This window comes from Chenopodium album, chromosome 5 (assembly GCF_948465745.1).
Source record: "Chenopodium album chromosome 5, dcCheAlbu1.1, whole genome shotgun sequence".
Taxonomy (NCBI): Eukaryota; Viridiplantae; Streptophyta; class Magnoliopsida; order Caryophyllales; family Amaranthaceae; genus Chenopodium; species Chenopodium album.
In genome coordinates this window covers 10,134,820-10,278,998 of record NC_137838.1, presented here as the reverse complement: position 1 = coordinate 10,278,998, position 144,179 = coordinate 10,134,820, and the positions used below count along the sequence as shown (strand labels likewise).

At 33.3% G+C, this 144,179-nt stretch overlaps 14 protein-coding genes and 2 pseudogenes across 16 annotated transcripts; 9 read left to right on the top strand and 7 right to left on the bottom strand.

Moving 5' to 3' along the window:
* Positions 1 to 3,226: 3,226 nt before the first annotated feature.
* Positions 3,227 to 3,592, bottom strand: LOC145632570 (uncharacterized). The gene has a single exon (XM_081684936.1). The coding sequence runs from the start codon at positions 3,590 to 3,592 to the stop codon at positions 3,227 to 3,229; it is 366 nt and encodes a 121-aa protein (XP_081541062.1).
* Positions 3,593 to 11,825: 8,233 nt separating this feature from the next.
* On the bottom strand, positions 11,826 to 23,123 carry LOC145630400 (putative transcription factor PosF21). Its single transcript, XM_081682661.1, has 4 exons — positions 22,282 to 23,123; positions 14,507 to 14,639; positions 14,184 to 14,268; positions 11,826 to 12,858 (listed from the first exon to the last, which is right to left on the bottom strand). The coding sequence occupies exons 1-4, from the start codon at positions 22,845 to 22,847 to the stop codon at positions 12,494 to 12,496; spliced, it is 1,149 nt and encodes a 382-aa protein (XP_081538787.1). The 5' UTR covers positions 22,848 to 23,123; the 3' UTR covers positions 11,826 to 12,493.
* A 3,757-nt stretch (positions 23,124 to 26,880) lies between these two features.
* LOC145630399 (translationally-controlled tumor protein homolog pseudogene) lies at positions 26,881 to 27,475 on the top strand (annotated as a pseudogene).
* Positions 27,476 to 29,458: 1,983 nt separating this feature from the next.
* LOC145631852 (electron transfer flavoprotein-ubiquinone oxidoreductase, mitochondrial-like) lies at positions 29,459 to 39,954 on the bottom strand. The gene is made up of 18 exons (XM_081684055.1): positions 39,343 to 39,954; positions 38,625 to 38,701; positions 38,406 to 38,512; positions 36,581 to 36,662; positions 36,400 to 36,508; positions 35,807 to 35,853; positions 35,644 to 35,718; positions 34,993 to 35,109; positions 34,346 to 34,414; positions 34,148 to 34,240; positions 33,807 to 33,909; positions 31,849 to 31,973; positions 31,571 to 31,620; positions 31,391 to 31,457; positions 30,754 to 30,833; positions 29,982 to 30,110; positions 29,812 to 29,878; positions 29,459 to 29,662 (listed from the first exon to the last, which is right to left on the bottom strand). Exons 1-18 carry the CDS (start codon positions 39,746 to 39,748, stop codon positions 29,579 to 29,581), a joined length of 1,887 nt encoding a protein of 628 aa, XP_081540181.1. The 5' UTR covers positions 39,749 to 39,954; the 3' UTR covers positions 29,459 to 29,578.
* A 15,427-nt stretch (positions 39,955 to 55,381) lies between these two features.
* On the top strand, positions 55,382 to 57,024 carry LOC145632569 (putative inactive chitinase-like protein LaCIC). The gene is made up of 3 exons (XM_081684934.1): positions 55,382 to 55,853; positions 56,285 to 56,435; positions 56,613 to 57,024. Exons 1-3 carry the CDS (start codon positions 55,382 to 55,384, stop codon positions 57,022 to 57,024), a joined length of 1,035 nt encoding a protein of 344 aa, XP_081541060.1.
* Positions 57,025 to 58,147: 1,123 nt separating this feature from the next.
* LOC145632568 (endochitinase A2-like) lies at positions 58,148 to 60,041 on the top strand. The gene is made up of 3 exons (XM_081684933.1): positions 58,148 to 58,619; positions 58,897 to 59,047; positions 59,333 to 60,041. The coding sequence occupies exons 1-3, from the start codon at positions 58,148 to 58,150 to the stop codon at positions 59,742 to 59,744; spliced, it is 1,035 nt and encodes a 344-aa protein (XP_081541059.1). The 3' UTR covers positions 59,745 to 60,041.
* A 9,090-nt stretch (positions 60,042 to 69,131) lies between these two features.
* LOC145632567 (B3 domain-containing protein REM8-like) lies at positions 69,132 to 71,005 on the top strand. Its single transcript, XM_081684932.1, has 5 exons — positions 69,132 to 69,501; positions 69,837 to 69,949; positions 70,040 to 70,053; positions 70,165 to 70,441; positions 70,895 to 71,005. Exons 1-5 carry the CDS (start codon positions 69,132 to 69,134, stop codon positions 71,003 to 71,005), a joined length of 885 nt encoding a protein of 294 aa, XP_081541058.1.
* A 3,113-nt stretch (positions 71,006 to 74,118) lies between these two features.
* Positions 74,119 to 76,521, top strand: LOC145632565 (B3 domain-containing protein REM9-like). Its single transcript, XM_081684931.1, has 4 exons — positions 74,119 to 74,199; positions 74,372 to 74,729; positions 76,016 to 76,140; positions 76,267 to 76,521. The coding sequence occupies exons 1-4, from the start codon at positions 74,119 to 74,121 to the stop codon at positions 76,519 to 76,521; spliced, it is 819 nt and encodes a 272-aa protein (XP_081541057.1).
* A 3,770-nt stretch (positions 76,522 to 80,291) lies between these two features.
* On the top strand, positions 80,292 to 85,689 carry LOC145632564 (uncharacterized). Its single transcript, XM_081684930.1, has 6 exons — positions 80,292 to 81,842; positions 82,164 to 82,931; positions 83,553 to 83,609; positions 83,745 to 83,894; positions 85,338 to 85,575; positions 85,679 to 85,689. The coding sequence occupies exons 1-6, from the start codon at positions 80,292 to 80,294 to the stop codon at positions 85,687 to 85,689; spliced, it is 2,775 nt and encodes a 924-aa protein (XP_081541056.1).
* Positions 85,690 to 86,409: 720 nt separating this feature from the next.
* On the top strand, positions 86,410 to 91,219 carry LOC145630398 (SAGA-associated factor 11-like). 2 transcript variants are annotated; one of them, XR_014112040.1, is made up of 5 exons: positions 86,410 to 86,547; positions 86,917 to 86,990; positions 90,128 to 90,439; positions 90,587 to 90,864; positions 90,950 to 91,219. XR_014112040.1 is itself a non-coding variant. In XM_081682660.1 (4 exons), the coding sequence occupies exons 2-4, from the start codon at positions 86,946 to 86,948 to the stop codon at positions 90,767 to 90,769; spliced, it is 540 nt and encodes a 179-aa protein (XP_081538786.1). In that variant the 5' UTR covers positions 86,410 to 86,547; positions 86,917 to 86,945; the 3' UTR covers positions 90,770 to 91,219. The 2 variants fall into 2 exon arrangements, 1 of the variants encoding a protein (XP_081538786.1); XM_081682660.1 differs by having other exon boundaries at positions 90,587 to 91,219.
* A 5,985-nt stretch (positions 91,220 to 97,204) lies between these two features.
* On the top strand, positions 97,205 to 100,761 carry LOC145630397 (B3 domain-containing protein REM7-like). Its single transcript, XM_081682659.1, has 6 exons — positions 97,205 to 97,320; positions 97,516 to 97,882; positions 98,060 to 98,175; positions 98,850 to 99,096; positions 99,741 to 99,874; positions 100,375 to 100,761. Exons 1-6 carry the CDS (start codon positions 97,252 to 97,254, stop codon positions 100,618 to 100,620), a joined length of 1,179 nt encoding a protein of 392 aa, XP_081538785.1. The 5' UTR covers positions 97,205 to 97,251; the 3' UTR covers positions 100,621 to 100,761.
* Positions 100,762 to 101,014: 253 nt separating this feature from the next.
* LOC145630396 (protein STRICTOSIDINE SYNTHASE-LIKE 13-like) lies at positions 101,015 to 103,552 on the bottom strand. Of its 2 annotated transcripts, XM_081682657.1 has the most exons (5): positions 103,527 to 103,552; positions 102,547 to 103,138; positions 102,058 to 102,342; positions 101,690 to 101,857; positions 101,015 to 101,423 (listed from the first exon to the last, which is right to left on the bottom strand). In XM_081682657.1, exons 2-5 carry the CDS (start codon positions 102,915 to 102,917, stop codon positions 101,015 to 101,017), a joined length of 1,233 nt encoding a protein of 410 aa, XP_081538783.1. In that variant the 5' UTR covers positions 102,918 to 103,138; positions 103,527 to 103,552. The 2 variants fall into 2 exon arrangements, with proteins under 2 accessions (XP_081538783.1, XP_081538784.1); XM_081682658.1 differs by lacking the exon at positions 103,527 to 103,552 and having other exon boundaries at positions 102,547 to 103,164.
* Positions 103,553 to 112,722: 9,170 nt separating this feature from the next.
* Positions 112,723 to 117,319, top strand: LOC145630395 (protein ENHANCED DISEASE RESISTANCE 2-like). Its single transcript, XM_081682656.1, has 3 exons — positions 112,723 to 112,902; positions 114,699 to 115,658; positions 117,010 to 117,319. Exons 2-3 carry the CDS (start codon positions 114,715 to 114,717, stop codon positions 117,011 to 117,013), a joined length of 948 nt encoding a protein of 315 aa, XP_081538782.1. The 5' UTR covers positions 112,723 to 112,902; positions 114,699 to 114,714; the 3' UTR covers positions 117,014 to 117,319.
* A 2,142-nt stretch (positions 117,320 to 119,461) lies between these two features.
* On the bottom strand, positions 119,462 to 121,299 carry LOC145630394 (RHOMBOID-like protein 13 pseudogene; annotated as a pseudogene).
* Positions 121,300 to 122,457: 1,158 nt separating this feature from the next.
* On the bottom strand, positions 122,458 to 124,611 carry LOC145632563 (11S globulin seed storage protein Ana o 2.0101-like). Its single transcript, XM_081684929.1, has 3 exons — positions 124,416 to 124,611; positions 122,886 to 123,606; positions 122,458 to 122,733 (listed from the first exon to the last, which is right to left on the bottom strand). Exons 1-3 carry the CDS (start codon positions 124,609 to 124,611, stop codon positions 122,580 to 122,582), a joined length of 1,071 nt encoding a protein of 356 aa, XP_081541055.1. The 3' UTR covers positions 122,458 to 122,579.
* Positions 124,612 to 131,503: 6,892 nt separating this feature from the next.
* LOC145631851 (lysine--tRNA ligase, cytoplasmic-like) lies at positions 131,504 to 141,064 on the bottom strand. Its single transcript, XM_081684054.1, has 17 exons — positions 140,880 to 141,064; positions 140,710 to 140,788; positions 140,187 to 140,252; positions 139,884 to 140,049; positions 139,699 to 139,792; positions 139,378 to 139,463; positions 138,754 to 138,872; positions 138,608 to 138,670; positions 137,206 to 137,331; positions 135,353 to 135,635; positions 135,160 to 135,256; positions 134,898 to 135,054; positions 133,386 to 133,529; positions 133,220 to 133,288; positions 132,993 to 133,136; positions 132,791 to 132,858; positions 131,504 to 131,724 (listed from the first exon to the last, which is right to left on the bottom strand). Exons 1-16 carry the CDS (start codon positions 140,966 to 140,968, stop codon positions 132,793 to 132,795), a joined length of 1,848 nt encoding a protein of 615 aa, XP_081540180.1. The 5' UTR covers positions 140,969 to 141,064; the 3' UTR covers positions 131,504 to 131,724; positions 132,791 to 132,792.
* Between the last annotated feature and the right edge of the window lie 3,115 nt (positions 141,065 to 144,179).

Here is a 144,179-nt window from a genome sequence, read left to right as displayed (position 1 = left end):
TTTTAATATCAAAATGATCGTCCCATTTGCATTAAAATACCCACCAATTTACAACAATATTTGTGCAAAATTAGCTTTCCCGTAAAATTTTATTTTTTCATGTATTTTTAATTTTTTATCTCTCTAGTTTTTACAAACCCCATGTAAATTTATCTTTCCAATATATTTTTATTTCTTTTTATTTAAGTTTCTTAATAACCGCGAAATCGACCCAAAAGGGTCGAAGTTGAGGGAGTAAATGTTTTTACTAGAGTAAGAAAAATCAATTATTATCATTATTAAATGTTTATAACAAACATCAATAATTATAGTTTATAGTACTCCGTAGTATAACTTAGGCCTTGTTCTTATACGATTATTTTCAGTTCAGCTCTAATAAGTTCAGTTCAGTTCAATTCAGCTCCTAATTTGCTTCTCTTATAAAATATTCAATTCACTTTAGCTCTAATCAGTTCAACTCAGATTAGTTCTAATAAGTTTAATTCAGTTTAGTTCAGTTCAGCTCAGCTCAGTTCAGTCAATGAGAATAGACCCTTACTCTATTAATACATTATACATGAGCGAAATTATATCAAAATCTGATGAATTCATTTCAAAAACTTTGAATTTTCACGAGGCGGCTAAATCTAGGGAATTCATTTTTAATTTAGATGTGAATAACGCAATAAATTAGAAGATGAAGTTGTGTTGCATACTTGCATGGAGTATGGTGTGAAGACAGATTAAAATCAATTCTTGTGGTGGGAGATTGTTGAAACTTGAACGTGAATGAAAACCATTCTTAATTTTCAGTAATAGAAAATAGTTTAACTTGTATTATCCTTGGCAAGATTACTACATGACGAATTAGAGGAATGCAAAATTAAAAAGAATAAGACCCCGTTTAATTCACCTTTAAAATATAATATTTAGTAAAAATAATTTTAGTTCAATAAAAATAAGTTTAGTTCAGCAAATATAATTTCCGTACAGTAAAAATAAGTATGACACATATATATACCTATTCAAACCAATAATTGTTACACATTTTGACGTTTTTTCATTGACGCTTTTGGAAAGGGTCGCTGGAATTTAAGTTGTAAGGCCCCGTTTGATTCACCTTAATTTTGCTGAACTGAAATTGTTTTTATTGAACAAAACTTATTTTTACTGAACTGAAATTATTTTTACTGATTTTCTATTATAATTCTTCTTTAAGAAAACTGAATTTTACTGAACTGAACTTATTTTTACTGAACTGAAATTAATTTTACTGAACTGAACTTATTTTTACTTAATATTATTTTTGTAAGGTGAAGAGAAGAGGGCCTAAGTTGTAACACTAATTTGGTGTACTCTGAACAATTGAACTTGGTATAAAATGTTGCTTTTGTATGTCTTTCCCAAAAAAAAATACATTTATAGTTGCAATAGTCTGATTTAATTTCCAGTAGTTAGGTCTTAAATTTTGGAAAATATTTTTTATAAATCTTGAACCAAAATAAGTTTTGAATAAGTTTTCTCTCTTTTCCCGTATAAACGTTCTCTCATTCAGGTTTGAATAAGTTTTCCTTTGTCATTTTTTTTTTTTTATTTTTTATTCATATACACACAATGATGTAATGATTCTATGGTCTTTTAGTCAAAATCTTGGACTGAATACAATAAAGTCATCTCCATCTGCAACACAAATTCAATTAAATGCTTGAACGGTTTCTCCTTTTTGTCCCTCCCTTTCTCGATCTTGCTATATTTTGTTTGAATTTTTAATGTAAAACTATTTGTTAAATTTTGGGTTAAAGAGCATAGTACAATATGTCAAAGACGTAGGGTTTTATTTCCTATGTTGAATAATTTCGATGTGGTATGTGGATTTGTGCTATTTAGCCAATTTAGGGGTTATGATTTGTTAAATTCGTCTAGATTAAATTATGATATTATATACTACCTCCGTTCCCGAAAGAACGACCCATTTGGCCTAATTTTAGTCCAAAAAAGAATGACTCATTTACATTAAAATACCTACCAATTTGCAATAATATTTGTGCAAAATTAGCTTTTCCATATAAAATTTGATTTTTCATGTAATGTTATTACTTTCTCTCTCTATTTTTTTACAAACCCCATGTAAATTTATCTTTTCAATATACTTTTACTTCTTTTTATTTAACTTTCTTAATACCCGCGTAATCAACTCAAATAGGTCGTTCTTTCGGGGATGGAGGGAGTATTAAAGATATAGGGTTTCTTAATCACATATTATGATATTATATATTAATGATATAGGGTTTCTTAATCACATATGTGGTAAGTATCCATTGAATAACATGAATGTTTTCACCCAAAAGACTATGCATTAGTGGATCTTTTTGTCGATTTAGCTAAATCACATATAATACTACCTCCGTTAAATGTTATGTGCAACTTTGAAATATTTATCTCACAAATAATACCCTAAAGTTACACATAACAATAGACAGAGGTAGTATTACTCCAAATGAAGTTTTTTAGGCGATTGTTGATTGAATCTACGATATTATTAGTTCTAAGATGTTATCTACTTGAGTTGGTTTTGTAAGAATTCATAGAAATTGTTTGTAAGTATCTTTTGGTTATCTTTTATTAATGAAATCCTTTGTCACCTTGTTAGAAAAAAATATTTGAGTTTGCCCAAAATCTATATCTATATTGGTAATCAAAGATATTAACAATTCAAAATATGCATCGGCAAGCATATTTATGTAGTGTTATCATATCTTGATAAAACTTTATTGCTACTTTAACATAAACTTTTATATTATGTGGCTAGCCACAATTTTATTTTTTTTTTGGTAAAAATGGTCTTGGTCAGGGGTTACTAGTTCAATAAAGGCCGGGATTACTAGGTCAAACTGAGGTTACTCAATTAGTCAGGGGTTACCCACCCAACTAGGGCCAGGATATTTGGTTAAGGGTTACTCTGCTGGTCAGGGGTTACCCGATTGGTCAAGAGTTATTTGGTCAGGGGTTATTCAATTAGATTAATATTTGTTATTACGATTAAAAATTAAATATTAAATTTAATTATAATTAGAAACATGTGCATCGCATGTGCTTAAAATATATAGTTGTATTCATTTCGGCTCATTTTCACCTGGTCTATAGTGCTTTTCCACGCACTAATCTTAGGAAACTTGTTAAGAATGAAATGTTGAAGAATTTTATTAATGTTTATCAATAAAAATAGCAAATAGTATCACTACGTACATCATACTGGAGTAGTACCACCGTAGAACACTATGCGTCCATATTTATTAGACCATCCATAATCAGTGACGGTATATTGTGGATCATCAGTATACGTCTCAGTTTCTACAGGATTATAATCTTCCTTTAAATTTTCATCCAACACTGTAACTCCAAGAACATAAGCGGCAACATCCGGGGCTGCAATACCTCTGTAACCAGATCCTATAGGTGGTAAAGGTTGATCGATAGGGCCATATGCTTCTCCACCAAATGAAACAAAAGTTGTTGAATTTGCCAATCCATTGAATATCTTTCCTGGCCAAAACCCTTGTATGATGTTTGTCCCTATTACAAGCCACCAATTTCCGTCTTTTGGATCCTTCATAATTACACATCAAACATACCAAGCATATATATATTATTAGCCCTAAATTGACCAATTATGCAAAATATAAAGATTACATTCAAATTATATAATTTTCTAGTAAAAAAAAAATCTTACACCCACTAACCTTGCAAATATAATTAGAAATTGTTATATACACCTAAGTGTACCGTAAAACCGGGGTCATTTGCTCATGTGATACCTATTAAGTGCATTAATGTTTATAAGAAAATCAATAATGTAATTTATTAAATGTTTATATTGGAGTAAGAAACATCAATTGTTATTACTATTAAATGTTTATAAGAAACATCAATAATTAACCACTAGTAAATGTCTATAAAAAAAATTTAAAACTAAACACTATTAAATGTGTTTAAGGGCCTGTTCTCTTCCGCTTATTTTCACTTCAATTCAGTTCAATTCAGCTTCAATAAGTTCAGTTTTTAATTTCCTTCTCTCATAAAATATTCATCTCATTTTAGCTACAATAAGTTCAGTTTAGTTCAGCTCAATTCAATAAATCAGAACAGGCCCTAAAAGACAAATCAATGAGCCTATGCGAGTAATAAACATTATCTCTTTTTTTCTTTTGTCTTACTCACTTATTATAGATACGCAATTTAAGAAGTTGTTGAATACTTGAATGTTATGGCCGGGTATACGATAAAGTAAAAGAGAGAATGTAAAAGGATGGCTTAGTGTAAGAAAAAGGTGAATAAGATAAAGTAAAGTATTATTTTTGTGGGATTGAAGTGGTAAGATGGTATTATGCTATTGTCAAAAAAAAATAAAAAAAATAAAATAAAAAAAATGAAGTAGTTAGATGGTAAGGGCTATGTCATAAATAGAATAAAGTAAAGTGAGTAGAACATTAAACAACGATCTAAAATGGAAAGTGATTAGAACAAAATTAAGGAAGGGTGTACAAATCTAAAAAGGCACGTGCTATTATATTAATGGAAAATTTGTCAGAAAAAACCTATTATAACCCTCTTTTTGTCAGAAAAAACCTTTTAAAATTTTTTTGGCAAAAAAAAACCTGTTTCTAAAATTTTTTTGTTAAAAACAGCCAAAACCTCTAATTAACCTAATTAGCCCCTGATTACCCCTAATTAACTACTTAATCTTATTTAATTATTGAGAAATAACAAATAAATAAATAAAATAAAATAAAAAACTTAAACCACCCCCAACCCCATCACCACCTAATAAAATTTTTAAAAGGTTTTTTTTTGACAAAAAGAGTGTTATAATAGTTGCGCACCCTTCTTGAGGCAGAGAACAGAACAGAACCTTCTGAATTTCTTACCACGACACCCGCACTTGTCCAACCAATGTCACTCTAAGATGTGTCACAGTTAAATTTCACAAAGTCAGGGGGAGGAGCCTTCCAAGTCTTGGAGCTGCGATGGGCTGGTGATCTACGGGTGCCCCCATAAACCTTCATTGAGTACGCCAGTATATCAGCAGCAAGACGTTTAGAACGTTCAATTATGGTGCGGTAATCCACCTCCACCGCATTAAACACCTTATCACTCCTTCTATTCCAGATTTGCCAAAGCAAAATAGCTCTAAGATTACATTTGCTACTTGAAGTTTCCTTCCATTCCACCACCAAGTCTGCAAATAACATGTCCCCTTTCCACACAAGCTTCTCACATTCAACTTCCCTCCATATGTCACGTACGACATCGCAATCAAACAGGGCATGATGCTTCGTTTCAGGGGTGTTTGGACACCAAGGGCAATGCTTTTCCTCTGTCATGTGTCGATAATTAAGGTAAACCTTCACAACAAGGGTACCCGTACAAGCCCTCCACATGAAATGACGGACCTTGGGAGTATCCTCAAGACCCCAAATTGTAACCCAAGCTTTATGGTAAGCATCTAATTAAATCACATGATTTCCCTAAGGAATATGTTGTTTTAACCGTATACTCACCACTATTATTTGAGAATGCCCAGATTAATTCATCACTCGGGCTCCGGATGCTAAGAGGAATAGCAAGGATGCATTTGACGTCACGCTCATTGAAGTTCTCCAGTATGAAATCATGTCTCCACTTCTTCGACTCGGGGTCAATTAAGTCTCGTACCTTCAAAACCTCAGGAATGACATTCGAAGAAATGTTGCTACCATGTTCATCAGCCACCCAAGCCTCGTTCCATATATTAATGCTCTCTCCAATGCCTACCTTCCAAATCAACCCATCCCTCAAAATGGACTTTGAATTCCAGATGCTAGACCAGGAATAACTCCCATACTGACCAAGATAAGCCCTTAAAAAATCAGACTTCAGGTAATATCTGTGAGCCATGACTCTACATACCAAATAAATAAGAAGGGTGCTTCAAAAGTCTCCATGCTTGTTTCCGTAGAAGAGCAAGAGTAAAGACTCTCATATCACGAAAACCCATACCCCCAAACATTTGGGAGAGCATAACGCATCCCACTTGATCCAATGTACAGATTTCTTTTGGTCTGAACTCCCCCATCCGCCAAAATCTTGTTGTCATGGATCGAATGTCATCAACCACATAATTCAGAATTTTGTAGACTCCCATTAAATAGGTTGGAATGGCATAACCGATTTAATGATCACCTCCTTCCCCACTCTTGACAAAAGTTTCTCTTTCTTGCCTTTCAACTTTTTCCAAAATCTATCCTTGAGAGCATTGAAGATAACTCTCTTAGACCTTCCAATTATCGTCGGGATCCCAAGGTACTTCACATGTGTTTCCACCTTCTTCATCCCCAAAAGATCAACAAGCTCCTCTTGCTTTGACTCACACACGCCTTTGCTAAAAGATACCTCCGATTTCTCATAATTAATTTTCTGTTCAGAAGCTGCTTCATATGTGTTGAGAATTTCAACTATTTTTGAGCATTCCCGTTGGTTGGCTCATCCTAAAAGAAAATTGTCATCAGCAAAAAGAAGATGTGAAATACTCGGGCTATTCCTACTAGCTTTCGCTCCGTGAATCTCATTTTCTTTAACAGCTTTTCGGAGAAGACCAGAAAAAGCGTCTGGCACCAAGATGAAAAGATATGGAGTAATCTGGCCCCCACTTGGCCATTAATAATGAAAGAGTAAGACACCGTAGAAACACATGACATGATCAAGCGCACCCAACTGTCCGCGAATCTGAGTCTGCATAAAAGATCTCTCAAAAAATTCCATTCCACTCCATCGTAAGCCTTGCTCATATCCAACTTAAGACCAATGGCACCTTTTCTTCCTCTACTTCGTTTCTTCATCGTGTGAAAAAATTTCTAGAGCAATTAAAGCATTGTCTGTGATTAATCTCCGTAACACAAAAGCACTCTGATTTTTCGAAACTAGTCCGAAAGAAAATTTTTTAGCCTTATGGCAGTAGCTTTCGACGCCATCTTATAAAGCACATTACACAAAGAAATAGGGCGAAATTCCGAAACCAACTCTGGGACTTCACTTTTGGAATTAAAGCCACATTAGTACCATTAACACAACTCGGGGATATAGAACCATGCAAAATATTACAAACAAAACAAGCAACATCATCACCAATAATATGCTAGAATTTTTGATAAAAAAATAGTGTGCATACCATCTGACAATATTTGTAACGGGCAAACCATGTGCCCGTTACGAATAATAGGTTATTCGTAACGGGCACCTGAAGAGCCCTACAAATAACCCGTTATTCGTAACGGGCATCTTTCGTAACGGGCATCCGTTACGAATAACGGGTTATTTGTAACGGGCTTTTCAGGTGCCCGTTACGATTTGTAACGGGATTTTCAGGTGCCCATTACGAATAACCCTGTTATCCGTAATAGGACATGGTTTGCCCGTTACGAATACTGTATAATCAAATTTAAAAAAAAATCCAGCAAAATGCTGGATTTTGCACACCATTTTATTATTTTATGAGATGTATATATTTTTATACAAATATAGTATACAATTAATATTTCTTTCAAAAAAAAATATACAATTAATATTAATAAACTACTAACTAAAACTTTAAAAGAATAGCTAAATTAAACCAAATCTCAAGTACACTTATTTTCCTGGTTTCAAAAAAAAATTACACTTTTTTCCTCTAAAGGCAGTAAAGGTGTGGTGCTCAAAGAAAAACTTATTCTGCATAAACATTGTTCTCTCAGGTATTTCCTCTAGCAGTAATCGCACTATCACAGCCCATTTGTTGCACTGAATCCTTAAACTACGGGCTGCAATAGGTGCTTTCCTAGCGATCTGAAGAAGGCTCTCTTTTGCATCAGTATATTCCAACTGAATTGTCTAGATCTTTCCAACATAGAAGAGATGTCGACAATGCTGCAAAAAAAAAAATTAATTTGATGAATTAGACCGGAATCATCATAAGACAATAAGCACTTGTAAGAGAAAAATGCAATAGTCGGTGAAAAAATAGACAACAGCAGAAGATAATGGTGCATACTTGACCAGAAATACCCCCATAATTGAACCACAAAATGACCCAGGATAAGTAATTATACCACATAATAAGGTATAACATTGTAATAACATTCCATTCATACAAGCAAAACCAGAGAGCCAAATAAAAATGGGTAAAACATATTACAGTACAACCCCAATCCAAATCAAGTACATAGGAGAAAATCATATTTATAAAGTGAACTCTTCAGAAATTAGACAACACAGTACACTGAACTCTAACAAATATATAGTCCCTTCACAAACATGGAGCTAGTCATAAAATTCAAATTGCACAGCAAATTTAACATCTTTATAAAGCTACTTTCCAAAAAATACATCCGGTTCATCTTGCAAAGGCAATAATGTACAAATGCGTGTAATTAGGACCAAATCTAAGCAGCTTAACTATAACTAGCATAACAAATCCTTAGACTTATACATTGAACCTCTAGGAAGCTAACCAATATTTTTGGCGTATAGAAAGTCACAAAAAACAATGATATAAACGAGATTCGATCTCGAAAAGTCAGCATCCAATCTAAGAAGACATTACACATCAATGAATTGAGCATGCATGCAAACTACTTGAACTAAAACAATGACAAATCAGTCATGCAATAGAAAATGAAATGCTCACAATTTCTCAAATAAATACTAACAAAAGCATATTTAACTGACAAATAGAAACAAAGCTATAATTCAAAAGACAAAATCATAAAAAAAAAAAAAAAAAAGGTAATAATTATGAAAATAATAGAGAAATGAAGAGTAGTGAGTACTAGATTGACTCAAGGCAAGAGGCGATACAAGGATTTGAACATAATTCACTACAATAAAATGGCCATTGGAGCAAATATGCAGATATTTCGGAGGATAAGGCCGAAGTCAGCTAGCATTAGCTCATCAGTAAAGGCATAGATCAAAACCAATCCAGAATATTATAATTTTCACTATATCAAACTTGTGGAGCTCATCCAATGAACAGGATTAACTTAACATATTATCTATTAGACATGATAGAACAATAATCTAATAATATATTCAAAGTGTTTGAAGGACTAACATTGCAATAGCTTAACATATTATCTGCTATCATCTGTTTAGGGACTAACATATATAGTAACATTTCATTAGCTTCTATCAACTACAGAAAATTGATCTACTAGTGATTAAATTGACAAGCGATCATTAACTGCTACAAGGAAAAGACATAATTCACATAAAATAAGCCTTTTATTCATCAATACCTAGAGATGAAAATAGTAGTACAAATTTGACACATACCCAAATCCAAATCGAAGGCAGCCTCTAAAGTTCTTTTTTTTTAAAAAAAAAAAAATCAGAAACTGGTGATTCAGATTAGTGCAAGGATTGAAAAATGCAAGTCATACACTTAACAGAACCCCGGAACCCTAGAATTGATCGATTTCGGTAAAGAACTTGAAGAACCCTAGAATTAATCAACATGCCATATCGGGTTTTTTTAATTCTTTCTATAAACAAAAAAAAAATACAAATAAAAATGAATCAAATACAAATTGCATGTTGAAAAAAAATAAAGCAAATTAGAATTCACAAGAACAAATTCAAGAATTTATACAATTAGATGCCCAGAAATCAATTCAAGAAGAGGAAAAAACACTATTTTGCCCGTTACGAATAAATAAGTATTCGTAACGGACACTATTTTGCCCGTTACGAATATCTTAATTGTAACGGGCAAAGCTTTGCCCGTTAAAAGCTTTGCCCGTTACAAATAGCCTGTTACGAATGAGATTTTTTCCACTAGTGTAGTATTAAAAAGAGAACATAATTTAAGATATATATTAAAAATGTTTGGTGGAGTTGGTGGGGAACTCACTTTGTGACTTTAAGGTCACAAGTTCGAGCCCTACCAACAATGCTTGGGAATGACAACATCTAGAAACATTTTTTAATTATGTGTTGCCTTGTGAATAGACAACGGGGGCATATATTATGCCTCATATGTGTTGTCTTAGCTACAAGACAACACATTTTTTTATATTAGGCAATGGTTTTGCACTGTTACCTTTGCTTTATTTTGTTGTAGTGAGGGTCAATGGCTTCAAGAAATGTCTTCCTGGCAGCATTGAATGGCAACACTGACGAAAATAGGCTATTATAATAGCCCACTACTATCTCTTGCATGCTCTCGTCACCCTCCTGAAGGACTCCATTCCCATCCTTAAGCCCTTTAATTTCATTCTTTGCCTTTCTCTGAGAAGCCTAATGATGAAAATAGGAAGTATTCCTATCCCCCATCCTTCACTTTTGCGGACCTCGATCAAATGTACCAATAGGCTTCTTGTCGATCATGAAGCTCATCTAACTCTTTCTCTATTCTCATACATTCCCTTATCGACTCCTCTGACACTCCCTCCTCTTGTGCCGCTTTCAAGAGCTATTCTGCAGTAATTTTCTTTCCCAGATCATCAAATTTTCCCCTTCCCCAACTAGAAAGGGAAACAACCATCGAGCTAAGCCGAGACTCCATCCCTTCTCTTACAGTCATATCCCAACACTCACGCATCACCTTCTCGCAATCAGGGTCTAGCAGCCACCCCGTTTCAAATCTAAACTCCTTTTTTTTTTTTTCTTTCTTTTCTTTTTGCGCTGAGTACGGAGCTCCAATAAAATTGGATTATGGTCAGACTTATATCTCAGTAGGTGTTGAGCCGAAATTCCAGAAAATTTGTCGAACCAAGCCGAGTTACCAATGAAGCGATCAAGCCTCTCATGAACTCGAGTCTTAACTATCAATCCTCTTTCCCACGTGTACCATTGACAAGAGTAGCCAAGGTCGTGCAATTGACAATCCTGAAGCACATCCCGAAACCCAGCCATAGTTTGCCTCTCACAATCAGAAGTTCCTTCCCTCTATTCATAGCTTAAAATTTCATTAAAATCTCCACTGAAAGAGTTGGAACGTGAGCCTCATCATAAAGTAGTCGCATAAGATCCCAAGTTTTGTGCTTATTTCCAGCTTCCGGCCACCCATAGATACCAATGAATCTCCAAGTACCCACAGGCCACAGTTGAGCTAACATCCCCACAAATGTGGTTATTAGAAAAAGAACAGATCGTCAAAGGATTGTTATTCTCGTTCCAAAAAAATACATAAAGCACCCGACCTTCCAACACTACTAACACCGAAAGAGTTAGTGAAGTCAACCCTTACTCTCAAATTCTATGCTTCAGTTTTATTTAATTTGGTTTCTAACAAAAAAAAACAATATCCGGAGCAAAAGAGGTGCACAAACTCTTCAAGTTCAAAACTTAAATTAGCTCAATTTGTGCATAATTCAGGGAACTTGCAAATTTACCGGTAGCCTACGGAAAACCTGTCGACGACGGTTATATATTCGGACTCTCGATCAGAAAAGCTGTAGCCAGTTTATCAGCAATTATTGTTGTAATAGTTTTAGTAACATATATTATTTTTCATTTGTATAATTTACGCTGGACTTTACCCTAAAAAATATATAGGAGATTTCAAATAGATATATACTATGTAAATAGGCAGGCTGGATTTATTAACCAAGATTGTGCCATATGTATATATCCGTTTGAAGACGGAGAATTGCTTCGGATTCTTCCGGCATGGAGGCATAACAATAAACAATTATGTGTACATGCACAATCGTTTTTTTTTTTATTTCAGAAGTTAAAAATTGCTACAAAATTAAACAATAAACATCAAGCTGAGCTTCATTTGCTCTTACCAACTTTCAGGCAGCAAGCAAGTAGCCTTCCTCTACAAAGTATGAAAGCATAAATAACACGACATCAAATAGAGGAATTCAGGCCAGCAAATGTTGTTTCCGTCCCCTTCCTTTCTATCAACTAATACAAAATCAGTAAAAAGCTTGGAATAATCTCCAAGCATAGAAATCTTGATTGCAGAAAAATTCTTCAAGTGCCTTCAGAAGTGCAATCTGTAAGATCAAGATTTACCTATGCTTATCAAAATTTGCTAAATGATTAGTAACTAATGAACTAAGCTAGAATAAAGCTTAGACCAGCTAGAATCTTGTTTACAATGAATGAGTTAACTATAAAATATCAATACCCATCACATGCACCCTACACTGGACTTCAAACCACTCCATCACTACCCACTCCTGCTATCAACTATGTAGATATATAGAGCATTTCTCTAAACTCTTTTACGACATCCATCTAAAGATAATAACTCCAAAACAATTCCGATGCTTGGATAAGATACAACCTACACCATCTCACCCAAAGACCAATCACAATACCCACAATGCCTACAAACAATTTTTACCTGTAGTTTTTCAACTGTAGCTGTAATTTTACTACAAACAATATAAACTTGTATAGAGACTACATAAACAACTCAAAGTTATCCCTGCTGATATAATTTTACTATATTGAACTCGTTGCAGAATAACTCCATGCCTTATGACCTTTAATCCTTTGATGCTCCAGAAATGGGATCTGATGTATTTTCTTTGGATAATGACATTGATGACCTCATTTTGTAATCACCAGAATGCTGAGACATCTGGGTTGGTTCTTGATGCTGCAATTGTTGCTGCTGGAGCTGATGCAGTTGATGCTGTTGATACTGTTGCTGCTGCTTTTGAGAATGAAGCTGTAGCTGTTGAAACTGCTGTGCAGTTATCAGAGTATGCATTGCCTGGTTGCTTGGGTAAAACGGCTGGTTGGCTGCATAAGAAGCTGGAAAGTTCATCATAGGCCCACTATTGGACATAGCTTGACCAGTCACCAATTTTAAATGCTGAATCTCCTCTTTCAACGCTTCATTTAATGCTGCATTAGTCCAGAAAATCATAAAACAAAATGTTATTGTTGAAAGAAATAAATCAAAGAAGCAACGGAACAGAGCTCATTGATTTATAGGGTATCATTACTAATATGACAGCCCATAAAATTTAAATAAACTAAATCAGTTCATCTATTCCCCAGTTGTCAGAGCTCAGAGGTGACAAGACTCAGAGTACAAGCCTCATTACAACCTTCTACGGGGGCTGTTAGGATAGGGACTTCAGATTCACAGGAAGCAATGAAAAGGACTCAATACCTAATGGAATCTCATACCACAGGAATAATTATCCTCCCTCAAGGGCCTGAGCCCTCTATATGGAATTCTCAACACCCCCATCTTGTGATTATTCTTCATTCTACACTGCAGCCACAGTTGCGTAATGATTCTTCCACAAATAATATAGGCCTAAAGCCAAAAAAAGATATGGTTTTATCGTTTGGTAAATATTAAGGTTAAAAATTTCAGAATTTGAATGCATTAAGAGGACAATCGGTGACAACCAGCACAGACTGACCATCAACGGTCAACTCTGGACTCGAAAAAGACCCAACATTTTGCTTCTCATCTCATAATTTAAATCCAGGAAAAATCTCCACATTTAGTGTCCATGAATTTTAGGGCAAAGGAGTGAGTTGAAGGGCTGTATTACAACTCCACTGTAAGATCTGTATCAGGTAACTTCCTAACTAGCAATCATGCAGATAGTCCTTAAAAGATAATTCAGACCATAACAGAATGAACAAGTCCAACCAGAAACATAGATCCTATTGACAAGAAAACCCATAAGACACTGTATTGACGTACTGTGTAAGACAGCATTTGTAATAAGGGCTGACACTTTTTTTTTTTAAGGTAAGGAGATCCCCTTGCAAGTAGGGGGAAATTAGGCATCCCACTAGCATGAGGGTGAGAATCAAACCCCTCTCACAGCGGTGGAAGGAAGGCCTCAACCACTAGACTAATCTTGATTCTCCATAATAGCGGACACATGGTCATATGATTCTTGGGGCTTTTAGCAATGTAAACCCATATATACAGCCAATTTAAGACACTGAAAAAAAAAAATCCATCACAACAAAACAGTACAAATATCTGCCACAAAATGACAGAAAAAAGCTGCTGCTAAGTGAAATTAAGCTTCCATCAAAAATTGTTAATTCTCTCATTTGCTAAAACACCTACAGAAATTTACATAAATGAGACTCCTTGACAACAAAATATTAACCTCTATATAATTTTAAAGCACTCCAAAACTAAGCAATACAGATATTGGATGAGAGGAATGCATTAAGCAAAGATGGGTTCTTACCATCCTGCAAGTGAACCTGCTGCTCCATTGTTTGCAGACGCAGCTTCAACTCACTGTTCTCAGCATTGAGGCCATTTGTATCTCTCTGTAGAGTATTAATCAATTCACCAATATTAAGAGTTCACAAGAGAGGAAAGAAAAATGTATCAGATTAAAAAGGAAAAAGAAAAGAAAAGAAAGAGCAGGTCTAGATAAAAGTAAAGACAATTATAGTTGAGGTAAGATGCAATGAAAATGAAGTAAACTAGTAGGACCGATTGAAAGCTGCAGTGTATATTTAAAAAAACTGCCTCTTTATCAAAGTCACCCAAATGACCTATTACCTGCAGCAGGGTCAACTGAGCAGACAAAGAGGTAGCCTCAGTTTGCAATGTTTGGACTTTGCGCTCTAGCTCAGCAATGTATCTCATCTTCCTTTCCTTAGATCTTGCAGCTGACTGCCTATTAGCCCAGATTCTACTCGAGCAAAACAAAGTAGAAACAATAATTAAAGTGAAGACTAACAGTCAGATAATTTGGCCTAGTTGCAATTGCAGCAAAAATATAGAGCACGTTATAGCCATAAAAGTTATAAAGATGTTAAAGTCCCAAAAGACTTCAGCACTAACATATTTATCATCAAATGCTCTTTGATCCAATGCAACCCAAGAACCCCAGATACAAAAAAATTATGTGCCATATATACATAATAGCATTTATACAACATATAACAATTTATTTGAATAATTATCAGCAAACAGCATCGCAAAACCTCAACAATAACGTCAAATTAAGCTTAAGCAGAAATTACGACTTCATGCCCACTCTCCTAAAAAAAAAATAGAAAATTGAACAATGATTTTCTTTAAAATCCAATGAGACACAATAAGGTGAAACCCTCCTGAATTAGATTTTGAAATTTATTACTCTCCTGAACTCCAAAGAGTCAAAAATTTATCCAGAAAGGAGTGACACAGCAGGATTAAGCAAAAAGAAAGAAAACTTGGGCAATGTACATGTGCAACAAATGGGAGAAAATTGAAAGCAGCGACCATATAAACTTAAAAGCACGTTGTACATTATACAAAATGGACAAATCAAAACAAAACCTTCATATCTTTTGGGCCTTTTGGCATTGCTAAAAAACAAAAGAATTTTTTTCACCTAGCTATTTGATTGAGTTAAAGAACCTAGCATTGGATTAAAAACTATGATAATAGAAGCCTTTATATCCCTTGGCAACACAAAATTAACACATGTCAAGGTCACACCATAATGGCAGGGCAACCATATACGACAAAAATTTGCAACGATCTTTATAAAAATCAGGCATTCACATTTTACATGATATTATATGGCAAGTAGAACGATAAGATTCCCATGCCATTTATAACAGATATCCTGAATGAGGGCATGCCTTTTAGGTGGATAAAAGTAGCCATTCAACTTTTAATTAGGACTCTATACTACACGATTATTTTGCACCCCTCTCAGCGAGGTTTGTTTAAAATCCCCTATTTTGTGTAATGTTAATATTGTTAAATGCATGGACTGATACTCAAAAAAAGAGTGTATGCATGATTCATCACCCAATACCTCTCAGGAACTTGGACCATTTTATCTATATGTTAATAGGAATAGACATACAAAATCTGAAAGCAATAAGCCTTGTTCTCCTCGGGCTACCCTATTCTCTCAACTATAATAGCCTAACAAACTATTTCAAGATGGTAACTTTGACCACATATATTTAATTATCTATTAGTAAAAATATTAAAAATAAACATCTGAAATGAAAGTAAATTCTTCAAATTTTATTTTATTACAACAAATGCTTTCAATAAAATTGCAAAACATGTTTTCAACGTTCATACCTTTTTTGTTTTCGAATATCAATTTTTTATTATAGTTTTTGCCTATTGATAATTGAAGATATTGATGTTTGAAGTTATGCATGGGCAAACATGCCTAAAGAAACGTGTCAAGTAATATGAAATGGAAGAAGTGTATGAATATTGCTAAACTAAAAGTGTTGCAACTATTCTGCAACAGAGGAAGTTTAATTAGAAATTTCAAAGTCCCTTAAACATAGGGATTGAATCATGCATGCACTGTACGGGTTTCAGTCCATGTATTTACATTCATCCAAGTAGGGAAATTTAAATTAACTTTGCAGAGAGGTATGCAAAATACTCATCTGGAGCAAGTGGAGAGAGGGCTGCAAAATAGTCTTGAGGAGTAAATAGTCCTAATTGAAAGTTGAATGCCTACTTCTGAACCATCCAAAACACTTAAACGCATGCCTTTTGTAATAAATGACGTGGAAATAATAGTTTTGAAACAGATGAAGCACACATCAATCAGAATGACCCGTTAAATTATGAAACAACTACTTGCCTTGATTTTAACTTATGCTACCCAATTCTCTTGAGCCCACTCCTCACAAGTTAACCACATTTTGGAGTATGCAAGCTAGATTGTGGTTCATAGGGGACTATCCTATTCATTGGTCTAAAATTTGAGTTCCAATTTTTAAATTCAAATTTAAACCCACACATTATTGTACAACCCCCTTCCCCTATTTTGGCTAAGATTTTAAGTTTTTCCTAAGTATCAAACTATCAAGTGCACAGTTTATTCAGCTCATACTAACAAATAAGCTATGCAAACAAATTGTACTACATATTTTATGTAGGCCCTAAGTCAAATAAACATGAACAGAAAATTTACCTATAAATTTATAGAAAAAGATTGTCCCGTTACCATTCACATATGAAATCATGGATATATGGGATCTCAAGAAAGTAAAGTCATAGATACTCTTATATTTTGCAAAACCAATCACATGTGAATAAAATCTAAACCTACAACCTTATGCTAATAAAACTCATTATGGTGTATGACATACTCTTCTGGATTCAAATAAGAATACCATATAATTAAATCTTCATAGTGCTCTTACAGAGTACAATGAATCTTATTCGAATTGCCCTCAACTTTGTTTCCATTCATAATGCCATATCAAGCAAAGTGCCAACTATTCCTTCATTTACTTTGCCATCAAGGTTCCAACCAACCAATTCCCTATACTAGCCTATCCACCTATCTATCATGTTATGGTAACAACTACTCCTTCCATCCCTAAAAGAATGACCCTTTTGGTCAAATTTTAGTCCCAAAATATTCATCTCATTTACATTAAAATATCCTTCAATTTACAATAATATTTGTGCAAAATTAGCTTTCCCATGTAAATTTTGCTTTTTCATGTATTTTTATTACTTAATCTCTCCACTTTTAAATTTACTTGTTCAATATAGTTTAATTAGCTTTCCCATACACTAGTATTTCCCATTTAAGTTTCTTAATGCCCGTGAAAACTCCCCAAAAGGGTCGTTCTTTTAGGGACGGAGGGAGTTGTTAATACCCAAGCCAAATATACAACCCGTAGAATATATATAACAGGTAATCGATTGCTATTTTTTCAATTCTTATAAGGGAATACTTTATATATCTTATGTAAGCCAATATTTATTTTACTCAACACGGAAAGAATTACTATATTACTATCAAATAAACTAAAAATTAATTAACAAAACGAATAGGAGGGAAAATTCCCTCCAAAAGGTTTCACTTTAGTATATAGTATTTTCAGTTATGGTTTGGGGTGTGCGAAGGGCCTCAAAAAACTTGGACATATCAATATTAGTTTCATAATTCTATGTAAATGTAATGCTTATACTATGGTTTAGTGCTCCATTATAATTTGTGAGATCATGGGTTCAAATCCTTAACCAGTAAATCGTTTTTTTTTATATATATATTACTTCTATATCTCCACCCAAACTCCAAAATTCATGCAATATTTCAGTTTTTTTAAAAAAAATAATTCTAAACTTTCATTTTCCAATTTAATTTCTATTTTTTTTTTCCTCCCACAATTTCTCAATTTCATTCTAGTTTCCAAAATCTTTCTACCTTCCAAAATTAATTACAATCTCAAAAGTTAAAAAAAAAATTCTTTTTTTCTACTTTTTTTAATTCAAAATCTCTATCATGATCGATTAATATTCAAAATCCTTCATCCCTCAAAATTAACTTCACCCTTTTGAAAACTTATTAATTTTTTACGGTTAAATGGGTATTTAATTTTTTGAATTAGGCCCATGTCCCACAAGAATTACGTCATCGTAGCCCCTGAATAATTTGTCTTAAGGTGTGACTTAATTGTAATATGATGTATAAAACACTTATTGGTAATATAATTACATTCTACTACAAGTTCAAGAGCCAGACAATGCTTTCCAAATAGAGCTCACCCCAATAATGTCTCTCATTAAATTACCAAAATCACCGCCAGTGGGTTTCCCGCTGCCAGTCCCAAGCCTGGATAAAGGAGGAGGGTTACGGTAGGCCAGTGACAGCCAGTATAAAACTTCGTCACATCCCATGACATGAGCCAAACAGATATTTTCGTGGGGGCGTTCCCTACTCAGCGACGCGCTGCACTTCCTAGACCCGGGTGTAGTGATAAGTATGCAAGGGTTGCTAGGTCGTCGCCCAGAAGCGACGCGCCACATTGCCCGAGTGTGGTGTCAAATGAGCAAGGGCGTGCCATTGGGGCGTTCCCTACTGAGCGACGCGCTGCACTTCCCAGACCCGGGTGCAGTGATAAGTATGTAAGGGTTGCTAGGTCGTCGCCCAGAAGCGACGCGCCATATTGCCCAATTGTGGTGTCAAATAATCAAGGGCTTGGAGTTGGGATCAGGAGGGAGCGTGGGAGAAAAGAATTTAGTTTGCGGATTGGTTCTTGGAATGTGGGGTCTCTTACGGGAAAATCAGCAGAATTGGTAGAAGTAATGAAAAGACGACGCGTGAACATCATGTGCCTCCAAGAGACAAGATGGACAGGAGAAGGAGCTCGAGGCTTGGTTTTGGGGTATAAGGTATGGTATGTTGGGCAAGAAACGAGCCACAGAACAAGGAATGGTGGAGCTAGGAACGGAGTTGGTGTGGTTCTCGATGAGAGGTTGGCAAAAGAGGTGATCGAGGTCTATCGGAAGAACGATAGGTTGATAAGGCTGAAGTTGCTATGTGGCAAGGAGATTGTGAATGTTATCAGTGCTTATGCTCCCCAAGTGGGTTTAGATGCAGAAGAGAAACGACAATTTTGGGAGGACCTAGACGAGGTGGTGCAGGGTGTCCACCACTCAGAGCAGTTATATATTGGAGGGGATCTAAATGGGCACGTTGGGGCGAGCCGAGATGGCTATGAGAGTGTCCATGGAGGCTTTGGGTATGGGCAGAGGGACGTCGGTGGTGAAGCTATTATGGATTTTGCCCAATCATATGATTTAATTTTGGCTAATACTTGGTTTAAGAAGAGGGATTCACACTTGATAACTTTTCGGAATGGAGCAAATGCAACTCAAATAGACTTCCTGCTCACAAGGAGCATAGATAGACAAAGTTGCATAAACTGTAAGGTTATCCCAGGGGAGAGTGTGGTCACCCAACACCGGCTATTGGTAATGACTATTCGTCTGAAAGAGAAGGCGAAGAAAAAAGTTAGACAAGAAGAACCAAGGATAAGATGGTGGACCCTAAGGGATGCAAAAGCTAAGGTTTTTACAGAAAAGGTAATTGAAGAAGCGGATTGGGATGGAGAGGTGGATCCGGACATGACTTGGTTACGAATGAAGAACTGTTTCCTAAGAGTGGCCAAAGAGGTCTTAGGGGAAGTAAGGGGAAGAACTTCGGTACAGAGAGATACTTCGTGGTGGAATGAAGAGGTGAAAGCAGTAATTAAGCAAAAAAGGGAATGCTATCAAGCCTTAGGAAAATGTAGGAGTGATGAAACCTTTGCAGCGTATAAGGAGGCTAAGAGTAAGGCAAAGGCAGCTGTTCGCCAAGCAAAAGAAAAGGCATATCAGGAGGTTTATGAAAAGCTTGATTCCAAGGAGGGAGAAAGGATCATTTATAAGATGGCAAAGAGAAGACAAGAGGCAAGGAAGGATATTGGCATGGTGAAGTGTGTCAAAGATAAGAACCAAATGGTCCTAGTGCAAGAGGAGGGCATCAAGGACAGGTGGAAGGGGTACTTCGATGAATTATTTAATGGAAGTAATGGAGTTGTGATAGGAGATACCTCTATGAGTGATGAAGAAATCAACATGGAGTATGTGCGAAGGATTAGGAGAGTAGAGGTGGAGATTGCACTGAGGAAGATGAAACCTAAGAAGGCGGTTGGCCCTGATGGGGTACCGATAGAGGTGTGGAGGTGTTTGGGTAAGATTGGTATTGATTGGTTAACAAACCTTTTCAACAAGATATGGACGGCTACAAGGATCCCACAAGATTGGAGGAAGAGCACCTTGGTCCCGGTTTATAAAAACAAAGGAGACGCTCAAGATTGTTCTAACTATCGAGGAATTAAGCTTATGAGCCATACTATGAAGTTGTGGGAAAGGGTGATTGAACAAAGGTTGAGGGCATGCACAAGCATTTCAGATAACCAATTTGGTTTTATGCCTGGGAGATCTACTATGGAGGCAATCCATTTGATAAGACAAATGATGGAGTTTTATAGGGTAAAGAAGAAAGATCTTCATATGGTCTTTATTGATTTAGAGAAGGCATATGACAAGGTGCCAAGAGAGATACTTTGGTGGGCAATGTTGAAGAAAGGTATCCCACGAAGGTATGTAGACCTAGTTAAGGATATGTATCGGGATGTGTCAACAAATGTGAGGACATGCGGAGGGTTGACAAAAGATTTCCCTATTACAATCGGATTGCATCAAGGGTCTGCATTAAGCCCTTTTCTTTTTGCAACGGTTCTAGATGAAGTAACTAGACCAATTCAAGATGAGGTTCCATGGTGTATGTTGTTCGCAGATGATATCGTTTTGGTGGATGAGACTAAGGATGGGGTTAATGTCAAGTTGGAGCAATGGAGGCAAAGGTTGGAATCTAGAGGGTTTAAGCTAAGTCGGAGTAAGACTGAATATTTGGTATGTCGTTTTGGCACTCAGAGGGGGACAAGCAATGAAGTGGTGAGTTTGGATGGAAAGGATTTGACCATGAGTGAATGTTTTAAGTACCTAGGGTCGTTCATCCAGAAGAATGGTGACATTGATCAAGACGTGACCCACAGGATTAAGTCAGGGTGGCTTAAATGGAGAGCGGCCACGGGAGTGTTATGCGACCGCAGCATTCCCTTAAAGTTGAAGGGAAAATTCTACAGGACTGCCATAAGACCAGTGTTGCTCTATGGTACAGAATGTTGGGCTTCTAAGAAAGAGCATATTAAAAAGATGGAGGTTACGGAAATGCGCATGTTAAGGTGGATGTGTGGAAACACTTTAAGAGATAGAATCAGAAATGAGGTTATTCGCAAGAAAGTAGGTGTGGCGGGCATTGTAGATAAATTAAGGGAAAATCGTCTGCGTTGGTTTGGACATGTAAGACGGAGACCCGAGGGTGCACCGGTGCGAAGAGTGGAAGAGTGGGACCATGGAGGGATTAAACGAGGAAGAGGGAGACCAAAGATGACTTGGTTGGAAGGAGTGAGGAAGGATATGAAGTGCATGGATTTACGTGAGGATGAAGTTTTGGATCGTAAGGGATGGAGGAGAAAGATTTATGTTGATGACTACACGGAATAATCAAATTTGGTTCATGTTAGCCGACCCCACTTTTGGGATTAAGGCTTTGATTGATTGATTGTATGCTCATAAAAGCTGGACAACATACCATAATTGTATATTCACAAAATATGAATTACCAGCTCTTAATATAAATCACAATTCAAACCATAGTCAAGGTCTGATACTTGTTCAACACATTACCATGTACAATATATCATCAAAGCAGCCTAGAAAAAGACATATCCATGGAATTTATCATGCCTAAACAGAAACAACAAACCAAAACATGAAAGAAAACAATATTTCAAAAATTGGGCAATTCTAAAGCCACATTTCACCAACATTTGAGCAATTCTTCATCATAACATTTCAAGAATAATCATTCAAAATCTAAAACTTTCTACTAATCAAACAAACAATTAATTGAATAAAAAAAGGCAACAAATTAGCAAATTCTCAACAGCAATTACCTCTTAGCACGCTTAGGATCAATAAGAGCAAGCTCTGCAAGCTTAGCAGCAGACATTGCCTTCTTAGCATCAGCATGAGAACCCTCATCACCCCCAGGAACAAGCATTTCCGGCTTAATCGACGTCGTCCCATCCATTGATTGACTATGCTGATGCCTCGCCCTCGGCCTCTCACTCCCGCCCCCGGATACCGCCTTTTCCGCCCCCGCCCCAGACGAACCCTCCCCAATCTGAAACCCGGAATTCGCCGAAGTCGCCGAATTCACCTTGTCCATATCAATGTACATAGAAAACAAATCCTCCTCCGTTTCATCCGACAATGACGGGCCATCAGGCCCACCTCCGACAACGCCAAGATCACTGTCGAAGCTGATATCATCGGGAAGAGTGAGAATCTCGGAATGTGCTCTTCTATGACCCATATTTTTCGGCGGATTATCCGGCATTCGACTCAAATCATTGCTAAACGACGTCGTTTGCGTTTGCGACGTTGTTGAAGAGGGAGAAAACGACGAGAATCTTCCCGTCGGCGGTAATCCGGCGCCGCCGAGCTGATCCTTGTCCATTAATGCAGAATTTCGAAACCCTAAATTATCGATTTGGGGGAATGAAATAAACCCTAGAAATCATTCAAATTAGGGAAAATGATTGATTGAAGGTGAAATTAGATCTAAGAAAACAAAAATTTAATTAAATTTAAAAAGAATTCAGGGGAAAAAAATAGAAGGTGAGAGATCTGTGATGTTAGCAAGAAACAAGAAATGGGAAGAAAAGGAGATTACGTTGGCAAAATTCGAACTTTTTTGAGGAGAGAGAAAATGAAAGAAAAATGTAGACTTTTTCTATAGAATATGATGGCCACCTAGATAATATAATATAATTTTTTTAAGACATTGTGATAGTTCTTCCGATTTTTTAGTTGACATTATTTGACTTTTACACTATTTACACGGTCACATCACCGCTTTGATTCGCATTTGTGTTTATGGATACAATAATATATATTCATGTGGGATATTTGAACGTTTCAATGTAAATTTAATTAATATCCACTTTTTATAATTTTACAATATTGATAATTAGAAATCTATAAATAATCATAAAACTTTTAGCCATGCAGCGACACTTGGCGTTCCAACTTTTCGCCAACGCCAAGTGTCGTGCCACATTGGATATATTTAAATAGACATTATAAGATAAATAAAAAATTAAAGTTAGTTTAGAATTCTATTTGGATAGAATTTTAAGATAAAATTGTTATTTTAGAATTTTATTTTCGATAAAATACAAATTGAATTATAATTTTATTTACAAAAATTATTAGATTATTATTTTCAAAAATTATCATATAAATTTATTTTTTATATCATAATATTTTTGGAGCAAAGGAAGTAGTTTATAGTGTAAAACATACATTTATAATACATATTAATTAATCAGTTAAAAATAATATACTTCACAATCTAATAGAATTTTATTGCTGTGTAGACCTGTCAATTAGGGTCAGGTCATGAGTCATCTCAGTTGGATCACTTCAGGTTACGAGTCAAGAAATGTTCAACCCTTGCCCAAAGTTTTGGGTTTGGGTCAACCCAACGGGTTTTGAATATTTATTTTATTTAATGTATTTTTTTTGCTAATTTTTTATTTTTTTTAATGTATTAAATCAAACATTTCCACCAACATTATTATTAGTCATTACATGCCTACTAGATAGCAAATCGTCACAAAAGCACATTATTAATTCCTAACTAATTTTGTATCAATAATATATTTAAAATTTGATATATAGATTATAAATTTATCTTAAAATTCAATAAACAACCCGGGCATCGCACGGGGCACAAAACTAGTCTATAAATATAACTAAAGTAACAACCGCTGACATCATCCCCTATTTAAATAGTTGTGGTAAAAAAATTTCCCGCTTAAATTAATTGCGGACATCATATTCTTATCTTTATTTTTACTTATTTTTTGAACCTTTTTATTTTTTACCTTAAATTATATACGGAGTTTTTTTTTTTTTTTTTTTTTTTTTTTTTTTTTTTGGAAGACAGTTATTATATTATGTTATTTTCTATTTTTTTTTTTTTTAACATTGGAGTATTATAGATTTATAAATGGCTTCCGAATATAATTACTCTTGGTTTAAGAGTACTCCGTATTGAAATTATTTAGATTTGGATACCATTGCTATTAATGGTTATGTCTCTCTATATAGTTTTTGCCCTCATATGAGGTACATTTATAAAATATATTTATTTCGATCAAATAAATTTTTTATAGATCACCGTGCATGGCATGGGATCTAACCTAGTATTAATATTAATGGCAAGCGTAATAATAGAAATGTATCAACTAAAAAACAGAGAAAGTATACAAAGGGAAAGGGCATCTTGGGTGACAATTTTGTGTTTTCCCAAAATGCCCTTTTCAATATTAAAAATTACTCCTTCCGTCTCATAATATAGTTCTTGTTTTTCTATTTTGGAGAACCAAAATGTTGTTCCAGTTTTTATTTTTAGATAGTATGTAAAGACCAGTATACCCTTATTTTTTAACTTTATTCATTTTACTTCCTAATTTACCCTTAAATTTTGCACATGTCTGGTACCTTTTTTCACTTTCTCTTTCTAACTTTTATGATTGCACTTTTCACTTTTATTAATGTACTTTATCTACTTTCTCCTCCTATTTCTTAAATACCGTGAAAAATACAAACAATAACTATATTATAGTACGAAGGGAGTACTTCTCCTATTAAAAATTAAAAGTTAAATTTTAACTTAATAATAAGGTTAATTTTTAAATTACCACCCAAAAATGTAACCATTTTCGAACTAACCACTCGTTTAATTTTTTATTTTAAATTTTTATTTTAAATTACCACGTGGCGGAGTCACTACTATATCTTCATTTAAAGTCTAGAATTGTCAAAATTAATGTTACAACCTTTGTAATGTTATTTTTTTTTAAAAAAAGGGTAATAAAATATATGTAGCCCTTAGGGCTCTATATAAGCATTTAATATACTTCCTAAAATGGAATTAAGTTGGGAATTAATGACAAAATCACGCGTATATCGGTGTAATTAATGTTACTTTATCCTCAATATTTTCTTTTTAGCTTCTTATTCATAGCCCTTAGGGCTATGTTTATCATTTTCCTTAAAAAAATTACCGCATATTGACACGTGTTGTTTGATATTCATCTTTAGTCTTCCCTCTGTTATTTTATTACATGTCTGTATTCCTTTTTTGGGTGATCAAAATTAAATGTTTGTTTCTATTTATAGGTTGTACTTTTTTTACAATATTCTTTTTTTTATTTTTTTTGATAATTTGTCTTTTTTTTTTTTTTGCACTTTAACATCAATTTCCAATTCTTTTTCTCTCGTAATTCACAACCACTTTTTCTTTCTCTCTATCTCTATCTAAACCCACATGCATATTTATACTCCCAATTATTAGTTTTAAGGAGTCCTTAACTTTCTTAATTCCCGTACAAAATGAAAAATAGGGTGTACAAGTTTATTAATTTTTTGAAGGCATAAGCTAGCTAAAAGTAGAAAGATTAAATTAAAATAAACATTAATTACACCGATCGACGCGTGATTTTGTCATGATTTCCCAAATGAATACGGAGTACCATTTTAGGCAATATTTTAAATGAATATCCAATGCCCGGGGGCGTTCGTTAGCAAGATTTTTTTTTGAAACATTGATAGTGTTTATTTAATTAAATTATTGATTATTTATAAAGACATTTTTTTAAGGATATTTATAAAGACATTTAATACGGAGTAGTCTTTAATGTTGCATATGTATTATTAGATGTTGAATAATTAAATACTCTTTAATGTTGTATATGTAACATTGTAACTATTGATTTGTTCATATAATTAAACATTTAACAGTCTTTAAGGTTGATTATTAAAAACATTTAATAGTGTTTTCCATATTTATACAGTAATAATTTGTTTGAATATGATATAATAATAATTTGTTTCTACAAATACAACCGGTACCAACAAGGCAACAATTGCGGTTGTACATGTAAAACCGCTATCATTACTTGCGATTTTACACATAATCAAAGAAAAAAAAAAACAAACTAATGTCCGATCCTACGTGGACACCATTTAGGGAATAAGTTTTTAAAACAAGCAAAGTAGGAATTAATTTTGATTTCAACAATATCTAGGGACATCATCCAAATTCCAATTCACACTATATATTTAAATAAAAAAAAATAGAAAATATAGCCAAAACTAAGTTACAGAGTGTAAAGTTTATGAAATAAAATAAACTCTAGCAGCTATAATCAATTTTTTGTTAAAGTTTTAAGAGATTGATGTATAGTTTAGGAAATTACATATCTTGTATGCTACGTTACCTTTGTTAGGTTTCCTTAATTTTTTCACTCCGTTTTATTTTAGGAAAGAAAAGTTTCCATGCCTTTGCAAAATTTGTAATTCTCTAGGATTAGCTTACTTTTTAAGGCGGTTTAAGTTTCTCTATATATACTCATAACAATATCAAATTAAGACCAACAAAAAATACACAAGAAAAAATATAGTACTAGATTGATTCTTATTCTTAGCAAATTAGAAGAGAAGAAGAAAAAAAAAAGTCTAGAACAATGATCGTGTACGAGGATATCATTAGCGGCGACGAGCTATTGTCCGACTCGTACCGGTGCAGCGAACTCTTCAATGGGTGTCTTTGGGAGGTAGAAGGGAAGTGGGTTGTGAAAGGCGGTCACATTGATATCGACATTGGTGCCAACCCTTCTGCCGAAGGAGGAGATGATGAAGAAGTTGCTGATGATGAGGAGGCTGTCAAGGTTGTCGACATTGTCGACAACTTTAGGCTGCAAGAACAACCTGCCTATGATAAGAAACAGTTTATTGGATGGGTTAAGAGGTACATCAAGAACTTGACTGCCAAGTTAGAGGGTGATAAGGCTGATGAGTTTAAGAAGAACGTCGAGGCAGCAACTAAGTTTCTGATGTCGAAGCTCAATGATCTTCAGTTTTTTGTGGGTGAGAGTATGCACGATGATGGTGCTACGGTCATGGCTTACTATAAGGATGGTGCTACTGAGCCCACTTTCTTGTACTTCGCTCATGGTTTGAATGGAGTCAAGCATTGAAGGGTGCAAGTGCTTAGGGACTAATATACAAGTAGTAGTGTTTTAATTCTAGTCTTTTAGATTTGGTTATTCTGTTGTTTAAGTTTATCTTCTGCATTAATTTGGTTAAATTTTGTTATGTACTCCATATTAAATTTCCTAAACGCAATATAATTCTTACTTCTTATATTGAAATTATGTTATCTTGCTTATATCTCTAATAGTACCAGAATCCCCACAATAACAATATGCAATCAGTATTGTATGTGGCCATTGTGATGAATGAGAAATACAGAGAATTATACATTGAGATTAATTTATCACTAATAGTACTAGAATCCCTACAATAACAATATGCAATCGGTATAATTGAACCATGAAATATAAATAACAAAAAAAAATTTGGTACTTTCTTATTAGTTTTTTAAACAAGACTCGTGCTGATTATATTGTTTATACTTTATACATAACTTTTTATAATATCTAATCAAGTTGGCTAATTTTGGGGTTTTTTGTGCCAAATTTCTAAGTAGAGCAAGGAAAGAGACCACAAGATTTCCAAATTTCAAGATTAAAATATAACTTTCAATTATATATCTGTTCATGATACAAATTTGAACACACTTTTTACAGGTTTGGGCCATAGTATTGCCCATTATTATGAGAAAGATTGGAATTTGATATATTAATTGGGTTTATGTAATTGGGGTGAACCAAATTGGAGGAATTTAATGAATTAAAATGAAATATACTGGGAATTTGATTAAATCATGGGTTTTGAGCTATGAAAGTTGAAAAGAAAGAAATTGGTTCTTTGATGAGAGTAAAAGTCACGTAGAAAAATGGGAAATTCTCTTTGGTAAACTTTAATTTTATAAAATTCTAAGTGGTAAACAAAGTTATTTAAAATTATTATCTTTGGTACTCATAAACTAGAGGGAGTGTGATGCAACGTGTTTTACACTAGTTTACACTAATAAGCATGTATATATGCATGCAACAAATGCATTGTAACAAACTATGAATTGAATGATGCATTGTAAATTTGTACTCAAAAAACTATGATATAATTACATTATTTTTGTTAATTTATAGGCTGGTCATCAATCACATTGTTTCAATATGTTATGCCCTGGATTTGTTACTGTTAACCATGAATTTCCTGTTGACGCCGTGCTTGAACCAATGTCAAAAAGAGGAGGAGTCATACGTACTCGGTACTTTAATACTGAACTGTGTTTTTTTAGTTATGCATCAATAATCTATTAAAGTTCTTTTTTTTTTTTTTTTTTTTTTTTTTTCTTTCTATAAGTCGTTGATTTTTAAATACTGCCCTATTACTAAAATAGAATATGATGATTATGTAGAAGGGTAGGAAAAAAAAAACGGATGCAGTAGTTAATTATTGAAGATCGTCCTTTTCAGAAAATTATATGTAGTAATTTGAACATAATCTTTATATCTTGGATACATGGTCAATTATGGACTAATAGTATATACTTGGTATGTTTAATGTGTGATTACAAAGGATCCGAAAGATGGGAATTGGTGGCTTATAACAGGCTATATGAAAACCGTACAAGGGTTTTGGCCGAGAAAGATATTCAATGGATTGGCAAATTCAGCAACATTTGTTTCATTTGGTGGCGAAGCAATGAAGCATATGGCCCTGTCGATCGACCTTTACCACCTATGGGAAATGGTTACCACGGTATCGCAGATTTATTATATGCCGCTCTTATTCATGAAATTACAGTTTTGGATGAAAATTTTAAGGAAGATTATGACCCAAAAGAAACTGAGACGTATAGTGATGATCTGCAATATAAAGTCATTTATTACGGATGGACTAATAAATATGGACGTTTGATCTTTTACGGTGGTACTACTCCACAAATTTGATGTAGATAGTACTACTACTTATATTGATGATCATTAATAAAAAAATTCTCTATCTTTTTAAGAAATTCCATATCAAGTGTTTGCTAAGATTACAGGTTTTTAAGAGTTTTGGACCAAGAAAATAAACAGAATCAAAGACTAACCTTGCAACTGTTGCAATCTCAAAATTATATATAAAGCTTAACATTAAGATTATTATTTACATCAATTGATATTCTTCTTGTTCCTATAGACTGTTACAATTGAGAACTACGGTATCCTACATTACAGAATATCCCGGGCCACCACCCCCTTCTGGGACTGTCCACTCGATGTTTTGCTTTGGGTCTTTGATATCACATGCCTGAAGAATTAGCAGCAAAATAGAAACATTAACCTATACTAATCTAGATTTTCCGAGTTCTACTTCCACACTTCTACTTAATCAGAAGTCAGAATTCTTCTCGAAGTAAATTCAGATTGGAAAAGACAGAATTGCCAAAAAAAATTTACCTTACAGTGGAGACAGTTTTGGGCATTAATTTGCAGCTTCATGTCGCCGCTATCATCAGGAAGATACCTAAAAGTCATGCAATATAAGACCATCAGAACTAATCAAAGGAGAATCACCACAAGTTAAGCAAATACTGAATAGGACAGTTAAGAAAACATCAAGAACTCACTCGTATACACGTGCTGGGCAATATCGTGATTCAGGACCAGCAAATTTCGGGAAATTCACCTCTTGAGGGATCAACGGATCCTTCAAACGAAGATGAGCAGGTTGATCATGGTCGTGATTTGTGTTGCTCCTAGAAAAACATAAATAAGAAAATTTTCAAGAGTACTGAACATGAGGAAAAATACATCATTAGAATCAATATATAAGATTAGTTCAACAGATAAAAAGTAAATCACACAGTAGTTTCATCAACAGATAGATAACCTTTGCAGTTTCCTACAGATATTCTCGAACATAGTTAAATTTTCATGAATATAGCAAGTGTCATATTCAAGTATGCATTGAGTTATAATGGATTCAATTAGCATTTAATAATTAGCCATTTAGTGACATGTTTCAAAAACTGGCTCTCATATATTCTTTTCAATATGCGTCTATTTTGATTTCTCATTTGTTTTAGACAAGCAAGGTCTTACATTAGCTTCCTTTATGAGGACTGAGAGCGTCAGCACTCAGCAGCCCGAGGGGTGGGGTCAAACCTTATAATCGTTCTCTAATATTTGGGATGTGATCCAACTGACCCACATCACATTCCCCGCTCTATATTATGTCATTATGAAGAACTGAGTTCAAGCAGAGAATAAAGCAGTCGCTAGTGACAGCTCCATTAAGCGGCAGCATTGCAGCAATAATAGTTGAACCATAATTGCACTTAGGAAATTTACAAGGAAAAAAAGATAACAAGGATAAATGGCTAAAGCAGCTATAATTACCTGTAAAGTGAAGTTGGCATGTCAAAGGAGATTACTCCATCAGGTTTAGGATAATCAATAGGAGAATGCAAGTTTGCCACCTACATGTTGGAGAAAAAAAAAAAATATTTCAGTGAAATCGAAGCACAAAAATGAAAAGGCGGGGAAGACATTAATTAAGCCTCATACTAAGTCGCCAGCAACTTTTCTAGGATGTGGTACATCCATCAATTTATAATCAGATGGAGAAGAAGAAGAAGGAAACCTTCTGTGCAGAGAGATAATAAAAGCACAAAGATAGGAAAGCAAATCAAGAAATCAGCTAATTGTCGGTCTATTTATTATTTATCATTATATGCAGCGACTATTCTCATAGGTATATCCGTATATATACAGAATAGATGATTGTGTTGCCCCCGTTTCCAAGGTGAATTGCGAGTTTAACAAAACCAATCACTATCTTTGTTTGTTTAATTTGACACAGAACACTGTATTTGTTTCTGCAGAAGTCACAAGGTTACCTAGGCTGGTGTACAAAAAATAAAACACAATAATTTTGTCGATATTTATTCCAAAAAACGGTAATTTGGTGGAGAGATTTGATAGCAATAATATATGGGAGATACAGAGTAATATCTTAGAGTACGAAGCTACTTACATTAGTTGCTTCATGATCGGGCTTTCCATGCTTCAGAGTCCAAGGTGACCTTCCTCTAAGTATGTAACTGCCATAGATATATGAAAATGTCAATCCTCAGATTGCAAGAGGAAAGCCGGAAGTATAGGGCAATGTTAAAGGTTAAACTACAAATGATTTTCGACAGAGGTAAGTCATTACTGTTCTATGGCACTCATTGTCAAACCAGGGACAAGCCCATAATCAAAAGCCTGCAAAAAATGAATGGCCATTAGATTATTGAGATATCCAAAAAATAATGCCAAATATGCTGTAAGACTTGTAACAATCTAATCTTCCTAATATGCAGAAAAACTCTCTACTCTGCAACATAGAGTGGGGCACCCTCCAAATGTAAGCAAAAAGACTAAAATACCTACATAAGATAATTCAAAGACTAAAGTTATCTTTATGGGAAATGAGAGTGTATGTTAACTAACAGGCCGGTAGTTTCTTGCTTTGTAAAGTTCTTCCCATATCCAAGAAGTCTGTAACTTGTCCCAATACACTTCCATCATCAAGCCCTCATGCAGGAGACCAAAAGCAGATTCTGCTGCTAGCATTCCTTTAATAGTTCATTAGAAAACAGAGAATCTTTATCAGCAATGAGCGAAAATATAAGATACTAAGTATAAGTTACTCAATTTGCAGAAAAAGCATATCTAACTTCATAGCACTGTGTTTTAAAAAAATAAAAAATTAAAAATTAAAAAAAAGGGTCTTAGCAATTAAAAGATAAAATGTGCATATTAAGATATCTGCCAATCATACTGGCACAACACTTGCACCCTTTTCAAAATCTATAAGAAGCCACAAACAGCGATGCAAATACTATTCAGTTTCAAATCATGGATATCACCACTCGATAATTTACCAACTAAAAGCAGGTTGACAAGTTGTAATAGACCAACATTAGGAAAAGCATTTTGGGAAGTCTAATACTTTTAGGGGGTGTTTGGTATCAACTTAGTATTGGTAACGGAATGGAAACAAATTAGGAGGGGAAAGGGTAATATATAGTGTTACCCTTACTAGTTGTTTGGTATTACTAAGGAAACGTAAACAATTACAACCAATCTATTTCCTTTTCTTTGGCATAAAAAAAGGGAAAACAAATTTATTTATTTTTTTAAAAAAAAGGAAAAACAAAATTAATATTTAGTGGGCGACATTTATCGCAATTCACATTCACAGGCTGCAAAATTGCTTCAAGACTTCAACTTACTCTTTTTTTTTTTTTTACTCCAATTTAATTACTCTAATTTAATAATTCAAATCATCAAAAATCAGATGACTAGATCACTTTTTCTTTTATTGATCATTAAATCTCAAATACACTAGATTGAAATCTTAGCAGACCATCAAAAATCAATATTATCAACCCCAAATCAGATTATCAGATTATTGCAAAGGTAGATCAATCTTCATCATTGATCATTATGAAAGCTCATTCATTTTTTTTTATTTTTTTTTTGGTGGGTTAGATGTGAGAATGATGAGTTGTTGAGTGATTTACTTGACCCAAATTTGACAAGTCTTGAATAATGAAGCAAGATCTTGAAAATGACATGCTGGGAAATCGAATTCGGAAGAGAGAGATTGGGTGAGTAAGAGCTTTGGAAGAGAGAGTCAATGAGAGAAGTTAACATTATTGAATGCCGGAAACGGAATTTGTTTCCTTGGGTCAACGAGTGGAATCAAACTGGGGGGATTTGTTACACCTAGGTAACGGTTTATGTTACTTTCTAGCCTTACCAAACAAGTAGTAATGGAGTGAATTATTTGAATCCGTTACCATGGCTTAAAAGTTCCATACCAAACACCCCCTTAGGTTAGTAGTCCTTGACTCCTTGGCCTTTGTATAAATAGGGGATAGCGTATATGCACTAGGATATCATGTGAATTGTGAGGAAATATGTTGAGAGTAGTAACCTCGAGTTACTAGGAGAGTGATAACCTAAAGTTATCAAGAGAGTGATAGCCTTAAGCTATTAATCTATCCTTTTGTAACCAAATTCTGCCATTATTAATCAAAATTCCAAGCTTTCATCTCATACTCCTTATAATATACAAATTTGAAAATCAGTCCATTACACAATTCATAACTTTCAATCAGATGCATACAAGTATGAAACCTCTAAATTATACAGATAATTTTTATGTTGGGAACCCATCATGGACAGGAATTTTTTTTTTTTTAAAAAAAAAAACAAGAGTGAAAAGTAAATTCATTTGTGTGACACATCCAGAAATGCCTACCCAAAAAAAAAAAAAAAAAAAAAAAAAAAAAAAAAAAAAAAAGCTGTATAAAAATGAGTGGCTTAATGGCTTATCATGTTATAGCAGATTGTGCCGACCTGTTTTGGTTTATATGAAAGTAAAAGAATAAAAACACCACCTGATTTCATTGCTGTATGTGTTCCTTTGATTTTTGGTACGTTTAAAAAGCCAGCAGAGCATCCAATTATTGCACCTCCAGGAAAAATTGGATATGGAATAGACTGAAATTTGGCTACTATCAATTCAAATTTCACATGTAGTAACCAGCAGATGATTGAATAAAGTAATATTGTATATGCAAACACATCTGTGTATTATGTGTGTATACATACATTGCAAGTATAGTGTGGAGTCACTTGAATAGTAGAGTGGCTTTAGCCAAAGGTGTAGGGGCTAGTAGCATCAACGTAAAATGACTCCACAGCTAAACAAACATATACATCAACATACTTCTGTTACCTGAAAACCACCTTCATTCAGTGTGCGAGCACCATACTGGATAACGCTGCCACCTTCAAGCATTGGTTTAATTGCAGGATGGTGTTTAAGTTTCTACACAAAATAGAGGACACCTTAGAGTCTGAAAATCGAAACCTGAATCATATCTGATTGAACTCAGAAATTTTTATTTTTGAAAACATGAAAAGTCTAAGATACCTGAAATTCCTCATATGGATTCAGGAAAGGATTCTGATAATTTAGAGCAACAACAAGGCCAACAGATACCTGCATCAAGCAGAGGTGACGAGTAACCATTAGTTTCTGCAAATGCAAACACGCAGCCACTGGTTTTGTAGTACAGATTAGTCAGATGGAAGGAAAATCAAATAGCTAATTTAGGTTTTTACAGGAGAAATCAGTTTGCAAACAATTTTTTTTATCAAAAATCCACACATGAAACACAGTAGTATTGTGATCAATGATTATTGATTAATTGCTAGTTTGCTACAAGATCAGGCTGATATCGCCAAGATATTTTTTTACTAAAATGTAACCAACCTAGACAAGAACTTCAGACCATGAGTGGTTTTTATTTAGGATTTCAACCTTCATAAGAAGATAGGGAAAGTACTTTGTATCACTTCACTGCAGAGTTTTTATTCCTAGATGACATTTCACAAATTACACTGCTTCACTCTCAAAAAGAGCAAAGAAGACCATCAGAAAACAGTAGACACAAGACAAGAAAAACCAAACAGTTGCAACAAATACCCAAACCAAAACTCATATTAAAATGTCATTGTTCTTAATAAATAAAAGTGTGTTTGCGCATGAGATTATATGTCGACATTATAACTTCTCACCAAGTTGTCTTTCATGTGGTAAAGAAAGGAGCCTCCGTATGTATTGTAATCCAATGGCCAACCCAGTGTATGAAGCACAAAGCCAGGTTGATGTTTGCTGGCATCGATTTCCCACACCTATTGGATGAAATTTGTCAAAAATTAGAGACATAAACATACAGTGGCAAATAGGCAATGTCAAAAAAAAAAAAAAAAAAAAAAAAAAAAAAAAAACAAAACAAAAAAAAAAACAAAACAAAACAAAACAAAAAAAAACACAGCATATATCAAAATGAAAAAGACATTCCTTCCAGACAACTGAAATTATTTCTATAAATCACAAGGTTCCAAGCCAAGGGCTATCTTCTACACCCAACTAAATTTGTAATACTACCTCTGTCTCATGTTATGTGCAACAAAAGAGCATGCACGGAGGCAAAATTTTTTGTGAGTGTTGAATAGAGAGAGAGAAAGATAGTGATGCATGTGATGAGGAACAAGCAAAAAATAGGCTACAAAGAAAAAAGCTTAGAATGATTTTTACCCTTCTTAAGGAATTCTACTAGGTTAGTTCAAGAATGGAAACTTCAGATGTTTACACCGATAAAACTAATTTTATCAAGTTAAATTTCTCCCTAAGCAGAATTCATGCACTAGAAATTCGCACGTTACCTCTTTAATTCCCAGAGCATAAGTCTGATGTTGAGCATTCCCCTTCTCTCTCAACTTGTACTCTTTTATTATTTTCTGCAAGAAAAAGGGGACAGTTAGGATATGGTGCAGTTTAGTTGACATTTAGCAGCAAGATTGTACACACAAGATTCAGTTAACAGACCTCTGATAGTGATCCTCGACAACCCTCTGAAAGAAGGGTAACCCGCCCTGCAAGCAACTCACACAAAAATATTTCAAAAAGCTATTTTTGGTGAAGTTATATCTTCAGAGAGTAGCAGAGATGAGTAAGAAAATTTATTGAAGTTCAAGGCCCTTCAAGCTAAATCGATTAGAGAAAACAAAAAGAGAACGCCATTTTTGTATCAACACCATAATCATTTACTATACCAACAAGGCAATCTTAAATCTAAGTGACATTGGGAATTTGGCATACAAAGCCAATGCTAAAACTTGGCAGTCAGCACACAACAGTCTGGTATCTGTTTCTAGTTAGTAGCTTGTCAAATGAACTTACTGGGCCAAAATAACATCCTAATACTGCAGGATCCACCTTTCATATGCTCCTCATCAGTGCCTAAGTAGCTAAGACACAATGCTAGATGACAAAAAAGTACTTGTATTAAACAAAACTTTTTCCCACATAGTTCGATCCTTACAACAACATTACTAGTGACAAATTTTGGGCAGCTAATAATGTTGTACAATCTGGAGATGCACTTTAAAATAAGGATGACAGTTTTAGAAAACACATGCCTTTTAATTCTACACCACGCTGAAAGTTGTCTTTCCTTGATCCATCCTTTGCAATCCCCATATCATTTGTTGCTATACCAGCAACTTCATGATTTTTATTGTATAAAATCTGTCTATTTACATAACTCATTAGCATGGTGCTGAAGGTATGACTAATCAATTTATTCTAATCATAATATACCTCACTGGCAGCAAAGCCAGGATATATTTCAACCCCTAATTCCTCAGCTTTCGTTGCCATCCAGCGTACTAACTGACTTAAACTGCATAAAAAAAGGATGTCTAGTTACTGCAGACTCAACGAAGACAAATCCCCATGACAACCAATGCAAAGGACAGCTGAAATTCATAAACAATAAATATTATAAAATATCCTTGAATAATAGAAGCAAAATTGCTAATCAGAACGACAAGAAACCAACGTGCCAAACTAACAGAATTCAGAAACCAGTTCAAAAAGCTACACAGACAATATCACCGTACAAGGGTTTCCGCCATAATACCCCCCCCCCCCAAACCCTCCCTCTTATATCCATCACTCCATCTCTTAAAATTCCAGACATTGTCAGAGACCATAACCATCAGTAGACAGTCAAGCCCCCGTAATGACACTGGCAACAATAATTGTGAGTTGAATTTTTAGCAAGCTCAACAGAGACCAAACCCTTAGAGCCAAGAGATGATGTAATTTTTCCATATTGTTCTCATTTGCTGACATTCCAACTCTTATTTACACTTGATTCACCACATGTTTAAAGCCACAAGCTAGACCACTGAAGCAGTGTGTTAAAACAAAATCCTATTTCAGCCTCTAATAAAATCTCCTCCATCAACCAGAAATCAGGAAACTGGAGCCTTTCCAATCTTTTGGACCAAAATGAAAACAACTTAAGGTTCAATCGGCATCATTGTGGTTTTCAGCTTTTTTGTTTTGTTTTTTTTTTTTTTTTTTTTTAATTTTAAAAGTCATATGATATGTTTCATAAAGAAAATAAAATATTCATCAAATTTTTTAAAGTCGTCATTATTTTGAAAGCTGACAACAAAAAAGTGGTTTCTTTTTTTTGTTATTAGTCTTCAAAAAAACAGAAAAATAAAAAGCAAAAAACAAAGATGAACGAGTCCTTAATGTTGGAAAGCAGCCTCTTGGGAATCCTTTCCGATAAAGCGTGTGTGCTGCAAGTGCTCTATTGTGGAAAGGGTAGAATGCTATTATAGAATCCAATGTATCATGATACTTTCTGTTTTGTCCGTCCCAGCTTTGGTGTCTGGTCTGATGATTGTACAGCCAATAGAGCAGTATCAATAGAAACAGTAGCAGCATTAGAGTTTAGGATTGCTTGGGCCGAGTCTTCTATGGCTATAACGACACAAAACTCCCAATCCAAAATTCGGACCAAGAGTCCTATATCGAGCCTGCAAGTCTTCAATTGAAGGGCTTCCTCCGATAAGTGATGGTCCACATATTGAACGAATTGCTGCTGCTTTTGCGTATAAGACATTTCCACCCAAAGATCATCAAAAAGTTATTGGAGCACATCCTCCCAGGGTTCCCTTCCTTTAATTTGAAAGAAACCCCACTATCATGACTCATGATACTAATAAAACCTTTCACTCACTTCGAAACCAAGACCTATAGTAAGTACTTATTACCAACAGATCCCCTTTCCTTCCTCCTTCCATAAAGATAGTAGCTTCTTGTTAGTATATGAACAAGCTTCTTCTCTTTGAAGAAACTAGCCAGACTATGTAGCTAGTAAAACCAGGTCCACTAGGAGTATTCACTAACTGACTGCCTAACGGATTTCGTGGGAGAAGGGCTTTCTGACATATACCCCCTTTTATCACTAACAAATGACTTTGAAAAGTTCAATTCCATGAAAAATTGCAGATAACATGCAAAGAGGGATGTAACATTCCCCTGGATTAACTTAACATGGATATAAGCTAAACATAGTTGCAAACACATGCCAAGATTATAGACAGTAAATCATTCAAGAAATCACCTTATAATATAGTTTCCTTTGTTGTCAAATGGACTTGGGAGTGACAATGCACGATCCCTTGTAAGAAACCAAAACTTATCAGATGAAACGGGAGTATCAATAGGTGCCTATAAACATAAAAGGATAAAACAAATTAGCTTTTCTATTGACAGTGCGCATGGTTGTGGCTTGTATAATCGAGACACAAAAGGTTGATATTCAATGTAATTACAAACGCACCTGTTCCTGTTTCCATTCTGGAATGAGTTCATCCAATGCTCGTGGCTCAAAGACATTTCCAGATAATATATGTGCTCCTAGAGACAACCAGAAATTATAACATAGTGAGTACGATACTCTCTAGTCAACCAGATGCTACTAAGTAATCACATGAAGGGAAGGTGAAAGGACTAGCATATTTTGAAAGACAACATGGAATCTTCTTGTGTATGCCTGAATCCAAAAGAAAGATTGAGACTTATCGATTACCATGCAGGTTCACATCGAAAAATTAAGAGCTAATTGCTTCTGCAACAAATTGCAGTGTCAATGCCATGGAGCCTTTAGGATATTGCAACGTAGAATTCAACTATGCAAACCTATTGTTCTAGTCAAATATCACATTAAACCTTCAACTCCCATCCATCAATGATATTTTTCCACATGTGGATGTCAGCTAGCTTAGTTAATAAAGTTCCACAACTTGGTACTCCGAATAAAACTCCACATACATTACTACCTTTCGTGGCTCTCTATACATGTTTTTAGCAATGGTACAGTAATCGAAAGGCACAAATATTACATTATCAAATTCAAAGATAATTGCTTTAATTCAAACAACACAAACACCAACAAAACATAATGATATAGTACATATGCATAAGCATATCATAAAACTACCAAATTAATCATAAAATAAACAAACAAAAAACACAATGCAATCAGAATATAAGCATACCAACTTCAGCCCCTTTTTCAACAACACAAACTGACAAATCAACATCCTTCTCCTTACAAAGTTGCTTCAATCTTATAGCAGCAGATAACCCAGCAGGCCCAGCTCCCACTATAACGACGTCGTATTCCATTGATTCTCGGCTCGAACCACTGCAAAACCTCCTCTTTGATCCAACAAAACTGAAATTTCTCAAAAACCCACCTTCAATTCGACATGAATTTTCAAAATTACCGCGAATTAATGAGTACCCTGATGAAAAAAATCGAACTTGGGAACACCCAGATGATGAAAAATCAAATTGGGGGCAAAATTGATGAGATGATATTGAGGGATTTAAGAAATTTGGTGGGTTGTATTGGCGAATTTTGAGAAGATTCCATCTTTTGCGGGATAAAATTCTGAGCATGTTTTATTTTATTTTTTCAAAATTTGAGATTGAGTAAGGTAAAGAAAGGATTGTTGAGAAGAAGATGATGATGATTGAGTGTTGGAATAAAACGGGGGAAGGTTTAGAAGTGTAGATGAAGTTGAAATGTGCACAATTTACACTTGTAATTAGAGGAACAAACAACAAATTAACGAGGTTTCAAGTCAAAGAGGCCAGAGGGTATTGTGAAGTTCGTAACCGGTACTCCGTACTAGATTAGGAACGAAGATGTGGAACTTACGTGGCAGGGAAACTAGATTTTGTCGAAGAATATACTCCGTAAATAAGTAACTAAGGTAAGATAAAAGGTTCTAATAGCTGTCAATTCGGGTAATTGAGTCGGGTTTGGATAAGGTAAGTGTGAATCGGATCAACTTAGATCGAGTTAATATCGTAATATATGCGGGTCGGGTTTGGGTTGGGCCATGCTTGAGTCGGGTCACGTTGGGTGATACATCTTATTGGGTTTAGGTTGGGTTTAGGTCGGGTTTAAGTTGGGTTACATTCGGGTCGGGTGAATAATTAGTTGGGTTCAATTCAGGGTTTCACGAGTTAGAACGGGTTAGGGTCATTCTTGGGCTCGAGTCGGGTTCGGTTTAAGTCAATAATTTGCGGGTTATAAACAGGTCGGGTTATTCTCAGGTTTGAATCGGGTTCAGTTCAAGCAAATAATTTGCGGATTATAATCTAGACGATCATTTTCAAGTCGAGTCATTCTCGGGTTCAAGTCGGGTTCGGTTCAAATCAATAATTTGCGGGTTATATAATCTTTTGATGAACCTACTTGGTCTCCCTACATCTAAGACAAAATACGTTGATCAATATTAACATAAAGTAGTTTTAACCTTACAAAGTTACGAATTTACAAGTAGATTAGAATATATATAGCATATATCTTTATTTAAATAGTACGTCAATATCTACAATAATAAAGATGTATATAATAATAAGTCGAGTTGATTTCGAGTCGGGTCAATAACGAGTCGAGTTGATTTCGGGTCAGGTAAATAACAAGTCGGATAGAATTTGGGTCAGGTCAATAACAAGTTGTATTGATTTTGGGCTGGGTTTGTAGTAGATCGGGTTGAATTTCAAGTCGGGTTGGTAATCAATTGGTTTAAGAACATGTCGGGTTAGTAATATATCGGGTTAAATTTGGGTTTGACGGGTTAAAACGAGTTTGGGTTAATTTCGGTTTAGATTGGGTTCGGTTCAGGTCAATAATTTATGGGTTATATTCGGGTCAGGTCATTTCTAGTTTGGTTCATGTTAGGATTCGGGTATCAAATATTCGGGTCATTTCGGGTCTAGGGTTGGTTTCAAGTCGGGTCAGATTGGGTTCAGGTCACCATTTTTTTCAGGTTCAGACGGGTCGATTAATAATCGGGTTCGGATCGGGTTAGGTTTTGACAGATAGGGCTGCAAGCGATCCGATTCGAGCCGAGCCGAGTTTTAGTCTAAGCTTGATAAGAACTATTCATGTTCGAACTATCTCGAGCTTTTAAAAATCTTGTTCGAGCTGGGCTTGTAAAGGAGTTGGCTTGTTCGAGCTTTGCTCACGAACGTACTCGTTTGCATTTCGAGTTTAAGTTCAAGCTTGAACGGGTCTAAATCGGGTTGATTAAATAAACAAGCCTTAATTTATCATTTTAAAAAATGGTTTCTTTTAATTTTATTAACACATCCATTTAATTTTATATAAGATGTTTATATTCTTTCTATAAAAAAAAAAAAAAAAAAAAAAAAAAAAAAAAAAAAAGGTAATGACGGAGTTTTCATGCTTGTACATAATGAAATAATTAGTACTTTTTACAAATATGTATGCTGAATAAAAGATATATAAATTTTTCAAATTTTAATTGGGCGTGAAAAACTTATAAATTGAATTAAACGAGTTGTTCATGAACATTATCGAGTCGAACATATTGTTGTGCGAGCTTTGTTCATTTATTTGACGAGTGTAAGATTTTTGTTCAACCTTGTTTGTTAGCTTAACAAATGAGTTTTGACCAAGCTTTGACCGAGCTTGTTCGCAAGTAGTTCGCAAACGTATCGGCTCATTTATACCCCAGCTCTAGGTTCTGTTGGTCGTAATTCTTCGTAGGTCAACTTGGTTTGGTTAGCGGATTAGTTAATTTGGGAGATTAGGGAGAAGTAATGGAATTCCATTACCAAAGCTAACAAGTCTTTTTTTAAAAAAATTATTTATTTTAGTACCAAAAATTATTTACCATTACTTAACAGATTCCATCCAAGAATCCGTTAAGTGATGTCTACAGTGTCACATTGCATGTTAATACACTCCTAGAGTTAAAAGCTCGGAATCTTGTTTTTCATGTCAAAATTTTAACATGTAACATGTTACATCTATTTAAATACACGACTAAGGAGGTTCCATCTGAAAACCATATGACAATGAGAGGAGTAGCCCCTTAGTCTTATAAAGTGGACACAACTTTCTTATTTCTTCAACATGGAATACACATCCCAATGCAAACTCTCACTTATAAACTCAACCAATATGGGACAACACACCCCACACATATGGGTTTTCTCAGAACACATACAGTGTTAATGTCAACTATAAGAGCTCTTCCAAAATGTCGTCCAAATCATGCGCATCAGAATCCCTGAAAAAAAAAAAAGAAAAAAAAAAACTAAAAGTATCATGGAATATGCACCGATGGCCCGATGTACCATGCATGCCACTTCATTGCCACCTTGTCTATACAATTTAACACTCTACTCGGGGCCTCGTGGCTATTGGGGGTTGTTATTCGTCGCTCCCTTTTTACCGGGTAACGCTCCTATTTTGACTTGAAGTTCCAATTTAACCCCTAACATTTAAATACGGTTTTTTTCCACTATACGACTCACATTTCTCACTCTCTTACCTCATTCACTATCTCTCTAGCTCTCTAAAAAAACTCAAAATCTGAAATTTTTTTTGTTCCAATTTTTTTTGTTCATTTAAAAAAAAAAAAACAACAATCATCAAAAACACAAAAAAGGATGGGTGATTCGAGGCGAATAAGGCTTACATTCGGAGGGAGGAGTTTGGGCAGCGGTGGAGGCAGCGGCGGAGGCGGCTTCGACGGCGAGCAGGTGAAATTTTTTTTTTTTTAAAACGGAACCTCCAGCTTCCGCCCAAAATTTCCGGAAGTTCCAAGGAGGTTCCGCCTCGAATTTCCGGATCCTCCTTGGAACTTCCGGAAATTCTGGGCGTATCTAACTTCCGCCTAAACTTTCCGGAAGTTCCAAGGAGGATCCAGAAATTCCAGGCGGAACCTCCTTGGAACTTCCGGAAATTTTGGGCGAAGTTCCGATTTTTTATTTTTTTTTCCATGAATAATATGCTTTTTTAATTTTTTTATTGTTAATTTAATTTAATTTTTTTGGGATTTTGTTATTTTTGTTGTTATTTTTTTTTAAGCATATTTTGTAGTGTTATTATTTTTTAAAATATGATTGGTATTATTATTATTATTATTATTGTTGATATTAGTAGTACTATTATTATTATTTTTAATTATGATTAGTATTATTGTTGTCGATATTAGTATTATTTTTATTGTTATTATGGTTATTGTTGTTGTTGTTAATTTTATTTGTTGTTGTTGTTGTTGTTGTTGTTGTTGTTATTGTTATTATGGTCATTGTTGTTGTTTTTAACTTTATTTTTTTTTATTGTTGTTATTATGGTTATTGTTGTTGTTGTTGTTGTTGTTGTTGTTGTTGTTGTTGTTAATTTTAATTTTTTTTGTTGTTGTTATTACAATTATGATTGTTGGTGTTGTTGTTTTGATTATTGTTGTTGTTATTATTATTATTATTATTATTATTATTATTATTACTAAAATCGGATTTTGTACTTATTTTATGTAGATCGAGGGTTCTGGTGCTCGACATGCACGACGTCTGAATGCGTCTGTTAGGAGACAGTAATCTCGTTCAGCACCGCTTCAGCCCGAGCAGCAATACGGGTCTACTAGTGGTTGGTCGGGAGACCCACAGTCTGGTAGTAGTCGGCCCTTGTACTCTGCAAGTGGAGCACCCATATCTGACGAGGAAGACGAATGCTCGGCTAGTCATGCTGATGGCCGTGATGAAGAACCGGACCCTCAGGATTACCATACGGTATATAGGGGTCAGTTTGGGAGATTTGTTGGTAGTGGATCGAGTCAGCCTACTACCAGCTCTGCAGAGGCATGGTTAGTGCAGGAACCGATGCCGGGTGGTCCTGAGGATGGGACTGTTATCCCTAGTTTTGGCGGTCACGTGGCACGGTATATCTAGATCGAGCAGGAGCGTAGTGTTTTGCGCTGTTTGAGTAGGATAAAGTTATGTTCTGACTTGTTCACTTGGCGAGGTCTTCAATCTGCGGAGGACCTCGGGGCGATTGATGCTAGTTGGTTGTCTCACTTGCCCGGCCTGATGTTTAAAAGACTTGATTGACCGCTGATTTCTGCTTTTGTTGAGAGATGGCAGCCAGATACGAACACCTTTCATATGCTATTTGGGGAGATTACGATCTTGTTGCACGACGTGTACAACATACTTGGGTTACGTGTCGAAGGTAATATGGTCACCACTACTCCTAGCACGGACGTGTTACGGGACGCGTGCTCGATCACCATGGATATATATGACTCCAGATGATTTGTCTGAGATTTGTGGCACAAAGACCATTTGGCAGGGTAGTGGGGTGTTGACTGATAAGATTTTTGAGTCGACATTGGCGGTTGACCGGGAGTTTAGTGATCAGCTTAATGGATACTTGTGGTTAGTGCTTGGAGGTACACTGTTTGTAGACAAGAGTGGTAACCGTAAACATCCTTCCTTCCTCCATGAGCTATGTTATATGGATGTCTCTATTAACGAGTATGCTTGGGGAACAGCTGCACTAGCTTACTTGTATCGGCAACTGGGCACGGCATCACGGAAAGGTGCTGATTCGATTGCTGGTTGTCTCACGCTTCTGCAAGCGTGGATTTACGAGTACTTTCCGTGCTTTCAGCCACAGCATGGTACCTTGACCCGGGACCTTCAAATGCCTCGTGCATTTGCTTGGGATGTTGGAGCGGGATGTCCTAGCAAGAACCTGGAGCGCCTGTTATCTTTTCGTACTAGAATTAATGCGCTTACTGACCGTGAGGTGAACTGGCTACCGTACGGAGTTGATCCTGCATTACGAGTGCCCCCCACTTTATTCATTGGCTGCATCCAGTACCGTAACATCATTGAGCCGTACATGCCTGATAGAGTGGTGCGACAGCTTGGTTTCGTGCAAGGCATTCCCCGCGAGATCATCAGGCCAGAGAAGGCCAAGAGGCCGACTAACTTGAAGATGTATCGGGTAGACTTCCCGACCGAGATGACAGATGTGATGTGGAAGAGGTTTGTCCCTAGGGTATCTCAGAGTGTAGTTTTAGGTGCCCTCACCAGGCTTAGTGTTGCATATCATGTTAGATTAAAAGCAAGTACATTTAAAATTAATTTCACAATTCTAATTTTCTTATAAATGTTCAAAGTTAGTGAATGTACATTACAAACTACCTAAATAATGCATCCCACATGTCCCTTCTAAATTCATATTGTTGATCCCATCCATTAACACTATCCTCGTGGTGTTCAGTCCACCAACCGGCGATCGGCGGGAGAGGTGAATCAGGTACAAGGTCAAGACGGATGAAATGTGATCCACCAACTGTAGCAATCACAAACTCTCGACTGGGTGTCCGAACCCCGTTGTGTGCCCTCAGCGGTAAGACTGTGATGCATGGGTAGTAACAAGTTGGTACTAGGCCTACCCCGAGACAAATCACCCTTGCGTTGAACCACGTAGCAATAGGAAATAAATCTTGAATTGTAAACATCCAATGTCGCTCCCCGACAGCCCCACCATCCCATCGAATACTCTCTACGTTCATCCAAAGTCGTCCAAGCCTGTAAATCCGTTCGTACAAATCAGGATGACCGACGATCTCGTTCGCTATTGTTTCCCGAGCGTCAAACCACAGCGCCTGATCGCCAAAGAAGAAGTCGGCGACACAACGAAAGCCACATTTCCCATCACCAATGACATCCTTCCAAGACGAAATGTACGGCAACATTGGGCCTGGAAGCAAGTTCAAATACCTGCATTGACTAATGTCACTCGGATCAACAACACAAAATTAAAAGATAAATTATTAGTAAAGCTACAAGTATTAAGTTTACATATATTAATATTACATATATTATTCAAAATCATTAGAATTTTAATATTACCTGGTTCTGGGTCACCACCACGTTGAGTGTGTTGACGGTTCACATGCTCGAAATAACTTCGATCACGCCTGGTGTCATTGTTCCTCGGTCGACCACGAGTGTTGAGGTTGACATGTGGTTCTTCAAGGTGTGTATGATCTGGATGTAGCTCCTCTTCAACGATTCGCGTTACATTTTTACGTACGGCCGGGTCACTTTCCATGACTTCATCAATTAGGGATCGAAAATATGCAGCCTCCTCAGTCGAATCATTAACCACTTCACGAATGTTAACCCCATCACCAATAACCAGTGTCTTCCAGAATGAATGAATTTGGCTGCTATACAATCTGTCTATGCAACTATCGAATCATGTATCTGGCAAGCACATGGAAGACCATGGGTCACACGCATAGTGACAGGGTAAAGTCGTATCCCCTAATCAAAAATAATTTATAAGTCCTCTAACTAAAGCAGATAGGGAAGTAGGGTCGATCTCCACAGGGAAACAAGTCTTTCTATTCCTAATTAACTAAAATAATCTAGATTATGAAGTAACCAATATTTATATTTAAATATGAAACTAAACTACTAAGATTTAGAATAGGGAGAAAACAATATATAAAAGGATCTAGGGCATAGGTTCACCAATAAATCACTACTACATAAACGAGCAAATGCAACCCCAAAAAACCAATACAATAGGGCAAAAACCCGTTGTTATAGACCTATTGCAACGGTTAAAGGGCCGTAGCATTTGCGGCCATTGCATTAGGTTTAATGCAACGGTTCATTATACCTGATGCAACGGTCCTATGCCATCAACCATGGACCGTTGCATCAGGGCCTAAAGCAACGGTTAATAAAACCTAATGCAACGGTTCTTTAGAATTCCTACGAACCGTTGTAGTAGACCTAATGCAATGGTCTTTTAGTTCTAGTGCAACACTCATTACTTTCTATAGAATCGCTGCATTATTATTATTATTATTATTATTATTATTATTATTATTATTATTATTATTATTATTATTATTTAATGCACGTAGTAAATAAAATAATTAATAAAACTACAAAGAACAAATAATGTAAACAAAATTATATAACAACCATTTTATTTTTCCTCTAGAAATATGTATATATACATTAAGTAATTTTACATTGATATTTGACTTTGCAAACAATTCCATACCCAAAATATTTATCTAAATAGTTCACAAAATATTTACTAATATATAAACCTATATAAGGATTAAGGAGATTATAAAACCTAATTTTATATGTATCTAATTGTCCAACAATATTGTCACAATAATCCCATCACCATTCTTCCTCCTTGATATACACCATGTTGTTCATCATCATATCACCATGTACCTATATACATAAAACAAACAACTAATTACATTAGAGAATAAAATCATTTAATCACATCATTCTACATTAAAATAAAAGTTAGTTGAGTTTCTTATTAGATAAATTTGTTAGAGAAGGTAATAATACATATTTGTCATAGTACAATGATATGTTGATACCAACCAAGCCTATATAATTAATTTAAATGTCAAAAAATTAAATAAAACCACAAACCCAAAAATAACACTTAAATTTAGAAACACCCATAAATAATAATCTAAAAACTAGATGAGCAAATGAAACAAAATCCCCAAGAGAAAAATAATCTAAAAACATAATTAATAGAAGTAGAAGAATTGAATGAAATAGTATGGACTTGAAAAGAACTACATATCATGACCAACATAAATTAACTATAAAATAATTAAATACAACAAGGCATTAGCTAAATATTCATTGATTAGTAATAGCTAATTGTAAAAAAAAAATAAAAAATAAAAAAAAATAAAATAAAATAAAATAAAATAAAATTGGCATGTCAATAATTATAAACAAAAATTAAGTAAAATTGTACTAAACATATTATTACTTCAAATATGAAAAAATTAAAGAAATAAATTTCAAAAACAAAAACTTACAAAAAAGATATGATAATTGAAAGTATTTTAAGCTTGATGTTGGAAGTTTGGAACTTGAAGAGAGAGAGAGAGAGAGAGAGAGAGAGACAAGATAGATGTGGAGAGAGAAAGAGAGTAGAGGATAAACATTAAGAGTATGTATATGGTAAGAATTTATTTCAAAAAATAATGATGTCCCGCCGAATAACGATTTCAAATTTTCGATAAAATAATGGGTGCGGGAAACAAGGCGCGTTTTTAATTTTCACATTTTAGCACCTAATGCAACGGTCATTTTTGGACCGTTGCAGTAGCCTAAAATTCCGTTGCATTTGATAGGCTGATGCAACGATTATGTTAGGAACGTTGCAATAGCTTACAAAAAGGTTGCATTAGTTTTATCCGTTGCAGTGAACCATTGCATTAGCTATCACCGTTGCATCAGACCGTTGTATTAGCATTAACCGTTGCATTTGACCATTGCTTTTGCTCGTTTATGTTGTAGTGAATAATATTCCAGGGTAGAATATAATAATCATTCATCAATGCATACATCAATCAGATTATAAAGGGCTTTCGCTATGTATTATAATCACACAATTAATTTACCGGTATTAAATCTCATCTTTCGAATCTCGACTTAACCATTTATAAATTAACCTGCCTATTGAAACTAGACCTAAACATTAATTCTCATCTGTCGAATCTCGAATTAATATTGCCAAACTCATGCATAAAAGATCAGGCCTAATCTAGTCACAGAGCATTAATTCAATCAATAGGAAATTAATCTAGCATTGACAATTAACAACAATAAATTACCCCTTCATAATATTCATGGATCCCCATAAACCCTAGAAATAAAACTACTCACACATATTAAGAACTAAACTAATCAAAGCAATAAAGAAAGACATGATAAAAGGAATAAAGTAAATAACTAAGATTAAGAGAAGAGAAATCGTTACCAAAATAAATCTGGAATTAAGAATAGAATTAAGAACAAAGGTTTAAGAGAAAAAAATCTAAGAGAACAATTAAGAGAGAGAAATATTCTAAGTAAAGAGAGAAAGTCTAAGAGAGAAGGTCCTCCTAAAAAAAATCCGTACCAAATCGTACTTAAACGTTTTCTAAAACAAAAATTAAAACTAAACAAATCGGGCTACATAAAAACACGCGCCCGATCGGGCGAAGGGCCGCCCGATCGGGCGCGCCTTTCTCTTCGTGTTCCTTCCCAGCAGCATCGCCCGATCGTGCTAGATGCTCGCACGATCGGGCGCGCTATAGCACGCACAACACCATTGCCTTGCCGCGCCCGATCGTGCTAGAGGTTGCCCGATCGGGCCCTTGCTTCACCTTGAGGCTTGGACTTCGATTGGGCTTGATTTCTCGGCCCAATCCGGCTTTCCTCCTCGGGTCTTGAACACTCGGTCCGAATACCTCGGGATCCCAATTACTGAGCCCTTAATCACCGGCTCTCACCGATCCTGGGCTCCAAAAGTGGTCGTGTCCTTCTAGCTTCCGTAGTTGATCCATAAAGCCCGGGAAAATGCTCCAAGAGTGCAATCTCCTATAAAATACAACTAAAACTACGAAAACACTAGAAAACACAAATTAGTAATAAAAGTGGCCCAAAAGAGCCAAAAACACTACTAATAACGACCAAGGGATGGGGATAAAACATTATATAAAATGGACATATCACATAGCACATCCACAACGTTCATGGACCTGGTAACTCAAATCCCGCATCATTTTCGTCTCGTTATGCAGTTCTTTCAAGAAATGTTGAGACACTTTGCCATTTATACGTGACAGTGGCAACTGTCTGTACATCTGACCAATTTTAGACCTTGATGCCTCCAACTCATTACGAATTTGTATGGTTCGATTACCGATATGACAATGGACTCGGGCCCATACGGTATCCAAAGAACCTGCCAATGATTCAAATTAGTAAATACATTTTAATTTTTTTTTTATTATAATTACAATTACGTAACAACGAGAATAACTAATAAAATAAAACAACTAACCTGTGGATGATTCAAACCAAGTTTTCACTGCTGAATGTTGGCTCTTAACTCTGCAGTTGGTGGTGTTACCAAAGTGAAGAACCTGGTTCGTCCAATATTTCACAAATTTCTCCTTATGAAAAAGTCATGTTCTCTGAACATACTGAATCACTGCCGGATATTTTCCCCACCTCACTTGCATGGTAGGTAGAGCATGATCATACTCCACCTGTGTTGTTGCATTCACGATTTTGAACCATTTGCCATTTCTAAAACTGACACCAACCTTCTTGTTTCCGAACATCTTCGTCACCTTAGCCTCCACATCTCTGTTGATGTGTCATATACAGAGTAGATGTGACGTCCCTGGAAAGACTTCTCTCAAAGCCGCACATAGCCCAAGATCACGGTCTGAAATAAATACAGATGGCTCTTTATCAAACCCAATCAACTCCCTTAATCTCTGCAACACCCACCGATAGCTAGCCGTGCACTCGTCGCGCATGAAAACATATCCAACTAGGAAATTCTGGTTTGTCGGTGTCACACCTACTACCTCAAAGAAAGGCATGTTATATCGATTGGTCTTGTAAGTAGAATCCATACCTATGACATGTGGGTATGTGCGGAGTATGTTGACCATGATCGGGTGCACCATAAATGCATGTTGCAAAACGTTGTGATCATCGTTTGTGACCCAGTAAATGTATTTACTCTCTCTCGCCAGATGAAAAAATTGCTGAACAACTCCTCTTCCTTCGAACATCTCCATCCTGAAGTCATTCCGGCAATTGTAAATGTGTCGGATGTTTGGATGATCATCAGGAAATTGCTCGACAATAGTGGACATGATGTTACGGGGCGCAACCTTGGACTTTGTCATGTCCCGCACAACCTGTTTTGCACCCAGACTCAATCCACTCACTTTACGGTGACCCTCTTGGTACACAATCATTGGGTGGTTATGTGTCCCGGTGTGATCATTTTTCGCAATGATCTTCCAACTGTCGGTGTTGACTTCATAATATATCTTGATGTAGAATGGACAACCATTAGCTTTGGTTTTGGTGTCCTTCCGTATCGCGTTCTCCAAATCTCTCGGCTTGCTCCTTCGTGACCGATCACATCGCAAATACCGATACGGACGACCATCTCTGGTTTTGTTATAAGACGATTTCACCAAAATAAATCCCAATTTTATGGAAACACCATCAGCCCATGTAACTGCATCGTCAAATGTTGGAAAAAAACGTATCCGTGACAAAATTCCCACTATAATTCACACCGTCACCGCCTTCCTCAGATTCCATATCCTATACAAATTAAACAAAACATGATTTATGTCATAATAATAATAATAATAATAATAATAATAATAATAATAATAATAATAATAATAATAATAATAATAATAATAATAATAATAATAACAATACTAATAATAATAATAATAATAACAATACTAATACTAATAATAATAATAACAATATTAATAATAATATTAAAAATAATAGTAAACAATTATAACAACAAATACAAAACAATAATACCATAACATTAATTACTAAATAATAATAATAATAATAATATAATAATAATAATAATAATAATAATAATAATAATAATAATAATAATAATAATAATAATATTTATAAAATTAGATTTCTACTAATTAATAATAAGAATATCAACAACAACAATAATAATAATAACAACAACAACAACAACAACAACAACAACAACAATAATAATAACAACTACAACAACAACAATAACAACAACAACAACAACAACAACAACTATAATAATAATAATAATAATAATAATAATAATAATAATAATAATAATAATAATAATAATAATAATAATAATAATATAAATAATAATATAAATAATAATAATAATGTTACAAAAAAAATCATATTACTAATAATCATATTAATACAAAAATAATTACATTAATTGTCAAATACTTAATCACAACAACAATCACAAGACCACGAAAAAAAAAACTTAATTAACATTAAAAAAAAATTAACGTAATTAACATTTTAAAAAAAATAAATAAATAGGGACATCCGCCTAAAATATCCGGATGTCCTAGGTAGATCCGCCTTAAATTTCCGGATCTACCATGGAACATCCGGATTTTTCAGGCGGATCCTACTTCCGCTTGAAATTTCCGGATGTTCCATGGTACATCCGGAAATTTTAGGCGGATCTACCTAGGACATCCGGAAATTTTAGGCGGATGTCCTATTTCCAGAAAAAAAAAAAAACAGAAAACTTACAGAATGTTCCGACGCATTCTCCGGCGTACGAATGTTCCACTCGCCGTCCATGACCCAAGACCCGTCGGAAAATTTTATGATTAATTTTTTTTTAAATAAAAGAAATTAAGGTGGTCGTGGGGACCGATTTGGTTTTAAGGTCGTGGGGACCGATTTTGGGGGGCTCGGGATAGCAAGGTCGTAATGGGAGGGGATTGTTTCATGTAATGTGTCCAAATGGAGAACAAAGTCGTTTTTATAACACAAATTGCATAAAGGGCATAGTTGTCCATTCAAGTCAAAATGGGAACGTTACCCCTGTAAAATGGGAGCGACAAATAGCAGTTCAGTTAAATGGAAACATCATCTTTATTACAAGTACTCCATATGTAACATAATTTAATTTTAATTAATTGCCATGGGAAACATCATCTTATTTATTTATCTTAATTCTCAAAACTTGAGCTACGAAAAAAAAAATTATATAAAATGCTTAGCAAAATTTGTGGCGAACTGATAGCTAGTGTCACAAGGCTCGATCTCCAAGATTTTTACATGTGCCAAAGTATTATTCGAGGCCATTAGTCATGTACGAGTATTTGTTTTTTTTTTTTTTGAATAGATGTACGAGTATTTGTTAAGATATCATATACGTAGTATCTAGTTATGTTTAGCGACCGTAAAAGAGGATCCCGTAAAAGACAATGTAATATCTCGTCATGATATTATCGAGATAATAAAAAAATTAAATTATGTATCATATACTACCTCCGGTTCATTTTAGTTGCAACAAAGGACAACTTTACGCAAACTAAGTCAAAAGATTGAAAGCATGATTATGGAAAAATAAGGGTACATGCTTAACTATTAATCCAACCAAAAAAAAAAAAAACCCTTAATTAAATTAAAACAGTAACCCACCACCACCTGACACCACCAAGCATCACCCAAACCACCCACCACCACCACCCAGCGTAACTGAAACCAACCACCACCACCTAGACCGAACCCAACACCGTCGATGCACCACCACAGCCACCACCCCACGCACCCAGCAACCCACGAACCCAACACCCACCGAACCCATTAACCCACGAACCCAACAACCCCACGAATGAACCCAGCAACCCGCTGACCCACCACCACCACGAACCCAGCACCCACGAACCAACGAAACCAACCCACCAAACCAACGAAATCTACCCACGAAACCATACCCACGAATCAAACCCGCCGATGTGAAACCACGAACCAAACCCGCCGATCTGAAACCATACCCACGATCTGAAACCACGAACAACCCACCGATCTGAAACCAAAAACTAAATCTGCCGCTTTGCAACCCACAAAACCAAACCTACGACGCCGATCGATTTGCAACCCCCGCCGCTCGTAACACCATGAAGCTACCATGAAAATGGGGTTGGAGGAGGAGAGAGAATGTTAAATGGGATAAGAGTTTAATTAATTAAGATTGGGGTTTAATCTAATAAAATCAGATTTGTAATTTAATAAGGGTGTTTAAGAAAAAAAGTAAGGGCATATATGTCATTTTACAGGCCAAAAGTTACCAAATAAGGAAAAAAAATTTGTTGCAAGTAATTTGAACCACCCCAAAATGGAAATTGTTGCAACTAAATTGAACCGGAGGTAGTATTAGAAATAGAATTAGGTTTGACATGATATTGTTATATACCCGGGTGTATCGTACGACGTACACTTATCTAATCTAAGGTTAGTTTTTGCTCTTGCTTTGATGTTTAAATGAAAAACAATTATCAAAATTAGAGCAAATAGTCATTGTTGTACGGTATATCCGGGTCTATTATTGAACAATTTCTACATGATATTAGGAGATATTTATCGAAAGGATCGGAGGAGTATGACAGTATGAGTTTGGAAAGTTAATTTATACTCCATCCGTTTTTTGCTCAAAAATATTTTGTACTCCATCTGTTTCATTTTATTAAGGAGTACAAAGTATTTGCGTATTTTATTAATTAATACATAATGTTAGATATGATTTATAATCCAGCAATAATTTTATGTACGCAAACCCTAAACGTAGAAGTCATGGCCAAATTTTGAGTTGATGACAAAAACTAACAAACGTCTTTGAAGTGTTAGATAAAAGAACTAAGACTGGAAATATTAATGTAAAATAAACCTTAATTATAACAATCTACGCATGATTTTAACATGGATTTCAAGCTTAATATTCCCATAGTTCATAATGTTAGTCTCATTCACGTATATTGATGCAAATTTTTGATTGCAAATGTCTTAAATCTTATCCTAGCAAAAATTGTAGAAAATAGATATTAATATAATAATATACTCACCAAGAAGAATTAAACTAGATTTCATATGATGATTGATGACTATGTTTGTTCTTATATATAGAGAGAGAAGTTTAGAAGATTTTCTCTCATTTTTGATAGCCAAAAGGTAGATAGAGGAGTACTATTTATGGTAATAATTTAATTACTGTAGTTACCTAAAGCTCAAGGAGTGCTTGCTAGCATGATCTTAATTTTTTTTTAGTGTTTAGAGAGCCACAAGGATGGGAGTGAAAATCGACCACATGACCTCCTAAATCGGGAGGGAAACTCTAACCACTTGAACTACTCCTTTCTCTCAGCATAATCTTAAATCAATTAAACTACTTGATCGGATACTTGGTACTCTAAAAAAAGCATTGGGGTTGATGTCAAAACATGTTAGCTGTTCCACTACGTGTCAAAACAAAAGAAGACGTACATACATGTATATATACATTATACTGTTGAGGCATTGACTATTGAGCAAGTGGAAGACACGTCACAGAAGTTAGTTACAACTAACTTTGACAAATTATAATTAGTGTAATAAATATCTTTCTTTAAGTTGTTGTTTTTATCATATATAAATACTCTGATGTAAAAAAAAAAATTGGTAAGAGTACTAAATAAATTAAATAACATGCATGTGATAATGCATGCCTTAATTGCATGGGAGTGATTAAACTATATAATCCGTACCACCTAAATTTTCTATAAATTCACTTGAATCCCTCCATTAATTTCACAAACAACTCAAATAATCTCAAAATTAATCAAAGAAACAATGTCAAATAAATTAAATAAGAGTTTGTTAGTAACATGTTTATTAATTTTCACTTTAGTCTTCTTACTAGACCAAGGTGAAGCCGAACAATGTGGGTCACAAGTAGATCACAAGTTTAATTGCACACAAGGTTATTGTTGTAGCAATTATGGTTGGTGTGGCAACACTGAGGCCTTTTGTGGTGAAGGACATTGTCAAAGCCAATGTCCCGAGCCTTCGCCTCCTACACCGCCTCCACCTCCACCACCACCCATGCCACCTAGTCCTATAACTGATATATTTTCGGAGGACTTGTTTGAAGAAATGCTTAAACATCGAAATGATGTTCGATGCAAGTCTAACGGGTTCTATACTTACTATGCTTTTATTACTGCTGCTACTTCTTTTCCCGAGTTTTGTAATACAGGGGACGTTGATACTAGGAAGCGCGAACTTGCTGCTTTCTTTGGCCAGACTTCTCAAGAAACCAATGGTTTGTTTATGATTCCTTTATACATATTCAATTATTATGCTATATGAACGACCATATAATCATATATGCCCTTAATCATCACTAATTATGCCAATGATTATCGACTTATCATGTCACGTACTCACATGTTTATATGGTTGTCGTGCAAAATGTTACCCCTTTGACATAAGTTGCCTTAGTTTAATATTTCACTTTAAAAGGAGGGGTGGATGAAATTCAAATATGTGACCTTTGTGTCGCGCTGAATCTTGATATCATGTTAGATGACCAAATCAACCAAAGTTTAAGCTTATGGTTGAAGCCTAGAAATGTGTTTTATACTCTTATCACACTATAATGAAAGTTGAAAAGTACGTGACAATTTTAAAATACGACTATACCAATATGTATGGATCGATCTACTAAATATTTGATTTGTGTATGAAAATAAGGGGGATGGCCAACAGCAGAGGATGGACCATATGCATGGGGATATTGCTTCATCAAAGAAGAAACCACAACCGATTATTGTGTTCCTTCGACTGAATGGCCTTGTGCTGCTGGCAAGAAGTACTATGGTCGTGGGCCTATTCAGCTTTCCTAGTATGTTTTTCATACCCTTAATTACTTTCCTAATTCTAGCTAGTTAATCTATAGTTACTCACTAAAATAAATCCATTAAATTAATTTACACCATTTCAATATCCTTGTGTTATAACTCTTTATTTTGTTACACTAAACTAATAAAAGTGTCCTTTTATATTTGGGTGTAATTTGCAGCAACTACAATTACGGGCAAGCAGGACAGGGACTAGAACTACCACTTCTAACTGACCCAGATGTTGTAGAAAAAGACGCGATCATAGCATTCAAGACGGCTATATGGTTCTGGATGACACCCCAGGCACCCAAGCCATCTTGCCACAAAGTTATAACCGGGCAATGGGAACCAACTCAATCGGACATAGCTGCTGGTCGAGTGGCTGGTTACGGGTTAACCATAAATATAATAAATGGTGGTCTCGAATGTAACATACCAGCACCCGATACACGAGTTGAGAATCGTATTGGATATTACAAGCGTTACTGTGATATTCTTAATGTTACTTATGGTGACAACCTTGATTGCTACAATCAAAAACCTTTTAATTGGGGGTATTTTCTATCTCGTGGAGGTGCATTTTCGGCCTAGCTACATCATCGATCGATCTTTAAGTTGATTATGGTTTAGGAGTATGTTGTATTAGTACGTTCAAAATCTGTATGTACTAGATACAAATCATACAATATATAATAAAGTGACGCATAAACTCCGTAGTTTGTTCCCGAATATCAATACTCCGTAGTACGTCTTGGTCCTCTTGGACCTCGTGATATTATGCTAACCATGTAAAAATATTAATAAAAGGGTGTGTTGATGAGATGAAGTTTCCTACCTATTTCCTTATTCTCTTTTCTTGTCTTGTTGTGTGCTCTGTACTACCATCCTGCCATTTAGAATGCTGGGCTGTCCTTATTTTAGTTCTTTAATTGTTGAAGCTTTGTATATACGAAGCGCTGGTTCTCATACGTTGAAATTCAGTTTTTAATTCCATCACGGAAGAGTGCAAGTCCACCACTTTTACAAGACCAAGGAGGTTCCACCTCAAAACCATATGGACTGCACCCGTCACGGGAGAGTGCAAGTCCACCACTTTTACAAGACCTAGGAGGTTCCACCTCAAAACCATATGGCAATGAGGGGAGAAGCCCCTTAGCCTTATATAGTGGTGGTAACTCTTGAATTCTTTCAATGTGGGATTTTATTACCACTACGCTCCCCTTTTAGTGTTTAGTGTTTTAGTGTGGGACAAGAGAATGCTCACATGTGGGTTGTTCATGGGCTCAACACTATAGCTTACGTAAAATAATATATACTACTTTCTCTATTCTTTTTTACTTTACCTATTTCTTTTATCACACTTGTCAATACAAAACTTTAGCGATCAATAACTTTAGTTCTCCATAAGTAAAAATTATAAAAGTTATATTATGATAACACTTATTGAGAAAAATTCAAAAAATACCACATGAATATATTTTTCATTATATATCATTCATAAAAGACGGTCAAAGGAGGGGTGATGAATAGTGTAAAAGTCAAAGCGGGTCGAGTAAAAAAAACGGAGGAAATATGTAACAAAGCAAAATTAAAGGACACGTGAAAAACGTGATAATGGTTGTGCATGGTAATCAATCAACCTTATAAAATTCACTCGAATTCTCCCCTTAATTTCTCATCAACACACAAAAAATTTCAAGAAATTATAGAAAAAATGTCGACTAAAATTAAAGAGAGTTTACTAATAATTGGTGTTATAATTTTCACGTTGTTCCTCTTACTAGACCAAAGTAAAGCCGAACAATGTGGAATGCAAGTAGATTTCAAGTTTAACTGCACGGAAGGTTATTGTTGTAGTGATTTTGGGTGGTGTGGCACCACCCAAGATTACTGCGGCGAAGGCAAGTGTCAAAGCCAATGCCCTGAGCCTTCGCCTCCTACACCGCCTTCTCCTCCTCCACCTCCCATGCCACCTAGTCCTATAACGGATTTTTTCACTCAAGAGTTGTTCGAAGAAATGCTTTTGCATCGAAATGATGTTCGATGCAAGTCGAATGGGTTCTATACTTACTATGCCTTTATTACTGCTGCTGCTTATTTTCCCGAGTTTTGTAATACAGGGGACCTTGATACTAGGAAGCGCGAACTTGCTGCTTTCTTTGGCCAAACCTCTCAAGAAACCACAGGTTTGTTCAACTTCTTGTGATTGCTTTTATGTATCATATTGTGTGTTCGTGTCACTTAGCATATACTATACACACAAGTTGTTGCATATAATATTACCTCCTTTGTATATATTTAGTTGTCACATTGTCCGAACCTAATCATACATATACAAGTTTATTACCCATATGTACCATTATAGTATATATACTAGTGTAGTACGGAGTAATTTAAAATAGTACAAAAGGTCGTTACAATATTATGTAACTAATTGATTGATTTGTGAACGGTAAAAACAAGGTGGATGGCCAACTGCAGAAGACGGACCGTATGCATGGGGATATTGCTTCATTAAAGAAGAAACCACAACCGATTATTGTGTTGCTCCAAATGAATGGCCTTGTGTTCCTGGGAAGAAGTACTATGGTCGTGGACCTATTCAGCTTAGCTAGTACGTATTTCATTCACACCCTTTCTAATTAGTACATTTAAGTGTAGAAAACGCACCCTAATTTTTGTTGGTACGTATAATATTTAGTCTGTTTGTCCCCTCAAACAATTCTATTAATTATTTTAGTAATGATTTAAGAATTAGCCTTATTAGTGTAAAAAGAGACCAATTAGAACAAAATTTAATCCCGTTACACTAGCTAGTCTTGTGTTAAAGTCTTTATTTTGGTACACAAATCGTATGTGTCCTAATTAATGTCCTTTGTTTGTGGGATAAAATTTGCAGCAACTACAATTATGGACAAGCAGGGGAGGGACTAAACTTGCCACTTCTTTCAGATCCAGATCTAGTCGAAAAAGACCCGATTATTGCATTCAAGACGGCTATTTGGTTCTGGATGACACCCCAGTCACCCAAGCCATCTTGCCACGACGTAATGACTGGGCAATGGGTACCAAGTAAGGCAGACAAAGATGCAGGTCGACTACCTGGTTACGGCATAACCACAAATATAATCAATGGTGGCCTCGAATGTAACATACCAGCACCAGATACACGAGTTGAAAATCGTATTGGATTTTACAAGCGTTACTGTGATATTCTTAATGTTACTTATGGTGACAACCTCGATTGCTACCATCAAAGACCTTTTAATTGGGGTTATTATCTATCTCGTGGAGGTGCATTTTCGGCCTAGCTACATCATCGATCATTAAGTTGATTATGGTACAATAATGCAAGGAGTATGTTGTATGTACTAGTAAGGTCATTATCTATATGTATGTACAACATACAATATATAATAAGGTAGTGTATAAACTCCATAGCCTGCATGTTGCATAATCAATAGTCATGGTCTCATGGATCGGACCTCGTGATGTACTAATCTTCTAAAATAAATAAATAAACGGGTTTATGTACACCCCACTTTATTTATGATGAATTTTGGAAGGCGGCACTTTCATTACTTACTCCGATTTTTTTTTTTTTTTTTTTTTTTTTTTTTTTTTTTTTTTTTTTAAATTGAAACAATTGGCCAAATATATATAGATTGCTAAGTATGTTTGAGTTTAGAAGGTTTTTTAAAGATATATTGGAATATCAAAAGTTAGGGATAGAATAATCAAAGTAATTTATTTTAACGGTTTTATACAATACATACTATAGGCAAATTTCAGCCTCAAGTTAGATGACTTAGGGCATGTTTAGTTCAACTTATTTTCACTTCAATTCAGCTCTAATCAGTTCAGTTCAGTTTCTAATTTCCTTATGTCATACAATATTTAGTTCGGTTCAGTTCAGTTTAGCTCAGTTAGTAAATCAGAACAGACCCTTAGATCTCCTATGTTATATGGCCCTATCTCCTATGGCTATGGATATACTAGGCCGTCGCTCAAAACAACCTAAACGCTACGTACACCTTGACGAGGATGCATGAAAGGAGATTAGGGGCCATAAGGCAAGTTCACCTCTAAACAAATATACTCTCAAATATGGAAGTGTCACTCTCACTAATTCAATGCCAAACTTAGATTATGTTTTTAATTTTACTTAATTACTTTGACTTATCTATACATTGAACCACTACTACTTATTAGAGTCCATTCAAACATAATATACAAGGATGAATAGTAAAAAGGAATAAAAATCAAACGCCAATTCAAATGTCCTACAGTAGTCTAATTATTTGACTCACATAAAAAACATGGTAGTTTTACTTAGAAACCCAAATTCGATTACATTATAAAAATACCGTAAGCGCAGCCTCCTTACTATAAAAAACATTCGTATCTCAGGAATTCAAGCCCAGTAGAAACTTCGTAGAAGCTAACTAATTAGTTAAAATATTTAGACATTGACATGTAGAAAATAGTAAATTTATTAAGAAAATATTAATTATTCAATTTATCATATAGTCAAGGTTGACTGAGAGAACTAACTTATACTAGTTGATTTGTCCAAATTAAATAATCATTAGTACAATGGATTTAAACTTTACTCGTAAACTATCTAAATTTGTATCGAGAAGTTCATTAGTAAAATGTTGATAATCGTTTCCTCAAAAAAAAAAAAATGATAGCTATTATCGCACAAAATTGGATATGACTATGAATTTCAGATGAGGGAATAACGTTAAAAGTCTATACAAACAATCGACAAGCTAATTGGTCGATGTAAAATGTAACGGAAAGTTAAAATATGTAGGACGATATAAGGGCACATGGGAAAGTAGCATAATAAAAGAGAAATTTTGACTAGTATAAACCTAATACTAAGTAAAAACTACATAACACAAGCAATGATGCAATGTGCAAGAACAAATACTTATTCAATTTCAAACCATAAAAATCAATTCATTTACTTTTGGTCAAGCTACAAGAAAAGTTAGGTGCATTCAAATAGAGCACAAACAAATTTCGCACTATATATATGGACAATAATGTACTCCTATATCCTTAAACTTAACAAAAAGCTTAATAATCAACAATAATAAGCATTAATCAAGCATTTCTAAAAAATGATGAAATTCCAGCAAATAAAAATCACTATGTTCATCACAATGGTGGTGTTTCTTATACTCTCAATGCTTTGTTCAGCGGGTGAGGCGAGGCCGTTAATGGATGATTATGGCTCCAACAATGGTGTATCAGTGTATCATTCGACGGTATATGAAAGCGCGAAGAGCAAACTGGCATTTTGGCTCCAAAAATTGGCATCAGGACCAAGCGATGGAGGTGCTGGTCACTGATTTTAAATCTGTGATGGACCAACTATGCATATATGGTTTATAAAAAAAATTAGACATTTCCCTCTCTGCTTTATGTCAAATCGTTGCACATAACTTGTAACAGAGGTATTATATAAATATGTTCAGATATGATGATAGGAAAAATTTTCTTGTACCTAGAAGTTATTGTTATTATTATTTTTTTTTATTTGTTTATTATTTCATTGTAGTTGGCCTGCTGGTGGTCAAATAATTTGATGACCAACTTTGAATGATAGTGTATTTTTTTTTTTGCTAATGTTCTAAGAATTCTAAGGAGTAATTAATTAAATGTTAGCTATTATTCATTATGTTAGTTCCAATTGGTGGTCGTACACCCGGCTGGGTGTATTATGCGCGTGGTACACCCGGGTATGATACACCCGAATTAAAGCTGAAAGAAATTATAAAGAACATCATGAATTTGTAAAAAGAACATATCACTGAAATATAAAGAATATAGTAATTTATGAGAATAATTTTTTTTTAAAAAGTAAAAGATAATTATTAATTGTTTTTTGCCATTAATTTAATGTCAAATCATTTTTAAATTAAAAATATTCAGTTATCAAGAATTCTTCTATTTACCATTTTATTCACACAAATATAATTCAAAATTTCATTTTTAAATTTCAAAAACTCAAATTTCAAAATTTAAGAACAACTATAAAGAACATAATTAAATTATATACCTTAAAAAACACTATTTGTAACGTAAGGAACATATAGTTTAGACTCAAAAAAACATATTGATCAAACTCCAAAAACATATATTATTCCAACTAAATAGTGATAAAAGACGAACATTTATTACAATATAAAGAACATCATCTTCAACCTTTGAAAACAACACCAAATTAAAAAAAAAAAAAAAAAAAAATTTGAAGAACTCATTATCTGCAACCTTTGATTATATTTTCTCAACAACGAATTCGTCAATTATAGCTTTCAATTAAAACATTAATCGATCGAAACAATATAATCAACTCCATAATAACATTAAATCACTTCGAAATTTAAATTTTACCATGATTTCTCGCTATATAAACTCGATTTCTCTCTCTTAACAAAAAATGAAATTTTGTTTATCAAAAGTAATATAGAATGTAAATAATAGATTAATTCATAAATCAAGGAATAAATATAACAAATTAATTCCTCAAATAAAGGAGAGAACCATTTTGATTTTTTTTTCTTGTGTACTTTATAGTTGTATCCAATGTTCTTTCCACGTTTTTATAATTCTTGTATTTTGACCGGGTGTATCATATTCTGGTCTTCTTTTATTTTTTTATTTTTTTTTTTTTTTGCAGAAAGTTCACACCCAATCAATTAAAAGTTCAATTCTAATACATTTTTTAAAATGAATAAATAAATATTGTCTATCGATCTCATACTCCCTTAGTCCCTAAATGATAGTCTATTTGGTGAAATTTCACATCAGGAATTAAGAATTTAAAATAAGCACTCCGTAGTAAAAGTACATTGAAAAGGTAATTTTAGATGGGGTATACAAAAAAGTAGAGAGAAAAAGTAATAAAAGTATATAGAAATACAAAATTTACATAAGGAATTTAAATTTGCACAAATATTATTGCAAATTGGAGGAAATTTTTGGTAAGTACCAACACCCTTAAGCTTTTAGGATAGTACGACTTTTTTTAAGGATATTACTAGTTTTAGCCCTGTGCAATGCACGGATTCATAATAATAAAATTTAGGGAAATTATCAATGGTACACCCAAAATTCGGGCTTTTATCAATGATACACCTACTTAACTTTGGTTTATCATTGTTACACCCAAGGTTTCCCACACTCATTTACAGTAACCCTAACGTTAATCAAACGTTAATTTTAGGTTAGTTTTATCAAAATGGTATTAAATTACTAAATTGCCCCCTACCCCACATATTAAATCTTTCCCTCCAAACTCCAACTACCTAAATTAAAAACACCCTAATTTAGAAGATCATTCGTCTTCTTCTTCCTTCTCTGTCTCTCCTCTGTTTATGCTTCTGTGAGGTGTCTAAATTGACTCGCGTTTGGAACAAAAATCTTGGGAACTCTGCACTTCATTGTTGATTGTTAAAGGTAAGTGTTGATATGAGCCTTTAAATTTTTGAATTTCGCTTAAAATTGTTTGGTTTTTGGTAGCATATGAAATTTTGTCTAAATGGTTGAAATATGGTTACAAACTTACAATTGCAATCAACTGATTTACTGATTTGAACCACAAACCCTTACCATTCCCGTTGCTAGAAGACTCCATGCCAGAAGAAGTCATTCAGATTAAAAAAAAAAATAAGAAAAAAAAAAAAAGAAAGTAAAGAGGGAAATTCGAGTGAAGAAGGAAAAAAGTGAAGAGGGAAAAAATGAGGGAGGGAAACAATATATACAATTAGAGGGGGTGGGTGGGTTAGTTTAAATAAAAGAGGGAAAGTGAAGAGGGAAAAAAAGAAGGGAGTTTTTCAAGTTAAAAAAATCGAAAAAGCCAAAATTAACGTTTCATTAACGTTTGATTAACGTTAGGGTTACTGTAGATGAGTGTGTGAAATCTTGGGTGTACTGCTGATAAACAAAAGTTAAATAGGTTTACCATTGATAAAAGCCCGAACCTTGGGTACACCATTGATAATTTCCCTAAAATTTATTATTAATAATAATAGTCAATTGAAATTAAATGACTTATGTAACCCTATTTTTTTTTTTTTTTTTGAAGTATAAATCTATTTAATATCTCTTTTTAAAATTTTTATGTATTCCCTCCAAAATGCTACTTATTATATATATATATATATATATATATATATATATATATATATATATATATATATATATATATATATATACATTTTGGAGGGAATTTTTTTCACAAAATTTGCCAAATGTCCAATTCAGGGATTACTTTAGTATATGTATAGATGAATCTATTTAATATCTCCCTTTAAAATTTTTATGTGTTGCATATATATATATATATATATATATATATATATATATATATATATATATATATATATATATATATAATAAGTAGCATTTTGGAGGGAATTTTTTTCACAAAAATTTGCCAAATGTCCAATCCAGGGATTACTTTAGTATATGTATAGATAGTACTCTCTGCGTTCTCAAAAGTTGGATTAACCCTCAGCGCATAGCTGCTAAATATGATGACAAAAAGTACCACTACATGCATAAAAGTGACAGGTGATAGTTATTTTGGTGGCAAATATTCAACAACATAGGACGAAAAGAAGTACCACTACAAATATAATAGTACACAAAAGTAATATTAAGACAACTTTTACTTAATCTATTTTTTTGCAAATCTCATGTAAATTTACCTTTTTAATATACATTTCTTTTTTAAATTAACTTTATTAATACCTGTGAATTGTCCCAAACAAGGTGCTTTTTTAGGAATAGTAATTGACAAATCAAATTGGTTTATATCATTTAAGTTCATTAACTCATAACACAAAATAAATTTGTTGAAAAATTGAAAATTTATTCCAAACAATTTTAAACAAAATAATTTTGTTTACAATAATTTCATATCATTCCATGTAATTCTAGGGTTCAAAATAATATAAATTCAAGTATTGACTTTTGTGATTACTTTTATGTGTTTAAATTTATAAAGTTAAAGTTTTATATACCATTTTTACTTATTCTATTAATACAAAAGTAGAATTCTTTTACTTATATTTCTTTAATTATTTAGTTTAGTTGTTATTCTTTATTTATTAATCATGTTTGATATTCGACATTTCTTGTTTTGAAAAATACTGAATTTTTTGTTGTTAATATAACTTATTTAAAAATAATTTGTCAATTTTTTTTATTATTTTGTTTATCAATAGACTTTTTTTTATAAACGAAAAATGAATAATGAAATCAATAGTTAGTTTTTAGTAACATATATTTTAATTTTGTTATAGCTTTAATCCGAGGGGTGAGCCTACCTTGTTGTCTATAGTGAGAATATGCAGCACTTGTTCGACGTCCGCTCTTCACATTTTACGGTGGAGAGCACATTAAAGTGTGACCTGCAGAACGTAATAATTGATTTGTCAATTTTATTTAGAATATAATATATGATTTGTATATTTTAAATTATATATACAAATTAAGAATATAATTGATGCTTTGAAAGTGGTTGATAATCGTACAACAATATTTGATACAATATTTGATACATATTCTGATTTAGACCGGACTAAAAATTTTACGCATACCTTAAAATAAAGTCACTGATTCACTATATATATGTAAAAATACAATGTTCAAACATATTCAGTTATAACATAAAAACAAAAAAATTACATGAAATTATTTGCAAATTAATAATTTACATGAATTCAACCTACAACTTACAAATTTATATTATTCATACGTAGTATATTTAAATCGTTTTAAAATATGTTTTCCTTATGGTTACTAAATTTGAATCATAAACAATTTTGGTATAAAATTTTGGAAGTTATCCATAATTTTATATTAAATGAGAATCTGTATAAAACAAATAATGGGGTAAATCGTAATGTTAGGAGTCTTTGGGGGAGTATAAGGGGTAAATATTTTTTTTTCTTTCTTTTTCTTTTCTTTTTATATAATAAAAAAAATCAAATGAAAATATAACATTTATTAGACTATTTCAAAAAAAAAAAAAAAAAAAAAACTCTATTTATGTGATTTTGTTAAGCAATTCAAAAATTAATACCAACTTAGGAAAGATATTCAATTTCCACGTGTTATATTTCACTCTCTTACAATTTTACCCAGCATGGTGTATATATCTTAACTTAAGGACACTCATATTAGATTTTTTAAGCGATTTGTTAATTTTTCTTTGATATTTTAAATCTAAATTGGATATCGATTTGTTTTCGATCTTATTATGGTTGAGACTTGAATGAGCCAGGTTCTTTAAATGCAATTATAGTTACTATATACTATGAAATAGTTAATGATAACCAGATCTATTGATGACCTATAATAGTTAGAGTAATTAATGATCTATTGATCCCATTTTCCATACTCAATGTGCTTGCATGACTAAATGAATTTAATCTAAATTTCAACTTATAAGGTTTTTTTTTTTTTTTTTTTTTTTTTTTTTTTTTTTTTTTTTTAATAAAAAAATGTTAACATTTATACATATTTTAGTCTGGTATTCTTTTATTTATTTATTTTTTTATACAGGTATATAATACAAATTCTTAAATGAATCTGTTTCACACTAATTTATTGTGGACCAGAGAGGCAGAGACAATATGATTGTTTTATTTATAAAAAAAGACTACTATATTTTTTTTTTGAACGGGAAGAATAATATCATTAAATAAAAGTCATACGGCATCTACAATGACAAGGATCTGTAAACCACAGATTTAGAGAAAATATCATAACTTTTACAATCAAAATCATAACTAATTTGCATATTTGGCATAGCTCATACTCCATCGCTTCAAGCTTGACGCGAGCAATGATTTTCGATGTCTTTGCATCTTTCCAAGTTGAGACCTCCGCAATCTGCGCTGATGTTTTGATCGACCGGTTGATGACAAATCCCAGACCCATAGGAATCCAAATCACCTTCCCAATTATTATAAGAACCCTAAAAATAAAATTCTCATCCATAGATGAGAATCAAAATCCCAGAAAATTGGGAAAAACCCAGAAAATTGGGAAAAACTCTCACAGATGGAGAGAACAAAACAAACAAATAAACCAAATCGTAAAACAAAACAAAAAACTAAATTGAATTAAAGAAAAAGGGTCGGAAATAATCTAATTTCCGAAGAAATTAGACTATTTCCGGCCTAAACGGCCAAGAAAATTAAAACCCTAGAAGAGAGAGGAGAGAGGAGAGAGAATCAGAGAAGAGAGAAAAAGTTTTTTAACGACTACTATATTAAAATAAAAGTTATTAGGTTGAAATAAAAGTTAGTGTGACATTATAAAAGCTATAAGAGGTTAATTTTTTTAATGACTATTTTAATATAATGTTCAATACGAATAATAATAATCACTTTGTTAAAATTAGGTCACTATTCAATAAATGTCATACTTTAAATTCATAATAACATTAAAGGTCACAAAAGTTTTAAAAAAGGTTATTATGTTAAAAAATAAGGTTACTATATATTAAAATTAGAGGTCACTATGTTGAATATAATGCCAGACTGCTAGTTACGTGTGTATAAACCTTGGGTCCATACTAATGTTATTGTGGACCAGGTCCACGCAAGATTTTCTGGGTATATCATTCTAATTAATTACTTTCTTCATATAGATAAACAAAATTATGTTTTTTTTTTTTTTTTTGAGAAATTATGTAAAATTTTCCTTTTCATCTATTTCGAAATACTTTTTACACTACTATTTTAAGAATGACTCCACCAATATTTATAAATTTTGTTCCTCACAAGCCACTATGATCCTATCAAATGATCTAATAAAATAACAATTGACAACCAAACACTATACAAAAGTGAGTACTTACAGTGTAAACACCTTACTGGAACAACTTGATTAATTTTTCTTCACATTTATATACATAATTACATTTGATATAATTTGATAATATAATAGAATTATAATTGATTTAATTAATTAATTTAGTTGACATCCCTACAAATATTAAATCTAATTCTATTCCTCGTTCAGAAAATCAGTAGAAATTTATCATGCCATGAAAGTTCTCACTAGTTGAATTTATTACATATAGTACAATAGTAGTTCAATTGTGGTAAATTTACATTCATCTTGGTTTAAATAACTAAAGAAAGGTACAACTAATTCGTACATTACTCCATAAAATAAGATTGAACCATTTAACCATTTAGAAGTTAGAAACCAATCAAGTTTTCTTTAATATTGCAAGAAAAAAGGTTAAAAAAAAAAAAAGACTCCACCATGAGAATATTCCACCGCCCTAAAAAACCCCACTTTTTCCAACCCCTCCTTCCTGATTTTCCCTACAATTTTGTAAGTTTTTCATTTCTCACTCTTTTTTTTATTATTTTTTTTCATTTCATTGATTAATTTTTTATAAATTGTGGTGATTTAATTTATATCTATGTATGTAAATTTGAAATTATGTTAATCTTTATTTTCTTATCAAAGTAGAAAAAAAAAATCATCATTAATGTTAGTTGCATCCTTGACCACTAATTAATTTTACAAGAATAAAAACAATAATTATATAAAAAAAAAAAAAATTACTAACACAATTGCATTATTTTTCTTAATATGTTTTTTAAAGTTAAATACGTTTTCCTAACCATGTTAATTTATAATGTGATAAACTTATGCAGTCAATTCCAAAATCATTTCTTACAAAATTGGGAAGAAAAAAGCTAGAGAAAAACGATGAAAAGAAGGCTAAATTAAGGGATAAAAAAGGCCGAAGTTGGGACGTTAAGCTAGTAACATCAAGTGGTGATATTAGACCACATTTCAAAGATGGATGGGAGAAATTTTGCAAAGAATGTGATCTTCATGTTGGTGATTTCTTGGTGTTTAGGCATCAAGGTAACTTCATTTTTGATGTTTACATCTTTGATCATACTGCTTGTGAGCGCGATCTTCCGATTTTATTAGAGTCAAGGTTAAAAATCGAAGCTTCAAAAAACCCTAAAAAGATCAAAAGTCTAAGAATCACCAAGAAAATGTTGAAAGGTTAGTGATTTATTTTTATTTGTAAGTAGTTTTATGTATTGTATACAAGAGTACGTACAAAAAATTTAAAAAATAATTGCTATGAAAATATTGTTTAGGTGGTGTTACCCAACATGTGAGTATTGAATAATACAAGTAATTTAAGGTGTTCTATGTACGTAAATCTGGTTAATCTATGATCTTATATATTGGTTTAGTACTAAGTATACATTAAAATTTGTAATTTCTCTTAAATTATGATATGAGCTTATATATATATATATATTTTGTTGTTACGAATACAAATCTGACAAAGATAATTATATTGTTGATAATTTTTTTTTCCTTTTTAAAAGTGGAAGATAAAGGGGAAATAAAGATGAGAGAAGATGAGAATTCTACTTTCAAGCCATCTAGCTATCCTTATTGTCGTACTATTATGACATATGGACCAGGTGCACACGAGATGGTCAGTACTTTCTCATTTTTGTATTCTACTTTCAAGCCATCTAGCCATCTTTATTGTCGTACTGTTATAGTGTTATAACATATGGACCAGGTTCACACAAGATGGTAAGTACTTCATACAACTCTTTCTTTTTACTCAAATGTAAATTTTTATTTATCGGTAGAGTTTTCCGTTTGATAGTAGTAAATTATTTTTAAAAACCATCCGTGACTTAGGCCTTTGAATCTTTGCACGCAGCCTCTTCCTAGGGAGTTTGCAGAGAAGAATGGTTTGAGTAAAAGATGGTGTGAAATGGAACTAATTGACGAGAAAGGGCATTCTTGGAAAATGCTATTAAGACATTACAGAAAAGGAAATTGTAGTACATACATTGGTAGTTGGAATGCATTCCGTAAAGCTAATGGCCTCAACACTGGCGATGCTGTTATTTTTGAACTCATACACTCCGGTGAAAGGCCTGTTATGAGGTTTTACAGTACGAGTAAGTTTTACGTACATTATATTCTTTATCCGGATTATCTAGACAATGTTTAATTTAACTTATTTAATTAAATACGAAAAAAAAAATTATAAAGATGACTAGTTTAGACAAGATTAAAGTCTCTAGACTAGATTAGATCAGACCATATCTTTAAAATTGTGTTTGGTTATCGTTATACAATATACTTTTTATTCTTTAATAAAAAGTAAAGTTAGGAAAATTTTATATTTGGAAATTAAGAGTTATTACAAGTTTAGCAAATTTGATTACGTATGATGGTTTCAAGTTAGCGAACACATTTTAGCACAATCAATACTTGATACTTATATTGAATAAATTTCTGTATTTTTTTTTTTTTTTTATTTTTTTTTTTTTTGACACGAAAACACCAAGGAGCTATATTAACTTTGATGGTTGACAGATAATGTTATGGTAATTAATACCATATTAATTTTCTTATGCAGAGAAGAAATGATGACATTACATGTTCTGCTAAAGACGGTCCGATCCGTGTACTTGAATATGGTGAATGGGAAATTTCAAGTAGTACTCATGCTCATCACTCTTGTTCTTGAAATAATTGATAATAATAGTATGTTTTACGTTTGTCAATTTAAATTTCTTTAAATCTATGTTATAGACTCCCACTTAAGATGTACGAAGTGTTATAATTTAATGTTAATTAAACAAGAATAGACCTAAGCATTTAGGATTTTTCATTACTTATCCCTACATTTTGTAAAGTACTCTGTATGAGATAACTCTTATAAATAGTGTTTGGATAATTATACCCTCTAAAATATTTAGTTACTTATTTATCCTCATTAATGTTAATTGCCACTTCTTTTGAATACTGAAGAACAGTGTGACTTAAGTTCAAATCAAAAGAGCTCCCCAAACAAAGCAAGTTATAACACGTGCTGACATCATGACGTGCATCATGCGCATTAGCCACTCTAGTATAATATTAGTACAAATGTGCAACCAAATAAGCTCTTAATTACCATATTAAAAAAATGGCCAAGTTTACGCAATACAAAATTGTATGGGGGGATATATAAAACGGGCCGATATCTCAGAAAATGCGGATATATATGGACCTTGTATGATTGTCAAATGGGCTGATATGTTTCATAAAGCAGACATATCGGCTTGTCGGAACTCGGCACGTGGCAGCAACGTCCACTAGTAGAAAAATACTAAAAGGCAACCCCCAAATGGCACCGGTTCAGGCCAAACCGGTGCCAAAAATTGGCCTAAAAATGGGCGGGTTTTTAGACAAAGAGAAATGGCACCGGTTCAGACCAAACCGGTGCCAAAAATACAAAGGGCACCGGTTTGAACCGGTGCCAATCCTTTTTTTAAAAAAAAACGGCTTTTTTTTTATTCCATTTATATATAAGGTTATATACCACTCTAAGTCTCAAACCCTAAAGCTAATTCACTCACAAAACACTCTCTGTTCGCCGCTCATCCTTTCTCTCTCATCCCTTTCTCTTTCATCTGCTCTCATTCTCATCTCCTCTTTCAATCTCTTTCTCGTTCTCTTTCAATCCCTTTCTCGTTCTCTTTCAAACCCTTCTTTCCATCAATTTTGATTGCATTTTTTTTTTATCGATTTCTCGGTTTTTTTTTTTTTTTTTTTTTTAAGATTTCAATTTTTTTTCTGGGCTTTTGATTTTTCTTTCAATTTCAATTTTTCTTTCGATTTCAACTATTTTGATTTATGGGTGTTTTCGATTTGTGGGTTATTCTGGGTTAATTTTTTTGATTTCGATCTTGATTTTTTTTTCTATTTCTGGGTTTTTTTTTTTCGATTTCGATTGTTTTTTTTTTCGATTTTGATTTTGTTTTTCGATTTCTGGGTTAATTTTCGGATACAATAATCGATTTTGGGTTAATGCATGCGTTTTTGGGTGTTTTTTTTTTATGGATTTGTTCGAAATTGATTATTTTGGGTTAATACAAGTTGATTTGGGTTTGTTCGAAGTTAATTTTGGGTTTAATTGATTTTATGAGTGTCTTCGAAATTTTTTATGGGTTTCTTCGAATTTTTTTTGGTTTAATCCACCACGAACACATGCATGAGCAAGGTTAGGGTATTATTTCTTGATTTTAATTCGATTTATTTTTTATTTTCTGGGTTTTAATTGATTTTCGAATTTTGTTTTATTTTAATCGATTTATTTGTTATTTTTATCGATTTTAATTTGTTTTTTTAAGTGATTTTCAATTTTCTGGTTTGGTTAATCGATTTTTAAACTTATTTTAATTCGATTTTTTTTTAATTTCTGGGTTTTTTCTCTCGAAATTTTTTTATTCTCTGGGTTTTTTTTCTTTTGATTTTCGATTTTAATTTTTATTTTAATCGGTTTTTTTTTCTGAGTTTTTTTTATATATTTTTATTTTTTGATTTTGATGTTCTGGGTTTTTTTTCTAGGTTTTAAACTGATTTTCTTTTCTTTTTTTTTTTTCCGATTTTCTGGGGTTTTTTTTTTTTTTTTTTTTTTTTCGCAGCTAAATCATGTTAATCGATTCATTTTGGTTGTTTTAATTGGTGCAGGTATATGGATTTAGATCTTAAATTGAAGAATCAAGATACAAGTATATTGTGAAGTTGTAATTTTTTTTTTTTTTTGTGATTTATATTGTAATTTTATTTATTTATTTATATGTTGTAATTTTTTTATTTTGATTTATATACTGTAATTTTTTTATTGATCTATACTGTAATTTTTTTTTATCATATATATATATTGAATAGATTGAATTATATTGATTGTGATGTTCGATTCATATTTGATATTCTCATTTAATTCTAGTTTATTTAATTTAAAAAAAAAAATTGATTATTGGGGGGTTTTTGGCACCGGTTAACCGGTGCCAAAAACTTTGAAATATTTTTTTGTGGGCCTTTTTGGCACCGGTTAACCGGTGCCAATTTCGATTTTTGGCACCGGTTTGAACCGACGCCTTTTTGGCCCCCTTTTTTGGCACCCCTCACATAGGCAGCGGTTCAAACCGGTGCCTTAGACCGGGTTTGAACCGCTGCCAAATGCCTTTTTTCACCTAGTGGTCTTAACACTTGTCGAGGAAAGCCTTGCATGCCACCAAGCCACCTGTCAGGCTGTCATAAGGAACTATTATAAATAGTAGGTTAAACCTCATTAATAAGGTAACATTTATTACTCTCTCTCTTAATCTTTCTCTCTCTCTTAATCTCTTCCTCTCTCTTATTTCTCTTTCTTAAACACTTTCTGACTTTGTCATCGGAGTGGTTATCCCCGGATCATCCCGGAGCTAGCCAATCCTTTCTCCCTGTGTAGGTTCTCTTCTGGCCGATAGGAGCTTAACGGGTTGCATACTCGGGCTTTGGACTTTGAAACCGGGTTGTCGGATCCTTGCAGGAACAAAAATAGCGATTAACTTTCCCCTCAAAAAAAATAAAAATAAATAAATAAATAAATAAATAGCGAGGAACTTTATGGTTTACACTACACATCAATTAAAGTAGACATTACTCGTATAATAAATCTAGCAAAGTCAATGCGCGACTGTATTTGGATAAAACAATGAGTGCAATTATACTAGTTTTGGAAATATAAAATGCATTTATACAAGACCCCATTATTTTCTATTTAAGGAAACCCTTAAACCAAAGGTAACCTTACCCTTTATAGTCTTAAAAATGGAGGGTTCCTCTAAGAAGTTTTCTCTCATCAACTCCCATTTTTTCAAGCCTCTTTTGCCGGGTTTCCATTCTAATTTCGTAAGTCAATCTAATTTAATTTCTTTTAATTATCTTAATCTCTCTTCCTTTAAACATTAATATAATTAAGCTATATATATTTGTTGATGAACAAACGTTTAATTAATTAATTAATTAATTGTATACGTAATTACATACGTAGTATGAATTAACTATAATATTGGATGGACAGGCAATTCCGAAGTCCTTCAACAAGTATCTAGGAGAAGACATTGAAGAGGCTGATGAAAAGATTGCTATATTAAGAAACTATAAAGTTAAGGATAATTTATGGATGGTAAAAGTGTGTTATTTTGATGATAAGTTGAATTTTAAAAATGGATGGGAGAAATTTTGTAAGGATCATGGTTTACAAATTGGTGATTTCTTGGTGTTTAAGCATCATCAAAACTTGGTTTTCGACGTTTTCGTCTTCGATTCTTCTTGTTGTGAGCGTCCGTTTCCTGGTTTGAATAATCCGACTACAGAAAATGTGAGATCTTCTAGCTCAAACATTTCATCTAAGAAGGGCTCTTGCAAAATTGAGAAAGGTCAGTTACTTCATTTTTCTAGTTGATAAGTACTATTCACATAAACTCCATCTAATCACTTTAATTTAATTATAAAATAATTTAAATGTAAGAGACGATATATTTAGTTATGATTTTATTTAATTTGTCGCAATGTATATTACTCCGTAGCATAATATCAACTAATTTTACTCATTCATAATTGTAAATATTTAATAGACAAAAAGAACTGAGGAAATATTCTTATTTCATTGATAATTGTAGATAATAAAGTCTTTAATGAAGAAAAAGATGTAGTAAAATGTTTGTTTATTTCATACTCCGTATGACACAACTTACAAAAACAAAGTTATTCCATACCAATGCATAGTATACATAAGTTGTGTCTTTGACTCTTTGCATACATGGTAAATTTAAGTATGTATTGCAAAAATATACTCCATATTATAAATAGGCTCTTGCCAACGAATGCCCCCGGGGCGTTGGATAAACATTTAAAATATTGCCTAAAATGGTATTAATTTGGAAAAGCATGACAAAATCACGCGTCGATCAGCGTAATTAATGTTCATTTTAATTTAATCTTTCTACTTTTATCTAGCTTATCTAACGCCCCCGGAGCGTTCGTTAGCTTTTGCCTTATAAATATTACTCCATACAAATGCGAATTTTCAAAATTTGACAATTAATAACTTTAATACTACTCTTCGGTAAATTTTCCATTTCAAAATTTGACAATTAACTCAATAATTTTTTGACATGTCCAAAATCATAGTAATAATTTAACAAATAAACTAGTTTTTGAGCCCGAAGATGTCCCAAATCGGATTATTATATGGAACTAATAATTAATATGTGTTGTAATTTATGATTCAAATTTCTTGTAATTAAATTTGTTATTCATATTGTCATTTACAACATATTAATAATTTATATTCAAAAATTGCATGAAAAATCAAATAGCTTTGTAATAAGATACTTAGAGCCTGTTCTCTTTAGATTATTTTCAGTCCAGTTTTGTTCAATACAGTTCAGTTCAGTCAATCGAAACAAGCCCTTAGTTTTAGAATTAGAGGTTGGGTGTTCAATTCTTGTAGTTTAGAATTAGAGGTTGGGTGTTATTAAAATGAGAAACGTATGGACATAATAAGTAGATGAGTGGGTGACGTGGCGTAATGAAGGGGGGTTATGTGACACGTGAACGTTTTTTAGATTGTCTTTTAATAGATTAGTATAGATATAGATATAGATTAGTGAAATAATGATGCGATTAAATTATTTTGTGCTTAATGACCAATATATTGAAGGGTTGAAAAAGGCAGTAAAAGATCACGTCAAGGTCAATTCATCATCGAAAATTATCTTCAAATCAAGGGGATATCCGTACTGCCACAACGTTGTGAAGCCATATTGGTTTAGCTGGGGAGGATTGGTAAGCATATACTTCTATTAAATTCAAACGGAGGAAATATTAACTAGTACTACGTATTTAAATTTTGCCAATTATTCGTACAACAATACATATGTTTTATTTTTATATAATGTTCATATTTTGTAGCCTATTCCCATGGAATTTGCTAGGAAACACGACCTAGCAAATAAATGGTGCAACATTACAGTAATAGATCAAAAAGGAAAAGAATGGCTACTTCCATTGAGGCACCATAAGCGTGGTTCTAGTGTTTACATCGGAAGGCCACAAGAGTTTCTCGTTGTTAATGACCTAAAACCTGGTGATCTTATCGTCTTTGAGCTTATTGCCTCCGGAGATTTTCCAAAAATAAATTTCTATAGTAAGTCACTCAACTCTTAATATCCAAGCATTACATTTACGTAAATATTATATGTACATACATGTTATATTGTACGTGATTATTCATATCATATTATTAAAATTATAAAATAGGAAAATGTTAAACATATCCCTTAGGGCTATATATAAGCATTAAATTTACACTTGAAAATCGTAAAAAGTTAAAAAAATCATCAAAACACTAATACTGATTTACGCATGTTTTTGTCAGAATTTCTAATTTTATACGGAGTACAATTTTCAAGAGTATATTTAATGCTTATATATAGCCCTTAGGGCTACGTATAACATTACCCTTTTTGGTTCTAATAATAGTAGTAAAATTGAGGTAGAGGGGTTGTATTATGTACGTAAGCTAACGCATTACAACAATTTATTGCATTTTGCAGAGTTAAATTGAGTTGATGGTGTGCAGATAATTAATGGGGCTCAATTTAATTGCAGAGAAGAGTTGATCAATTAGTTCCTTTTGCAGCAATAATTAAGTTGATGGTGATATTTTGCATGATTTTTCAAGTCCCTTATCAGTTAATGTAGACAATAATTAACGTTACATTTTGCAAATTGTAGTATGTTAATATGTATTAATGGATTAGACCAACTCAATCGACATTTTGTGAACGAAGTATTTGCTTCATGCCTACATATCTTGTTATATAAATGAATTTGGTTTTTTTTTTTTTTTTTGACACATAATTTGGTATTTACATATGTTGTTTATCTAACAAATTGTGCACAAAAAGAATCAATATAAAGCAAGAGACGATAGATTGAATACATGAATTTACTTCTACCAGTAAACACCTATCTAAGAATACAAAATTCTAATATAGCTAGGTATTAGAGCTCTTATGCAGATTTCACATATAGTAAACTTATGTTTATTTTTTCTTATAACTAACAAAACCTATGATATATACTTCATATAAGTTTTTATTGAGTTGGTCATTATTGAAGAAGAAATTGACCACATATGAACCCATCCCTTGAATTTGATCTTAAATGTAATAGGTAAAATTACAAAAATATATCTTACTTATAACAATTACTAATCTTGTTTTTGATCTAGTTATTTATGTGGGACTGATTGTACCTACTCATTATCGGGTATTAGGTTATTATCTTAACAAATGGATTCAAAGTCAAATTTAGATATGGACGTACAACACATATGGAATTAAATTTCTCTTTGTGAACCATTTTAAGTTTCATCGATATATTAATTTATTTGGCCGTACAATGTTGTAAGGGTACATCAATCTCTCTTAAACCATACTACTCCGTAGATTCTAACTAATCCGGTCAAATTCAAGCCAAGTTAAGATCCATTGCCCAACAAATATATGTTGATGCATGCATTTCTTGAGCTCCGATCCACATTTAGGGTCTGTTGTCTTACGTTGAAATTCAGTTCAGTTCAGTTTAGCTCAGTTTAGTTCAGTTCAGTTCAGTTCAGCTCAGTTCTGTTCAGTTCGGTTCAGCTCAGTTCATCTCAATTCAGTTCAGTTCAGTTCAGCTCCTAATTTCTTTCTCTTATAAAATATTCATTTCAGTTCAGTTCAGTTCAGTTCAGCTGAGTTCAGTCAATGAGAACATACCCTTAATCTCAGCAGTTAAAATATAATACTCCCTCCATCCCTTATTTGCATATGCCTATCAATCAATCAATCAATATTATTAAAACTCAAATGCAAGGAGTGTCATATCGCCATGTGTCATTTTCTTTTTCTTATTTAGACACGTCATCGATTAAACTGTCACATAATATAATCGATTACATGTACATGTTAAATCATGTCAATAAATTGTATGATAAATTAATTAATTGTATTATAGTATTGATTGTATAATAATCAATTAAATCAGTTGAAAAAAAATAATTTAATTAATTTTCATCACTCAAAATAAGTTTTGTAATCGATTGTATTTATTTTGAGCTCAATTAGAACGATGAATAATTACAATGTATTTAAATTGTTTTGACCCACTTAATTTGTAACCGGTATGTACCTGATGTGATTTACTTATTGAAAGTTTTCCTATCAAAGTTTAAATATACCAACGTAAAAAAAAATATTAAGTAATATCCACAATCTTCCATAAAAAATAAAAAAAAAGGGAGCGAGAGAAGAAAGAAATTCGGGGCTTCGCCCGGATCACTAACTAGTTTTTATTATTTATTATTACTCACATAATAAGTAGAAATAGACACGTAAATAAGGGATAGAAGAAGTACTTTACAACTCTCTTACCAACAAATCTGTATATCTCATGTACTCCAAAAGGGCAAGGGCTATGTATAGAATATCTATTTCAATTTTAGAAAGAAAGTGCAATAAAGTTATGGCAGAATAATAAAGTACCATCTGTTGATTTACCTAGAGCATTAATCACTTTTTATTTTCTATTTAAGGGAATCTTGAAATCTGAACCAGGTAAACTTACACACTAATCTTAAACTAAGTATGGAGGATTCCTCTAATAATATGAAAAAATTCTCTCCAATCAACCCCCACTTTTTCCAGCCTCTTCTTCAAGGATTTCAATCCAATTTCGTAAGTCATCTTCCCTTAAATTATTCTCTCTAAAAAACTTTAATCACATATAATTAATTTTATTAATTATAGTTCAATACTATTTTTTTGTAAACATAGCGATCACACATTTTTATTGTGGATTATGTATATGTAAACGTACCTTACCTTACCTTACTTACGTACACTAATTATATTGTTGCACTATATGTATGACAGTCGATACCAAAGTCATTTCTCAAGTATATAGGCGAAGAATATAAAGAGGAGGCTAATGAAAAGCATTCCGTGTTAAGAAACAAAAGAGTTAAATCATCAAATAATTATTGGTTTGTTAAAGTGTGTTATTATGATGATAAGTTGCATTTTAAAGATGGATGGGAGACATTTTGTAAGGATCATGGTTTACAAATTGGTGATTTCTTGGTGTTTAAACATCATCAAAATTTGGTTTTTGACGTTTTCGTCTTTGATCCTACTTGTTGTGAGCGTCCATTTCTGGGTGATAATCATCAATCGTCTACAAAAAAGGTGAAAGTTTCCAATTCAAATAATCCAATTATCAAGGATTTTTTCAAAAATGAGAAAGGTCCGTTTTTAGTACTAGTTTTGCTTGATCTTTTTGATTTATTTGCTTATAATGTTACTAAATATTAATTATGATTTTTGAGAAATAATTCTGATATTTAATTTCATATTTAAAATGTAAGAGGATGTTCATCTGCTTAATTTAAAAGTTTTAAAGTTGCTCGAGAAAAAGGTTTAATTATTTGGTGCCCTTTTTTCTTCTTGTATTTAGCTAAGCATAATATAGTATTGAAAATAGGTATATAATAATGATAGATATTATAGGATTATTATAATATTTGTCGCAGAGTAGGATATATTTGTATATTTTTGTGATATAGTTTGTATTCTTATCGTACTAGGTTTCCTAACGAGATTAGGACTAGTATTGTAACACTATATATATTATTCAATGGTACACACTCCAACCCAAGGAGTTTTCCCGAAATCTAACATGGTATCACAGCCTAGATTTTTTAGGGTTCCACAAAATTAATTTTTCTAAAAAATCCGATCCTTTCTTTGTTTCTTCCGCAAACTCTAATCCTTCGTGGTATTTTTCATCACTAAATTGCTACCTTTCTGGCCCACTTTGCTGCAACATCAACTTTCTTTTGTCTTTAGCCTTCTTTTGGTTTCCAGTAACGTAGTGTTTCGGCATAATTAGCAATGGCCAAGGATGATGCTGAACCCACACCTCCTCCTCCTCCTCCACCTTCTAATGACTACCACCCTGCTAATTCTATTAGCAATATCAAGAATGAGGTCCCGGAAATTCTTGATCGTGACAAAGGGAATTATGGTAGTTGGGTTGAACTCTTTGAGATTCATTGTCATTCCTGCAATGTTATCGACCATATAGATCCAAAATCACCTCGTCCTACGGACCTCACCTCGGCGCAGTGGAACCGCCTTGACTCAATTGTGAAAAAGTGGATTTATAATACAATTTCTGCAGACTTACGAAGCACAGTGTTGTACAAGAATGCTACGGCACAAGAGACTTGGGATAGGCTCGCTAATATTTTTCAAGATAATGGTGAAATTCGTGCTATATACCTTGAAAATCAATTTAACAATCTTTTTGTTGAGAATTTTCCAGACGTGTCTTCTTATTGTCAGAAATTGAAGGAACTCAAAGACCAACTTGCTAATGTTGGACAACCCGTATCCGAGAGAACTTTGGTTCTTCGTCTTTGTGCAGGTTTAATTGACTCGGACTATGATGGAGTGGCTCAATCCATCACTCAAATTCGCCCTCTTCCCGGATTTGATGAAGCAAGATCAAGAATTTTGTTAGAGGAGTCAAGAAAATCAGCTAAGGAAAATTTCGGGCAAGCTTTTGTAGCGCAACACAATAACACCACCACCACCACCACCGCGGCAGCCGCCCAACAGCAGCAACCACCGCAGCAGCAGGGCAGGGGTGGTGGTGGCGGTGGGCGTGGCAGCAACAGTAAGGGGCGGGGTGGTAAACCCAAGGGCAAAGGCAGGGGTCGTGGCCAGACCCAGCAGCACCAACAGGCCCAAGCCCAGACCACCCCACCCAATTCTTCAAGCCCAACGCAGCAGCAGTTGTGGGCAAGCTTCCAGCAATGGGCCCAGCAGGCCACATGGGCCAGGCCGCCAGCACCGTTCCCTGTCCAACAGCACCAACAATCCATTCTTGGACAGCCCAGACCTCAGCAGGCCTACGCGGCCCAATATGGGCAGCCCATGACTCCTACGGACTTGGCATCTTCCTTCTCTACAATGACTCTTCCAAATCCCGACAATCAGTGGTACGTGGATTCGGGTGCCACATCTCACATGACAAATAATGCTGGTAATCTCTTGCCCCTTTTTAATTTAAGCACTAAAAATCATATTTTAGTTGGCAATGGTCATCGTATTCCAGTAACAGGTTATGGTCATGGCACTATTCCACATCCTAAAACACCTCTTATTTTACGTGATGTCCTCCTAGCACCTAAACTCATAAAGAACCTTATTTCAGTTCGTAAATTCACCACTGATAATTCCGTGTCTATTGAGTTTGATCCTTTTGGTTTTTCTGTGAAGGATCTTCGTACGGGGACAATAATAACGAGATGTGATAGCTCGGGAGATTTATATCCAGTCAAAATCACCAAGTCCACTCCTTCAACCTGTCTAGCTACCTCCCTCACTGTTGTCTCCCCATCTACTTGGCATAGCCGTCTAGGACATCCTGGAGCTCAAGTTTTTAGCTATCTTAAGTCTAAAAATCATATTAATTGTAATAAGGAGCATGACTCCACTTTTTGCAATTCATGTCAATTAGGAAAACATACTCGCCTTCCCTTTGACAATTCTAATAATACTACTGTTTGTGCTTTTGATATTATACATGCCGATTTATGGACATCTCCTATTCGTAGTTCTCAAGGTCACAAATATTATTTAGTCTTATTAGATGATCATACTCATTTTGTGTGGACAATTCCTCTAAAATACAAATCTCAAGCTTTTCAATCTTTTATTAATTTCCGAAATTATGTTGAAACCCAATTTGAACGTCAGATTAAATGCTTTCAATGTGATCATGGTCGGGAATTTGATAATGACCCTTTTAAGCAAAAATGTATTGACCATGGAATGCTTTTCCGCTTCTCTTGTCCACACACATCCTCACAAAATGGCAAAGCCGAGCGTATGATTCGTACACTTAATAATATTAAGCGTACAATTCTTTTTCATGCGTCTCTCCCCCCTTCGTATTGGTTTTATGCTCTTGAAACGACCACTTATCTCTTAAATATTTTGCCAACAAAAGCCCTTAAACACAATACTCCTGCTTTAGCCTTGTTTGGAAAAACTCCTTCATATGATCATATCCGTGTCTTTGGGTGCCTCTGTTTTCCTAATTTATCTGCTACAGCTCCACATAAATTAGCTCCTAGATCTACGCCATGTGTGTTCTTGGGTTATCCTATCGACCATAGAGGGTATAGATGTCTTGATCTCACCACCAATAAAATAATCATATCGCGTCATGTCACCTTTGATGAAGCAACTTTCCCGTTCCGAAATTTAGCTCATTATCGTAGCAAAGATTATGATTTTTTAGGTGATGACTCTCCCTCACCTCACTTGCTGCACCCTTTTCTCCATAGCACGCAAAACCCAAGCCCAAACACACCTCAACCACAAAATGGCCCAACACCATCTGTCAGCCCACAAACCGGAGCAATGGGCCCAGCAGCCCCTGTCCGCCCACTCAGCCCACCTACCTTGCAGCCCAACTCCCCTGGCAGCCCAGCAGCATCTGTCCAACAGGCTACTCCGCAGGCAGGCTGCGGCAGCCCAACGTCAGCCGCGGGTAGCCTGCGGACCCCACTGCCCACACCCACCTCGGCCGCCAACGCCACCACACCCACCGGTGCTTACACTCCGCCACCTATGCGTGGCATTTTGCCCATACAACCCACTCGGCCACCACCTCCCTCTCCCCGAGTCACCCGTAGTCAACGGGGAATTTTTAAGCCAAACCCGAAATATTGTAACCTCACCGTTCAACCTTCGGGTCCCCATCATCATAAATCACCACTTCCAAAGTCCTATAAACAAGCTTTAAATGACCATAATTGGAATGCGGCGATGAATGATGAATATAGTGCTTTAATTAAAACAGGGACATGGGAATTAGTGCCTAGGCCTGCGGGGGTGAATGTTGTTAACTGTATGTGGCTCTTTAAGCATAAATACAAGTCTAATGGTGACCTTGAGAGGCACAAAGCTCGTCTTGTATGTGATGGCAGGTCGCAGGAAATTGGTGTAGATTGTGATGAGACTTTCAGTCCGGTAGTTAAACCGGCCACTATTCGCACTGTTCTCAGTTTAGCTATGGCTAAAAAGTGGTCGATACATCAATTAGATGTCAAAAATGCATTTTTACATGGTGACTTGCAGGAAACTGTTTATATGCACCAACCTCCGGGTTTTATTGATCAGAAAGCACCCACTCATGTTTGTCGACTCCGCAGGGCTCTCTATGGTTTGAAGCAAGCTCCAAGAGCTTGGTACCAACGCTTTGCAAATTTTCTCATCAAATTGGGTTTTGTCATCTCTCAGAGTGACAACTCTCTGTTTATTTTTCGGCAGGGTGATGAAATGGCATATTTGCTTCTATATGTTGATGATATTGTATTAACTACCTCTTCTGACAAGTTGCGTGCAGGGATCATATCTCAGTTGCAAACTGAGTTCCCTATGACTGATTTGGGTCCATTGAGTTATTTTTTAGGGATAGCGGTAACCCGTACTCCCTCTTATTTGCTACTTTCACAGGAAAAGTATGCACAGGAGATTTTAGAGCGTGCAGGTATGGGCTCATGTAAACCTGCAGCTACTCCAGTTGACACTAAGTCAAAACTTAGTGCAGATGCAGGACCACCATTTCGGGATCCGACTTTGTATCGCAGTTTAGCAGGTGCTCTCCAATACCTCACTTTCACTAGGCCGGATATTGCCTATGCGGTACAACAGGTGTGTCTTTTTATGCATGATCCTCGGGAACCTCACTTTGAGGCTTTGAAACGCATTCTGCGTTATATTCAGGGTACCATTGATCACGTCTTACATTTATATCCGACTGTTTCTCATCGACTTATTACTTACACTGACGCTGACTGGGGAGGTTGTCCCGATACCCGACGTTCCACATCGGGCTATTGTTGTTTCCTTGGGGACAACCTCGTGTCTTGGTCATCTAAGCGTCAGCATACTTTGTCTAAGTCGAGTGCGGAGGCGGAATATCGAGGCGTCGCGAATGTTGTCTCAGAGGCATGTTGGCTTCGTAATCTTTTACTTGAGTTACATTGTCCTCTACGGCAGGCTACTATTGTTTATTGTGATAATGTCAGTGCAATCTACCTTTCTGGCAACCCGGTACAGCACCAACGCACAAAACATGTGGAGATGGATATTCATTTTGTTCGAGAAAAGGTTGCTTTAGGGCAAGTTCGGGTTTTGCATGTTCCTACTAGATATCAGTTTGCAGACATTTTCACCAAAGGCCTACCACGAGATTTATTTCTGGAATTTAGGTCCAGTCTTAGCGTACGCCCTCCTCCCGCTACGACTGCGGGGGTGTGATAGATATTATAGGATTATTATAATATTTGTCGCAGAGTAGGATATATTTGTATATTTTTGTGATATAGTTTGTATTCTTATCGTACTAGGTTTCCTAACGAGATTAGGACTAGTATTGTAACACTATATATATTATTCAATGGTACACACTCCAACCCAAGGAGTTTTCCCGAAATCTAACAAATAATAATACGAGTAATAATAATATTGGAATTATTATTATTTTTTTACTTTTTTTTTTTGTCTACCTATATTGAAGGGTTGAAAAAGAACAAAAATTACAAGGTCTATTCAACGTCAAAAGCTACCTTCAAACCCAGGGAATTTCCGTATTGTGAAACCTTTGTGAAGCCATACTGTTTGACATGGGGAGGAATGGTAAGCTACTAAGCATACCGTACATTCGTGATTAAATATACACTAGGTATTGTATACAATTATATATTGTACGTACATAAGATCAATCATGTTCTTTATTTCTATACAATAAACTCGTTCATTGTATACAAGTTTTGCCTAATCGCCTTCCCAGTGTGTCTTTTTCGTGGAATTTTTTTTACTAATGCCATTGCAATTATATTGGTTATATTTGATTTGTAGCCTCTTCCGAATAAGTTTGCAAGGGACAATGATCTAGTAAATAAAAGCTGTGACGAAATGGTGCTAAAAGATGAAGAAGGGGAAGAATGGACAGTTTCATTGAGGAGTTATAAAAAGAGTCAATCAGCTTATATCGGAAAGTGGATAAATTTTCACAATAAACATGGCCTGAAAACTGGTGATCATGTTGCTTTTGAGCTCATTGAATCAGGAGAAACACCAAAAATGAATTTCTATAGTAAGTTACTAATTTCATATGAATTATAATTTTAATTGTAGAGTAATTGATTGCATTGATTTGATTGACATATAATTGAGGTGAACTTGTTTTTAATTTGCAGAGTTGAGTTGATTAATTAGATTGATCCGGCCTTTTGCAAAACGCACCAATTATAATGAGTCGGATTGGAGTTGAAGCTCAATTTTGAAATCCGATAGAAGTTTTCACAAGATAGCTCGTTTTGTGTTTTTGACTTTCTATTACGAGATAAATATGATATATATCTTAATCATTTGTACTTTATTATGTTGCCACCTTTTTGAACTACTAGACATAAATAGTAAATTAATTAAATAAAGAATAATGTACAACTTTTTTATGAATCAATCTATATATCAATATAATATGAAACTAATTTAATGAAATAGATGGTGTATCATAAGGGTATAGGCTTTTTCATACCATTTAGGGTTTGATCGGAGCTTTTGGAATGGAATTAAAGTCCATTTCATTTATTATACTGTCTGGTAGGCATTTTAGATATGAAATCTCATATTGAGAAGGTTTATAAATTCACCTCATCCTCTATAATCTCACACCCACCTCACCCCACTCCTGTAATGACATGTAAAAAAAATTGTCAAAATATAAATCACACAAATTATAAGATACGTAGTATAGAATCCATAACTCCATTTTAATACGTAGTAAAATGTAAAAAAAAAAACGGTTTAAAAATAAACCAAACAAGTTCATACAAATATGAGGTAATTTTGGTGTCAAAAGCACACTAACACACACAATCCGATTCCAAAAATATCCAATTTAGATTTCGACTCACGTAAACATAATACAGTAATTTAACATAACTCAAATCTAAAAATTGATCCTATTGCCAAGTTGCCACAGAGGCTGAGGCACTTTAGACCGCACGACTGCTCCTCCGCGTAATCGGCTTTTCTCCGGCTTGCCGTCTTGTCTTCTTCGACTGTAAGTCGACGTTTTTCTCTCTCCTACTTTGTTTAATCATCAAGTTTTAATTTCTCTTCGATTAATTTTTACCAATTTTATCTCTGATCATCACACATTTAAATTCAATTATCTTCATTAAATTTCATCTCAATTCAATTCGTTTGTCGATTTCTAGCTATCTTCGTAATTATTTTTTGTGATTTAAAGTTTTGATTTCGAGAAGTATAAACAACTGATTTGATTGTACCTATTAGTTCTGAGGGTTTTGCAATTTTGTAATTTCTGTTGAATTATGTTGTTGTAGTTTGTAATTTTAATTCTTTTGTTGGTTATATAATCAAAGGATTTAAATTTATGATGTTGTGATTCTGTTGAAATTGAAATCAGGTTCCTGTTACCTGCAATTAGTTGTAGCAATGTCAGTGCCTAATGAAGATAGTTCATCTTCATCAAACTCTCAGGTACTTAGCCGATTTCTGTCTTGCTCCTAGTTCGTTACAATTTTCTTGTGGTTTTTGGCTTTTTATTTGATTTTTGTTATAAGTTATAATTGTGATCTGATCACCAACAAAATAGACAAATCAGTCACTTGTTTTCGAGGCTTAAACGAATCGTTGGTGGATCGGTTAGTTATTGGTTATGGCGTATGGATGGAAATGGGAATGCAAATTGACATAAAGTACAATTGGCATGTTGTTTAATGGTATAGGAATTACTTGAGGACTAGTATGCTACTATTGAAAAGGAAGAGGGAAGTGTTATCGATGGATTGTTAGTAAATCCGCTATTGGTTCTCAATCTATTCTCACTACAGCACAAACATAGAAACGGAAATTGTCTAGTGTCCAACGTTGGGCCGACACTTTGCAGTTCTAAAGAGTTTATCTGATGTATACAACTCTGCATTTCCCTTTATTTGTACTAAGCTCAAACAAATCTCATTACTTCATATTTTGGAACTGCTCCTTTTCTTAAATTTTACTACTCCGTAATAACTTAACCACTTAGATAGGTGTAATAGACTAACCTTGGGAGGGGAGGGACACTATTGTCATCGTAGTGTATTTCAGTTATGAGGTAGCTTGGGGAATAAGTTGAGGCGTTTAGACATAGAGGGCAGAAATTAAGTAAAACGTTTTTATATAGGGTGGAGGTCAGTATGAAAAATAAGCAGAATATTTTGAGTGGTTGCTTAGAATTGGGAGTGTCCAGTTTCTTGAAAAATTGGGATTGTAAACCCCATTTGATGATTTAGTTTCTATGAATTTCAGTTACTACTTCTATCAACTTTCCCTCTAATTCTCTTCGCCTATATCATTTTTATTTTCTGAATTTTCCATTCTACTATAGATTGAACAACCCCCCCCCCCCCCCCCCTGTCCCGTTTGTATAGATAATATTTATCCTCCTGACCTTGATTGCTACCAGAATTCTTATCAACCACAAATTCCTAATTTTTAATGGATACTACTTTAAGGGAAAGCAACCTTATTCTTGATCATTGGAAAAAGGTAGAGGGTTAAAAATAATACATGTAGGTTGCTCACCTCAAATGTATAAACAAGTCTTTTTCTCTGCTAACTTTTATTGAGATGCTACTATCTTCTATAACATACCTGTAAGTGATATCTCACTGCACCCAAGGTAGACAATGTGTCTTGAGTGAAAGTTTCATGTCCAGCTGCAAGTAGCAAACTATTGATGAAACATCTCTGAATTCCAATTCTTGTGCCAAGGAGCTAGGCGGCTAGGCCCTTGCGAGCTCTCGTCCTATGCCTTATTTATTTTTCCAGGAACATTGGACAAATCACTGTTTGGATGTATTATGATTCTCTAAGCTTGCTTGAGGATCAAAGCTTGATCGAAGACTCCTATCCCTTTATAACGAGTCTCTGACACAAACATTAGGGAATATCATTGCAGAAATAGGCTGATAACAATGCTATTTATGTTCACTAGGTTTCATTAGCTATCCCTGTTCCACAAACAATGCAATAAAAAATCGGTAGAACTTAGACAGAACATCGGTGAAAACAGACAAAAGAACCATAGAGATTATCTATAATTTTATAGCTGGTGAAAGATAAGAGCACTGCAAATCTGCAATACTCTTTTTTTTTTTGAACCTTTTCTGCCAAATCAATGTGATTGAACCTCTTTGTTCTGTTTCCCAACGTCAAATAATGGGGCAGAGACCAAAATTCTTTGAAAGCCGACCTATACATAGAACTTAAAATGTTATATTTTGGGCTTACTACTTTACTAGGATCAAAGATATCCTCGTATTGATCAACCCTCACAAAGCTTCACTATATTCAAAGTGACCATTGGGCTATTGTAGGAAATAAATTACATGAATAGTTTCTCCATAAATGACTCAAATTCTTGCACCTATCAAAGGTACAGTTTATGAAGGAGGAAATATTTCTGTAGAAGCTGCACAGGTTTTATGCTGAATTCAACCTTGATGGTTAGTTGCTGATGTCTTGTTGTGAAAGAGGCACTTGATTTAGCTTAGAGGTCTTTGAATTAAAGAACTTGGATGGTACTTCCTTGCTTAAAATTGATGAGCCCATGAATTATGGACTTTGCTTTGAAATATGGATAGTGCTGAATGGTGGATGATATCTGATCATCTCCATAATCAAAGTGGCGCTTGTTGCATCAGGGATGATGTTGATTGACGAGAGCATATCTATCATGTTTTATATATCTGTAGGTTTGTAGGAACCTGGCTAGTCAAGCAAGAGATAGTGTTCTGGTTCAAGATGAAAAATTGTTGCTGCAATTTATAGGAAAGATTGATTGGTGAAAAGATGGGGCAACAGAAAGACTTCTGCTGCTGATACTGTAAAAAAATTACTACCTAGACAATTGAGTGTTCGCTTCCTTTTTTTGGGTTGAGGGGTAGGGCTAGGGAGGGTGTTTGAGGTGTTACTGTAGCAACATTAGCAAATGTGTTTTGACAGCTTTGGGTAGCATTGCATTTTGGGTTGATTTACATCATTTTATGAAATCAGACCCAGGAAGGTTAGCATGTGTCTAAATCTATCTAGCATTGCATTTTGGGTTGATTTGCAGCCTTCTGTGACATACCCGTCAAGCTATTTATGTATCTGATTCTATGATCTGCGTACAGATCTGCAACATGCTGCTTTTGGGTTGTTATATTCTCTTCCAAATTTAGTTAAAATGCAGAGGTTGTTTCTTTGTACTATACACAATAAATTTCAATTTTTATTTTAATTGATGTAGGATAACATCTGACGCAAGCTAATAAACAAATAAAGTATTCATTCACTGATGCTTCAGTGATCTAGGATCTTTATTTACTTGTTCAAGGTTTCAGTGATGTCTAGAGGTCGACTTTGGAGCCAGATATAACATGTATGTGGCTGAATATGAACATACGACATTGTCTCTGCAGTGGATCAGAGATTTTTAATACGAGATGGATGTGAATCTTAACTTTTTTTAAGTTGACCAGATTCATATGCTGACCATTCATGATAGCTGAACCTGTGTTATTTATGTATATCCTGTTTGTTACATGCGTACCATGTTTTAATTGCTGAATGTATGAGGTTTGTGCTTGCAGCTTCCATCACAATTATTTGGTGACCTCTTGGATTCGATCATTGTTGATGTTGCATCAGAGTGTCACCGTATTGCAAGGCTTGGACTTGATCGGAATTTAGAAGAAGAGGAAGAAGAATTGAAGTTGTCAGTACAAGCCAGGGCTAAGGTTGCTGATTCAAGTAATAGTGGTGAAGTAAATGGAAAGCACGTAGTGGACATATTTGGACAAACTCACCCAACTGTAGCAAACGACGTATTTGATTGCATGAACTGTGGGAGATCTGTTACGGCTGGAAGATTTGCACCACATTTGGAGAAATGCATGGGAAAGGTAATTTGAAACTAATTTATACTGTAATTCCTAGTAAAGATGTGGAAATTTATATTGTAAGAAACTGTTTTGCTCTTCAACAATTTGTTTTCTTTTAGCTGATCATTTGTCTGAATCTATTAAACCTATCTTTGTTAATACATACAGGGTAGAAAGGCCCGTCTTAAAGTTACCAGAAGTAGTACTGCGGCACAGAATCGATACACTCGAAGCAGCCCAGTCCCCATGTATTCCCCTTATTCAAATTCCCCAGCCACAAATCGGTTATCAAATGGATCGCCTGGTGGTGCAGGTGATGAATTCCTCAACGGCACAGCTGAAGATCCTTGAGAACTGAATTAAAAAAACAAAATTGATGTGGCAGACCAAGACTATGTATGCAAGGCATGTATAACTACGTTGGCTGTCATAGACTGCAGCTCAGGGTATGTAGTTTACATGCAAGTAGTCGCAGGTATATTTTTTCTGTCCTGCTGCTCGAATTTTAGTACTAATGTAAATGCATGACAGGCTGACAGCATGAGTAAACTGGACCAACTCCTTAGTTGGATGTAAGATGAACAGCTACAGATATAACTATATAAGTTTCTTTCACATCAATGGGTTGTAATGGCATTAGACGAAACTGAGATACAAACAGGTCATATGGATTGTGTTTGGTTCAGGCTAGATTCGATTCCAAAATCGTGTAGTTTAGGTCATTTTAATCTGGATCACATAAGGTCAATGATTTTCAATCACACAAGGTCAATCATCTTATTACAGGTTATCTTCTCCTAATTATCAGTTGAGGCTTATTATTTTTATTGATTCGTATGTTAAGGTCATTTAATTTACGTAGTATATGATGTTTTTTACTCCGTATTAAAATTTTGGATACGTCTGCCTGAAATTGCTGAAATATTGTGTCTTTTTTTGGAAAATTAACAATTTTACATGCTAATCTGCCAAGGAAGGGAGTCTTACTCACAAGCCAATTCAGCTAGACAATCTTTAACATCTGAAATTCCCAAGTTTAGTATGAACTAGTGAGTGCATCAGTTTAATTTAATTCTTAGTGTACGATATCGTAAGAATCCATTTCATGAATTTATTTTTTCAAAAAATTTGCCGCATTTGTAAATTATTACTCGTATTAATTACAACATGCTAATATGTATCTTATTGGCAATTATTATTAATCAATGGTTTATATGTAGACGACACTTGCTAGATTAATCACTAAATTTGGGAAATTACAGAGATTAATTAGATAATGCGCTTAGTTAACAATGTTGATCGAGTTTTTTACGTAGAGAATTTGCTTACTAGTAGTATGATCTAAGTATAAATAACGTTGAATACATGCAGAATTGAACTCATATACTTCAATTTTTTCCATTGAATTAACAAAAGAATTCATATTTTTATATTTGATGTTCATTTCACAATTAAGGCAATATCTTGTTACATTAACTGCCATGGCATCAACTCAAACTTACGGGCATCAAGGCCGCTTTCCTCGATCATTGCTAACATTCTTGAGACTACTGATAACATGGTAAATTAAGTTCTTTTACTCAGTAATTTTTTTTTTTTTTTTGTAAAATAAGTTTAATGGAATGGGTTGATACTAATATTGCTTTCATTCATATAACTCATAAATAACTAACTAAATACTTTATGATCAATTCTTTATTTTTTTATCTACTGTTCTTGGATTATTAATAACATTTATTAATAACATGGGTTTTTCACCATATATCCCTGAACTTTTTAAAATTCATCATATATCCCTGAGTTTTCACAAAAATACACCATATACCCTTGATGACTAATGATTGTTAATTTTCGTCAATCATTAGGGCTAATTATGAACCAAAATCATCCTAAATATATTCTCCTACCCCCGAAACTACCCACATTTCTTTTTCCTATCCAAAAATCACCCTAACTTTCTTAATCTAATCCTCAAAATCAATCATACAGATATGATTATGGAGATTTGAAGTGGTTTTGGGGGCCGGAGAAAGGAGATGAGTAGTTTTGGGGATGAGGGAGAGAAATCTAAAGGCGGTTTCGATGTATAATTAACCAAATTTCACTCATTTTATTTTCATTAGGCGTATATGGTGAGTTTTTGTAACAATTTAGGGATGTATAGTCAATTTGAAAATTCATAAGTATATTTTCTAGTTAAACAATTTCGATATGTTATGAAATTTAAATTAAAATTAGTTTATTGAAAAGTAATTAGTTTGGTATCTAGAGGTAACCCTTATAACTTTATATTTATACAACTTTTTTTTTTTTTTTTTTTTTTGAGGGAAGTTAAATTTATTTATTCGATATAAATAGAGTTCATAAATTCACCATAACCATTTTATTTGACATAGTATTAGGAAAATAATGAACCATGAACCCTTTTTAAGTATACGAGAGGTCATAAACTCATAATTATACATAAGTCTTGTGTTAGAAACATGAAAAATACACATTGAAGTATACAAGATAATTATTTTTCTAATTAATATCTTTCCTATACTACACATTTCTTATTTATAATCTACTCTGAAAAAAAAAGGGTACACATATAAGTATATAACTATTGTTTGTGAGTCCTACTCCGAATTTATTCCATGACATGAAAAAATGTGAAAGAAAGTGTCATGAAAAAAAAAAAGAGTTTTTGGCATTCCCTTATCAACGAACCTAGATTTATGACATCATTTTGAGGCAAAAATATACAATTAATTTGTAAGAAATAACAAAAATATAGCGTAATGAATGTTATTAAGCTGATAAAATAAAGGTTAAATTAATTTTATTTGACATACTTCGTATATCTCTTGACATCTTGTATTACATATTTGAATTATACTTCTTTTTTTTTTTTTTTTTTTTTTTTGGTACGGGGAATTATACAAATTGAAGTACGTTATAATGCAGTGATTTTTTTTTTTCCTTTTTCCAAGTTACAATAAAAACTCATTAGTAATACGGAGTAGCTTATTAGTTGCATTGAAATTCAATCAGTTCGTTGATAATTCATGTTCGTGCATAATCTAGGCACCTTGCATCCTTGCCGGTAGTCTATGGAAAAAAAGGACCAAAGAATATCACCGAGCTCATGAGAAATAATGTTGTAGCCATTTCTGTAGCAATTTTTGTTGTAATATTAGTAATAGCTTATATTTTCCGATATTATTATTTAGCTGGGCGTTATGTCCAGCGTAAATTACCCGAAAAAATATATAGAAGATTTCCATTAGATATATACTTTGTAGATAGGCAAACAGAATTTGTTAATGAAGATTGTGCCATATGTATATATCCGTTTGAAGACGGAGAATTGCTTCGGATTCTTCCAATGTGCAAGCACAATTTTCACTGCCATTGCATCGACGATTGGTTTTCAAAACGTGACTGCCGATGCCCTAATTGTAAATATGATTATTCCAAGGGAAAATATTGTACACTAGAGTATATTAGATTTTTTCTTTTTGGATCATAATTCCTGTTGTACTAGTTAAATTGTGTAATACAACGAGTTTGTTTGATTACATTATTGCGCAAACTAGGTTAATTCCCGTGCCATGCACGATTATAATTAAATTTTACAATAAATAAATATGGTGTTAATTCAACAATAATTTATCCAAAAAATTTATTTGTAACAAAATAACTTAATTTAAATGTAAAGATTATTGAATTGGATTGTATAAAAAAAATATATAGTAATAGAAACTTAGAAGATTTAACGTTTTGTATAAGAAAATTAAATTATTAGCTTAGGTAATTAGGTTAGTACCCATATACGAACTCATATACATTTGTCCTTAAATTTTTGACACACTTTGATCGGCATAATATGAAATTTTATTTGAGTTCATTTTACTTTAGGATAATTAGTGTTCCGTAATCAACTTTTTAAATATATTTTAGTTTGCGGATAATTATAATAATTAGATTTAATTTTCCAATATATGTTATGTACGAAGAATACTATAACAAAATTATTTTGTTCTTATAAACGTTATATATAGTTTTAAGATTAATACTCTGTAAAAATTATGCTACCAAAATGATTTTTCTTTAAAATTGATATTGATAATATTATAATAATCTTGGAAAACAATATATTCCAATACCTTATTTTTTTTAAAGCTATGTTAGTATTTTTGTAATTAAAAGTTTCCTAGTATATATAGAATATATGTAAAAAATTTAATTGAGTAATATTGGATTAAATATGTTGTCAAAATGGAAATGACTATTATTATAAGTTATAAAATATATAGATGTCATTAGAATATGGCAAAAAAATTAAAAAGGAAAGGAAAAAAAAAAGCGGGAAAAATTTTAACCACAAAATGACAAGTGTCATTCCTGGTTTCGCCTTTAGTATAAGTTATAGAATATATGTAAAAAATTTAATTGAGTAATATTGGATTAAATATGTTGTTAAAATGGAAATGACTATTATTATAAGTTATAAAATATATAGATGTCATTAGAATATGGCAAAAAAATTAAAAAGGAAAGGAAAAAAAAAAGCGGGAAAATTTTTAACCACAAAATGACAAGTGTCATTTTAGATTTGCTTTTAGTATAGGTTAATTGATTGATTGATTGATATTTATAAATCTTATGAAAGACAATAATTTTTTGTATAGTGATTGGGCTTTTTCATATTGTCCCCTTCAAATTTAGTGGTGGCATGGTCCGCATGGAACGTGATCATGAAAATTAGAGCTAAATGAGGTTGACATTGGGGAAAAGGGTAAAATAAAGAAAGTCATGCCTCGACATTTTTCTTTCTCTTGATTTTTCTTGATGATTCTGCAACATTTATCTAATGTATCCGCAATATTTACTAACAATCTAACATGCCTATATGCTTCTCGTCCTCCAAAAAAAAAATTAAAAAAAAATCTATATATTTTAATAGTCACTTAAATTAAGGGTTTAAAACGGTTCAATTCTTTTTCGGGTCCAGTTTAGAATGACTTTCGGGTTAGATTCAATTTCGGGTTAAAAACGGTTCAGTTTTATTTCAGTTCGGTTTAAAACTGGTTTGGTTTCGATACAGTTTAACATTATTCGGATCGGTTCGGTTTCAGGCTTATTAGAAAACGGTTCGGACCGATTTTCGATTTGAAAAAAACAGTTTTTAAACGGTTCGGTTTTGGGGACCTAAGCGATTTTGGTAAATTTGACAGTGCTACTTGCTAGTGCTTTTAATGTAAAAGGTGCAAGCTAAGTGCAACAACCAACACAAGGCTATACTTGTTTATTTATTTATTTATATATTTTTTTTGGCTACCATTTTTTTTTTTTTTTTTTAACGAGAAAGTCCCAACTAAACGCTACATTAAGAATGGTGCCTTAATATTTTACTAACAGAATTTGCTTAAACTAAAGTTACTTTATCAAGTATTACTAGTTAAACCGAACCGTTTAAAAACTGATTTTTCAAATCGAAAATCGGTCCGAACCGTTTTCTAATAAGCCTGAAATCGAACGGATCCGAATAATGTTAAATTGTATCGAAATCAAACCAGTTCTAAACCGAACTGAAATAAAACTGAACCGTTTTTAACCCAAAATTGATTCTAACCCGAAAGCCATTCTAAACTGGACCGAAAAAGAATTGAACCGTTTTAAACCCAAAACCGTGTGAATCGAGATAAAAACTGTTTACATTATTGAGTCGTTAACAAACCGCAACTTGTCTGCACTGAACCGTTTACTACCTGACTGAATTAAAACTGCTCGAGAATAAAGCGAAGCAAAACCGACCTGTAAGACACTTAAACCGATTAAAACCAAAACGTTTTCAAACCGAACGGATTTCAAACCAAACCAAAATCCAACTGTCACACCGTTTTGAAAGTACTACGAGTAGCAAGAAATGTTCGGTTGAAGCAAGAAATGTTCCAACTTTATCCATCGGTTTGACCTCCCTTGTCCCCGACCAAAATGTATGTGATTAATTTTCTTTCACCCATTCAAAAGTCATTGTCAGAACTCAGAAGTCTTTGAATCCAAAGTCCAACTTCCTTAATACTTCCCCAAATAGTCAAGACCCAACTACCCACATTTAACCACAATCAATGCCTAGCTCACCCCTCCAAACTTAGTAGTACCTCGTTTATCTACCTCTAGTCTCTAACTAGTGCTTTTAATGTACAAGATTTTTTTTAAGAAAACCGTGTAATCGGAAAGATTAGGTTTGTCTTCTCTTAATACTAAAACCTAAACTATCGAATAAGAGAGCAATTTCTTGATGGGTGTATGTAAGATGACTAAACGAGACTACATAATCTACAACAATTTCTATGTAAATAACTAAATATGCTTAGATTATATTGTACGTTTTAAGTTCAACCAAACCTTTTTTTTTAAAAAAAATATATTACTCTCTTTATTTTTTTTTTTAAATGTAATAATTTGACTTTTACACTTACTTTAAGTTCGATTTTTTTATTTACTAATGTTAAAAAATGTTATCATGTAATATATTGAAGGATTAGATACAAGTAGATAAATTATCATGATATTAACATCTTGTAATTTATTTTAATAGACAATATTGAAGATATAGACAAAATTGTGTACTATACTATAGAGTACAATTAAATGTGTTTGGTCAAAGTGTTGTAATTTATAAAACAGAGAAAATATAATTTTCTTTTTGGTACGAACAAAGAGAGCATAAAGGGGTATACCCTTTTCCATCCATATAAATTTACACAAGAATATTTGTAACACACATTGAGTTTACATCAAGCAAACAAAATTACACTAGAAAATTTCTCTAGAGAAGCTAGATGAGGTTATTCCACCCTAAGAAACCACACTTTTTTCAGCCTCTCATTCCCGGTTTTCTTTCTAATTTTGTAAGTCCGCCTTAAACTATACTCCGTCCTAATCTAAATTTCACTATCAACGTGACAACTATTTCTCATGTCGTATAAACGGGGTGTAATAATTTTCATTCTTTTACAAATTTTGTCCTAATCTAAAAGAAATAATTTAATAAACGTAGTATGCTAATTTTGCTAAGTAATATTTTATTTTACCTTTGCATGCAGTCAATACCGAAGTCATTTTACAAATATCTTGGTTTAGGAGCAGAAATTGGAGAGAAAATGGCCTTATTAAGAGACAAAAATAAGAAAATTTGGGATGTTAAAATTGAGTTAATTAATAATAAGGTGCAATTCAAAGATGGATGGGAGAAATTTTGCAATGACCATGATTTGCAAATTGGTGATTTTTTGGTGTTTATGCATCAAGGTTACTGGGTTTTCGATGTTTTCGTCTTTGATTCTACGGCTTGTGAGCGCGAATTTGCAACAATTGATGACGAATCTAATCAATTTAACTATGTAATAGTACAAGCTTTAAGCTCTTGTGGCTCGAGAAATAATTCTGGTGCCACTCTTAATGAAGCCAAAGGTATGTGTTTAGTGTTTAATGTTTATGTTCAGTTTTTATTGTGAAATAAGTAACGGACGGATAAAACTGGAAGAACTTTTAGAAACGAATGAGTTTATAAAAAGATAATACAAAGTACGAGTAATTTATTTATTTTTGGTTATATGTTAAGTTAGATTATTACCAATTTCTATGCAGATGTGCATGTAGGGTTGTCAAGGGAGGTGAATAACAACGTTTTAGAGCAAAGAAATATGGGATCTAGACCAAGTACTTTTGTTCTACAGAATTGCAGCTACGAGTCAGTTGCACTAGTAAGATGTCTAATAACGATTTATTACTTAATTCTCCTTACTCTCTCCGTTCGTTAAAGATTATGTATATAGGTGTAATAATTTCTGATGATTATATGGTAGTCATCCTTAAAACGATTATCATTATACTAATTTTTTATTGGCTGATTTGGATTCATTTTTTAATGTCAAAATTAATTATAAATCATCTATCTAATTTTTAAAATACATTTATTAATTTTGAAATAATATTTTTATAATTTTCCTTAGTTTTTTTTTATTATTACTGAAATTAAAAAATAATTCATAAATTAACCATAAAAATATTAAAAAATAAATTTTAAAAATTAAAAATATTTATAATTAATTTTGACATAAAAAATTAATGAAAAATCAGTCAATAAAAAATCAGTATAATAATACCATAGAATTTTTAAATAATTTGTACTATCATTTAAAAAATGATATTACAAATTATTTAAAAATTAAATAATTTAAAAAATGATTGTACAAATTATTTAAAAATTAATGAAAAAGTAGTTTTTTTTTTTTGGCGGGATAGTTATTTTAAAGATGAATACCATAGAATTTTTAAATAATTTGTACTATCTTCTTTTTTCTTTTTTTTTTTTTAAGCAAAAGAAATAAATGATGCTAAAACTCTCTGTGTAACATTTATTTTCCTTTGCATGCAGTCAATCCCGAAGCCAATAAATCTTGGTGTAGGATCAGAAATTGAAGAGGATAAGATGATCTTATTAAGAGATAAGAGCAAGAAAATTTGGGATGTGAATATCGAGTTAAGTAAAAATAAGGTTCAATTCAAAGATGGGTGGGAGAAATTTTGCCAAGACCATAATTTGCAAATTGGTGATTTCTTGGAGTTAAAATATCAAGGTTACTTGGTTTTCGACGTTTCTGTTATTGTTGATCCTACTGCTCGTAAGCACGAATTTTCAACGCTTGATAAAACTTTTATTTTTTTATGGAAATTTTGTTAACAGCTACTATTTATTTATTTTTTTTTTTTTTTGAAAAACTACCATAAAAATACAAAAACTTTGAATAGCACTACCACATGTTTTTCCGGCAAAAATCTCTGTTTTAGGGCGTATTTTTAAAAATTTTCTACCAAAAACCCCAAATTAACCTAAATTAGGTAATACACATCAATTGCCCTAAATTTTTACCCAATTTTGCGAAACCCTCAATTCAATTTTTTGGTTATGACCCCTAATTTTAATATTCAATTAAGAAATTAAAACATTTACTATGTAGAATTAATGACAGTTTACATGTAATTACATTCGGCTATAGAATTCCCTTGTTATCAATTCTCTACCGCAATTGATTGAAACCTTATAAAATGAGCTTTCTCAGCCGGAGATTCTTGCCGAAAATTAATTGTGGTAGTGCTACCCAAAGTTTTTGTAATAGTTTTTTTTTTTATATATATATTTTACCTTTTTTGTTAGACAGTTACTATTTAAATAGAAATAACTTTTAGAAATGAAATAAGGAGCATATAATATATAACGGAGAAAATATTTTGTTATATGTCGATTTTATTAGCAATTCATATGCAGATGTCGATGAAAGGTTATCAAATAGAACGGAGAACAACAAGGTTCAAGAGCAGAAAAATATTGGTTTTGATCCAACCGGGCATCCTTATTGTACTTTTGTTTTGATGAATCATAGCTACAAGTCAGCTCAGCTGGTAAGTATACTTTAATTGTATGTATAAATAAACACGTAGGTGTCATATTATCGTGTTAGATTACCATAGATGGGTACTTAACATACTTCCTCCATTTGAAGTTTTCTTGTATAGTTTGATCAAACTATACCTAAGGGCTTGTTCACTTCAGCTTGATTTCAGTTCAGTTCAGCTCATTTCAGCTCCAATCGGTTCAGTTCAATTTAGCTTCTAATTTCCTTCTCTCATAAAATATTCGTTTCAACTAAGTTCAATTCAGTTCAGCTCAGTTTAGTAAATGTGAACATACACTAAGTCTCTAAACGGAGGAGGGTGTATATTAAAGGCGAAAAATCCTTGTATGAGTTAGTACTATATATATATATATATATATATATATATATATATATATATATATATTGCAAGAAAAAATGGTGTGATTATGGTAATTAATTATATATATAGTACTAACGAATATATATATTTGTGTCACCTATTATAATTATGGTGTGATTATGCAGTTCATTCCGTTGGAATTTGCAAGAAAAAATGGGCTAGACAAGAGGCAATACGTGGGGATAATAGATGAAAAAGGACGTAAATGGGTGCTACCTTTCAAATATACCAAGGGAAAGTATGCTTATATTGGAAAATTGCGAGGTTTATATGGTGCCAATGGCTTCAAAATTGGAGATTTTGTCATTCTTGAGCTCATTCAATCCGAGAAAGAACCTGTCATTAGATTTCATAATCTTCTAAGATGGTAATTAATTAAACTTTAATTTTTTTTTCTATCGTACATAATGTAATGTCAAATGGAGTAATTCTTATCATCTTAGAATGAGGTCACTTTTGTACTAGATTCTTAATTCTACCGCACGTGTTTTTTTTTTAGCTCACTTTGAAATTTTAAATTAGGTTTTCAATTTGGTGAGTAATCAAGCCTCATAATCAATCAAGTATGAGTCAGTTTTGTCAAATCTAATTGCACGTCATTTCATGAACTATTAGATTACACGTATAATGTTTAATTTATGGTATTATTCAATCAATAATCACTCTAAAATCTAATAAATCAAGCTCTTGCATGAAATTCCAAAACATCAACACAACTCTCCTTAGAAAAAACAACATACATGAACAAAACCACCCTAATATGGCTTAAACTAATGCAGGGTAAGGCAGAGTAGCAATGTGGTTATGAGCCACAGTTCCTATCCAAAGTTTACCATTAACCTCTCTAACTTCACTCACTAATTGCATCACAACACCTTGTTTATCTTCCAACACTTCAATGATCTTCCCATCCTCATTGAAAAGCGAAATCACGGTGTACATCTTCATCCCCATTAGCCTAGCCAAGATCTTCAAGGGTAATGGCAGCCGAAAATACATTCGTCTTAGCCACGGGTTGTTGATCATCACCTCTTGTGGTGCTGTCCTACAACAATCTATAGCTACCCAAAATTCGCCCTTTTCGTTTAGTCTTACGTTGTCTGGAAACCCTGGCAAGTTTGCTACCACCTCTACTTGTCCTGTTTTTGAACCTTCAAGCCACAACTTCATAAGCCTGTGTTACATGTAACAAGTTTCTTAGCATCACTCGTCGAAAATATTGTACTAAAATACTAATCACTCGTCATATGAGTTATGATCTAAAAATTATCTAGGCCATGTTTAGAAAATTGAGTTAAAATATCTTAAAATGGTTATTATTTTTGTGACGGTCCAAATAGAAATATGGTTTATTATTCAGAGATTAGCGAAGTGTATCTATTACCAGTAAAAAAACAAAAAAAAAGCATGTTATTAGAGTGAAAGGAGTATGATTATAACCTGCAATTAGTAGTTTCAGTGAAGAGGAGAAAAGTTTGATCTTTTGATAATTGAACTCCATTAGGAAAAGCCAAGCCATCCAATACAACATGTGTTTCTTTGGTAGATGGATCATATCTTAGAAGCCTACCTGTGGCTTCTCCCTCTAATAATATCAAGAAGTGGTGCCTGTAACAACCCAAAATCGTGTAAGTTATTTTGAAACGGGGAAAGTAACTTAAAATAGGTGACAGATCTTGTAATATAGATTACGAGTTACAACACATAAAAGTAGTGATAAATACATCTCCAAGACAAATTTTAAGTGGTTTTCGACGTATTTAGGAACATTTTGAATTATCTATACAAAAGGAAGAAAATGTACTTACACTCTATTGTATCTCTTGCTAGTATCAGTGAAGAAAATTGAGCCATTTTTGTGAATATCAAGATCATTTGCAAAAAGTATGGGATCTCCATCAACATGGGTTGCCAAAGGAGTAGCAAGACCACCTTCAGGCCCAACAACAAGAAGCCCATAATATGCATCAGCAATGTACAAATTTCCTGTTTTTTGATCGAACCTAAGGCCCAATGGGCGCCCACATAATTGCTCAAACTTCCATTGCTTTGCTGTTGTTGAGTCAACTCCTTTCCCACATAATTTCATTGACCTTTCAAAATGCATTAGCAGAATTTAAGTAATCTCAACAATTACATTAAATGAAGTGATTTAAAATCTTTGAAAATAGTTAAAGTATCATAATGTAAACCGATATGGTTTTTCGAGTAAAGAAAAACACATTTATTATTAGATTGTCTTCTCTCGAGACTGAAACCTAACTTATTGTAAACCGATATAATTACCGAAAACTAACCAGGTTGATGTCACAGTCGCAAATGTTTCCCACCCAATTTTCTCACCCATCCATCTTACAACTCGACCATCTGCCAATCCGGTATATGGGCCTCGGCCCAATTTATCAAACTCCAATGATTCTGGGCCAAAAACTTGATCAACAAACTCCAATTTACCGTGTTGGCCCAATCGACTTTGGTTGTCTCTAGGCCAATTTTTCATAACTTCATTGTAAGGTGCAATTTGATTCTTAATAGGCTTGAACTCATACCCTCCCAAAGGACCCAATTCAAATGGATCCATTATAATAAACCCTAATACAACAACTAACACAAGAAGATAAGGGTGTTGCAACAAAGCCTCATCTTTAATTGCATTTTTCTTCTCCATTTTTGTTAATCTTGACAATTATTTTGGCTTCTAGAAGGAAAATGAAGGATGAAAAAGATAGATGTTATGCAAAAAAGAAGGTGAGAAGTTCAAGCTCCTTTTGGTAGGATTTAGAAGAAGAGCATGTATTACTTGTGATAAAGTTTTATAGTTGGTTTTGGTTGAGGGTAAGTTTGTTCTTTTGATCTGTTGGCCAATGACATTTGTACTGTTTATAGAAACTACATATGAAATGAAAAGGACAATATCAAAAGTTTTGAATATTGTGTGATATAACCCATAAATGATTGTTTACTTTACATATATAAGAGCTTGTTTAGTTGTTTTAGTACCACTTATTAAAACATACTTGAAAATAGAGAAGATCAAACCAAATTTTGTCATGAATTTAAGTCCCACTTGTATAATTGTTTGATAGACTCATATAGAAGTTTGTTTGGGCTCTTTCCATGCTAAAAGTACATAATGCATGATAATACATTAATACAACATATATGTATCTTTCTAGCTTTATTATGTTTATCTACTTTAAAAGAAATTTGTTTTGGCTCTTTTAGATAGTAAGTTCACTTATTTACTAAAAACATAAAGAAAGATGTGAAAGATTACCTCAAAACTAATTTTGAAATGTCAAGCAAGTCACCCTTTGTATGATGTCCAATTTAATTGGCAATTTATTGTGTTCATCTATTGCCAATTTATGTTTGCATCCATCTATTGCCAATTTATTGTGTTCATCCATGTACAAGCTTGATGGAAATGGAATCTCGTTAAATATCATAGGAGTAATATTTCGACAATAATTACTCCGTATTTAATTTTATGGGAGATCTTTTTAGATTCGTATGTTTTGAATTTCCGAATATATAATGGTGTTTTTTTTTTGTATTGAGACATTGTTTTATTACAACACTGCATTAGTTACTCCATACAAACAATGCAAGATTCCAAACATCATGACACTTAAAAACTAAAAAGAATAAAAGGGAGTACCACGTACAACTCTACAAGGATCGCATTAGCACAAAGTGTTAGGTATTGGCGCATAACTGCTATTTACATGGCAAGTAAATAGCAGCTACAAGACAAAAGAGTAGTGAATTTTTATTTTTTCTAGTGTTACCTATAATGACTATAAATAGTACCAATAATTAAAACAACTTATACTCTAGTAGTATAAAATACATGTATAATAGTACATTAAAAAAAACCACGGTAAGTATAATAGTAAATTAAAAATACCATTGTACCAACAAAAATCACAAAAATTAAGTGAATTTACTAGCTAGCCCTCCTATATGCATCTCAAACAAATAATAGCTATGCACCTAGTTGCACTTAATTAGCACGAAGCAATATGAATTTAAGGCATAGTTTTGTGCACTATAAATGCTAAAAAAATGTTCCAATCTTATTATTTTTTTTTAAAAAAAGAAATGGTCCAAAAAAGAAATGGTCCAATACATTTGAGTGATTTCGATGGATATGGCTAAAAGAACTAAAATTTCCTCAATTGCTATGCTTTTTATCAAAATTAGGGCAGTAACGCAGACGATGGGTGTGTCATAGCTAGTTATATCTGGAATCTCTTTCGGTTGGCCTTACATCACAAATTTAGTTATAGGCAATATTATTAATGAGAGAAAATACGTGAACACATGTATTTAGGGGTATAAATATTCACACGCTATTCTTAAGAGTAAAAAAAGGTAATTATCGTTAATGAAGGCAATTAAGTAAATAAATATTTTAGATGGTATAATTATCCAAACACTATTTATTTAAAAAGATTGTACATATTAATGAGGGAGAATTTATAAATACACATTTTGAAGGGTATAATTGACATCACACTAATTTTAAGAGTAATCTTGTACTTTTTATAAGGTAGAGAGATAGAGAGTCCTACATACCGTCCACGTCTTCCAACCTCTTTATATATATATATATATATATATATGTATGAATTATTAGTAGTTTTACCTTACATAAAACCGATAATTAGCGGTTTTACGGTAATTTGTTTTACTCATATAAACCGCTAATTGAATTAGCGGTTATAAGGTAAAATCGATAATTCATTTAGCGGTTTTGTACACATCCCAAAAATAAAATCATTAGTATGTAGGGATTTTTTTTTTTATATAAAAGTGTGTAATTATGGAATTTTAATTTCTTTTAAAAATTTCATGAAAATCACTCAATCTATTTGATTGTTTTGAAAGGTGTATAAAAAAACGTAGACAGGATACCTCAAAGTGAATAATTTATCAAGAGATGATACTAATAAAAATCTTACTTACGCTAATTATTAGTCAATCCTTTTCTTGGTAAAAGGACTAAAAAATTTCTTGTCTTCATACTTAAGTAGAACTCCGTATAATCTTTGTTTAATCACATGTAAGGTTCTGTTCACATTTACTGAAATGAACTGAACTAAACTGAACTGAACTGAATAGAGTTGAAATGAACATTTTATGAGAGAAGAAAATTAGGAGCTGAACTGAACTGAAATAAACTAAACTGACTGGAGCTGAACTGAACTAAACTGATTAGAGCTGAACTGAAGTGAAATGAATTGAAATTAAGCTGAAGTGAATAGGCCCTAAATGTATTCAATTGAAAAATGTAAAATTTTGTGTGCCTAAAATTATGTTTTTGATATGTAATTTAAGCATATAAATTAATCATGTTCATATCAAAACCTTTGAAATGCTCTTCGGTGTGGCTAGAAATAGATGCATCCAAAGATTTGATTTTCATTTGACTTTTTTTTGGGTGGATTTGAAGATTTTGAAATGAGAAAAAGATATCAAATAAGCAAGAAAATACCACTGTCACGGTTCGGGAGTTTGGACCCCAAAACGCGCAGCGCGCTCTAGCCTTTGGCGGCTAAAACGCTAGCCTTGAGCGGAAGAGGGGCTTATAAGCACAAAACAACACAAGCGGGAAAATTAAATAAAGGAGCACTCACGCCTATTTGGCGACGGAGTGCAGGTGGTAGGGGCTTGAGATGGTTGATACTTCAAGGCGAGCACAAGCGGGTTCGAACCACGATCTCTTAGTGCGTCAAGTTGGTTTGGAGGAGAGCTAATATGCAAGTAAGACACAATATCTATAAAGGTCTAACAACAAACAAGCATAAAAGCAAAGCAACACTTGGTTCAATTCAGTAAAAACAAGTTCAATTCAATAAAAATAAGTTCAATTCAATTCAACTCCAATTAGTTCAGTTCATTTCAGCTCAATTCAGTAAATGAGAACAGACCTTAAATTATAATAGACCTTTTGTAGGTGAAATTTTCAAAATTACGTTCCGTTGATCACTTCACCTTATTTTTGCTGAACTGAAATTATTTTTACTGAACTAATATTATTTTTGCTAAATTTAAATTATTTTAACTAAACAGAAACTAATTTTACTAAACTAAAATTATTTTTGCTGAACTAAAATTATTTTTTTTTATTGATTTTTTATTACATTTATTCTTTAAGTTTACTGATTTTTACTAAATTGAAATTAATTTTATGATTCGAAATTATTTTTGCTGAACTGAATTTATTTTTACTGAACTGAAATTAATTTTGCTGATATGAAAGTATTTTGTACTAAATATTATTAATTTATGGTGAAGTGAACAGGGTCTTATTTTACAATTTGGCCCTATTCACTTCACCTTAAAAAAAATTAAGTTAAAATAATTTCAGTTCAGTAAAAATTATTTCAGTTTAGTAAAAATAATTTCAGCTCAGTAAAAATAATTTCAGTTCAATAAAAATAAGTTCAATTCAGTAAAATTCAACAGTAATAACTTATAAAGAAGAGATATAATAGAAAATCAGTAAAAAAAATAATAATTTACCTTTAGCAAAAAATAATTTTGGTTCAGCAAAAATCATTTTAGTTCAGTAAAAATAATTTAAGTTCAATAAAAATAATTTAAGTTTAGTAAAATTAATTTCAATTCAGCAAAAATAAGGTAAAGTGAACAGGGCCTTTGAGTAAAACTATCTAGATCCTTTTTAAACAACACACATATAATTGAGATATTGTTAAATTATATATACATCCAGGTGCATGGTAAATCCAATGGTATATGTTTTCTCACTTGATGATAAAATAAGCAATAATCATCAAAAGGAGCAAACAATACCCTTGACCATGCACCATACACCTGGTTGTACATAACAATTTCTACGTGTAATTCAAGTTCTTTTCATTTTCTATCACGGTGTCCGACAACCATAATAGATCAATATTTTTTTAATTTCCAACCATGAAGTATAAGTTTTTTAACACCTTAAACAAAATTTACTAGATTTAGGACTTTATGTACCTTTTTTTTTTTGGACAGAAACTGTACGCAGCATTTTATTACTCAACCAAGAGGTTTAATAAAATATTCTAAGATCATCCATACATTTTTACAATTATGTATATGAAGTATAATATCATTGGTTGCTTAAAAATAACCTAGTCTCACTCATTTTTACTTAATTTTTTTATTGACTTTTTACATAATTATTTCTACTTAATTTTACTTCCTCCCTATTTTCTTTACTGTAATACAACGTTATAGTAACCAAATAACCATTATAGCATATAGCATGCATTGAAAATGCATTGTTCGTATAGGATAAATTTTAAAAGGGCTATACATTTGACTAAAATAAACTGCTTCCATAACTTATGCATGACCATGCTTCATCAAACCACCATTTCTCATGTAATCAGACCATTCGATATTGTTAATTTTTCTCAACTTTGTCTTCATTGGTGTTAGCATATGGTTGATTTTATCTATCTTCCACAGCGAATACAGTGGGGTTAGAGCGTCGTCACTATGTTCCAACCTCTACCATCAATGAACCATCAACACAAGGGGACCTATGGTTGCAGGGTCGTAAAAGTTTGGATCCACCATATAGTCGATGGGATATGCATAAAATTTTTGTACGTTTAACCCGTGTAACATGTTATTCTTAAGCATATTATATATGCAAGGGAAATGAAGACTTCAAATTACCCGATGTTGCATGTGATACATTAAATCCTGATATCGAGTTTACATCCTTCATCTAACATTCAAAATGCATAATCCATTATTAAGGAACAATAGCTAACTATGCATTTTGGATGGTAGATGAAGGATATAAACTCGATACCAAGATTTAATGTATCACATGCATCATCAGGTAATTTGAAGTCTTCATTTCCCTTGCATATATAATATGCTTAACAATGACATGTTACGCGGGTTAATTAAACGTACAAAACTTTATGCATATCTCATTGACTATGGTGGATCCAAACTTTTATTTTGCAACCATGGGGCCCATTGAGTTAATGGTTCATTGATGCTGGAGGTTGAAACGTAGTGACAACGCTCTCGCACCACCGTATTCGCCACCGAAGATAGATAACATCAACATGCTAACACCAATGAAGTCAAAGTTGAGGAAATTAACAATAACAATTGGCCAAATTATATGGGAAATTGTGATTTAGGTGAAACACGATCATGCAAAAGATATGGTAACAATTTGTTTACGTAAAATGAATAGTCCTTTAAACTAGAATGAAATTGATATAATAAAGTGTGATGAGAGACTAGCAAGGGAGACAACAAAAATTGAGGATTTTTATCCTAATTTTAACTCCATTGCGAAGTCATTTTTGCCAAATTCCAATCTTTTTGTGACCACGTTATTTTCAATTCAACCAATGATACAAGTTATTGTTAATAAATTATACTTAGTACAAATAAAATTGTCCATGTAATTGTAAACATAAATTGAAGAATCAAGCGTTCAGAAGTAAGGGTATACAGGGTATATATTTGTGGTGTAAACAAAAATTCCCTATATATTCTTACCTTTTAGCACTTGATTCTTTAGTTTATATTTCTAATTACATGGGCAAATTTGTGTCCAACTCTTATAAATGGTGCAACATTAAAATAACAGAATTATCAATGAATGGACTCTGAATATTTATAAGTTTTTGACCAAAATTGTTGATATTGTTATTACTCCCTAATGCACAATTCTAGTAAGACATCACTAAATTATTATAAAAAAAAAAAAAAAAAAAAAAAAAAAAAAAAAAAAAAAAATCACATTGATTCTAGTTCATGACATCTTAAAACTTGCAATCTTAAAATAAAAGTAAGTAACCCTAAGTGCAATTTTTAAAAATAATATATAGATATGTATCAAACAATAGATATATATGTTGCACAAGGCTTAAACAAGTCACCATTAAATATTTAAATGATAATTAATTAAGGATGTATTATGTTTCATTGTAATAAAATTATATTTCATTACCTATATCAGTGACATCTTTTCCCAGTGAAGAAGAAGCAACACCATCCATCACACTACGATCTTTGATGGATAATCCTTCCATTTTTAATTTGCATCTGTCTAGTTTAATCGTGAAAAATGAAAGCATGAATTAGAAAGCTACAAATAAAAATAGATGCAAAAATAGATCAAAATGTCAATCAAAAATACTTTCTATGATCTCCGATTTTAATTATTAATGATAATAAGGTTAATTAATGATAGAATAAATAAGGTTTTTTTTTTAAGAAAAAAACGTATATAGTAGAGATAGTCAGGATTTTACGGTTATTATATATGACCGTTAAGTAGGTTAATGTTGTTGCTCCGTACTAATTTTAACCTTAGTTTACAAGAAAAAAAATATTATTTTTTTGTCCAATATCACTATAAAAACAAAAAAAAAAATTAAAATTAAAATGTAATATTTACTCATTTTATGAGCACATTCAAGATTTAACCAGGCGAAACTAAATAAATTAATTAAAATCATATGTAGAAAAATGGATTAATTGATTTATTATACTAAAGTCTAATCGAAAATTACATAATTAAATAATTTAATTTGAGGAGGGAAAAAGAGTAATTTGATAATAATTCAATCAAATATATAAATTGATAAGTTTATCGCATCAAACATTTATTTATATATGATGATTGTATATAACAAAATACAAACTGAAACATTAAAAGGTATACATATATAAGAATGCATACCTGATTAAAAAAAGCATTTATCCAGCGAGAAAATAAAGGGCATCTAATTTGCCAAAATAAAGTTTTGTCCAAGGATGTCCATTAGAGTGACCCATTCTAAAGATAATTTTTTTAAAAAAAAACAGATAAATCTTTTTTTTTTTTTTTAGAGGGGAGAAAAAGGGTAAATCTTTGAAAGTCTTAAAGTGAGGAGGAAGAAGAAAAGGTTATGAAAAGGAGGAGGAGAGAAGAAGATGATTTGTTTTGATGCAATAGTATGGCAATTAGAAGAACTATTTATAATGAATAACTAAAATTAGGGTTTACTTGTTGACAACCTAAGGTGGCTTAGTGAGTTCTAATGGATAGGATTAAACCACCTATGTGTAAAATGAAAAATGACATTCCACATCAATCTTACATAGTTTTATTAAGAAAAAAAAAAAACTCTGTAATAAAATTTATTTATTAATTATTAAAAATAATATCCCTTCCTTCTATATGTGGTTGATTCTTTTGGATAACAAAAATAAATGTGTTCCCACTGGATAAGATATGAAATCAAACCCATAAGGTAAAAAATGATACACTAGGATGTACCAAATCTTTAAATAATGGCAATAATAATAATGCAATCAACATAGAATAATAAACATATACTCCCTTAGTTTCATAAAATTCTACTGATTTCTTCCAAATCAAAAATATTCTGGTCTATCGATTTACGTATATACGTAGTAGTAGTAGTGTATATATATATATCAGAGCTTTTTTGGTGCAGCAGGCCACACCGTGTGGCCTGCTGCCAAGTCAGTAAAAATAACGGAGTCTGACGTGCATATAATGGGGTTACTATTCACGCGCATAACGGGGTTACTGGTTTTGTCAGGGTTACTTGTATTTTTCAGGGGTTACTTGTATTTTTTTTTTCCAGGAGTTACTTGTATTTTTTTTTTCAGGGGTTACTTGTATTTTTTTTTTCAGGGGTTACTTGTATTTTTTTTTTTTAGGAGTTACTTGTATTTTTTTTTAAGGGGTTACTTGTATAGATTACTTATTCAAGGGTTACTTGTATTTTCAGGGGTTACTTGTTTATTTATTTATTTTGTAGTTACTTGTTTTTTTTTTTTTTTTTTTTTTTCAGAGGTTACTTGTATGGATTACTTATTCAAAGGTTACTTGTATTTTCAGGTGTTACTTGTATTTTTTTTCAGGAGTTACTTGTATTTTTTTTCAAGGGTTACTTTTTTTTTTTTTTTTTTTTTTTTTATAATTCAGGGGTTACTTATATGAGTTAATTCAAGGGTTATTACTTGTATGAGTTACTTATTCAAGGGTTACTTATTTGAGTTACTTCACAGGTTACTTGTATGAAATACTTATTCAATGATGACTTGTTACTTATTCAAGGGTTGCTTGTAGGCTCCATACCAAACCAGTAACACACTACAAGTAACCCCTAACCAAAACTAGTAACACCCTACAAGCTAAGTGAACCCTGACCAAACCAGTAACACCTTACAAGTAACCCTTGACCAAAACCAGTAACACTCTACAAGTAACCCCTGACCAAACCAGTAACACCCTACAAGTAACCTAACCCCTGATCAAAACCAGTAACACCCTACAAGTAACCCCTGATCAAAACCAGTAACACCCTACAAGTAACCCCTGACCAAACCAGTAACACCCTACATGTAAACCCTGACCAAACCAGTAACACCCTACAAGTAACCCCTGACCAAACTAGTAACACCCTATAATTTTTGACGTAGAATGTTTGATCTAATTAAGATTCCACGAAGAAAACGAGCTCAAATTTCTTTGATTCTCATCGATTTCACTAGTTCAAATGTTGTTGATGATCTTAAGGATAATTAATCACAATTTTTTACAACAATTTGACACCCAATTTCTACAATTTCGGGCTTTAAATTGCAGCAATTTAGCAAAGAGGAGAGAGAAAATGGGTAGAGTAGAGATATGGTTATTGGTGATGTGTGATTTGACTTGAAAAAAAAAAAGCTAAGAAAAGAGGAGAGAGAAATGGGTGGAGTAGAGATATTGTTGTTGGTGATGTATGATTTGGCTTGGAGAAGAAGCTAAGAAAAAAGGAGAGAGAAGAGTTGTAGTATTTAAAAAAACAAATAAAAAATAAAAATTGTGGCTGGCCACACGGTGTGGCCAGCCACATATAAAAATTTGTGTATATATATATATATATTGTAGAAATTTTAAATGTATGCGTTTCATCAATGTTACATAAATAATATAAACCGTTAGTTTAATCAAAATAATTTATACAAAAATGCATCATACATAGTTCATAAGTCATAACCCTACTCGATACCAGTCATACATTTACCTTTTCTGATCATTTGAGGATACGTGTCTTTAAACTATATTCCAATAATTCCCCGTTCACTTCACCTAATTTTTGCTGAATTGAATAATTAATTTTATTGAATTGAAATTATTTTGCTAAAATGAAATTATTTTTTTTATATTGATTTTAAGCTATTTTTTCTTCTAAAAAGAAGTGAAATTACTTTTAGTGAAATGAAATTATTTTTACTAAATAATTTTTTTTTTTTTTTAAGGTGAAGTAAATAGGCCTTAAAATAACGAAAAAAAAAAAAAAAAGCCCATTTAATTCGATCCGGGTCGGCCGGTCGGGCTAACGGGCCGTGCGGCGGTGCACCCATCTTTGTCACCACTTTTCTTTTCGCTAAAATCTCAGGACTCAGCAATCTGTGGGTCCCAATTACAAATTTTGCTGCTCCTGAATTAATTTTCTCTTAATTTCTTCAAAAATCAAATCTTTTCTATTATTTCATCCTCCATTAAAAATCTCCATTCTTTTCTTTTTCCACTAACATCTGTTTTATTTTTATTTTTTGAATTAAAGGTAAAGAAGGAGTCGGATCAATTAAGCTTCGAGGTCAGATTTTCATTCTTTATGATTTTAATTAAATTAAATTTCATATTTTTTGGTCACTTTTTTGTGTAAGAATTCTCTATCATATGATTGCTTTGTAATCTGGGTTTTGTATTTATTGTTTTTGTTTTTGTTTTTGTTTTGGTAATTATTCATATTATGTGGTAATTGCATCCTTAATTTGTATATGAACTAATTTTGTGTCAAATATATCTCAATTTTTGAGTGTGATAAGATTGCTTTTATTTTGGTTAAGGTGTTATTCTCATTAGAATGAATGATTGACTTAAATTTGAGCTCTCCTCCTTAAAACAAATAAAAGAAACCTATAATAAAATGAAAAAATTGTTACAATTGAGGAAGTGAGTCTAAATACCCAAATTGTTAGTCTAGTTTATGATGACCAGGAAAAGAATACATGGTATCTAACTATTTATTGGAAGTGTGAATGGAATAGGTGATGCTATAACTTAGTTGAAGAGCTGCTAATATGTAAGCTATCAATGCGAAAGAGAGTAATGCAGGGGTAATATTGCAATTCGAATGAGACTACATGATGTTATTATTAATCTATGTGTGATCAGATTGATATTTTATTGAATAAAGGAGGAGTTGGGAGAAGAGATGAAGGTGGGAGTAGAGACTGGAAGAGTTATGAGAAAATGTTTACTTGAATAGTTTAATTTATTGAACTTTAAAGTGAGACATATGAATAATCTCTATTGTCTGTGAGTACTACAAAGGATGTTTTGATTGTATATAGTTATTGATTAATATCTTGCTAAATTGTCCATTTCGGAAAGATATTAATCATTGACACGGGTGAGATTCGTGCTCCGTTTAACCTTTATCCTTCCCTATTTGAACCCAGCTTAATAGATTCTCCGTATCCAGATAAGGGTTTAATATCTTTATAGGTCTATGAGTTACGAGTCAAAGACATTAACTGATGTGAACTTTGTAGATACATTAATGGTTTTCTTCCTCCCGTATCTAATTCTATGCTTCCCGTGTCTAGCAGTGTTTGAGGTCAGATCATTAAATGAGATGGTAATATAACCATAATAGCCGCCCCCCCCCCCCCCCCTCTTTCCTAAAGGGGAGCTTGGGCTTGTGATGATTGGTTCATATGAAAAATTGCTTCTTATGTTCAAATTGTTTGATTGATATTTCAGCAATTCGCCATCTTTGATATGCCACGGCCCTCAAAATCATATTTTTTTTCTACAAGAGATGTTCCAGCTGACTATAGATCATTCTTTTTGCTCACTTTCTGAATTTAGTTATGTTCAAATTTATTTCTTGATTGATCATAAACAAAAGGCCGATCCCATTTATGGGATTAAAGCTATGATTGATTGAGATCATAAACATAAGGGACGAATCTAGTATGGAACCATCATTCAATTAGGACAAGTCCCTCCTCTCTGATTTTGAGAGTTAGGTTGCTTACCAACCCCCTTCCTCCCTCCTAGAGGGGAGGTTTAGCTTGGGATATAGAAATTAAGTTGCTTGTGCAGTGATATTTTACCATCTCTAAGACGCCACAGCCCTTTATTTTTCTACCAGAGATGTTTATGCTGGCTTTAGATTATTTATTTTGTTCGCTTTCTATTTTGCTTATGTTCATATATATTTTCTATATCGATCATAGACAAAAGTGGCAAATTCTTTTGTTTTTATTTATTTTATGTAACTTAGTTTGCATTGAGAAGGAAGAAAGAAAGATTCGAAACATTGAATGAAACTAATATCTTACTCTCTATGTATTCTCTTTACCAACACAATCTTTGTTACAGATAGCCTTCTGTGGTAATGGCTAAGCATGATGATAATGATGAACCTGAATGGATAAGAAGGATATTATCAGAAGGTGCTGTTCCTTTGCTCGAACCTGACAACTGTCCCAATGGTTGGGCTTCACCTTCCGGTGACATATTTAAGGTTAGGGGTCCAGAATACTTTACAACTAAAGTGAAAGTTCCCGCTGGGGAATACCTTTTGAAGCCTTTGGGCTTTGATTGGGTTAAAAGTTCTTCGAAGATTTCTGAAGTCTTAAAAGATCCAAATAATCGCATTAGAAAAGTACTTGACAATGAATTTCCAGAGGGAAACCGACCTTTTGTTTGGGCTTTTAATCTTCAACTCCCTAGTAAAGAGAACTACAGTGCTATTGCATATTTTGTGTCAACTGAACCATTCGTAGAAGGTTCTCTGATAGATCAATTCATTAAAGGGGGTGATGGACTTCGAAATTCAAGGCTTAAATTGATTGCAAATATTGTGAAAGGGCCTTGGCTTGTTAGGACAGCAGTTGGAGAACAGGCCATTTGCGTAATTGGACGAGCCCTTTCCTGCAAGTATTGTGTAGGAGAAAACTTCTTAGAAGTGGACATTGATGTTGGCTCTTCTGTAGTTGCTAATGCTATCGTTCATCTAGCCTTTGGTTATATAACATCACTAACAGTTGATTTAGCATTTCTTATTGAGAGCCAAACTGATACAGAGCTTCCTGAGAGAATCCTAGGGGCTTTTAGATTCTCTGAACTTAACCCTGATTCAGCACAGTCATTTGAAGCATCATCTGTTGCGATCCCTATTACTTCATCCACACCACCTGGTATAAGTTTCTGGAAGTCACTTGGACAAGGCTTCACCAATCTTCTTCATCCAGGTGCTAGTGAAGCTGGTGCAGTTGCTGACACTCAAGTGAATGGAACTTCAGATCATGCTGATAATGTTGAAAACACAAAAAATGCGTAAGTACATCCATTGCTTAATGTGAACACCTTATATTTTTGAAGTAAATTGATGAGTCTTTGTGAGACCTTACTTCCTCGCCGGGAAGGGGGGGGGGGGGGGTTAGAATTTTTTCTTATTTAATTAGCAGTTGTCCAGAATACTTGTGTCCTAGGATCAATATGATGACTGACTCCTTTACATATAACAAAAATTTCAACTTATTTTCTCTTCATTTTCCAGATTTTCAATGATGCTTGGTTCTGTATAAATTGTATGTTTTCAACAGAGAATCAGGACTTTCTGATTCTTTGTCACTTGTATTCATGCTCTTTCTGAGGCTGTTAGAATACTGGTTAAATTACAGTTAGCGTAGATTTTCCTTTTAAATGTTCACATTTCTTCTCACCAAAAGTATGTATGAGAATTAATGTGATGATAGTTTCAGTATATATTAAGATGTTCACTGGGTGAATTTATTGTCGTCTTCTCTAGAATAGAGTTCTGAATCTTCTGATATCTAACTGGAATTGATCAAAATACTATGCTATAATCTTAGTATCACAGCTATGAAGAGGGATACACTTGGTAATAACTTGAACACATCTTAGAGTTATGTAGATCATTTTGTACTAACTTTGTTATGTTCTTAACTTATATCTATATACTATAAAACACAATATTAGGTTGGAAACACTTTTTGATGATGAATATATAGAAACCATGTTATATTATTATCATGCAACCTACCCTGTGTATGACTGTATGGTAGTATTTCTATATGAAGAAAGGTTTCTATTTTGATTCTAAATATAAATGGAAGTATAATTTCATAACTAGGACCTATATTACTAATATATATGCACGTGATCCGTGCGTGAGATTTCATTTGAAACCAAATAATGGTATAATAGGCAGTTAAAAATTTGGACACCAGGTCCTTGTGAGTTAGCTTATACATATTACAAAAAAGATTTTCCAAGAGGCAAAGTTACATTCTGATGTTCAAGGGTATGCAGGTTATCGTAGTTTATGCTCCATAGAATGGATTAATGTGACCAATGAATTGATTTGCGACTAATTGAGTTTAATATAAACATAAGATAACCATCATTCAGAGCATGAAGGTACTGCTACTCTTCTTGTACTTTGTTCGTTAGGAGAGGAAATAGGGTACCATCAAACTGACATCTATGGCTTGAACCTTGTGTTAGTATATTATTCTTTCCAGAAAGCAATATTTTGTTTTTATTGATCATTGTTTTGTGCTAATTGACTATAATTCTGATTTTTGCTTCTCAATTGCATATAGAGGTAATATAATGCTGTACCATCTTGTTGAGACGCTTACATCTAAATTGTTGGTTGCAGATGAACCAGGTAGCTTCGGGGACTTCAAGCACATTATAATGCTCAGAACAGTAGTGAACGATTTGCATGATTGCAATAAGGATTCTACATTCTCGTTGTCATTGTTTGTTCTTCATGCTGATTCTTTTTCATAATTCTGTCACAACCTCCATGTCAGAATTCAGATTTCTTTCATTCATTTAGCCCAGTCTAGGATACAGCTATAGCTACAAATCTTTTATTGTTTGATTGTTATGTACAGTTTTAAACTCTAAACATGAATCTCAGTTTATTTGTATATTGCTTATACCAGGTTTCTTTTTAGATTGAATTCTCACTTGTTTTACACAGTTTACTGAATGGAAGGACTGAAGGTTGTTTAGGAGTTTCAAGTTTTCAACTGGCCGCCAGTTGGTTGTGATTTTCTTCTGACCGGTTATCGGCTTACAGTTCTTGGAGTGGACCGGGCCAGAAATTCCAACTCCCCACTTGATACAAAGAACGACGAGTGGAGATTGTAATAAGATGATGCTTTTCCAAAGTTGGAAAACATTGCATATAGTGAGAAATTTGTTTAGCCAAAGTTTTGTTTGCTAATAAAATGAACTTATTTTTCGTAATCTCAATGTTGTGATGAAATACGTACCGATATGAAAATGATTACAACAGATGAATAACAAATTTATGTATGGTAATGCTGCAATATTCAGCATATCTCATGATAGAATCATATAATATGGCCTTAATTGATCAAAATATGGATATTGGAACAAAAGAGAGATTATTTAAATCTTTCCAAATCTTACCAACACTCTGAATAGAGGAGAAATACGAAGTAAAGGCTAACTAGAATGTATAATTGTTCATCTGAGATTCTAAAGAGAATTACAAAAGTAAGCACAGCTTCAGCTTCGCTGAGATAGTTCATGCTTCTGAGTTACAGCAACTTCTGAATCTCATCCTGTGCAAGGAAAATGGTTGTGTCTAACAGAAAAGCGAACAAGAGATTTTTAAACCCTACACTTTCACGATTCATATCAAACCGTTCCAAAACAATGTGCTACTTAAGATCCCAAAGAAAGAGTACATTAGTATTATAGCCAAATTCCTTCAGAATGACCCCAAACAAGATGTAAGTATGAAAAAACCAGTTCGTTAAAGGTCAAAATTCCAACAAACCAAATATAATAAAATAAGAACTAACAAGTAATGCCATTCAGAGTTATATTCACCTGCAAGCCTAACTGCCCAACAGAGCAGTGTGAAGGTTGGTTCAATATAATGATAGAGATAGATTTGAGAAGTTAGGGTGATGAAGACAAAGAAACAACTCACAATCCAATAAACAACAAAGGATCCCATAAAAGATCACACAGATAAACTTGGACTCATTTGAAAAACTAGGCAGTGGCTAAGCAATAAAAATCCCCATTAAAACCTAATTACACATAACCAGACCAGATAATTTCATATGGTACACCAGAGTTAAGAGTTTGACCAAGAGATACCATTAAAATACTACCTTCGTTTCTTATTATGCGCAACAAATGGGTATTATTTGTGAGACATAAATTATTTCTTTGTTGCACATAATAAGAAACGGAGGTAGTATGTAATATTATGCAGATTAATTCCGAACATGGTCACAAACACTTATGACACAAGCTTGTCCTTAGGAGATATAGAAATCTGAACATCCCATTCATTACACTCAAAATGCAGTGGACTTAAAGAGTATTGTTAAGTTGAATTTCAGCCACAACTCAACTCAACAATCAGCCATGCCAATAAATATTTTTTCCTAATGTGATCCTTTTAAGCCTAGAAAAGAATGAATACATTTTAGAGAGAATCTTTCTCTTTATAAATAATTGATATAAAATAATCCACATGATATTAAGTTATTGACAGGACAAAAAGGCATCAAGGAATGGGGGTTGTTCTGCAAAACTTGTGCTCTACTTACGGTTCAACAAACTACTATGATTAAATGCTAACAAATGAACATGAACAGGTTAATTAAATATCAGCAAACTACTTAAGGTTCAGCAGAATGCATCTTTCAAGGATTACTTGTTCAATTTGGAAATAAATTCCCTTATAGCATCACCTTAGTCGGCTACCATTTCAAGCTAAGAAAATGTTCTCCGGGATGGATTTGGATAGATCAAAACAAGAATGAGACTTTTTTTTTGTAATGTAAGATTTTATAGATTTCTCTATCAGTTTGTGTAATCCTCATGAGACTACAAAGAAAACCAACAGTTGCATAAACTAAAATGTGATATTCAAAGTGTGAAGTTCACTGTTGTGCAGCATTTGAAACCAAACCAGGTTTCGACATGTCTATGAATCTAAGGCCGGATATAGAACAAATCTCAACCTACATTAACTACCCTGCATACAGCTATGCCAAAAAAATGTTCACATACAACAGAAACTAGAGATTGTGCTTCCTCATCAAGATCAAAAGTGACTACAAAAGTAAAAAGCAACTCTTATAAGTAGTTAAGTCAGCCAAAATAACAATATTGACAGTTGTAGGATGGTAATGATTTCAAGAATGCTTAATTATGTCCAGTCATGTCCCATGTACAAAATGGAACAGTATTATAAGAATAAGATTTTCTCTCTCTATTTCCCAGCTGAAAGATAAGATGCAAACACACTCATCTGAGTTATCCCCCAACCCCACCCCAAACATACAAACTCTCAATTGCGTTACCAAACAATATACAAAGATATTGTAATCCTAATTTAAAGCTGACCTTTAATGAGCCAGCAGAACAGGTAATATATACTGCACCATCAATTTGTCAAAATCTTCTTTATCCAGGCTGGTTGAACAAGAGCAAAAAAAGTTGTACATTCCTAAAGAGGTCAGCAAATGCAGAACAAGCTGTGGCTCCCAGAAAGTCTAAGGATCGCATTAAGAAACCGCCTCATGTTCAAAAAGAGTCAGCCAAGCATGGTATATATCTAGAATTCTTGCTCCAATCATATACATTGTGAGACCATTAAAGTTTAAACCAATTCAACGCCTCCTGCTGGCACTGAACTCATCTGCAGTGTTCTACCGTTGCCAGGTGCAAGAAACCGAACAGTGGGCAGTGAAGTTTCAGAAACAGATTCAATCTCAAGGAAATCAAAATCATAAGCACCAGAACGCTTCAAACTCCCAACAAAAACAAGAGCAATCCATCCTAACAATGTCAAAGCCCAGTAGTTGTTCATCCCATGAATCAAACCCCATCCAATAGCATACCCAACAATAATTCCTGACAAATGCCCAAGAAAACTTGCTTGAGGAACAATAATCGACGTGAAGATAAGCGATTCAAATGGTGCAAAACTAATAGGAAGAGAAAGAAGCCCAAACAAATTCAATTTAGAAGACGGTTGCTTCACAGACAAAATCGTCATCCACCCAAAAACAACACAGGAGTACCCAACAGCCGTTACTCGTCGAAAATGCTCTAACTTTAGCTTATTAATCAGAATATGATAAGCCCATAACACCAAAACTCCAGATAATACAATCAACACAAGAGTGTAATGAAGATAAAACTGAAACCCAAGACCAATATCCCCTAATTGCTCCACAACACCAAGACTCCAAAGAGCACTCATATTAAACACAAGATGAATCACGCTAATATGCGCGAAGGCCGATGTAATTAACCTCCAATGATGCCCTTCAAGAGCAGTTTCATAGCTCAATCCAACCTGAGAATACCCAATATTTTTCTTTTGGATATAATACCAAATTGCACTGCAAATTGCTATGATACAACTAGTTGCTGGTTTTTCCAATATCTCATACATCAATGGCTTCCCCATTCTAAAAATAATTAAACCCTAGTTTTTCAATAAGATTAAGGGTAATCCCAGGTCATAAATTGCAATTAAACCCACTAAATTAAGCTTACGAATCACACAATCAAGGGTTTTACGCAAAATTTATGAGAAATTAAATCCAAGAATCAATCAAGAGATCAAATTGTTAAGTAAAAATGGGTAAAGTTTACAAATTTGAGAAAAGGGTACCAAGAAATGTACCTCAATTAACGAATTCCAATGAAATTTCAACTCCTATGAACAGATTAAGTGCAATCCGCAAAATTAATTGGGGTAATTTGTGTGTTGAAAATTAACAAGGGTTTTAAGTTTAAAATTAAAATAGCTGCAACAAAGAATTGAATCACTCGAAACAAGAGAGAAAAAGATGAAGAGAAAATAGGGGCACCGACGAAATTCTGGAAGTTATTTTTGATTGTGGCGTAAGCAATAAGCAGATGGTTCGAGAGTCTTCCGTACCTAACGATTGAAGGAAGTGTGGTATGTGCACCTCCCTACCTAGCCATGGCTAGGTTGATCGAGCCACGCCTATTTGGGCACATAGCCGGAATCGGACTATTGGTTGGAAGGTGTGAATCTTGTGATGAACATAATTAGATTTGGGTCGGGTTTTATTTGTCTTACGGAGTATATTAAGTAATTACTCCGTACTTTACAAAAAAAAAAAATAGGTTGATTGATGTACCAGCAAAAGGTTTAATTAATGAAAACATTAGAGATCTATTAAATACTCGGTAATTAAATTCAACTAACAAAACAAAGATGTTTTGAGTAAATACTCCGTATATAGCATTACGGAGTATAATAAATTGGTATGTTCACTATATTTCACTTTAATGTCACGAAGGGTTGTGGTATCTAAGACTCCTTATTTTTACAATTGATCATGGCACATAAAGCATTATGTGATCAAATCCACTCCCTCGATTTTAAAATGATTGACACATTAGTCTTTTTTTTACTATTCATATACATATTGAACATGGTTTTTGTAATAACGAATAAAAAAACAAATTTTACTATCATGCAATATATTGTTTAATAGGAATTAATATTCATGATATCAAATTTTTTTACGTTTTTTTTTTTAAAAAATTAGTTGTATATATGTAAGATCAAATTAGTGCATTGACATAATGACATTGTCAAATTTGACTGAAATATTTAGAAACGTATTAATTATTAAGTAATAAAAATGTGTATAAATACCTTGCATATAAGACCTAATTTTTACATTTGAAATTAGGTAGCCCTTATTTTCATAACTTATAGCAATTATTTATTAATCAAATAATTTCACTCTCTTGGTTCACGTTCTCTAATTTAATCTCAATTTTTTTAATTTTTACTCAATCTTCATCATGCTCTTAGTTCACATTCTCTAGTCTAATTTAATCTCGATTTATTTTTTTAACTCAATCTTCATCATGCTCGTAGTTCACATTCTCTAGTTTAATCTTAACTATACGTGGAGTTTTATTGAATAATGATAAATACTTGGAGAATGGAAGTAATTGTTGATCATATTGGACAGATAAAAGGGAAAACCAAGATTAATAAAAACTATAAGTATAAAACTCCATAAAAACACAACCAATAAATTGTTCTTTAACTCTCCATAATATAAATGAAATAAAATTCTCAAAACCAATATCTATTGTGCGAAAAATCGCTTATTCTAAAACATTATTACGCGTAATAAAATTCTTGCAAGTAACTAATTTTACGTCTTCTTAATTTGGAGGGGGGAAGAAGATCTCATCAGAAGTCCTCTTCGATCGAAACTGCTGCTCGATTTCGGTAGGCACCTTAAAGGCTGCTTCTAGCACTTGTGGTGACAATGCCTTCCACACCGAAGTCTTCCCGGCCAAGTGTGTAAAAACAGGACTGCAAGCGCCACAAAAAAACATTTAAGTTGCGTGTTAGAATTCATGTCACATTTTAAATGTACGTAAACTTTGTTTAAGGTAAGAAAAATAAACATAGAGAAATTCCTAATGTTGCGTATCAAAATATACTAAGGTAAAGAAGGTACTTACTTTGGGGTACTAATGATAGAAAACCACTCTAAACCTTCATCATCAGCAATCTTAGAAACCACAAAGAACCTAGGCACAATGAACAAATTTCCGGCCTTGACCGTGGTTTCCAACACCCTCTTACCATCAACCCCGACGACTTGCACTCGGCCACTCCCTCTAACAATGTAGGTCACTTGAAGCGCAGAGTCACAAGAGAACCCGGGCGAGCACATAGCCTTCCCATTGAGCCTAACAAGGTCAGCCCCAAGGCCAACCTCACCCACCAAAGGCAAGTTTTTAGTGTTCAACACTACAACTCTTCCTCCACCCTTGATGTCAACATCCAAAGGTGCTTCCTCGCAGTTCAACACCATCCCATCGCGGTGTTCCTTCCTTGGTTCGGGCATATTATGGGACTCATCAAGCTTGACTATGCCATTAGTTGGTTGGTTATTGACTAGGGTCTTGACTACATCCTCGGGTAAGTCCCATGCTCTCCCTACAAACTCGGGTGTGAATCCGGTGAAGATTCCATTGGCTCCGGTGAGTTGAAAATCAGTGAACTCACCGCGCTTGTGAGCCTTGGAGGTTTCACCTAAGAACAGGACAGTTAGTTCAGTGTCCTGTTTGTTGTACCACCATGTGACAACCCCGAAAGGCAGAGCAATTGCATCTCCCTTCTTGATTGCAATCACCTTCTCCTCTTTCTCAGGGAGTACAATTCCAGCTACTCCTTCACCTAATTATGTAACAAAAAATCATGTGTTAATGTTACATAAATCATACTACTGAAATATATATATACAAAAATAGTAACAAAAAGGCGGTGTTAGGACACTATAATTGACAGCCTCTTGAATCAGAAAGACTTTGAAACCAAAAAAAATCATCTTAAATGAATTTCACAAGGCCAGGTTTCATTATTATTAATAATCAAACAATCAGGTTAACACAAGCAATTAACGAGTCGAAAATTGACTTTGTTTGACCATGTAACACAAACAATTAACATCTAAATTACAAACTCTAACACTTCGAAATGATGCATGATATAATTAACGTGTTACACTTTGTCATCATAATATAGTACTAACATACGTAATTGGTCGAAAAATAATGGTGCAATAAACCTCTACTTACAGTTTATAGAGAATCATGTGTTATACTCGATCATATATTCATATGCAATCCTAATAATACTTGTAAAGAAGCAATTGTTTGTATACAAATCTAATAAAAATTCGATGATGTTGAAAAAAATATACTACCTCCGTTACATATTAGTTGCAACTTTGGAATATTTTATCTCTCACAAATAATCCCCAAAGTTGCAACTAATATGTAATGGAGGTAGTAATAAAAATTCAAGTTAAGTTTATCAAGTATAAACAAGTAATGTATACAATTATTTAAAAACTAATAATTATAATAAAAAATTTTAAACAACTTAATCCATATGAATTACTAATACGTGGTAAACATCAATCATCCTAGGGAAAAAAATTCAAAAATATTGAGGGTATTTCAAAGAAAAGATTAATATTATACCTTGAAGAACATAAGCAACCTTAGAGGAATCGGAGTAACGAGGAAGCGCGAAACCATGTTTGTTAAGAGAAAGCTTAGCGGCTCCAATGTCACCTTCCTTAAGCATGGGAAGTTCAGAAGGATTCCATGAATGGTAAGAACCGCCTTCGCCTCCATAGATCTTCTTTGACAACTTTGGGGACAAATCAAGCTCCATTATTTTTGGATTAACTAGAGAAAATAGAGAAAAGTTTAAGGGTTTGATTTCTTAGAGAACAATTAAGTCAATGAATAGGTACGTAAGAAAAAGAGAAGAATTAAGGGGTATTTATAGGTTTAAATGGTGTAACAATTACATTATGATAAGGATTATGATAGTTAACTTGGATAAGAATATTAAAATTTAATTATGTTAAGTAATTTTAGATAATATTTCAATAATGATATATTTTTGGGAGGATTCTACATTAAATAGGATTTTTAAAGTTTATTCTACATGGCCTTGAGGTAACGTTTTTAGTAGCAAATTCGGATAATTTTATACTAAGTTGGATAAGCTATATATATTGAATATGTTTTTAATTTAGACAAAATTGAAATTTAATTAAGGTATTTTAATATAAATAAATATATTCGCCTAATTTGCATGATATCTAAACTTATTTAAGGTAGTTTTGGATAATAATATTATTCACCTAATTTGCATGTATCTATACTTAATTGAAATTATCTAAATTTTAATTAAGGAAATTTTGGATAAATATATTAGTATTCACCTAATTTGTATATATTTTACCTTAATTACCTAAACTTATTTGGACATGTTGTAATGCCATGTAATCTAATCTTGTCTAATATACAAAAATATAGACTTTGATGTTAAAGGAAACATTTTAAGATTAGAATTTTGATTTTCAATAACCCATACAAATTAAATTGATTGCTATTTTGCTACTATTAAGCTAGGTGAATTGAATATACCTTTTCACGAATAATGGCGTTAAGATGCAACCCTTGGTTACTACGGAGTATAAAATAAAATAAATGGTGTTGTGTCCAAGATAATATTATGGTATAAAAATAACGTATTATAGAATATAGAGTACAAATTTAAATGCAAGCCTACCATGCAACGATTAATAACTACCAAAGTACCAAGATTTAATATTATAAACCTATCAATTACTATGAAATACAAAGTATGACTAATAAATTGACAACAATAATATACTCATAATTTTGTTTCTTAACAAAATGTAACATAATTATTTTTTTTCAGTTCAGCTCCTAATTTCCTTCTCTTATAAAATATTCATTTCATTTCAATTCAATTCAGTTCAGCTGAGTTCAGTCAATGAGAACAGGTCCTAAGTCATTTTTATTTGAAGGAATTTAATTTAATCAATCATTTTTAAGTATAAGTTGATTAAATTAGTTAAAGTTTACAAATAACTGATTAATGAGACACCAACCAATATCCAAACATTTAGGAAGGATAAATTCATATTTTTTGTATTTTTAATCGGTAAGATACATAGTAGGCTCTAGCCTGTCACACGAAGGGAAGCGACTAACCATCCTTTCATCTCCTAGACTTAAACCTATCATTTAGAAAGGATGAACAACAGACACAATACATCAACCAACATCATCAAGAAAATTGAGCAAATTTTCGTATGCATTGCCCTGACGGAAAAGTTAGAAAGATATTAGAGGCGGATATTTTTTTAAAAGGAAATTTTTAATTTATTTATTATTGTTATGAAATATTGTATGGATATCCATTATCCTCCTTTATCATTTCGGAATGTTCTAGAACTAGGGTATATTGTTATCTAAGCAAACCCTAGTTATATTGTATGTATATATATATCTCCTCTCTATGGAATAATATAGACTGATCTATTCTCCCTAATTTCTCCTCTTTCTCTTTAATTTTATAAAACGTTATCAGCACCATAGCTTAATATAATTGATCGAATTATTTGAATTACGACGCATATATAATTCATCCGTGATCAGGTATGTAGTCACCCCTATTTTGATTATGTTATAAAATTTCTTGAGTAACGTGAGTACAATTGATCATTTGCACAATAGATTAGTTTGTTTCTTCTGCTTTCAATTTTCTAATATATCTACCACCCATTAACATGGCATAATCAACTAGCAACTTTACCACAAAACTATATTACGATTTGGTTAATTATCTAGTAACATGCATGATTGATATTGTACTTTCTTAATATAGTTTAGGATGCAAAGTATAGTTCCGAAGTCTGCAATCTTATTTCTGCAATTTTGTTTAATAGTTATTTATATGTATTATTAGATCCAATTCTTTTTAACTTATTACCTTGAGTGATTAATATTAATTGTTCAATAAGCAAGTATTAATTTATTTATTTTACGCTTGTATAATGTGATAATTTGACATATCAAAAGGTAATTTGATGGTAGTGCCAGCGTAACATATCTATATGCAATTTAACTAAGTGGTGATGAGTGTTTTTATCACATATATGATGATGACTGATTTTCCATATCCGTTGATTTACCTTGTACTCCGTATTACAGTACCAATTATAGATTTATTTGCAAAGCTGGCCGGATTAATAATTTTCGTAGTTTTAATTGACTTTGAGATTAATCCTAGTTTTATCTTGAATAAGTTTGGTTGCTTCATATTGTTTATTCCGTATTTGGTTTAATGTAAGGTATAGTAAATAAATTATGTCATTTTAATATATCTATATTATAATTTCATTTGCTGATTTTAGAATCGTAACTGTATTTTATACCATGAAAAAAATTGATTTATTCCGTGAGTGTTATATTGCTAATTTCATTTGATATGTTATGGAGAATACTTATTGGTTATAAGTCTATCTAGCGATTTGTTAAAAGAGCTTAACTTTGATTGAATTAAGTGACTTTAATTTGATGAGTATGGATTAAACTTTGTGGACTAAATTTTCATGGAAATGCAATGAAGTCTTTAAAGATGATCAATATTGCTTGTACTTTATGAATGGAATTACTTTTTTGTGGGTGAGGAAATAATCTCATTGGCCATATGAATATTTGCTTTAAGATATTTGAAGTCATTATCAAAATATATATATATATATATATATATATATATATATATATATATATATATATATATATATATATATATATATATATATATATATATATATATATATAGCATTATTTTTAATATTTGAATGCATGATATCATATACTTAATTAACTATATATGGATATTTTCTAGTTGACCTCCAATTATGTTAATCATATTCCATCTTGTATTATTTTATTCATTTATTTGTTGATTAGATGGAAAAGGAGTTGATTGATAAATTATCATAAGTGATGATAATATGAGATTCGACATATAATTTCTATGAAATGGTCAACTTTCAAGCTAATACTCATTTGCATCCCCATTTTTGGGACTTGAAGTTTCACATTTTGTTTTTTTAAATTGAATGATAGCTAACTAGACTCACTAGCTCATTCCCAGAAGTGATATATTCATTATTTTATATAATCCTTGCACATAAATAATAAAATATATTGATGGTCAGTTTGATATATACATTAACTTAAAAATCAATGATTTATTAAATAGAAGTGGCCACATGTTAATTAAATATTTTGAAATAATATCATCCTGAAGATGGATATAAATAAATGTCATTGATCATACACTAGTTGTAAATGCTCCAATTAAAATTGATGTCCCAGATGGACAATACTAATTGCTTATGAACCTATAGCGTGTCTGAAGTGTGATAAATCAATAGAATCTAAAGATAATTAAGTATCTTCGAAAAGGAAATGAGCCACCATTGACAATGACGATTTTGAGGAAGTGATAAACTACATTATATTTCTAGAAGAAATAACTTTTAGTAAAAATTTTATGTTCCATGATTTTATAAAAGACTCCAAAAGAGTATGAAATATCCAACAAGATAAACATGTATCAAGTTTATAATTTAAACTCCAATAGAGTATGAGTAATTATTGGATAAAATATTAATTGATTGTCTTGCCAATTGTATAAAGAAACACATATTGGTGTTATAATATCACATCATATTCATGGCCATGCATTAATTAAGTTTAATAAAGTGATCACTAGTGTTGGAAAACTGACCAGAGCTCAAATTTAGAGAAGTGATTGGATGTGATAATTAAATTAGGCCATCCGAGTTTAATAATTACCGTTATGTAAACCTGAAGTTTCATTTGATATTGTGCTGACGCTCTCTCAATGTTAGATGTATGAAATGAATTGAATGGCAAGACATAACATTGAGATTGAACTATATATATTTGGATTGTGATTCATACTAATTTGTATTGATGAAAATTTCAAGAGTTAATAGGTTATAAAAAGGAGTAATGGGTGACCAGAAGTTCACCAAAATAACGTATATATTATTGTAAACTATCAGAGAACCGGAAGCTCACCAAATACATTATTTAAAGCTTTAAAGATCCAGAAGATCACCACCTAGTAGAATTACAAGCAAGTGATCTATGCTTGTATAACAATTGTTTTGATTGGGGCTATTATATGTCAGCACATATGAAATAGGAGAAGAAAGAAAAACGTACAACTGCACAACATATGCCTCCCCATTGACATTGATCTCCAGAAGAGAAAATATTATTGAAAATTTAATAATAAATACACATGAAATATAAAGTTAATGAATAAATGATTCTTTATCGAAATTGTTCTCCAGAAGAGATAAATTTTGATTGTGATCCTCCCAATGAAATGAATTTTAATGCAAATCTATATACTAAGTTGGTATAGAATTAGACGCCCTTATAAAAGAGATATTTTACCAACTTTGGGGGAGAAGAAATAGCAAAAGTTGGAAAAATCGGAAAAAATAAAATAAAATAAATAAAAAATATTTATGATCCCTATAATAGTAGTTTGAAAAGTTATATATATGCCAACTTTTGTACATATATTATCAAGATATGTTGCACATTTATGATTTGATTTGTATTCAGTTATGACTCATGTTGCATAGTGTTGAAGATACATTTTGGTCATATTAATTATGTTTATACATTGAGATAAAATCTTGCCAATTGTACTTGAATCACTACACCCGAAGTGTAGGTTGTATATGACCGGTTCCAAAATAAAGATTTGTTTAATAGATATGATATTTGGCAAGATAGTGCAGTTGACACTAATAGTGTAATAGTATATAAATACCATAGTGTATGGAATACCCTAAAAGTGGTATAGATATCTGAATTATTATAATAGATGGCCTATGATGTAAGAAAAGTTATGATGGTACCAATGAGAAATGTATTCAGATATCATAGTAAAATAGCATGCGGAATGTAAGTTAAAGGAATTTTTTTTAATACCGGTACATAATGGAACCGATGAATAATATGCATATGCATAATGGAATGAACTAATGAGTAAGGGATCTGAAATATATGTACATTTTGATGTCGACATAATGATAATGATCATAAGTTTATCATGGACCCGAAATCCAATGAAATATGGATTTTTAAATCCACACTGTACAGTGTCTTGCATCATTTTGAGTCTTATTTTCATGTGCATGTGTGAGTCATAAGTTAATAGATATTTATTACATATATAGGAAGTTGTTAGATGCATTATTTTATTGTATATTTGTTAATATGTTATCATATTTTCTATATCTCATATTGCATGCATTAATTTCATACAATAACCGTGGTGTATGTAAATGTTCATTCAAAGTATAGTAAGGTATGTTTACAACTTTGATGAAAAAACAATTAGAAAGAGATTAATATTCCAATGTGCTTATAATTGTGATGAAATTATTGATGACACCGATTTAATTGCACAATATGAATTAAGAAGAGTTCCTGAAGAACTTATATAGACCTATTGTAATATCCAGTCCTACAAAGTTTATATCTTGAATTTGCAATTATTATCAAACTCTTGAAAATCTATGTATGTGACAACATTATTAACATCTCAACCTGAAGTTTGAGCATATGAGAGTTAATGAAATTAACTATTTGTATTTGCAAGAGAGCTATCGTGTCGATTATGAAACGTCTAAAGAATATCAATGGATCATTTATGCGTGACAATGTTTTCTTATGGTCCAGAAGAACCATAATTAGCGTATATAATTCATAATAAGCGTGTGTTATATTATAATTCATATGAGAAGAATGATATTAATAATATCAAGCTAAGTTTTGTCATCAAATTATTACTCGTATTAATGAATGTTTGATCAAATAATGATCATCAATACTTATTATCAACGACTTCCAGAAGAAGTCATAACCGTATAACTTTATCCTTTGAATCAACTATTAAACAGAGATTTGAAATATTGATATTAGAGATAAACACATGTATGGTGAAATGAAGACACTTCACATGCTAGCGTGAAGACTTGAAGATGCAATTTCAATTTAAGAGGATCAAAGATCAACAAGTGATATTTTACCAACTTATTAAAAGATATCCAACATATTGGATTCATTGCTGTGACACTAGAAAATCTCAAATAATGTATTCATCAAGGGGAGAAAATACGGCTGCACTCTTTCCCTTGACCATGGTTTTGTCCCACATTGGGTTTTCCTGGTAAGGTTTTTAATGAGGCAATATCTCGAGCGTATTACGAAAAATGTTGTACTCTTTTTCCTTCATTAGGTTTTTATCCCACAGGGTTTTTCCTAATAAGGTTTTAACGAGGCACAATATTCGATAATGGACATCCAAGGGGGAGTGTTATGAAATATTGTATGGATATCCATTATCCTCCTCTCTATGGAATAATATAGACTGATCTATTCTCCCTAATTTCTCCTCTTTCTCTTTAATTTTATAACAATTATAATATTATTTGTGATAATCTGGACATAATATGACATTGGCTTTTCCCGACTGATACTGTAATTTTTTTGAATTATAACGTGAGATTAGACAATTTTATCCAATCTATGAGATTGGACAACTGTTATTCTAATGGCTTCATGTGTAGGTATAACATCAAAAATCAAGCACTAATTCAGCTAATTTAGTATATGAAACATAAAAACAAACGAAGGAAACAGCCCGACGTAGTATAAATCTAATAATATGCAGAAAATAAACAGATGTTACTGACACTGTTTCAAAAAGCTGAACCACACGTTCCTAGAGTAACAAAAATGGAGTAGTATTGAAAATGATTTACGATTCAATTAGCAAGCCACCTAAAGTAATCACATAACATTTGCCAGTGGTGTCAACAAAAGTGTTCTTCAGCTCCAGCTGCGAATGTCCCAGAAAAAAGATGAACAACTATTAGTATAAATGTTGAGAATAAAGCATATGACAGATTGAACTGCCAAAAATAAACTCCATAAGCATTATTGTGACTTGAGGATTGGGGCAACTGCCAAAAATAAACTCCATAAGCATTATTGTGACTTGAGGATTGGGGCAAAGCAAAAACGGTTAGTTGTGTTCCAGTTATAAAACCAAAGCCGGGTTATGGAATCTAAATTTCTGAAACTTCAGAAACAAAAGGAAACAAATAATCTAGTAAACACACGTTTTCAACTATATCAATGTTCACCAGCAACCTTTTTGGTTTCGACTTCCTTAATTCCTCCCCAATTTCGTACTTGTATTTTGTATCTACCATAATGTCACATTTTCCTCTGCCAAATGAAGCTTTTTCCAGGAAACCCTTAAGTTTGCCGTCACTGCAAGTTTCTCTCTAACAGCAACATTTTTTTTCATATTCCTCTGTTAATAGCAAGTTACACTTAAGCACTGTCAATCTGTAATAGCTACCCCCACACTTTCTTCTCAAAACTACCAATCTCTATTACCTTGTTAATTTGGACATTAAAAACAAAGTCACGTGCCAAATACTTCCAACCATGACATTTAAGATAGTATATCCACTTAATTTTCACATCTTTTGAAAGTATTTTAACATCACAGAAAAATGCCCATCTACGTAGTACATGATGCTTGAGGACTACTAACATATGATATTAGGTAATGAAAATTAAAATTTAAAGCTTGCCAGCATTATTTAAATAGAAATGCATAGGACTGTAGGAGCAGGTGGATCAAAGCTAAAAATCACATTTCAGCAAACTAGAAACTTTGATGATCAAAATGTTATGGTGTCTTATCTACAATATTTTAACAATTTAGTCCAGTCTCAAATTTAAAAATAAAGAGCAAACTGAAATTGCTGCAGCGGCCCTGCTAGCTCGGGTAAATGCAATTTGTCTAAAATCTATGTTGCCTTAAGCATTAACAAAAAGGCATTTTGTCTACAGATTATGCTTAGCTTAAACATAAAAAAGAGCTGAAGTACCTTTAGGCTTTAGCTGGTGTGGTTGTAGGCTCGTCCTGAGGCTTCATAGCAGGGAAGAGCAAGACTTCCTGTACATGCAACACAAGAAGTCAGGCCTCAAATAGGCAACCATGAAATTTAGGACTACAGAATTAATTAGTTCGCATGCACCAACATTCACGTGCAGAGAAAGGTGTGCACAAAGAAGGAACCAGAATTTAACCTTTATATTTTGGGAATCTGTCAGCATCATTGTAAGTCGATCAATACCCATTCCCCATCCACCAGTAGGGGGAAGCCCATACTCAAGAGCTGTACAAAATGTCTCGTCCAACGCCATTGCTTCATCATCACCAGATTGTCGATCCTGAAAAATAGACGAGAATTTTAAAACAATCTTGGATACTGAGATGACCAATATTTCAGTAATTAAGATCAAGCTTTCAGCACCTTCAGTTGTTCAGCAAATCGCTGGCGTTGTACAATAGGATCATTTAGTTCAGTGTACGCGTTGCAAAGCTGAGCAATGAAAAAAAAAAAAAACACTTAAATTACGCAAAATTGGAAGAACGCCGATGAAATGAGAAGGACAAAGGTCAGGGCGTCAGCCACATACCTCATGCTTGTTCACAAACAATTCAAAACGCTCAGTCAACCCAGGCTTTGACCTGTGCCATTTAGCTAACGGACTCATTATCTCTGGATGATTAATGATAAAAGCTGGATTTACGCAAGTTTCCTCCAAAAAGTGTCCCACCAACTGCAAATAAGATTAAAGCATAGTAAGCTTCAGAGGAGAAGTGGGGGGATAGGGTGGGAATAAAGCAGGCACAGAACCAGGGGGATGCAAACAGCTGAAATAACTGATGAGGCAAAACTGTACTTATTTATAATGGAATAATATAACCCAAAACAATCTTTTTAATTTTTTTCACAAAGGCTAACAGGCCGAACACTATGTTTGGATAGCAATTATGAAGGGAAAGGGAGCGTAGTGGAAGTAAAAGCAGGGAGGGAGAGGGTAAACTTCTATTTTCTTTCTAAATCTTTCCAATGTTGAAAGGATTTCATTTATTAAAGTTGAAGGAAAATGCCAATTCCTCCCCTTCCCTCCTTTCATATGCTATCCAAATAAGGGATGAATATTCCCTCTTTTTTTTCCAATTAAATTCCACTATTTTTTGTGATGAACTCAGGTCAAGGGCAGCCTATTCGGGTCTATAGGAGGAGGACAACCGGGCACCAAGACTCGGGTCAAGGGCAGCCTATTCGGGTCTATAGGAGGAGGACAACCGGGCACCAAGACCAACAACAAGGATAGCAGCAGCAGGGGAGGATTCAAGGCAAGGCAATTCCAATTAAGTAGAAGACAAATACAATTAAGAAGAAGAGAACGAAAGTCAGCAGTTAGTTTTATTATGTTTTAGTATGGTTTTTCCTAATTAAGCTAAGTACTCACATGTAGCCTTAAGGTCAATGTTGACCATTAGAAATTGTAGTATAAGAGTTGTAGTCTGGGAATTAAGGAGTTTATCCAGAAATTTGTGAGGAAAACTTGGAGATTTGCAACCTCAAGTTGCTAAGGAGAGTTGTAGCCTCAAGCTACTAAATTGTACCCTTTTGCTATCAAAATTAATGGAAAAATAAGTCCTTCTCTCTTATTAACATTGCTTAGTAGTCTTAGTTCATTACATTTTTTCTTTAATCAATCAAAACCCCACTATTCTTTGTATGACAAGTTTTAAAGTGCTCCTTAATTTGGAGAACAAATCCTAAATCAATTAGTCACAGCCTAAACATTGCTTTTGTTTAGTCTCTCTCACACACACACATACACATGGGCCTGTAAAGAAAACTGCCCACAGAACTTCCCTTGAGCTTCACCAAAAGCAGACAGCTATTACCAACAAGTATGCAACACAAATGGTTTCCAACAGCTATTATCAAATACAAATATTGGATTTCAGGTTAAACAACCACAAACATTAGAAAAATTTGCCAAACAACCGCACATGCTATAAGATTTGCATTAACCATCTCAAATAAAAGGGAACTTTGATGTCAAGGCAATGTAGATATAAATAATATTTCCACGTCCATATCATTATAGAGAAAAATAGAAACTCACTTTATCCAATAAACGAGTAGTTGTTTGTGGAGGTGGGCATTTCACATCATACTTTGCACATGCATTGATCAAATATTGAGTAGTCTCTTCACTAGCTAAATCCTTGGGTATGGACAGATTTGCCATTTTCTCTAATTCCTCTATCATGTCAATCCTCCTGCAATACAAGGATTCAAAGGGTATTTAATATATGCAATTTCCAAGACCTATTATTAAAACACTCAAGTAAAAATAATCAAGATGGTATTAACAAGACACATACCTGTAAGGAGGAGTGAAATCAATCTCAATAGGCTCCTTATCTAGCCCATTTGCATGAAACTTAATGACATAACCACCAGTCAATTCCTTCACCATCCCTGTTGGAACACAAATGGTAAAGAACTTAAGACCATCCATGGAGAGAGGAAAAAAAAAAAGAGTTCACCAAGATTATCTATTTCATAGGTGCTTACCACTCAACAACTTTTCAGTCATCTCCATCAGATCATTATAATCTGCAAATGCCATGTAAAACTCGCATGAGGTGAACTCAGGGTTATGTGTCAGGTCGATACCCTCATTTCTAAACAGCTTCCCAATTTCATAGACACGGTCTAAGCCACCAACAACTAGCTCCTTCAGATACAGTTCGGGCGCAATACGCATATATAGCTTCATATTTAGGTCATTGTGATATGTCACAAATGGGCGAGCAGCCGCACCACCAGGAATCATGTTCATCATTGGTGTTTCAACCTGAAGTGAAGGAAATAAATCGATTTTGCATTATAAATAGGATGAGTGTTTCCAGACGTAAGAAAGGATTCCAGAGATGAAGGATGATTTAGCCAGTTCTATAATGACAATAAGATAATTAAGAAACAAAATAACAATGTAGAACATGAAATTTCAGCAAATACTCCACTGATTTATGCATCAAAATTCTAACAAGTATGCCATTATGAAAGGGTAAGTATGTTTATAAGTAAATCGGGTTTACTAGAAGTCTAGAATTCACCCATTAATCAGAAGATTGCAAATGGAATTGCCAAATCATATTTATTCCAAATAAGGGACTGGGCATTTTCAAGAACATTAACCGTTTATCCATCTTGATAGTTTTATAAGAAGAGAAAGGGGCAGTGGGTAATAACTTTAGAATAAATAAGACATTGGTAAGGGATCTAGTTAGAGGATGTACTTATTTCCTCTACATAGGGATATAATGGGTTGTCATAGGTTCCTCCATCAAGCCCTAGCAGCCATCAACACTACCTCACCTCATCCACCAATGATTTATCTTTGCCTGTATTTGAATCTTAATAACTCTAATTCATTTTACTCAATCCTTCTGCAGTCTCAGTATTAGTTATTACCTAGACATAACAGGCCTCAACATGAATCAGCATTGGTTCCACCCAGCCACCATCAGTTTATCCATTACTGCATATATTAATCATCCGGTAACACTTCAAGTTCATGGAACCTCTAATTTTTATTGAAGGGGTTTGCCTGTCTAAGGGTTTTGGTTCTTAGTGTTGTAAGCTTCTCATTCCATACACATGCTAATACGCACATTTTCCATAATGTCCAATATCCAGCTCTTCTATCATAACACATTTCTGACCATGTCTAATCCTGCACTAACTTTTCAGTCCTGTCACCAGGTGCAAAAAATCAAAACAATGGCAACTACAGACTTTAAAGCAAAAGCTTGGGTAGAAAAGTAAGGAGATAATTGGAAAAGGGAAAATATTGGGAAAATAAAGACCAGAAAAAGCCCCTAGAGGAGTGATACCAAATTCATTGATAACCACTCTGCCTAGCAAAGGCAAAGCAGGTGGCTATACCAATCCAGAATACTATTATGACAAATAAATAATGACAGGCACAATAAGAAAGTGAACAGCTACAATGAAATACATCGTGACATATTACTAGTAAAAAATGAGCAGAGTAAATAGATATTTTGCAGTCCCAGTAAGTGCTGATCAGATGCAGTTTTGACCTGCAATCAGTACTTCAATGATTAAGCTATTAATGATAATTTGATATAATCATCTGGTGGTAAGAGTAGTGCCTAGTGCAGTGTTAAAATTATGATGTTATCAGTTTCCCATGCACATGAAAAATATTTCCTTGATGTTCAGCATATTAACTACTTGTACAGAACTCACAAGCACAAAACATTTATTATTGTGAGGATCAAAGAGAAGGAAATGCTAATCCTTTAATCACCCAAAAATAACGAAAACATAGAGAAAATTTTCTTTTCAGAACCAAGAGGATAGCACAAATTTTCAACAGTGAAGAAACAAAAATTTACCTCTAGGAAACCAAGATTGTCAAGAAACCTCCTGATATATTGAATAATCTTTGAACGGGTCCTGAAAATTTCTCTGACCTCAGTATTTAACATCAAATCCAAGTATCGTTGACGATAACGGGTTTCCTACAAATAAAATGAGAACAAACATGCAATCAGCATGGCTACCAAAAAAAAAAAAAAAAAAAAAAAAAAAAAAAAAAAAAAAAACTCTTTTTTTTTCAAACAAAGAAGTAAAAGCTGTGCAGGAAACAAAACAATGTTTCATTCCCCATACACAGCAGACAGCAATAAGCATTTTAAAATTGTACAGCTTGGCAATGCTTAATTGCTTGACATTCCTATAGAGAAAACCTCAAACTTTAAAATGTAGTGTCATACCCTAAACAAAGAATTATGCGGACCGTAAAATTATATCCAATATATTAGGACAACAAAATAGATAATCTTCCTTTCTGTGAGAACTCCAAAGACTAAGTTAGTTCAAGGGATTCTAGAATGAGGTATGGGTTTGAAATGGATAATACCCATACCATGCAGGTAGTTGACAAAATACTTCCTCCGTTTTTCATTAGTTGATGAACTCAAACTATCTCAGCATTTTAATTCTCTCAAGTCTTAAATTTACTCTTTCCCCATACATTTGTTCCCCTCTTTCTCCAAAGAAAAAACCAGTAGGCATATTTGAACAAACCATCCATTCGATACAGATTGATTCGGTGAGAAGCAATGGTCAACAGACACCAGAAATCAGAAGAGCAACAACAGCCAGCGGATAGAGCCAAGCATGGTTAGACGCTACGAGAAAAGAATAGGAGACAGCCACTACACTATTTCGGGTCTTTTTTTTATATTGGTTTCTGGAAATTGGAAAAACAACAAAGCATATCAAGGAAATTTTGGTTACGGGTAACAAATGTACATTTCCAAATACAGTTCCCTAGCAGGGAACTCAAAGGAAAATGTACATGTTACAAGTCTACAGCTTACTGCAAGTAATGATGGCAAAAACAAACAGGATAACAGGGATTGATAAATTTAGTTCGGCTACTTAAATCATGAATAGCTTTTCACATTTACATTGTAAAATCTGAACCAGCAAAGCATCATTCAACCAGAGCACAATAGCAATTATCATTAAGTGGTCAACCAACACTATACACTACGACATAATTGTATGAAACTATATAATTAGTAATGGTGCAATACATTAGGCGGCAATACAGTGCTATGGAAAAGGGAGGAAGACTTCCTCAATTAGGAATTTGATTAAATGCACAAGCCCATAGCTCATAAAGTAAAATGGTATAACATAGGAGCCAGAAAGCTAATTGCATGCTGGCGGGATGAAGTAAGCAGAGGGAACAGTCAAATGTATAACTTTGCAAAAAAACTCTAGTACCTGATCCTTCAAGATGTACAAGTCGGGATTTCTTGTACTTCCAGGGACCCAGACTTCACCTTTCTGAAATAGAATATTACATTATAAGTAGAGCTGGAAAGCTAAATTGGCACTGCTCAAACAAAGATAAAATTAACTATCTTTACATTGGCGTTCTCTGAAGCAGCAGCAACACCAGGCTTCTGTCTAGGCATCATATGGAGGCAATGAGATAAAACAACAAAAGACTTGGGGAAAATACTTAGTTCCCCTCTCTTTGTTTTCCCTACATCGGAAGAAGATATATCAGTCCAAGAGGAAAGGCTGACAAGATTGACAGCTCATATAGGTAAGGTGACACTGCATAGGAAACTCAAAGAAGACTAGGGGGAGAATTGATCTACAACTCTATAATAAAACTTCAAAAAACAACTGACATTGAACTTTCTATACTTCCCTTACAGCAAGAAGTTAAAAATTGACACTTAAACATCCATCCATTTGAAGTTTTACAAACCTAATAGTAACATTAATGAGAAACTAAGTACTAAGTATTAAGTATTAAAAATTTTACGCAGGGACACCTGGCAAAAAAATGTAGTTTTGCAAATGCTTGACATATCTCACCTACCCTAACAGTTCCCCTCCTTCCTCCCCACCCCCTAAAAAAAATATATACGTCGTGTGTTTGTGTAAAAGATAGATAAAACAATACAGAGCATTTATCTCCAAGCATTGATTGAACAGAGACTAGCTTTTTCAGACAAAATCATAAATTTTAAAACACAAACCTGGGAATCCAGTTACACCGACTATATCACCACGTTTCACAGAAGCGTGGAACTTTGAAAATTCAGCTTCGTCCAGCTCAGAAGTCCTGCAAAATGAAAAAGTTACTAGTGTAGAGCAGATTTGGAGAGACCTAAAGATGTGTTCCATAAAAGTAACACCACCATACTACCTCACCACCCCAACCCCTTACCACCAAAAAAGCTCCTTATGTAGAAGGTTGTCATTGTACCTTATTTCATTCATAAATTCTACGAAACAAACATTACATCCATGTATGCATTATGTGAAAGAAGAAGATTAATAACATGGTAAACAATTACCTGGCATCAGCCATCACTTGGACTTTGACACCTTCGCCATGCAAATCATAAAAGAAAAGCTTTGAAGATGATGCACGCTTGCTCATGATTCTCCCTTAAAAAGAAAAGACAACACATACAATATCAAAAATATGCTAATCATTCAACGACCCTCTAATTTGCCAAAAAAACTTAACATTCCCTACCAGCTATTGATACTTGCACATCCTCAAGATGGTCCCCATTGTTCAAAACACCATACTTCTGAATATATTCAGGGATACTCAATGTAACAAAGAACTTGTGTGGGTACGGATTAATTCCTGCCGCCTTCTGTGCATCCAGCGATTTCACCCTGTTCTCAAAGTATTGCTGCCACAAAACGAAAAAACCCACAATTCAATAAAATCAACAAAACAATCCTGTCTTCAAAAGATTCGCCTAATAACAATCTTGAACATGACCATGAACTAATCAAAGCTAACAATAACATCGAATAAATTACATACAGTAGGGTCCATATCCTCATCGTCAGCTAATTGAGCCTTCTGACCTTGAGAGCTCGGCATTGCAGCCTACACACAAAACAAAAGTTACAAAACAATCAGCACATAAAATCATTGAACACTATATATAGAGAGAGTGTTTACAAGACTAGTCCTAAATCTGCGATAAATATCATCTTACTATAATACCTATATTTATCACTCACTAAGTAAGTTGCACTTCTTTCCAGATAAAATTCATATAATTCGAATAATTCCAAAGAATTTACACAATATTCATACAAAAACTTCACAAAATCAAAATGTCAGAATACAATTTACAAAATTATAATCACATTTACAAAAATTAACTCAAATTCTAAATAATTGATAATTACACCTACTTAGCAATTCATATTCATATACTATTAATTCATAGAAAAACTTCCAACAACCATAATTCTGGTCTAAAATATAAACACAATTCAATCAAAATAACAGAAAAAAAAAAAAAAAAAAAAAAAAAAATCACAAATTATCCAATTACCTGCTTAGCAGCCTTCTCCTCCTCCTTACGACGACGCTCTTCTTCTTTCTGCTTGTTCTTCATTTGCTTCTTAAGCGCACTAATTCCAGAAAAACAAAATCAATCAAATTGCAGTACAAAAATTTTAAAAAAAAAATTAAAAAAAATGAACGGATTGGATGAATTGATACTTCTTGCTGAGTTCGGGTTCAGGATTAGGGTTAGAATCCATAGACAAATTAGCGACGGACTTGGCAGCGTCGTCGGCCGGAGACGCCATGAATGACGACGGAGAAGAAGAAGAAGAGAGGAGAGAGAAAGAGTGCGGTGGTTGAAGATGGGCGGCGCTGAGAGTGAGTTGAGTGAAACAGAAAAGGAAGGTGTTAGGGGTTTTGGTTTGGGCTTTACAAATGTTTCATTTCGTAGAGTTATTTTATGGAGACATTTTTGTTAAGTAAATAACAATTTAATAATTACTTGGTCACCAAGTTTTGATTTTTTTGTTACTTGGTCAGCAAGTAATTTTAAAAAATGACTTCTTAATGTTTAAGAGTAACTACTATTTACCCCGCACGATGTACGGGTTGATTTTTTGGTTAAATCAATCAAAGCCATAAATGAGATAATTTTTTGGTTAAATATATGGTTTCAATTAAATACTTGTACTATTTTGTATTTGGTTTGTTCTTTGATTATTTTTTTTTTTTTAAATCAAAATATGTGTGGATATAAATTGTATTTTATTAGTAAAATGAAATACTATGTAAAATAATGCAATGCATTCTTTTTATTAACAAAAACATTAAAAAAAAATGTTTCCTTAGTTAATATCAAGAAACCCGAGTAAGCCTAGGTTTATCACAAACGGCGTTTTTGGTAAATAAAAAGTATTGGTTTCTGCGCTGTACAAATAAAAAGGATGAAAATTGATGGAGTTACAGAGAGCTTTCATCATTGAATTGAAGCCGGGAGGTGCGGCAGAAATTAGTACAGTACGTGTAAGCTCAATAATTGTGAGCTTCAATGGAGGAATAAGTTAGCTTCAATGGACAACCACCATTTCTCCACCGGATTCTAGCAGCTTCGCCGCCAAATTAAACTAAAACCCTAAGAAAAATGGAGAAATCAAGGGCATGGTTAAATCTAAAGGGTAGAGTTTTTCCGTCTTCCTCCATTAAAGCTACTTGTGAGCTTTATATATAGTGTGTTTGGATTGAAGGAAATGGAGGGAAAGGAAGGGAAGGGAAATGGAGAGATGGGGTATCTATCATTTGGATAACAAACGAGCCCAAACGAGGAGTCCATGGTAGCCCAAGTGGCCTTGCCCGGCCAAGAGAGCTCCCGCCCAAAGGCGCGCCCGGCCGGGCGGGGCGGAGTAATGAAGCAGCAGCTGGCGCCCGAACTCGCGCCCGGCCAGGCGCGAGAGATGCACCTGATAGTAAAAAGGCGGGCCTGATCGGGCGGTGCCTCGCCCGATCGGGCGTGTGTCAGTATTAGGAGGTTTTAATCGTCGTTTAAGTTTTTTTAGTTTAGGATTACTTGCTTACTATAAATACATTCGTTAAGCAAGTTTAAGATCTTTTTTTACTTTTTCTTACTTTTTCTCTTAGACTTTCTCTCTCTACTTAGCTTTTAGATTAGTTTTCTCTCTCTACAACTTTGTTCTTTACTCAACTCTTAATCCTGATTACTTTGGGAACAATTTCCTTTTTCTTAATCTCAGTTATTTATTTTATTCATTCGGTCATGTCTTATTTTATTGCTTTGATTAGTTTAGATTTAATTATGTGTGAGTAGTTTTCTTTCTAGGGTTTGTGAGGATCCATAAATAATATGAAGGGGTAATTTATTGTTGTTGATTATCAATGCTAAATTAATTTCCTATTGATTGATTTAATGCTCTGTGACTAGATTAGGCCTGATCTTTTATGCATGAGTTTGACAATATTGATTCGAGATTCGAGAGATGAGAATTAATGTTTAGGTCTAGTTTCAATAGGCAGGTTAATTTATAAATGGTTAAGTCGAGATTCGAGAGATGAAATTTAATACCGGTAGATTAATTCTGTGATTTTAATACGTAGCGAAAGCCCTTTATGATCTGATTAATTGATGCATTGATGTTTGATTATTATGTTTTACCCTGGAATGTTATTTATTGGTGAACCTATGCCCTAGGTCTTTTATTCATTGATTTCCTCTATTTTTATTCTTCTCTACTTTTACTCTTAGTAGTTTAGTTATCCTTTGATTACAATATATTGGTTACTTTATAATTTAGATTGCTTTAATTAATTAGGAATAGAAAGACCAGTTTCCCTGTGGATTCGACCCTACTTCCCTGTTCCCTATCTGCATTAGTTAGAGGATTTAGGAATTACTTTTGATTGGGTGATACAACTTTAGCCTGTCACTCCTTCGAGACTTCAAGTGATGATTTCTCCTCCAACTTGCCACATGCTCCTCCGAGTGACGACTCAAATGACTCGTCGTCGTCGATGGATGGGCCAACGAAGATTGATGATAAAGCTAGGTGGGTTCCCGGTTTCTCAATGTTAACATCGAAGGGAAAGTTAACGCCATTAGTTAGATTGTCTAAATTAAATTACACATATATATATTCCTCAATGCACACATAATTGTACCATTTTAACCCCCTTGATAAACTTTTTTTTTAACAATGTTAAAATTGAATTTACTCAAGAAACACACATTATGATAACTAGTTCTTTGCCTAGGGCTGGCAAAAACTAACACGACCCGAAAACCCGACTTGAACCCGACCTGAAAATAGCGGGTTTGGGTTGAGGTTCTTAACCCGAAAAATTAATGGGTTGAAACGAACCCGACCTGATAATTAAATGGGTCAGGTTAAGGTGTTACACCCCAATAATTCTCTCTTAAAAACCTGTGAGAAACCTGGTAATAACCTGAACAATTTCAAGAGAATTACTGGTGTGCTACCGCCATGTGTTCAAACGTTAAGGCTATCTCAGAAATTAGCAGCGGAAAACCAAAACAGTTATAAATAAACCTCAAAACAAAGGAATTAAATCAAAATAAGTATTACAAGTTGGAACCATTAAGGCCCTTATTTAAAACCCAATAAAAGTAGCGAGTGATTAAATTCAGTGTTCAAATAAATTCAAACCCAAAAGAATTAATGTCAAATAAAATAGAATTAAAATAAATTCAAACTTGCAAAAGAAATAAAATGCAAACAACCAACTCTCTACTCAAGATCCCACAACCCTGATGAATGTTGCATGTGTAAGAACCTGTGGTTATTCTGCTCCCCAATATTACAAGTGTAAAAATTGGATCGTCACAGGGTCATTGAAAGGCGAAGGCCATGACCAAAGAAAGACACACACAAAAGCACGAAGTTAGCAAAGCTGAGTACATACAAGCTGCGAAATAAATTAAGAAAATACCTAATATGCTACTAATAATCAAGCACAAGCATCATTAAATACAAACTCAATTCATGA

Bases quoted from the DNA above. Each gene is read 5' to 3' on its own strand.
- LOC145632570 (XM_081684936.1), bottom strand. From the start codon at position 3,592: ATGAAGGATCCAAAAGACGGAAATTGGTGGCTTGTAATAGGGACAAAC.
- LOC145630400 (XM_081682661.1), bottom strand. From the start codon at position 22,847: ATGGACAAGGATCAGCTCGGCGGCGCCGGATTACCGCCGACGGGAAGA. The intron at 14,640-22,281 runs GTAATTGCTGTT...TTGCTCGAGTAG, and splicing joins GATCCTAAGCGTGCTAAGAG to AATCTGGGCTAATAGGCAGT. The intron at 14,269-14,506 runs GTAATAGGTCAT...AATACTCTACAG, and splicing joins CTCAGTTGACCCTGCTGCAG to AGAGATACAAATGGCCTCAA.
- LOC145631852 (XM_081684055.1), bottom strand. From the start codon at position 39,748: ATGCTCAGAATTTTATCCCGCAAAAGATGGAATCTTCTCAAAATTCGC. The intron at 35,854-36,399 runs GCATGTGTTTTC...AGTTGCTTGCAG, and splicing joins GCGTGGTGTAGAATTAAAAG to GGCGGGTTACCCTTCTTTCA. The intron at 31,974-33,806 runs GTGGTGTTTTTA...GAACTATTAAAG, and splicing joins ACATACAGCAATGAAATCAG to GAATGCTAGCAGCAGAATCT.
- LOC145632569 (XM_081684934.1), top strand. From the start codon at position 55,382: ATGTCAAATAAATTAAATAAGAGTTTGTTAGTAACATGTTTATTAATT. The intron at 55,854-56,284 runs GTTTGTTTATGA...TATGAAAATAAG, and splicing joins GACTTCTCAAGAAACCAATG to GGGGATGGCCAACAGCAGAG. The intron at 56,436-56,612 runs GTATGTTTTTCA...TGTAATTTGCAG, and splicing joins GGGCCTATTCAGCTTTCCTA to CAACTACAATTACGGGCAAG.
- LOC145632568 (XM_081684933.1), top strand. From the start codon at position 58,148: ATGTCGACTAAAATTAAAGAGAGTTTACTAATAATTGGTGTTATAATT. The intron at 58,620-58,896 runs GTTTGTTCAACT...GGTAAAAACAAG, and splicing joins AACCTCTCAAGAAACCACAG to GTGGATGGCCAACTGCAGAA. The intron at 59,048-59,332 runs GTACGTATTTCA...TAAAATTTGCAG, and splicing joins GGACCTATTCAGCTTAGCTA to CAACTACAATTATGGACAAG.
- LOC145632567 (XM_081684932.1), top strand. From the start codon at position 69,132: ATGCAGTCAATTCCAAAATCATTTCTTACAAAATTGGGAAGAAAAAAG. The intron at 69,502-69,836 runs GTTAGTGATTTA...CCTTTTTAAAAG, and splicing joins CACCAAGAAAATGTTGAAAG to TGGAAGATAAAGGGGAAATA. The intron at 70,442-70,894 runs GTACATTATATT...TTTCTTATGCAG, and splicing joins ACAGTACGAGTAAGTTTTAC to AGAAGAAATGATGACATTAC.
- LOC145632565 (XM_081684931.1), top strand. From the start codon at position 74,119: ATGGAGGGTTCCTCTAAGAAGTTTTCTCTCATCAACTCCCATTTTTTC. The intron at 74,200-74,371 runs GTAAGTCAATCT...TTGGATGGACAG, and splicing joins CGGGTTTCCATTCTAATTTC to GCAATTCCGAAGTCCTTCAA. The intron at 76,141-76,266 runs GTAAGCATATAC...CATATTTTGTAG, and splicing joins GGTTTAGCTGGGGAGGATTG to CCTATTCCCATGGAATTTGC.
- LOC145632564 (XM_081684930.1), top strand. From the start codon at position 80,292: ATGGCCAAGGATGATGCTGAACCCACACCTCCTCCTCCTCCTCCACCT. The intron at 82,932-83,552 runs GCAGGCTGCGGC...GGTGACTTGCAG, and splicing joins TCCAACAGGCTACTCCGCAG to GAAACTGTTTATATGCACCA. The intron at 83,895-85,337 runs GTAACCCGTACT...TTTGATTTGTAG, and splicing joins GTTATTTTTTAGGGATAGCG to CCTCTTCCGAATAAGTTTGC.
- LOC145630398 (XM_081682660.1), top strand. From the start codon at position 86,946: ATGTCAGTGCCTAATGAAGATAGTTCATCTTCATCAAACTCTCAG. The intron at 86,991-90,127 runs GTACTTAGCCGA...TTGTGCTTGCAG, and splicing joins CATCTTCATCAAACTCTCAG to CTTCCATCACAATTATTTGG. The intron at 90,440-90,586 runs GTAATTTGAAAC...TAATACATACAG, and splicing joins TGGAGAAATGCATGGGAAAG to GGTAGAAAGGCCCGTCTTAA.
- LOC145630397 (XM_081682659.1), top strand. From the start codon at position 97,252: ATGAGGTTATTCCACCCTAAGAAACCACACTTTTTTCAGCCTCTCATT. The intron at 97,321-97,515 runs GTAAGTCCGCCT...CTTTGCATGCAG, and splicing joins CCGGTTTTCTTTCTAATTTT to TCAATACCGAAGTCATTTTA. The intron at 97,883-98,059 runs GTATGTGTTTAG...ATTTCTATGCAG, and splicing joins CACTCTTAATGAAGCCAAAG to ATGTGCATGTAGGGTTGTCA.
- LOC145630396 (XM_081682657.1), bottom strand. From the start codon at position 102,917: ATGGAGAAGAAAAATGCAATTAAAGATGAGGCTTTGTTGCAACACCCT. The intron at 102,343-102,546 runs GTTAGTTTTCGG...GCATTTTGAAAG, and splicing joins GCGACTGTGACATCAACCTG to GTCAATGAAATTATGTGGGA. The intron at 101,858-102,057 runs GTAAGTACATTT...GGGTTGTTACAG, and splicing joins AGCAAGAGATACAATAGAGT to GCACCACTTCTTGATATTAT.
- LOC145630395 (XM_081682656.1), top strand. From the start codon at position 114,715: ATGGCTAAGCATGATGATAATGATGAACCTGAATGGATAAGAAGGATA.
- LOC145632563 (XM_081684929.1), bottom strand. From the start codon at position 124,611: ATGGAGCTTGATTTGTCCCCAAAGTTGTCAAAGAAGATCTATGGAGGC. The intron at 123,607-124,415 runs GTATAATATTAA...TTACATAATTAG, and splicing joins GGTTGCTTATGTTCTTCAAG to GTGAAGGAGTAGCTGGAATT. The intron at 122,734-122,885 runs GTAAGTACCTTC...TGGCGCTTGCAG, and splicing joins TCTATCATTAGTACCCCAAA to TCCTGTTTTTACACACTTGG.
- LOC145631851 (XM_081684054.1), bottom strand. From the start codon at position 140,968: ATGGCGTCTCCGGCCGACGACGCTGCCAAGTCCGTCGCTAATTTGTCT. The intron at 135,257-135,352 runs GTAAGCACCTAT...GTGTTCCAACAG, and splicing joins GACTGAAAAGTTGTTGAGTG to GGATGGTGAAGGAATTGACT. The intron at 133,530-134,897 runs GTGAGTTTCTAT...TCTTATTTGCAG, and splicing joins CTACTCGTTTATTGGATAAA to TTGGTGGGACACTTTTTGGA.